This window comes from Diabrotica undecimpunctata, chromosome 1 (assembly GCF_040954645.1).
Source record: "Diabrotica undecimpunctata isolate CICGRU chromosome 1, icDiaUnde3, whole genome shotgun sequence".
Classification (NCBI taxonomy): Eukaryota; Metazoa; Arthropoda; class Insecta; order Coleoptera; family Chrysomelidae; genus Diabrotica; species Diabrotica undecimpunctata.
In genome coordinates, this window is record NC_092803.1 from 178,421,573 (window position 1) to 178,565,006 (window position 143,434).

Sequence of the window (143,434 nt, forward strand, 5' to 3'; positions counted from 1 at the left end):
TGCCTCCAGTAAGTTGTTGTTCCATCGTTTTCGTGGTCTTCCTACTGATCGTCTTCCTATTGGGGAACCGTCTCTTGCCGTCTTTACTACACTATTTGTTGTCATTCGGCTTATATGATCGTTCCATTCTACTCTTCTATTTCTTACCCAGTTCTTCATGTTCTCCACCTTGCATCTACGTCGTATATCGGTACTTCTAGCTCTGTCCCATAGTATCTTACCATCAACGTTTCTAAGTGTTTTCATCTCTGCTGTTTCTAACATTCTTTCTCCTTTTTTTCTCCGTTTTTGTCCTCTCTGTGTCATTTCTTGTTTCTGGCGCGTATTCATTATTGGTCTGGTGACTGTTTTGTAAATTCTGAATTTCGTTTCTTTCCCGATATTTTTATTGCTATATATTGTTTAATTTAGGCAGCCCGCGGCACTGTTTGCTCTATTCACTTGATCTTCGGTTTCGAGCTTTCCGTAGCTAGATAATGTGATGCCTAGAATTTAAACTCCATCACTTGTTCTATTATCTGACCTTCCAGCTCCAATTTACATTTTAGTAAATTTGCTGTTGTAACCATGCATTTTGTCTTTTTTGGTAATTACCATATTTACCATTAACATGGTATATTTTCTGGCGGTTATATTAAATTGGTGCAGCACGCATTGTAAATCATCTTCACTATGAGAGAGTAGTATTGCATTGTCTGCATAGCAGATTATTTTAAGTTGTTTTTCTCCCATTTGGTATCCTTTTTTAGTTCTTACTTGTTTATTATTTCGTCCATAATCTGGTTGAACAATAGAGGACTCAGGGAATCTCCCTGTCTTATCCCATTGCCAGCCTCAAAAGGGTCGGTTAGTTCTTCTTCTACTTTTACTTTTATTGTGTTGTTTTGGAAGATATTTTCGATCGTTTTATTGTTCCTAGAGATATCTCTCTTGCGTACAGTAAGTGGATAACGCCTTTTAATTTGACTCGATCAAGGGCCTTTGTAAGGTCTATGAAACATAGATATGCCGGTTTGTTGTATTCTAATGATTTCTCTTGCACTTGCCTCATTATAAATATAGCGACGGTGCATGATCTTTCCGACCTAAAACCTTGTTGTTCTTCTGCTAGTGTTATTATTTTATTCAATTTATTTGTTATCACTTTAGTTGTTAATTTTAGTGTTGTGTTTAATAAAATATTTCCTCTGTAATTTTCCATTGATAATGCTTGATCTTCATTCTTGAGGAATTCTGTTTTGTTCTATTATTTTTTGGATCTGTTTTAATAGTTGTTTGGTCAGATCTGGTCCTCCGTACTTTAGGAGTTCTTTCGGTATTTTGTCCTCTCCTGGTAATTTTGTATTTTTTAATTTCCTTAATGCTTCCTTTACCTCTTCCTCCTCAATATTTATTTCTTCGTTTGTCGTCACCTCTGGTTTTGATGGTTCATTATCATCACTTTTAGCAAATAGGGATCGAAAGTAGTCTACCCATATTTCCTTCTGAATGTGTTTCGTTTTTATTAGTTCGTTCATCTCTTTTCTTTGTCCTCTGATCATTCTTCATATTTCTTTTTGTGTTCCGTAGAAGTCGTGTTCCATCTGTTTTGAGAAACTCTGCCAGTATTCCTTTTTTGTTGTCTAACTAAATTATTTGTTTCATTTCTGATTCGTTTATAGTGGTTGTATGCCTGTTGTGTTTGTTGTGTTCCGTATTGTAAAAAGGCTTTCTTCTTTTCTTCACATTTTTTTGTCTTCACTTCCTCTCTAAACCATGGTGTTTTCTTTTTTGATATATTAGCTGCTGCGTTAATTATGTTATTTTTGAGTTTTTTCCAGCTTTCATCGATTTTATCGTTTTCTAATATTTCATTCCCAGCGATCCGTGGATTCCGTATTTAGTCCTTCGCCTTTGATTTTTGTTTGTGTTGGTGCCGCTCTCTTCGGTGGGAAGGGAAAGTATTTTAGGATGATTCTTATTTTACATAACACTAGGCTATGGTCGCTACCTACATCTGCTGAGTTGAGGCATCTTACGTCGATTATTTTCGATGGATGTATATCTCTGTTGGTTATAACATAATCTATCATAGATCTTTGTCCATGGGTGTTATTAAATGTATATTTTGTTGGTCTTTGTGGTCAAAAAATGTGTTGTTTATTCTTAGTTCGTTATTCGTGCAGAAGTTGATCATCAGTTCTCCATTTTCATTTTTAACATTCTCGTTATGTTTTTGTTTGTTTTGTTTGTAATGTGAAAGTTTAAATTCACCCTGTTTAAGCATATTTGAAATGCTTCACATTTTTTGCCAAAACTCAAAACTAAAATTTTATTTTATAAGTTTTGAAGACTAGGCTCTAGTAATTGAAACTCCATAGCAGCCGGTCAATGAAAGGGATAAATTGTATTGGTCTCACAGTCTCACGAGAATCATAAAAAATGGCAAACATCGCGCCACGTTTATATATTTAACACCTTTATAAAAACTAAGTTTATTTGCGGTAAAATAAAAAAATTGCATACGAAAGATGCACTCTTTACCTTTAAAATGCATCTTGATTTTGTCGATAGGACACTCTGATAAAAAGGTATCGAATTTTACCGTCGAGCTGGTACAAATTTTATAGAACAATAATTTCGCGCGCTGTTTGACATTCAAAATCGCCGATCGCTTTAAACGTCGTTTCTAAGAGAACGGGTGATTCTACACAAAAAATGCTAATAAACATTTTTGTTCAAAATTATCTCAGCTACATTTTTTATTTAAAATATTTTTTTCTGTGTCATACAGATTCTTTGTAAATCGATTTTTTTCCGTTTTCCACTCTCTACGAGTGGGTTTTTAGGAAAAAGCCAGGAGGTAAAAGTGATAAACTTTTTTGCATCTTTTTTGGCGTCCTAAAATTGACATTCTCTGCAAAATTTAGCTTGTTCGTATGATTGTTAGTGGTATTTTCGTCTTTGACGACTGGAGTATATTTTAACATTTGTTTTCAATACAGATTTCACTTCTCAAATAATAGTGTAATTACTGTATAGTACAATGACATTTATATAAAGTGTATATGCACTAAAGCACCGCTTTAATAAAATATTTTGTATTTTTGATTGTTTTCTATCAATTTCTTGAGTGCTACCATAAAATGATTCTTTTAATTGTATAAATCCATCAAGGAAATCATGCTAAAATTATTTAATGACCAATAAAACACAATTAATTTGAAGAATAATAAAAGTATAACGTAGATCGAATACAAAGAGTTATCGGTAGATACATCAGTGATAACTCTATATTGCGTTGTAAATATGGTCACTCAAATTAAAAAAATGATGTAATATTTTATGAAATAACGTCTTAGGCATTGAACAACCGTGACTGCATTATAAAAAATACATTTATAAACTTAGACGTAGTAGTTGAAACTAACTGTTTTCCTAAATCTAATAATTAGCGACAACCATTACTTTTTTTTCTTAATTTCCAACTTGTCTTATTGAACATGAACAGTTATATCGGAAATTTAAAAGGAAACTAAACATTTCAACATTAAAAAATACTTTAAATCCTTAGTACTAGTAATTAGCTAAAATACCAATAATCGTTGAAAAATGTTGAAAACGCTAATGGCACAAGAGATCCAATTATATATACATGGTATTAATAAGTTTTGATGAATAAAATAGCATAACACACTGACTAAATCTGTACAAAATAAAACAGTCGGATATTAGAGCACGCTCTAAAGGAAATTGAGTATGCGGAATATGAGGCTGGCAATATCCAAGACAACAAATTAGAAAGATCACAAATTCGGACGGCGATCTTACTACCATTTAGAGCGTACTAAGTAATGTAATTAATTCCAATTCGAAGGACCACCCACTAACGTTGGAAATAAGAACACCAGCATTAAACAATACGTAATTTAATGTAAAAGTTTTTATATCTAAACCGCCGATCACTGTTCAATTTACACGAGTACGCGAAACACCATACGAGAGCACTCTTACAGTTTAAATATGTTATTGATAAAATTGTCACATAAACAAAGAATGTTTTCTTCAGTATTAACATTCTTCTTCTTCTCATTGCGCCGTCTCTTTTCGAAGGTTGGCAATCCAAATGGCAATTGTAGTTTTGGAAACTGCTGCGCGAAAGATCTCTGCGGATGAGCGGTCGAACCATCTCCTCAGGTCTTTCAGCCACGAGTTCTGGCGTCTTCCTACTGATCTTTTGCCCTGTACTTTTCCTTCCAGTATAACTTAAAGTAATTCATATCTTTTGCCTCTCAGCACATGACCCAAGTATTGCATTTTCCTCTCTTTGATTATTCTTAGTAATTCTTTTTGTTTACACATGCGACGAAGTACCTCAACATTAGTAACTCTTTGTACCCATGGAATCCTCAACATTCGTCTGTATATATACATCTCAAAGGCATCTATTCTTTTTTCTATTTCAGAGTCCATTGTCCAACTTTCACAGCCATACAGTAAGACAGAAAAAACGTAACATCTGATCATTCGGATTCTAAGCTGTAGACTAACATACTTGATTAATAATGAGCGTTTGTGAAACATGTAGCCTTTAAACTATAAGCTATATAACAATATCTAGGTATACTCAATACGCGAGAGTCTAAAGCTCTTAAACCAGAAATGCGTCCACCCCTTTAATCGAATACTAAACTGAAACTGACTAATATGCGAGAGTTGAAAACTCTATTCAAGACGCGACCAGCTAAGCTGGGATACAATGTGACACTGACTACGTGACTACTTTCAAATTATCACTGCCTCGCCTATCAGGGGTCAGGGGGAAATTTCTATTAAGAAGCTAAAACCCCCTTTTGAATGAGTGCTACCGGGGATTTTTTAGGTACTAGTTTTCTTCTTCTTCTTCTTCTTCTTCCTACTTTATAAATAGGCTTAATACCTGTTTAACTTCGGTTTTTAGCCTCAATTGACGTTGTCTGACTATCTTTTCCTCGGTGGTCCCAATGATCTTCTTCCATTTGGCGATTTGTCTCTTGCTATTCGTACTATTCTATTTTCTGTCATTCTTTCTATGTGTTGATTCCATTCCACTTTTCTTCTTTTGGTCTACGCGTTTATTTCCTCTATACCACATCTCGCTCGTATTTCCTCACTTCTTACTCTGTCTCTTAGAGTTTGGTTTGTTATTTTTCGTAAGACTTTCATTTCTGTTGTTTCCAGTAGTCTTTGTGTTTTCTCCGTATCTGCTCTTGTTTCCGCTGTGTACGTCATTATCGGTCTTATTGTTGATTTATATATCCTGGTTTTCGTTTCCGTTGTGAGGTATTTGTTTCTCCAGATTGTGTTGTTGAGACATCCTGCTGCTCTGTTTGCCATGTTCACTTGTTTTTGTACTTCTTCTTCCACTTTTCCGTAGCTTGACAGTTTTATTTCCAAGTATTCAATTTCCATCACTTGTTCTATTATTTTGTTATTATTTTTTTTTAATAATAATAATAATAATAACAAAATAATAGGTACTAGTTTTCAATTGTTAAAAACAGCTTTTGAATGCTTTATACCAGCGATTTCTTTAGGATTTGCTCGAAGAAAGTTACCTCGGTAGATCTTATGAAATTAGAAATTGTATGCTACCAGTGGCGTAGCAACACTTGGATAAATTTCTTATAGAAATTTATCCAGTATATCATGTTTATGATAGTAAAGAGTTTTATGTATAATAAATAGAGAAAACACATTCTTTCTGGTTTAACCAATTAGTCTGATCAAATAAAATTAAAATACACGTAAATCAAAATGCAATTCGGTATAGATTGGAACAAATTTTATATCAAATTTTAAGTGAAAACGGAAGATGTTTTCAAGAAAGTATATAATTTACATAACGGGATCATTGTTGAAATTATGAAAAATAGGTCTCTTTTAAGATTTACTTAATTAAAACTAAATAAACCTCGAAAAACAAATTTGCACAAAAATATTATTTACATTATAAATAAGTACTGTAAATATTTTATTTTGCAGAAGAAGTTGCGTTATGTTATCAATATAAAACAAAAAAAATTTGGTTGAAAAATATTCAAGAGTTTATGAGATATTTAATTTTTTTTATTTAATGTTACTATTTTTTCAATTGCAAAGTATTGAAGTATTACAAGGCTATCTATGACAAGCCTTTGAAACATATGCGTGTCTTCTCCTCAATATAAAGTTAGAAAAGACTATAAGAGATTCGAGTTACACAATAGGGGAACAATATTTAATAAGTCAACACAGATCATGGCTTACGTTGACATTTTGGATTTAATCACACGCACCACACGAGGACCTTAAGAGATGGTTTCTACCTTCTTAACGGCCGCCCAAATATGGGCCTTAAAATAAATGAGAAAAAAACCGAAATCATAGCATCGATTCCAAATAACAGAGATAGAGCTAGAAATTCTGAACAAAACTTCAGCATACACCACTATAACTTTGAGGTAGTAAATAAGTTTACCTATCTGGCTCCTCCATAACAAGCGATAATGCCACATCTGACGAAGTAAAACGAACGATACTCAAGCAGACAAATGTTATTTTCGGCTAAACACGTACCCAAAAAAACCAAAATAACAATATATAGAACACTCATCCTACCAGTGGTGACATAAGGGTCAGAAAGATGGACCATCTCCAAAACAGACGCAAAGTTCGTCTTCGAAAGAAAGATACTAAGAATAATGGGCGCAATTTGTAAAAATGGTATTTGGAGAAGGTGATGTAATATCCTTCATACAAATAGATAGGCTTAGATGGACAGGACATGTGTCAAGAGCAAATGAAAATTACCAACCAGACCAGCCCTATTAGCAGTAACGCCACTGATGATGGTGATGATCAAAGAAACTTGTAGAGAAGAATACAAAATAATAAAGAAAGTAGGATCTAGAGGCCAACATAAAAAATCCAGTACCTATGTATAGGAAGATAAGAAGCTACGGAAAAACTGGATATGAATCGGGAAAAAATTAAAACTTACAAGGAATACATATACTCCGAAATTAAGCTAACTAGTACATAAAGTCTTAACATATGGGGCAGAAGTACGTCAATTAACCGAAAAATATGACTCCAAACTATCAAATCCTGAAATGGACTTTTGGAGGAGAGCCATAACATCTCGGTTAGACAACAAAAGAAATGACGATATTAGGAGAAAGATGAGGGTACAAAGAAATGTAATAAAAGACAGAAAACTAGCAACTTGTAATGTACGGATACGTCAGAAGAATGGAAAAAGACAGAGTTCCCAATAAAAATATTAGACTGGCTCTCCACAGAGAAAAGGAAATGAGGAAGACCGACAACAACACGGATGAAGGGTTTCCGATGTCTGGAGGAAAACTTAAGGAAAGAAGACTGCTAAAATAGAAACCGTATTATGTTCTGACTTATGACAACCATTTTAATATATAATAACTCAAATAAAATACAAAAACAGAAGAGATATCAGCAGTACAAACTTGAGGAAAATGTATATTAGTACGTAAGGTTTAATTGTCCAGCAGTAGTCTAATAGTCTGATGGCAATGATAAAGGAAAAATATATTAGAAATCTTGTTATGAAAGTACCATTAGTTAAAGATACTACTTATGTTTTAGACACTTTGTCTTATGTTAATCAGTCAGTCACAGTTCTGTCAATAAACAAGTTAGATACATCCACGTGTGTCTTATTTATTAGTATTATTAAGTATACATTTATACTATTAACATATAACATATTTGGCGACGAATATAGTCGGATCTACGTGCCGTGGAAATTATTGCTATAGTTGGTGATATTGAGCAGTTTAACAATAACATAAAAGTTTTAACATAACCTCGAATATGGCCAAAGAGAATAAAAAAAGTTTCAATGATCCTCACTTTCATGGGAGGGGAAGCGTATGAAGTATTAAAGGATTTGTTAACACCAGAGTTACCACGGATGAAAACGGCCTATACAATAAAAGTATACAAAGTATACAGTATAAAGTATAGTTACAGCCCTATAAAAGAGCCTCCACCTTCCCAAGTCTATTACGCCAGTCAGTTCTATCCATCGCTAACTGTTGCCAGTTTGCTGCGCCTATTTTTCTACCATCCTCATCTACACCATCCCTCCATCTGAGTTTTGGCCTACCCCTACTTCTACTTCCCACAGGTTGTGACTTAATGATTCTTCTAGGAGGGTTTTTCTGCTGTGATCTTGCCAGATGTCCTGTCCATCTTAGTCTTCCTATTTTTATAAGGGATACTACGTCTTTACCACCAAACACATGTTTATATCTGTGATATATCTCGTAGTTGTACCTCCTTCTCCAAACACCATTTTCACAGATGCCACCGAATATTCTTCTCAGGATCCTTCGTTCAAATATAAGCAGGTTTTCATCTGCCTTGGAAATGGTCCATGTCTCCTACCTATATGTCAACACTGGTTGTATAAGGGTTTTGTATATGGTTATTTTTGTTTTTTGGCTTAAATTTCTGCTTCTCATATGTCTACTCAGTCCAAAATAGCATTTGTTTGCTAGGATTATTCTTCGCTTGATTTCTTCCGTCATCACGTTCTCCTTGGTGATCAGGGATCAGGGATCGGAGATCACAAGGAAAACATATCACCAATTGAAAAAAGTTCTTGTTCTGCACTATAGTCCAAAGCGACTAGTTATTGCAGAGAGCTATAACTTTTATTTAAGCAAACAGGAGCCAAATGAATCATTAAGAGATTATGCTCAAAAGTTGAAAAACCTTTCCAAACACTGTCAATTTGGTAACTTCTTAAATGGAGTCATACGAGATAAGTTCATTTGTGGATTAAAATTAGATACAATAAGAAGAAAATTACTGACTGAAAGTAATTTAACATTCAAAAGAACTCTTCAAGAAGCCCAATTTATGACGGCGGTAGAAGGTCAATCCAGAGATTTGGAGTCAGATACAATATTATAAAAGATGGGTGCAACAAACAGCCAAAGTTTACTAAAACAATCGTCATCCGAGCAAGTGCCAGTGAAACCATGTTATCGGTGTAAAAGTAATTATAACCCAGAAAGTTGTCCTGCAAAGAACAGGGAGTGTTACCATCGCCACAAAAGAGGCAACACCAGTCGTACAAGCAGGAAAAGGAAAATAGTGAACACAGTGCAATATGATCATAACGAGTGTGAGCAAAATTTCTTTTATAAACGTTTCCATAAATATATATACGGTATATATAAACCTTTACAATTTATTTTCTGAAAGAATAAAAGTATTTCAGTGGCTGCAGCATCTAGAATCACTCGATGGGCTATTATCCTATCTGCATACGATTATGAAATACAGTACAAAAAGGGTAAGATGATTGTGAATGCCGATGGTCTATCTAGGCTTCCGATGACGTCAGAAACAGAAATCTCAAGTTCTCTTAATTCTTTCAGTTTAATTGATAGTATTCCGTTGAATTTTAAAGATATTATGAATGCCACCAAGAAAGATTTGCCAATACTGAAAATAATAGATTTTGCGTTATCTGAGTGGTCTGAGTCAGTATCAGATGTGTCATTAAAACATTTTTTTAAAAGGAAACATGAATTATCGGTTGAAAATCATTGCTTACTTGAAACAAAGTAGGGATTCCTAATTTTTTGCGTAATAATGTCTTATCCTCATTTCATGAACAACATTTAGGAGTAGTATGAACGAAAATTCTAGTAACATCTTACTGTTGGTGGCCTGAGTTGACAGATGATATTGAAAAGTTTGTTAGTTCTTACAGTATTTGTCAAGAAACGCAAAACTTTTCTAATTCTAGTAGATTTTAACCTTGGCCAAATGCTCCCAGTAATTTTATAGTCAGTATAGATATCTTTCATAAGCATAATCATACTTTTTAATAATAGTAATCAATAAATCTAAATGGATGGATGTTAAAGTGATGGACAGGGGTACAAATGTTTCTGAAACAGTTATTAAATTAAAAGAAGTATTTGCTGTGTTTGGGTTACTGTTTGAATTGGTTTCAGATAATGGAAGCACCCTTTAGTTGTAGTAAATTTGTGCAGTTTTGGCAATCCAATGGAATTATACCAATAAAGGCACCACCTGCAAAGCAATTGCATTGCGGAAAGGGTAGTGCAAACATTTAAGCAGGGATTTGATAAAACATTAAATTTTGGAAGAAGTGTTCCAATAACAAGATTGCAAGCCAGTTATTAAATTTTTTGTTTACTTATAGATATACACCATCAACGGTTACAGGCGAGTTATCAGAGAATTATTTTAAAATTAATTAAAGAAGTAGATAGTCCTATTAGTAATGATAAGAATGAATCCAATGATTTTAATGAAAACAATCAGTCAGTCATAGTTTTGTCAATAAACTAGTTAGTTGAATTCACGTGTGTTTTATTTACTAGTATTAATAAATATACATTTATATTATTAGAGAACAACTTAAACAAACCTTGAACCCTGAAAGAGAATACAATGATATAGAACAGCTATGGGAAACGACTGCCAAAATAATAACTAAGACAGCGGACAAGATCTTTGGAAGGAGTAGGCAGAAGACGGCAAAAACATGGTATGACGAGGAATGTAGGAAACAGCTGGAAAAAAGACAAACAGTAAGGAAGACTTGGATACAACTGCAAACAGACCCAAGTAAAAAGGAATATGACGACTGCCGAAAAGAAACAAGAAAAATAATAGGCACAAAGAAAAGAAAATATGAAGCTATGGAGAGAGACCGGTCCAAACCAGGCTCTAGAGAATTCTATAAAGCAATTTCCTCTGAAAAAAGAGGACAGGACCAATTCCATCCATACACTGAGAGACAATCAAGGCAGTATGATAATGGACGGTAAAGAAGTAACTGAAGAATGGAAAAAGTATTTTAGGGACCTTCTAAACATCATACAGGAAGAACAGCACAAAGAAGAGATCTATATCACAGCGGACATGCCCGTCAAAAATCCCTCCTTTGAAGAAACCCAAAAGGCCTTAAATAAGCTGAAAAATCACAAAGCGGCGGGTACGGACGAGATACCAGCAGAACTTCTGAAATATGGAGGAGACGCACTACATCGCCAAATCCACCAGCTAATAACGCACATAAGGTTAGAAGAAAGGATACTAGCACGATGGAAGAAAAATATAATAGTGCCCATCCACAAAAAGGGGACAAAACAAAATGCGCGAATTATAGAGGAATTTCACTCCTAAACACGGCATATAAAACCCTCTCAAACATCATTCTTAGTAGACTAATTCCTTATGCTGAAAATGTCCTAGGCAAATATCAAGCCGATTTTAGGGCAAACAGATCAACAATAGATCAACTATTCACGTTGAGACAACTTCTAGAAAAGGAATGGGAGTATAACAGACCCATATACAATCTTTTCATAGACTTTCGACAGGCATATGATAGCGTAGAAAGAAGCCAAGTATGGAATGCCATGGCGGAGTTCTCAATACCAAAGAAACTCATTTGGATGACCAAAGTCTGTATGGAGGCTGGAATATCTAAAGTACGTGTAAATAATAAACTGTCTGGCAGCTTTGAAATCAACAGTGGACTCGACCAGGGTGATGCTTACTTGCACTACTTTTTAACCTTGTATTAGAGAAAGCCATGAGGTCGGCCGAAATAAAAACAGAATTGCTATCGGTTCAAGGTCCCAAGTTATTACTCGCATATGCAGATGACATAGATCTCGTTGGAGACTCCATCGTATTCACGAAAGATATCTTCAACAAGGTGGAAGGAGTAACAAGTGAAGTAGGGCTGAAGATTAATGAAGAGAAGGCGAAATATATGTGTATAAATAGAACGACACGAAGAGACAGAATAGGACAAAATGTGACGGTCAACACCTTCAATCATATCCGTAATCACAGCTGACAACGATGTTACTGAAGAAATAAAAGGCAGAATCCAATCTGCAAACCGCTGTCTATTCGCACTGGATAAGCTCATAAAATCAAAAAATCTTACAAAAAGTTCAAAGATCAAAATCTATAAATCCATCGTCAGACCTGTAATAACATACGGATGCGAAACGTGGACCATGACCGAAGCAAACGAAGAAAAGCTCAGACGCTTTGAACGAAAAATACTTTCGGACCTCACCATGACATCACCACAAACCAATATAAGATCAGCACCAATATCGAATTAAAAGCACTCTACAATGACGCCGATATTGCCCAAGAAATTAAATCACAATGACTAAGATGGGCAGGCCACGTGCACAGACTGCATAACGAGAGCCTTGTAAAATTGGTAGGTATGGGAGGAGATTCCCACAGGCAAAAGACCACTTGGACGTCCCAGAATGCGATGGAGAGATAACATCCAAGCAGATCTCCGGAAAATGAACATTCCATTTGACCCTAGGTTGATGGAAGACCGAACAAATTGGAAAAAAGTTGTACAGTCAGCCAAGACCCGTCCAGGGTTGTAACGCTACGTGATGATGAAGAAACATTTATATTATTAATATATAACAACCCTTATATTAAGGTTTTATAATAAAGTTTTATATAAAAAAAAATTTTAATTGAAAATAGCTCCTAAAAAACTATTATTAATAGAAATATACTAGAACTGAATAAATAAAAAGAAATACGATATCTTCTAATTTGATATAAATGAAGTAACAAATCTCTCTATATGGTGGATGCACTTATATGGGGACACCCCGTATTCTAAATAAAAATTTTGCCCAATTATTAGCATAATACACACGTCTAACAAAATTCATTATAAGGTTATCGCTCAGTGAACTGAACTAAAATCTGTACGAAGGAGAGTTCATAAAAAGCAAGGATAATATAAGAAATTGAAAAGGGAGGAGTTTACCAATGCCGTGACGTCACAACGAACAAGTGATATAATAAACTGCACCGCTATGATCAATTCAGTAGGGGAGGCGATTTTTCGCTTTGTTTAAAAAATCGGCGGGAACGGTTGGTTTCTTTTCGTTGTGTTGTTCTAGTGATTTTTGTGGTCAACTTTTGACATTACAATGAAGGAAACTAATGCAGTATTATTTGAAGAAGAAAAGAAAGAGATTGCGAAAAAAGGTAAAACAGTTCAATATAAACACAACGAACAATAATCATTTATATTACATTTTTAAAATGTCACTTTTATATTTTACCTCTATTTATATGGTACTATATAGAATGTCACACAAGATATACAAAATGTTTTATTTAGGTTTTCTTTAATTTAAAATTTCTTTATTTTCTGCATCCGTTTTTTTGATTATCCAAACTTTTTAATTAGAAACTGTTTTATGTCATTCACTATTTTTCTATTCTTAGCTATTATTTAATCAAGTTAGAGACAACTTCACTTTTTGTGTTTGAATTATTGTCTTACGACTTGGATTCTTGTTTTTTTTATTCGTGTGTAACTATTTCGAATATCTTGACATTTAAAAATAAATATTAATAAAAAATTTAAATATTTTTGATAATAAGCATTTAAGTTGCACTTGTAATAGCGCAGCAACAATAATCGTTTCCTTTGGACACGTATTTTTCCCATTATTTTCATTTGCATTATAAACTTTAAAACATCTGCTATACTTACTACTAATTCCATTTTGGAAGAACACATCAGTCTAACCTCAAATAAGCTTAACATGCATACCTCATAGAGGTAAAAAGCCATGGTGGTTCCTTACCTCCATGGCATACCTTCATATCATAGGAAAAAAAGTTTATTACATCAGATCAGACCAGTAGTATTTCTGATGCTACTACCACATTTTCATTACAAAATATATATCTGTTGAAATTACTATGATGTTTTTGTATATCTTCTTATAGAGCCATCTTCTATAGAAGTTTCAGTTGGCCATCACTTTTTTAAACACTTCTCTATCTTTTGCAAAGTAAAATATCTATTTAACACTGAGGTTATTCCAATCTCTGATATTCTTCAGCCAAGATTTTTTCTTTTCTTCCCAAGCCTTTTCTTCCCTCTACTCCTCCTTGCATGATGATATTATGTAGCAGAGAGTATTTATCGTTTAGAAATATGTGACCCAGATACGGTGTTTTTCTTATTTGAATTGTGTTTATAAGTTTTCTGCCATGTCCTATTCGTCTTAACAATTCTTCATTTGAGATTTTTGCAGTCTCAAAGAATTTTAAGAAAACACCTATGTAGCCTCCAATTTTTTTACGGTTTGGGCTTTCAGAGTCCAAGGTTCTAGCCCATATAACAGTTGCGACTATACATAACATTCGACAAACATCAATCTGATAGCCATACTCTTCTTCTTATTATTCTTCTTCTTTTTCTTCCTTCTTGTATGTAGGCTTTAAAATCTGTTTCTTCTTTAATATTAGCCTCCAAAATTGTTTAAATTATCGCACCATGTTTTTCTTGGTCTGACAATACTTCCTCATCCATTTGGTGACATCTCGTGCTATTCGTACTATCCTATCCTCTGCCATTCTACTAATGTGTTCGTTCCACTCCTTGTTTCCGTTTTGTCATCTATCCATTTATGTCTTCTACATTGCATGCTCTTCTTATGTTTTTGCTTCTCTCCCTATCCAACACACCTTTACTGATATTCGTAGGAGTATTTTCATCTTTGTTAATATAGGTCTAATTGCTGCTTTATAGATTCTTGTTTTTGTGTTTTGTCTTAGGTTTTTGTTCTTCCAGATTGTGTTATTAAGAGATCCCGCCGCTCTACTTGCTTTTAAGCTTTGTTGTCGTACTTCTTCAACATCTTCGTAACTAGTCATATTTATTCCCAGATATCTAAACCTTGCTTCCTGCTTTATTATTTTCCAATCAATTTCGATTTTACATCGTAGTGGATATTTAGATGTCGTACATTTGGTTTTTTCTGCTGATATTATTATATTGTATTTCTTGGCTGTTATATTGAAGATGTGTGTTAATATTTGGAGCTCGTCTTCTGTCTCGGCTATTAATGCGGTGTCGTCTGCATAACATAATATTTGAATTTCTTTGTTCCCCATCCTGTAGCCATGACCTTTACATACTGCTTGTATTATTTCGTCCATTATTATATTAAAGAGAAGTGGGCTTAACGAGTCACCCTGTCTGACTCCGCTTTATACTGGTATATACTGTGTTAGTTTTCCATTTATCTTTGATTGTATTCGATTATGGAAGTAGATGTTTTCGATGGTTTGTATAATATTGATTGTTATGTTTCTTGGTGTAAGACGTCTTCGACTTGGACGCAATCGAAAGCCTATAAAACATAGATATGCTGGTTCATTGTACTCGATGGCCTTTTTTGTGATTTGTCTTGGTACAAATACATCGTCTACGCAGGATCTTCCGGATCTGAATCCTTGTTGTTCATCTGATAAAGTTGTTAGTTTATTGGTTTTTTTGGTTAGGACTTTTGTGGTAAACTGAAATGTGGTGTTCAGTAGATTTATACCTCTATAATTGTTGAGGTCTTCTTTATCTTCTTTCTTAAACATTGGTATCATTATGCTTTTTCTCCATGCGTCTGGTATCTTGCAGTGCAATATTAGTTTTTGTATAAGTTTTGTCATCTCTAGGGTTATACTTTCTTCTCCGTGTTTTAGAAGCTCGTTGGTTATTCCATCTGGTCCTGGTGACTTTCTATTTTTGAGTGAATTTATGGCAATTTCTACTTCCTGAGGTTCCGAGGCTTTATATCGGTTCTTTGAGCCTTGTTTTCTTTTACAATAGGTAGAACGCTAACCTGGCCCATCAACCCTCCTCTTTTATCCGAGCTCGGGACCGACTGTGGGCATGAACGCGGCTTCTGAGCTACTTAATCCACCCAGTAATCACGCTCATAACCTTCAGGTAGAGTTTAGCCATACTCAATTTCTTATTTGTAAACATTGATTTAAAAAATATATTACACCAAAAAAATGTAGGTAGAGATAAAAATGTAGATAGACAAAAAAACATTAAGAAGAAAAATAACCACCGAGATGTTGAATTGGGTTATGGTCTTATCGTAAAATATAATTTTAAGTAATATGTTATGTGTGATAATAATAATATTTATTGACTTGTTCAATTTGCGTTCCATTAGTTAAAATGTTCTTGGACAGTACAAGGTCGGTCATGTATTGTGTTTTGGAAAAGTTAATTTTAAGGCCAACTCATGTACAAGAGCATTTCATCATCAATCAGCCAATCGCGTCCACTGCTGGACATAGGCCTCCCTCAGTTCTTTCCAGTGTTCTCTACACTGGGCTGCCTGTAGCCAGTTTCCCGCTACGCGTTTTATATCATCGGTCCATCTAGGCGGTGGTCGTCCTCGGCTTCTTTTATAGTTTCTGGGCCTCCATTCCATAATACGTCTTGTCCACTGTCCATCTTGTGTTCTGGCTAAGTGCCCTGCCCAGTTTCACTTAAGCGTCGTGGTTCTTTCGATGACGTCTTGAACTCCTGATCTTTGCCTGATTTGTTGGTTTGTTCTGTGGTCTTGAAGGCGCACGTTTAGCATTGCACGTTCCATGGCTCGTTGTGTAACTCGTGAGTTTATTCGCAGATTTTTGCGTGAGTGTTAAAGTCTCTGCTTCATAAGTTTGTACAGGCAAAACACATTGGTTATAAACCTTTCGCTTGAGATACATAGGAATTGAATTTTTTAGAATATGGCTTAATTTGCCAAATGCTGTCCATGTCAGGCCTATTCGCCTCTGTATTTCGTGTGTTTGATTGTCTCTGCTTATTTTGATCTCGTGTCCTAGATATTTGTAAGTGTCTGTTTGTTGTATGGTATTATTGTCTATAGTTATATTTCCACTCATTACGAGATTTGTCATAAGTTTAGTTTTCTTAAAGTTTATCTTTAATCCTGCTCTTTCAGACAGACTTTTAAGCGAATGTATCATAGAAACCGTATCCTGTAAATTATCTGCGATTAATACAACGTCATCTGCAAACCTTGGATGATTTAATATTTCTCCATCTATATTGATGCCCGTATCTTGCCATTGAGTGTTCTTAAATATTGACTCTAGAGCTGCCGTGACCAATTTTGGTGAAATATTGTCTCCTTGTCTAACTCCTCGACCTAAGCTGAATTTTTCTATGTCTTCGTGTAGTCGTATACTTGATGTAGCGTTCTCGTAGATGTTTTTGATTAGTGTCGTGTACCTGTAATCTATTCGGCTTTGATTTAGGGCTTCCAGTACTGTTTCAAACTCTACAGAATCAAAATCCTTCTCGTAATCGACAAATGCAAGAACCAGTGGTATGTTGTACTCAATGCACTTTTCTATTAAGATCTTTATGGTATGCAAATGGTCATTTGTGCCATATCCTGCCCCGAAGCCTGCCTGCTCCTTGGGCTGATAGAAATCAATTTTAGGTGTTAGACTCTTTGTTAAGATTTTCATAAAGAGTTTGTACCTATGTGTCAAGAGGCTGATGGGTCTATAATTTTCTAATTTAGTAATATCGCCTTTTTTGTGTAACAAGACTATCACTGCATTGTTCCAGTCTTTTGGAATCGTACCCGCATGTAAGCATTTATTAAACAGTTCGCTTACTGATTTTAATAGAATTTTTAGTCTATAGAGAAATTCTATTAAAAATAAGAACATATACGTTAAACAAAATAGATTACAGCACATATCTGTCATTCACCTTTGCTCTGCTCCTTTTCATGTCAAAAAATCATACATACAGATCACATTGGATCTCCAAATATTTCTCTGTTAGATATCAGTACAACCCCGCTGCATAACATAGTCTTTTCACGTTGGAATTATCCATTTTATATATTTTTTCTGTCTATTTCGGTCATTACCTCGTGCATAATGATATTAAATGGTAATCGGCTTAGTAATTTTCATTTTCAAATATTTCTGTTTTTTTTTGTAAAAAGTGTGATATCGGATACTATCCATTTGCTTTTGTTAACATAGAAGGAGACGTAGAAGAAAAGAATTAAGAGATAAATTTTATTATCCTTTAGGAAACTAAAAGGATAACTATAATAGATAACTACTTATACCAAAGGATATTAACTATACCATTAACTCGTATTAACCTTTTTCTTCTTTTTTTAATCGTTCTAAATGTTTGGCATTCCTTTCCTCAGGTAGCTTAGCTTCCTTCGTGGATGTTTTAGTTGTTGCTCTGGAAACCTCAGAGTCTTAGAACATTATTGCCACAAATTGGTCGCATTGCTTCTGTAGTGATCCTTTCCGAAGTTAATATGCTCCTTTTCTAACTTGGCTGCACCGTACTGAAGACGACCAATAGTCAGAAATACGTATATACGGTTGCCTTTCATCTTATACACATATTTTATTATATTTTTTTCCTTTGTTGCGAGCTAGGCCGATACCTTTTACCTTTATTATATATATATATATATATATATATATATATATATATATATATATATATATATATATATATTGTCATACTTTTTCTTTCCCAACAAAAGAAAAAAATAAATAAAAAGATCCATCGGAATAAAATTTTAAGATATCATTATAAACAAAATGTATATAGTAATTTAAGATAAGATTTAGTGTAGATAAGAATAGAAATTTGTTTGGCAAACGACCTTTTTCCGTTTCAAACAAAATTATCAAAAAACCTTTGTTTAGAATTAAAAGACATTTGACCTGTAAGTTAATCTTTTCATTGTTTGTTTAGTCGAGTATTAAATGACCATATTCTAATCTTTTGAAATATGTATAAATTGTGTATTGACAAAACCAATTTTAAAGTAAGCTATTTAGTTTTTCTCTGAAACCGAAATTAGGCTTTTCCAAAATCATGGTAAACACAATTTGAGCTTTTGATTGGACGGTCGTTTTTAAATGGGAATTTGTGAGCCGATCAGGAGACCGGAGGAGTTAGTTATATTTTGGTCATCGAAAGGAAACAGTCGTTTGTCTCAAGATAGGGTGTGGTTCGTGAGTTTGGATACCGGCGTAACGAAAAGAAGTTAATAGTTTGCAGAAGGAGATAACAAGTAGATTAAAAGAGGTCCTTGTATCTACCGTGGGCATTTTATAAAGTATATGTGAAAGTATTCTTACGGCATCAAGTTGACCAAAGGAGGTCCTGGTGTCATAAATAAGTAGCTGAGTTTGGAGAAGTGAATCAGGTGTTTTTTGTGTAGTCTGCAGGAGGTTTGCAGAGACGTTAAGAAGGAGCCGAGGTGCCAAAGAGGAGAGATCACATCGTTGAGGAGACTGGACTTTTCTGGGTATGTTCCAACATACAACTTAAGAAGAAAATAAGCTTGAATCAATGTGAAGGACCGCTATTTTATGACGCTAGTTCCGTTATGCACGCCTCATTATTTAATTATAGGGAACTTCCCAAACTTATTCGTACTGTGACGGCCTTGGGACTTTGCTATTTTTTTTTGCGACGCCCCCTCAACTTAACCTTCAATAATACTTACCAATTTTAGTACTATCCTAGTAACAGAGAGACTCTGAATGTAGACGTATATCCTGGCTGGTCAATCTTAGGAAGTTGACTGGTCTAACTCCAACTGATCTACTTCGAGCTGCGAATAAAGGAATAAGATGGGGCAATGTGGTCGTCAACATCTCTAGAACATAGGCACATTTAGAAGAAGTAACAGGTTATAGTTATAATAAAAACACGATTTAAACATTTATATTTTTTATTAGAAATTAAGAACGAAATCAAAACATAGGCACAAAAATAAAAATGGATATTTATTAATATCCATAACTGTTTTAAAGTGAGCTCCAAAATTCAAACAGTTTGTCCTTGTCGTATTGAAGCTTTAGGCTGGAATCACAGGACAATTCTGTCAGTTGTTCTTTTTCCTCTGTTAAAAGTGTCGATGGCGTGGATGACAGGAAAGGGTTTCTGACCCAGTCATATTGCTCCATATCTTCGGGAAAATATTTCTCAAAGTGTTCGCTCAATTATAACATGTGTTGTGTAAACATATTTTTTAAAGGGGGGTCAAGGATTTCTATTGATTTTTCTTGTAGAATACCTTGTAAAGCAGGGAAACAGTCAATTTCTTGATCTTCTAATTTTTTCTTCCATAAGAGCAGCTTCTTCTGAAACCCAGTAATTTTATCTGCCAATTGCAGGATGTGAGTATTGTTTCCCTTCAAAGACCATTAAGATCATTTAATTTGTTAAATATATCACAGAGGTATGCTAATTTTATTATAAACTCTGAATTAACAAAGTTGTATGTAGATAGTGTAAAATTTATACACGTGCGAGTACGTTGCCTTTGGACAGCCAACGAGAGTTGGAATAATAAATTAAAGAGGTGTGCTCGGCCCCTATTTCTTCACAAAGTTTATGGAAAAGTCCTGATTTCACGGGTCGTGTTTTAATGTAGTTCGCCACTTTAATAATGCTATCGCTATCCATCACAACACTTAATTCAGGTCTAACGTTCTTTGCTGCTAAAGCCTCTCTATGTATGACACAATGTGTCCATTTTACACTTGGAGTCTTGGTTTTGATGAGAGCTTGTAGTCCTCCATACTGTCCAAACATTGCTCGGGCACCATCGTACACACGCCTACACAATTATCCCAGTTAATATTATTTTCAGTCATATATGAGTTTAAAATCTCGAATAACTCAGTAGCTCTACAACTTTCACATATTTTTTTACAAAATAACAAATCCTCGCATATATTTGTTTCTTGTATGTACCGTGCATAACATATCAATTGAGCATCATCATTACTATCAGTAGCCTCTTTCAGCTGAATGGCAAATAAACCTGAAAGTTTCCCCACAATTTGCTCATTACTATCTTCTGCCATCTCGTGAATATGGCGACTAACCGTATTGTTTAAAAGAGGTACATTGTTTATTTCTTTAGCTGCCGATTTTCCAATCATCGCTGTTACCATATCAACCGCTGCAGGTAAGATCAGTTCCTTAGCGATCGTATATGGTTTTTTACATTTGGCAACACGGTAAGCACCATATAAGAAGCGAGCAATGCTTTGGTAGGAATTGATGCTCTTGAAACCAAAGCCGTGGTCTGATGTTTTAACTCTCGCAATTTTCTTACAAAAAAGGCTCTCGGCTTATATTGTAAATAACTGTGAGTTGATTCCAAATGCCGTTTTAGTTTAATATGAAGCATACTTTCAGCCGCCAACACTTTGTGACAAACAACAAGTTTTCTTTGTGGAAGTTCTACATTCCCTTTAGTAACGTAGGTAAATCCAAAATCCAAATATTGGTCGTCATATTTCGTATATTTATTCTTTTTACTTAAATTAACATTACTGCTCTCGTCTGATTCTTCAGGCGTAAGTATCCATTGTTGATAGCAAAAAACTCCGCGTGACTAAAACCTTGACTAAATGACAAATGACATAACACGCGCGACAGTAGGGAATACGGGGGAGAGGGGAGCCGACCGGCTAAACAGAATGCGCCCGGCGCTCACTCTACTCCAGTGTTGCCAATGTCCAGATAATTTCGTAGACCATCGGATAATTTTCGGATTGAACAATTTTTTGAATAATTTCGGATAATTCAAGGGTCTATCGACTTGATGTTATATTTTTTATTTGATTTATTTATTAATACATATATTTTAGAGTATTTTAGACTTTATTAAAAGTCCGCGCTGACGCCCCAGGGCGTCGCGACGCACAGTTTGGGAAGCTTTGGCCTAAAGCGTGCAGTTGCTATGCTAGTTAAGTTAATTGGCATAATGTCTTATTCAGTAAATTCAGCTAGATGTTAAAAAATAAAAAATATACACACTACCAGAAAAAAACTGTTTAACCAGTTTATTTTTCTCATCCTCACATACGAATATACGAATAGACCTCCTAGATCCTTATTTCGTTTGAGTTTTCTTTATCACTAGATTACACAATTCCATATTATGCAGTTTCATTATTATTTTGTTTAAAATGCAATAGTCTTTCTTTTTGGCACCTAATTTTTTTCAAACATGCAACAATACAATTTGTGAAACTTATTTGTCCAAATTTAACATAGTAAAAGAATTCTTTATACTCCAAATTAGTCGCCTTCAAACTACTAGGTATATAATATATTGAATATAAACATCGTAATGTTTGGCGTAATTTCATCATTGTTTGCAAATTAAGTCGTTCAAGTTTGCACGCATTGTGGTAATTATGTTCGGAAATATACCTATATCTTAATTAACGGTATGTATTCTAATAATTGACCAACCTTTTTACATTATCGTTAAATAGCTAATGCTCTAGAGATGACACAATTCATTGGTACTCGAATATTACACCAAAGAAAGCTATTTGAATCTTTAGTCTACAGTATCCAGAAATTAGTAAAACGATATGGCATGGGACAGAAAGAATTCAATGAATGGTTCAATTTAAATGATCACACCAAATTCTTTTCAATCCAAATCCAACCAATAATTTTAGTAAAATAATACCACAATTAAATAGTAACAGATAGTTAAATAGTAAGAAAATGCAAGCAGCCCTAAATATAGTTGACGACTTTATAAACAAGAGAGACTGATAGTCAATGCTCAGAAAACACAAATCGTCAACTTCACAAAAAAAACAGCATTACAAGGCCTAAAACCACCGGTGCTGGGAAGAACAGAGATTTCATTTGCCAAAAAAAAACAAAATTCCTTGGGGTATATTTTGATCATAGGCTTACATGGAATACTCACATTTTGAAAACAACACAGAAAGCTACTATGTCCCTGGCCAGATTTAGAAGAATGTGCGGTAAGAATTGGGGACTTAACTCCAAAATGACTCTGTGATTATTAGACCCATGATAACCTATGGCTCGGTGACGTGGTGGACAAAGACGCAGCAAGTGGGAGCAATAAGGCTGCAATAAGGTAATACACAAAGGCTAGCATGCTTGTGTATTACAAGGGCCATAAAAACAACTCCTACTGCATCGTTGGAAGTCTTGCTGAATTTACCACCACTTCATATCTTTATTCCATAGTCAGCGACATATAAGCCAGATGCATGGTACTGACAACAGGAAGCTAATCGAGGAGCTAAAAGCCGATATTGTGATGTGGAAACCTATCGATGCAACAGCTACGAGATATAGCTTTAACAATAAGTTCACAATTAAGATACCAGGCAGGGAAGACTGGAATAAAGGTGTACCCATACAAGCTGCTGCTACCTGGTACACGGATGGCTCAAAAACATCGGAGGGTGTGGGAGCCTGCATAGTAGGGACAAATCAAGGGATACATTTCCCGGTAAGTCTATCTAAGGATGTGACAGTTTTCCAGGCGGAAATAACGGCAATCCATCACTGCGTGGAAGAAATAGAAAGGCAGGAAAGAACGTTCTGCTCAGTTGCTATCTTCACAGATAGTCAAGCAGCGCTTAAGGCACTCCATTCTGTAGAGGTCAATTCTAAGCTAGTATGGGATTGCGTGTGTTCTCTAAATAAACTGGAAGACCGGAGCAAGGTTACGGTAGCCTGGGGTATGAGGGTCATAAGGGCAATGAAAAAGCAGATGAAATGGCCAAACAAGGTTCATAAATGCCACTTATTGGACCGGAACCCTTCTGCGGCGTTGCAAAGTCAGTAACAAGAACGGCTACAAGGAAGTGGATAGCTCACAAATCTCTGGAATTGTGGAGGAATTCACCAAGACAAAGACAGGCGAAACAGTTTATTACAGAACATTTGCCAAAATTTACGGCAGACCTAATAAGCAAAGACAGGAAAACAGTCAAAGCCATAGTAGTAGACCTACTAGGGCTTTGTACAGGGCACTGTAAGCTGAATAGGCACTTGAAGCTGATGGGATTATCAGATGATGACCTGTGCAGATTCTGTCACCTCGAAGAAGAAACAGCAGAGCACATTTTATGTCAGTGTGACAGTCTGGCAAATGTGCGGTTCTTTGCACTAGGAGAAGAAAATCCACTGGCAAATAGCTACATGGAAGGTACAGTCTCGAAGCTACTAGACTTTATAAAAAGGGTCAGGCTAGAGAATGTTATCTAGTACTAGAGGACCACAATAGATCTGAAAAGGTCGCAGTGGAATAGGCCAAAAGGCCACCTCTCTAAATCTAATCTAATCTAGTTAAATAGTAACAAAATTTACACACAACCCGAGAAACGATTCAACATCTTATGGTTTTTTGAAGACAGAATAATAAGCAGGAACACTAACACTATCTAGTTGAAGAAGAAGTCCCATCTTCAACTAGATAGTTAAATTTAAGCGTATGCAATATTTTTCTAAGCTTATACCGGCTAGAAGTCATAATGATAAATTGATCCAAATAACATTTAAGGCTGTTTATTATAGCCAATGTGTCTCTTATAGTTGTTGTTAAAAATTAGGGAATTTGGTTACCTGACAACGACGTATTCTAAAGAGTAAATATTCTGCAGCTAAAATTTAACATTTTAATAAGCCTATGGGTACAAAGTACAATAATAATTACTATGATAATGAAAAAACTTTAAAGATAACAAATTCTGGGATAAAATAAAATAAAGAGAGCTAGTCAAGAGCATAATCCAAGACATTATTTATTCTGCGGAGGAGTATCTGACATATCAGTATCACATAAATTGATTGTAATTATACTGAGAGAGTATCGAATACTCCAAGAGTAGCGACATGAAGATAAAGACTAAAGTTACGTATATGTTACTAAAGATTCTTTTTAAGTCGTAGACACGAGATGTCAAAATTGGTCGAAAAATGCAACAAAACATTTTAAAGATTTGATTCTGTGGATTGCATCAGTGACCTGGGTTTTCTGTCTAATGCATTCTATTCTTTTTCCATTTTTCTTTGTTATACATAACATGCATCGCTCCATTGACCCTTGGCGTGACTGTGAGTTTTGTTATTATCTCTTTCTTTAATGTCCAAGTTTTGCAGCCGTATGTCATGATTGGTAGTATACATTGATCGAATGCTCTTTTCTTTAGGTGGCCTGGCATTCTGGATTTGAATATTACACTTTTACTAAAATATGCCCAAGCCAATTTCATTCTTCTGTTGATTTCTGGGAGTAAGGAACCAGATTTATGTATTAATTGCCTGAAGTATACAAACTTGTCTACTGTCTCAAGTGCAGTGCTCTTTATCATTAAATCTTGGTCATCCGCCAGCTCATTGTACATGGTTTTTTCGTTTTCGAGTCAACTTCATTGCTAACTGCATTGTATGTCGCTTATAAGTTCTTGTAGTCTTGTAGAATTATTATCTGTAAATCTTAGATACCTGAGGTATTCTCCATCAACGGATAGGCCTTTGTTCTGCCAATTCATTTTGCTGAATATATTTTCTAGGGTTGCTAGGGAAGAGCTGGGGATACTTTGTCCTCTTCTTGGACACCTATGGTAGTGAGAAATTCCTTGGTTGTTCAAAGCTTCTATTACTCATCTTCTATTACTCGCTTCTATTGCGTCTTGGGATATGTAGAATCGAAAGCCTTCTTGAAGCCCATGAAGGTTAAGGCTAGAGGTATTTCGTAAATGAATTAATACTATTAGAAAAATTAATATTAAACCGCGTCAATTATCATTACGACGAGCTTTCGACATCCTCTCTGATGTCTTCTTCAGGGCTTCCGAGGCCTCAGTCTCCCGAGCCCCTAGACACTACTACACTGGTCACTAATCAATACATTACTGCTACTGGAAACAGCGGACGGTTCATTTACACCGTCGATTATGACGTGGTTTGGATGGAGGTTTGCGTAGGTATTGGTATGGGGATTGGCGCAGGGATTGGCGCAGGCATTGTCGCGGGAGTTGATGCGAACATTTCTGACGGCAGTTGGCAACAATGGTATGCGACATGAAAAACTGGAATTATATTAAAAAAATGTTTTTTATGATAATTTTTTATTTAATATTTTTTTGCATTATAAATATGTTTGCTCTATTTCTGTTTTATTTTTTACAAAAATTAGACAGCCAATGATTTTATAGGGAAATAACGTGATAAGTCCTACCCGTGACACGGACACTACCCGTGACGACACCACCTTGTGGCACTAGTTCTGTGATGCTAGCCTCAGCATTTTACTATAGAGAAAAAAATAATACAACGCCTGTGTAGAAGCTTCGCTTCAAATACAACCAACTTTTAATTTGCAATTTGATAAAGTGTTGGTTTGTCAATAATATTTCTTGAAAAGACATGGATATTCTGCCGAAACGTTGGGAAAAAAGTGAATAAAAAATAAACAACAAAGTGGTATATATCATAAAAAACCTTTTTTATGAATCTAAGCCCAAGGAATTCCACTAAATATGTCCGAATTATTCTTTCTTTTTTTCGTGCCATCTCTGCGATGGAGGTTGGCATTCATCATGGCTATTCTGATCTTAGCAAGGTTTAGGAACACGAGAAGCAATAGTAGCAACACATGTGCTGGTCCAAAATTGTTACGATCAGAAGAAGGATGTGTTCCTATGCTTTTTAGATTACCAAAAAGCGTTTGATCGTGTCCAACACCACAAGTTAATGCAGATCCTCAAGAAAGTTGATATAGACCAAAAAGACATAAGATGCATTGAAAACTTGTACTGGCATCAAACGGCACAGTTAAAAATAGACAATTCTATATCCAAACCCATACATATAAGAAGGGGCGTTCGACAGGGATGTGTGCTTTCCCCTCTTTTATTTAACATTTATTCGGAAGCCATATTTCAAGAGTCTTTGGAGGATGCAAAGATGGGAATCAAAGTGAATGGAGTATTGATCAACAACATACGATATGCTGATGATGGTGTCTTAATTTGTGATAACATAGTCGATCTTCAACAACTTGTCACTATAATCGGAGAATACAGTAAGCGAATGGGATTAGAGATTAATACCAAAAAAACCAAATTTATGATCATCTCCAGAAACTTGGATGCACTTGAAAACTCCACCATAACACTGAATACTAAGTCCATTGAAAGAGTGAGTAAATTTAAATACCTGGGATCGTGGCTTTTTGAAGACTGGGCATCGGACAGGGAAGTAAAATGGTGCATTGAGCAAGCTCGACAAGCTTTCGTAAAATTCAAGAAAGTACTGATTTGTTCAGAGTTAGATCTTCAACTTAGACTAAGGTTTACTAAGTGCTACGTGTGGTCAGTGCTGCTATATGGCGTAGAGGGCTGGACACTCAAAACGAGGGATATAAATAGATTAGAAGCTTTCGAAATGGCTCTATCGCCGTATCCTAAAAATACCATGGACAGCGAAAATCACAAATATAGATGTCCTTAAAAGAATAAACCAAGAACGCCAACTTTTCGAAACCATCAAGAAAAGGAAAACGGCGTATCTAGGTCACATCATGCGAAATTAAAAATACTAGTTCCTCCAACTAATAATCGAGGGTAAAATTGAAGGCAAGAGAGGAATGGGACGCAAGAAAATGTCCTGGCTCCGAAACATAAGGCAATGGACATAAGGATGTATTAACGACATACAATCTCTGATACATATTGCAAGAAATAGAGAATTAATGGAAAATGTGATCGCTAACATCCATTAATGGATTTGCATCTGAAGAGGAAGAAGAAGAAGATTCTGATCTTATATGCCACCGCTCTGAATAGTTTGATTGATGTGCATTCGTACCATTCCCTCAAGTTACGCAACCATGAGATTCTTCTCCTTCTTACACTTCTCTTGCCCTGGATTTTTCCTTGTATAATTAATTGAAGTATGTTGTATTGCTTGTCAAATTTAACGTGATACTTGGCCGATTTGAAATTAGGCTCCACCCACGATGTGCATTCGACCACAACAGAATTCGTCCTTATTATTTCTTGGCACTTCGAAGTGCAAGGTACTTGTATAGTCTGCGACAAAGTTTTTTTTATTTTACTTATGTTTAAAGTTACTGTGTGTTGAAGAAATATCGTATTACAATAGATTTGACTTTTTAAATAATTATTGTTAAGTACTTTAAATTATAAACATGGATTTTCATTCATAATTTGAAGGCAAAGTCTTGGACAAACGAGGGAGGTAATAGCAAATGTAATTATTTTTATGCAGAGAGAAGCGATGCAAAATTTGCATGTTAAAGATTTTAAAAAAGTTCAAGAGCGTGATTCCTTAGCAACGGGAGTAAGTATAGTCACTATAAAACGGATCTCTCGTGAAATGAAAAATATAGAAGAAGGTGCTTCTACATCATTTTCGACGCCAAACAAAAGAATGAGATCTGCCCCAAAATCCAACTTGGACGATTTTGACAAAGGTTTACTTCGGCGTATAATAATAAATTATTATGTTACGGAAAAACGAGTTCCTACATTGCGACATATAACAAAAAAAAATTAATGAAGACAATATTTATACAGGGTATTATTCTATTTTAAAGAAATAAACAACAGATTAAAATATTTATAACTTACTAAAATGCTAAAATGCCAAAGATCCGAAGAATAAAATTATACGACTATAATATAAAATATTACGACAATTCTAGTATAAAAATTGAGTAATAAATGTTTCGTCGGTATGTTCCAGGTATAAGATTAACTACTCTTCTTTTATTCTTATACAGTTTACTGTAATGCAAATGTAAAGCTTTCATCTCTGCCAATATTCCTCTCATAAAATTACAGAACGAGACATTTATAGTGTTCGAAAAAACTGCCGCTTCAACATGACTGAATGGTCAATATTAATGAGTCAAATAAAATATAATTATTAGAAGAATTTTTTTAACAAGTAACAAAAACAAAATATTTTGTATTTTGAGAAAAATTTCCGAAGGAAAAATTTTAACGTCAAAATAACATACAATATAGACATATCATAGAAGTTCCATTAATAAATAAGGTCACTCTCTGTAAACTTGTAGTATGGAGTGTACCAAGGAGACGAAGATACCGAGCGCATTATGTATCTCTTTTCCTCCGAATGCGTTCTCACTTAATTTTCTACGCAGGTGGACAAATTTGTCAAGTATCACCTTAGATTTGACAAGCAATATCTTTCATTACGCATAACATGCCCCAGGTATTGCAACTTTCGTGTCTTGGTGGTTCCCAATTATTAAGAACGCTTTATAGAAGAGTGCCACATGTAGACATATTTGCAACTTTACTCATCCATCTAAGCGAGCCCATATCTGCAACATGAATTCGTTGATATACTTTTCTTTTAATTGCCAACATTAAGTACCGTACATTATTACTTTTGCTGGAGACATTTAAATAAGAGGCAAAATAATATTAAGCGAATAGCATAATATTTTTTAAGTTTGAAAATTCAAGGAGACGCAAGTGTTCAATTGTTCACCTCAGAGAGACGCCACTGCCAATTCGATGAAAATGACTTAAAGTAATGCTCTTCCTTTTCCGTTTCCGTACATCGTATATCGCAAAACATCTGTAAGTTGTCCTTTACAGCACATATTAGCGGATGTATTCTTTGTATAGACATATTTCCATAAAATGTTTATTGGTTTGTAATTGCTTTCTAGTTGTTTAGATACACATTCGTTAATTATTGTAAATGCAATATACATTCCTATTAAATTATTGAAACAAACTTATAAAAACCGGCATTTAATTATCAAGGTCGACTAATTTGTAGATAAGTCATTTAATACTAACAAATTGATTTCTGCAAATTATAATGAAAGAGATAAAGAATGCCAATAATTCCTGAAATAATTACAGAAATCTTGTATTTTATTGTATAGTATTCAGCGTGCAATAATAAAAAACTAATGTTAGTAATGAATTAAGTCTGAATGAATTAAAACTAGTAATATATTTTCTAATTTCAATCACATGTACCGGCATATGATTATCTGCTAAGTTGTTACAGGTATGGTGTTATCATGAGTTACCCCATTTTTCTCAATCTTCTGTCAAGCTTGGATATTCTGATAGGTCTATTCGTTGAAACGATGTGGTCAGTGTACCTTGTAGGAAATGTGCCTCTACACTTCATTTCAGCATCGTCATTTCAGCATCTCTGCTTTATGACGTCATAACACGCTATTGACATCTATTGATAGCTATTTAAACACAGATTTGACGAATATGTGCTCCTACGCCATATATTTGGGTTTTTAGTCAATCACGGCGATTGCAAGCTTTTGCTGACAAATGTAAACTTTTGCATACATACAGGATGATTGATTAGTGTGATGAAGCTCAGTAGATCTGCTATAACAATAGATAGCAATAAAAGTTGTTTATTTGTTTTAAAATACAATCTGTTCCATACAAACAGTAACCCTAAGCATTTTTGCTAACAATAAAACACTGAAAACTTTTGTTTTCAACACTTTCACAAAATTTATTTTTGTGTATTTTAAATTATTATCACTACAGCTGTTTCGGCCATAGTGCCTTTCTCGAGGCACTTTTCCTTTCAGTTGTGGTCTACATGGACAGACAATGGCCCTGAAAACTCTCGTTAAATTTGGAGTAAATCGGAATGGTTTCTTCTAAATTTATTCGAAGACTGGTTGAAATTTATCGTGCTCCCTTATTTTAAAAAACTTGAAGGATAAAAAGTGTTAATAGGTGACAATTTAGCCAGCCATATTTCCATCGCTGTCATAAAAACAGTGCCAAAACAATAATATTAGCTTTGTTCTTTTACCGCCCCATAGCACGCATTGCTATTTTAGACCACTGAAGGGTAAATGGAGATCTGTTTTGACTAAATGGAAGCAAACACAACTTGATCCTAGAATGGTTCAAAGCGACAGGACTTATTCTTCTCGACCGAGAAGCTGTTTTAAAACGAATCCCTTTTTAAGAAAGGCCTGTTGGGGAAATTGCCAACGTTTTGAAGGATATGTTTGAAACAACAAGATATGTAAAACCAACTATGTCCAGCAGACGAAAGACACTAAATGTTGCTCCAGGTGAGAGCATCAGAAGATTTAAAAGCACAAAAACCAGACGAGACGACGGTGGAAGTACGACTACCTAATCAAAAGAGAAGTGAATAATCCTAAGTCACGCAAGTCTAATAAATACGAACTTTCTTCTGAAAGTGAAATAGATGATATAGAACTTGAAGACGAGACCGACGAACAAGAGTTCGGCGATACTGAGCCCGAGAATGTTGAGAGTTTATTCTCGTGAACTTTAATACAGAGAAACGGCTTGTAAAATATGTTATAGAAATCTGTCAAGTCATAAATGAAGAGCACCTTCAAGTCAAATTCTTACGAAAAAATGTGGGTAAAAAAGAAACATTTTTTTCATATCCTGACGTAATAGACGAATCGATGGTGAACAGGAATGAAGCCGTTCGTCTTCCAGCTCCACACCTTCGCCGAGAACGTTTCAATTTTTTGACAGATTTGGTTGAAGCTGATAATGTTTTATAAACAAATAGGTTAGGTAACTACTTAATAAAAATATTCTTAACTAAGTACAATACAGTGTAAACTTTTTGAGAATATTTTAATTTGTTGTTTTTATATTTTGTCAGAATAAACGTTCTCAAAAATTTATTTCACGCTGTACAATAGTAACAGATTTTTTTAAAAGTTAAATTTGATGTCAGGTCACCTATAGAACAGCTTTACTTGCCATTTACAGTGATTTTTTGCTTACATTTTCAAGTCACCCAACAGACTTGAGAAACACGGTTTTAACTTTTTTTTTGTACTTTTTTTTTTGTTTTTTCAAAAAAATTTTATATAGGTTCTATTCTTTGCCCAAAGTGGCATAACTCCATATTTTTTGTTTTATGATAGATTTATCAGTATAACAGGTATTACTGAATTAATTGTCCAAATTGTAGTCAAGTCATTTAACCCTACGGTAATTACTTTTTGACGTAGTAAAATTTTATTTAGCTGATACAAATAAATTGTTATATTTTCTTTCATAGCACATTCTCCTTAATTACTAAAAAACATTTAACGATCAAGTAAAAAAGATATTATTAACTTAAATAATATTTACCAATGTATTTCACGACTGAAATGGTAATTACACAATATAAAGAATCGCTGAATGCCAAGTTTCAAGAAAGGTGTAGGAGAGGAACACAGTTATATGAATATAACATAGGAACATAGAAAGCAATTAAAAAAGAGATGTAAAGGAAATTAATATTAACATGACTCGATATAGACAAATATTAATATAGCTGCTAATAATAATTAATATAGCTGCTAGTTTGTTGGCTACAGTACGTACCATTCTGCCTTTGTAAAAAGTTAAACCACTCGTTAAACAATAATTAAACTAAATATTAACTAAGAACAACTAACTAAAAACAACTTGACTAAACTTGAATTGACTAAACTAAGCAGAAACAGAAACTACTAAATATTCAGGTATAAACGCGTTTGCAAACTAAAAATACCTAGAGAATTGACTAAACTAAGCAGAAACATGAACTAAATATTGAGCTATAAACCCTTTTGCAAACTAAAAACAACTAGAGAATTGACAAACGTCAAATTATTTGACAAATAAGACAAATAAGCAAAGGGGGACGTTAGAATTTTTATTAATTAAATGCAAAACTAGAATTTTAGTATTTATTTAATTTATTCGTCAAAATCATCTTAAAACCAAACAATATTAGTATGATTGAATAGGTACATTAAAATAATTGTAGTTTCGCATTTAATTATTAAATATTCTAACGTTTGCCTCCGGTTAATTGTCAAAAAAGTTGACGTTGACGTAAAAACAATTAGATATCAACTTTTTGACCAGAAGTAACCAGAGGCGGAGGTTTTTAAATTTATTAATTAAATGCTAAACTACCATTTTAGTATTTATTTAATTTATTCATCAAAATGAGCTTAAATTCAAATAAAAATAGTATGGTTGAATAGGTATTTTCAATACTTTTCAAACGAAGTATCACTTGCCATAAGGTCCTATTTAAAATTATTTGTCACAGTGGCACTGTAACGTTATCTGTCACCATTACGTCACTTTTTATGACTAATTAAGAAGCCTACGTCTGTTTATAACGTCCCTCCAAATTTCACTATTATAAGTATAACCGTTCAAAACATACGAGGGAGGAAACAGACTTTTAACTAGCACTGTATAAGAATACTGCCATATTCAAGATTGGAGCGAATCAGAGCTCGATATATTTTAAGAAGTGATTATTTGTCGGCCCCCAGAGTAACGGGCGAGATATTTAGACAGGTTGATTTTTTGGAAGCAGTTTCCTTTAGTTTCCTGGATATGACGTGTTCTCCAAGTAAGCTTTTTGTCAAATATGACACTCAGAAGTTTCAACTGGTCAACTATTTGCAAGTGAGGTCCATTTAGGGTTATAGAGGGCGAATTAGATCTATGTTTGTTGTGTAAAGTGGACTCCTTAAGATTTTGAGGCTGACAAAGAAATAATTTAAATGATTCAATAATTTAAAATCATACATATAAGAAAAAATTAACATCAAAATACGGTTTATATTTCTCGTACTTTTGTACTTGTCCTCTATAAATAACCGCAATCAACAGAGGAAAAGTTGCAGTTATGCAAATGATATTAAAATCATAAAAAAAACTTGGACAAATGACCGAAGAACATGGCGTATATAGGTATGCAAGAAATCCCCATCGCAGTCACGCGTTTTCTTTACGTCATTTATGATTCCACGAATTAAATTGTGGTTAGTACGACCTGCAGTCCGGTAGTTAACAAAGGAGGTTAAAAAATTATGTATTTGTGGAATAACCCAGCTATACCGACTAAATGATTCGATTAAAAAGAAAAACAAAAATACTTAAAATTGCTATATCTTCTTAGTAATTTAGTTGTAATTACTGATAACGATGATTTTATGTTTTAAATAGTATTTTATATTTATATAATCAAACAAATAAGAATTTTTAATATTCTTAAATACTGGTTTGAAATTTAAACGAGTTGTTAATTTGATTTGTAGGCGAGGCAACCAAGCACACTAAGCCTACCAATTTTCCGTAGCAAGATAAATCGCAATACAACTTTTTGCATTATATTAGGAAGAGTGTCAGGAAAATGGATTTCCAAATATGAGCAGGAATGAGTTCAATTTTATTACTCTTGGGTATTCGAGGTGGCTGAACACGAATATGATAACGGCGATGGTAATCGAACTACCTAGTGCCCAGGGTGGACTTCGTCTGCTGGAGTTTCACGTAAATTTTATTCTAAATCAACCGACAGCCATTCTCATATTGTTGCACAATCTGCAAGGTGCGTTAGAATCTCTATAAATTAAAATTAAAAAAACCCTACTCAGGCAGAAACGGTTTTTGTCTCGGAGTTTTCAGCCTCAGTTCTTCAACTACTCGTAAGGATCAAGTGCGTAGTTAAGACTTATTAGCCAGTCATATTAAAATGTCCTGTTAATTGACGTCAACTGAAATATTTTTTAAACGCTCTACATCAGTCATGGACTTAAATTATTTAAATACATTTCTGATAGATAGCATCTCTGAGTATTCTTTATGCATAAATCATATTTCGCCTTTCCGAAAATGTACAATAATTATGACGGGTCACTTTTACTGGATGAAGCTTTTTAATTTTGATAACAAGCAAATAAATGATTATCATCAACACGCTTCAGTTTAATACATTAAAAGGATGGTTTTTAATCGCTATGATATAAAAGTAAATCAGTTTAGTAAAAATAAACTTTTGTTTTTAGAATGTAATTTGTACAATTATATGTCTTGTTTGTCTTAATAAATTATTTATTCATTTAAGCAACCCAGCTTTTTTCTTCGACCAGATGCGAACTATTCATTTTTACACTGTTATTTTACCACTCTTCTCGTAGCTGTATAAAATTTTTATATAAAGAAGCTACAAGATAATTCGTAGTTGGCGTCCTGAGTAAGTAAACAACATACGAAGGATCTCGCAGTTGGCAGTCAACGTGTTAATACAAGTTCGTTACAAAAATTTAAATACGAATTCAATTCAATATAATAAATCAAATACAAAAATTCTTTTGGTATCAAGTATCAGAAATACTTTTATCTAAATATAAAAATTTTTCAAATTACAAATTAAATAACCAGATAGATATGAATAATTAAATGGGGAAAGTCTTCTTCTTCTTCAAGTTCCGCTCCCATTAGAGGTTGGAAATTATTCTGGCAATTATAATTTTGTTGGTTACGCGCCTGAATAGTTCAATTGAACTACATCCAAACCATTCACGAAAATTGTATAGCCACGAGATTTTACGTCTTCCTGCGCTTCTTCTGCCTTTGTTTTTGCCCTTAATTATATTCCTTATTAGGTAGTTCATATTTTTCACCTATCGTGATGTGCCTTAAGTATTGCAACTTTCTGATTTTTATGGAATTTAAAGCTTCACATTGTTTTCCCAGTTGTTCGAGAATTCGTACATTTGTTTTGCGATCCATCCATGATATTTTCAGACTAAGCCGGACTACAGACTACACTACATTTCGAATGCTTCCAGTTTTCTCATTCTGTTAAAAGTTGACCGTGAAATTTCAATGCAACATCTTATTTCTTTTGTTTACTCAGTAATTACTTCTGTAATCCATGCTCAAAGGCATTTGTACGAAGATATTTGTTCAATTTCTGTATTATCTAGTATTAGCTTAACTTTGATATTTTGTGCTTTTGTAAATATCATGAACTTGGTTTTCTTCAAATTTATTGATAGTATATAATCTTTGCAATCTATATTTAGTTGTTGAGCAAGTGGTTCTTGGAAATTGTCGAACTAATTGGAATTATTTAGTTTGTTTTTTCATCATTGGCTCAATTTTCTGAAGCAAAAATGCAAAATCTATGCGTGACATTCTGCAAAAGTTAAAAAATTTCAAATTAGGAAAGTTAGTGAACGACTCGTTTTCAATCCTTGCCGCCCACAGCTGGCACTTTTTTACCATAGCACTGATCTTATCTTCAACTTTGAACATGTCTACATTTTTCCCTTGCAAACATAAATCGCAATATCTGGTCCTCCCACAAAAATCGAACAAAACACAACATTATTGCTTTTTTTTGATGCGTCGGTGCTTTCGTCCTCATCTAAAATCCGTCTTTGGACAGTGTTGTTAAAGAGCGGAACAGTACTTATTATCTTAACAGCCGCATCATTCTCTTGCATAGAATTATTGCTGATGGTAATATAAGTTCTTCAGCAATTGCATGGTTTTTTCCACATTTAGCGACAAGCTGAGGTACCTCATAAGATATAAGGGTTGAATTTTCATTTACATTTGCACTATAGTGTTCAGTAATGTTTTTACAAGATCTTTTAAGTTCTCCTAGTTTGTTTTTAAAAAAATCGAATGACTTACTCTTGTACTCTGGATGCTTTGTCTCAAGATGCCGACGGAGTTTTGCTGGCTTTATACACTCACTCGAAAGGCTTTCGTAGCAAATTACATATTGAGGTTTAGGCTGCTGCTCAGGGCCAGTGAACGTGAAACCCATTTCCAAGTAATCAGAGTTGTATTTTCTAATTTTTGCAGCACTGATCTTGGTCGAATTAGGCGAATTGGCTGTGTAACTGTAATGCAGACAGCAGCAACGGTATATTTATTTAGGTATATAAACAAAATTATAGTTAACAATCTAAAATTTGATATAACTTTTAGTTTGCGCGATATATGTTATTAATTTTAAAGATTTAGAGAGAAAAACTTTGTTTTCGCTCTCCTAAAAAAATTTGCAAAATGGACCTACATCGTTTTCCTCCCTGGCCCTTCATATATTTATTTTTATATCTTGCGGACCCCTCAGCCATACCTCGGACTGAACCACCAGTTGGGAACCATTGCTCTATAGTTTTTCGGTTCTTTTTTGTCACCTTTTTTAAACCTCAGGATTAGTACGTTTATTTTCTATTCTTTGGGTACTTTGTTGTATTGTAATATTTTGTTGATATGCTGTGCTAATTAATCTGTCATCGTTGTACCGCAAATATGACGACAGAACGTTTTTTTTTTCTATAATTTTCTTTGCCTTCATCCACTTCCACCGTGCTTATTCTGGTTTGTTCATTAGTTGTAATTTCCGGTGTTTCTGGTTCTGCGCGTGTCGGTTGGTCTTCTGATTACAGTCTTTTCAGTAATATACCCAACTGTTTGTCTCTTTGCCTTTAACTTTCTATCATTTATTGTCTCTGTCCCCCTACAAATCTCCACTTTCCCTTTTGTAATCCGAAGAAGTCTTGTTCCAGATCTTTGAGAAGCGTTCCCAATGGTTGTTTTCCCAATGTATTCCAGATATGTTTTTTCTTTTCTTTGCATTATTCTTTTACTTCCTTACAGAGCTATGACACTTTGTTTTTACTGATTTCACAATGCTTGACAATTTTTTCTAAAAGTAGGCAATTGCGGATCATTTGATAACAATAATTTTTGTATAAATATGCATTCAAATCTGTCACCTTTTTCGAGTTTATAATTTAATATAGACAGAAAGTAGATTAAAATTTAATATTCAATATCGCAGAAGTAATTACTTTATTTAAATACCGTGAAATTTAAAATGCACATTTAAATCGTATTATCTAAGGTCATATTTACCAACACATAAATGAATAACTATGCTACAACCAATTAAAAATTATTTTGCGTAACAATTTATTATTGCCAAGCCGCAAAGAGGATATGTCTAAAAGAAGGTTATCTTTTAGCAAATTTTCAGATGATCACGGTCAAGGAGATACTCGCATTTTACTTTTACCTGCGCGGCGCAAATAGATCAGGATATGAGATAATTCTTTTGTGTAATATACAGTACGTCCCAATTAATAAGTTTATTAGCAAAATTTTAGTGTTTTATTGATTTTCCTTTTTTACTCGTATCTATTGTCATTTTATTATATATTATACTGGCAGGCAGTCAGACTTTTTGTAGAATAATATTTTTTCTAATAATTCTTTTTGTCTTGCTATTATTGATCAACATTTTCAAAGTTGTACTCCTTTTCTCGGTAATATATCTTAAAAGTCCGACCAATCTGTTGTTTATTGTCTCCCATTTCTATCTATTTTTTCTTTGCTTCTTTATCTTTGGACAATATTCGTTGTGTCTTTTATATTGTTTTAAAGATATTTCGTATGACAGACGGTCTTCGTAAGCACATTTGTATAAACGTTATTTGACCTAATAACCAATATCGTATATAATCGTAAACAGACCAGCAATGAAGGCAGTCGGTCATTCATTCATTACTCGTATTTTAGTCTAGTTTGTATTTGTAATATGAAAACGAACTAATATAAATAAGTAATGTCATCGATATGCTATTCCGTTGTAATTAAATAAACAATAAACGAGATACATTAACTAATACGCGAATTTTACCTTACATTCTTCTTCCAGCTTATTTCCACTGTGTCGAAATTACTTCTGTATCCATATTTCCTTCTGTGTTTATAATAGTAATTTTGCCGGCTCCTTCTTATACCTTAAGTTTTTTATATCAAATATTTCTTTATGTATTGGTATTTGCACCTCTTTGTTCTCATTGTTTGTGTTTCCTTCCTTTTGTTGGTCGTATTAATAGAATGGACACAAAACCAAAAGGGATTGATCCAAAGAGGACTTATAAATGAGTGGCTTTTCTTCTCTTTTCTCGTTCCAAAATGAGGCGACCTAACTCAACAATGGAACCAATACCACAGCAAAGGAACTTCGAAGAACTTGCTGTTGCTTCGTCTGACTAATGTCTAGAGCCTGACCCACTACTCTGAGCCGCGTAATGTGGGTTGCCTATTATGAATTTGAATCGGGGAAATTATTGACAGACTTGCGCATGACGTCCGACATCGGATAATCATAATCATGTTTTACTAAAATAGATGTATTTGGTACATTGATTTGTATATGTAATATTTTATATAAATAAATAGTCTATATATAAATGTACCATTAGATAAAACTTTGAAAACAATTAGGACCAAATTACAAAATGATAGGTTAACAACTAGAACCAAATTAAATGTATAAGCTATAACTGTTGACATTATCTACTGACAACACTTATTTTCATCTAAACAATGATTTCTATAAACAAAATTTTTGGGCTGTGCTTTAAATCCATTATTAGCTAATATATTGATGGAAGACTTCAAAACAAATATTCCTAATCAAAATTTAAAGCGCACAATACGTTGGAAATATGTACAATATTTTGTAGATGATCTGTTGGACACACTTCTGATTAATATAAATAAAAGGTAAAAAGGAGGAGTCAATAAAACTTACAATGGAAAAGAAATAAAATAAATCGTTGCCTTTTCTGGATGTCTCAAAGGAAAATAGTGGATGTGGGACTATGTATACAAAAAAACCAACACATTATATGAACATAATATATCCAAATTTAATGAGTCATTAAATCATTATATGATAGAACTAAAATTGCCTGTTCTAATGACAATTCGTTTTAGAAGAAAAATAATTATCATTATCACATCTATTTTAGTCAAAAATGATTATCCGATGTCGGACGTCAAAGTCTGTCAGTAATTTCTCCGACTCAAATTCATAGTAGGCAACCTACATTACGTGGCTCAGAGTAGTGGGTCAGGCTCTAGACATTAGTCTTCGTCTGGGTAGTCTCTGTAATTTTTGATTGGTTTGCATTGATTTCTCACGCGTAACTGACATTCAAAATCGCCGATGCTTTAATCGTTTTATTTCTGAGAGAACGGTTCATTATATACAAAAAATGCTAAACGTTTTTGTTCAAAATTATATTCACTACATTTTGTATTTAAAACATTTTTTTAAGCGTCCTAAAATTGATATTTTGTACAAAATTTAATTTGTGTGTATGACTTTTAGAGGTTCAGTGGCATTTTCGTCTTTGACGACTGTTACTTATGAATGTGCAGTTTGTAACTATCATACTCCAGAGTTTATATTTTATAATAGCAATACCACCACCATCGGAATCAATCGTAAAAATATTTCAATATTTAAAAAATATAAACAAATTTAAAATGACAACAGAAAATATAGTCCAACATCGACAGCAGAGATAGTGTTATGTATTTATGAATTATAATATAAAATTCAACTCGTTTTGAAATCGGCAAGGTTTCAGACAACATGAATTATGGCGGCACATGTTCTCTGTGCAAGAATATAACGGGTGACAAATTTAAAGTTCCATATTTACATATTTATTGCTAAATAGAAAATAGAAATTAAATTATTGATAAAAGAAATAATCGACGAATAACTTTGAATTTATATTGAATAGAGAAAATAATCTGATGGAAATCTATTTATGGGTGATTATAATGACTTTAGATTTTTGTAGAAATATCTCATCACTCACCATTCTCTTTCATCATTCTCATTGTCTCTATCCCTATACCAATATCAATCTCCTTTACCGACATGTTCTCCCTACAGGTCTTCTTTGGAGCTACAACGCTTTGTGTGTCTTGGCCTGCTTAACAACGTTCTTCCATCGTCTATCCAACTTTTACGTGGCCTTCCTCTTGTCCTATTAGCTTGGGATTTTTTTGACCTCATTTTTATATATTCGAATGTTTTATTTTACCATCTTCCGTATAGAAATGCCCAAATTTTCAAGTGAGAAGAAAATATTCCAAATGTAATTTATTTATTACGATTATTGTAAATTTTATTCTCGAAAATAACTTCAAGTACTTGCCTAATTAATGTAAGCTACATAAAAACTAGTCATAAATAGTGCAGGGCAAAAAAAAGCCTCACGATAACACCCAAAATGGTTAGAAAAGGAGGTATAGATATTTTACTATCAATAAGCGATTTGTTTGAGAATAAAATTGGGCGGGTTTAAAACATATAGTACATTAATTGGATAGTGGTAAGAGGATGATACATTCAACCCAATGTTTCAACACTCCTACGTCTTAGGTGATTTATATTTAGTCCAGTTTTTGGATATTGGCAATTTTAATTTATATTATGCAGTAAGTTTTAGTGTTAATTAAATATTGCACAACAATCAATATTTATTGTGTCCCTCGAAGATATATTTCACTGATATTTTTTACTTTATGTAAAAAACATTAACACTTAGATATTGAATACTCCTTCGACATGAACATAGCGAGCTATGCCGATACCTTCTACCTTTATTATATATTATCCAGATTTAGCCATACGGCTCACACTCACTCTAAGGGGAAAATTCACTCATTCCTGATAAAGGATTAAGCTCTGGTGGAACACTTTCCGTTTTATCGAGCCCTAGGTGACTTGGTATGCTGGAGTATCTCCCAAAAATTTTCGTACACATCTGGACGTCGAGATGAATACGATTTCTGCATGGCATTATAGAGATGTTCATTTAGACCCAGCTGTTTTATGTTCTCTAGGAGGATTTTGGGAATAACACCAGTAGTACATAGAATAATAGACACTGTCTGGGTACTTTCCATTCTCCATTGTCTCCTGATTTTTATTTCTACATCTCTGTACTTGGCGATCTTTTTGTTGTATTTAACACGTAAATTATTGGTGTTGGGTATCGCCACATTAATAAGTGTTACTTGCCTAGTAAGTTTATTAACTAGTATGAGATCTGGTTTATTATGTGCGACTGGTTGGTCTGTGAGCACAGTGCGGCCCCAGTATAGCTTGTAGTTGTCATTTTAAACGTTCTGTCAGGGACATATTGATAATAAGGAAGATGGTCGGTTTGGAGAAGTCCCAGTTTGTCAGCTAGTTCTTGGTGGATAATCTTTCCTACTAAGTCATGGCGTACTTTATAATCAGTACACAAAAATGTCATTTTTCTCAAGTCCATATCAGCATTTGTCATTTTGGACTTGGGATCTTTAACAATATATTTCAGGTAATTTTTAGATTCTGATCACTGATACACTGAAGAAGGACTATAAAAAAAATATAAACATCAAACTAAAAAACAGACAAAAACATGAAAACAAATCAGGAGTGGAAAGATTGCAAAAACTTTATAAAAGAAGCAGCTGAGGAAGTACGAAGTAGGAAGTACGAAGTACGAAGTAGGCACAAAAGATAAACAAAGAAGAACAAGAACATGACTGGTTTGACGAGAAATGTCAGATTAGAAAAAAAAGAAAAACATTGCATATTTAATGACGTAACAGGGACACAGAACCCGATGAGAGAGGAAGAATATAAACAACTACGTAAAGAAGAAAAGACAATCCACCAAAGAAAGAAGAGGGAAAACATGAACAAAGAACTTCAAGAACTATGCAAGCCAATAGAGACAAGAAAGTTTTACCAGAAACTGAAGAAAAGCAGAAAAGAATTCAAATAACGAGGATAACAATTTGTACCATTAGACCAAGCAGACAACAGAGAAAAACGTCCACCAACTATAGCCGAGATTAGAAAAGCAGTACTCAAAATAAAGAATGATAAATCACCGAGATCGTATTAAATAGCATCGGAGCTACTGAAGAAAGGAGGAGGCGCATTTCTGAATACAATACATAAGCTATTAACAAAGATTTTGGTTTATAGAGGGCGCCCAGCTGAACGTCCTTCAGCCAAGACTCTCAGATTTTCCACGAGCGAAAATGCATGTCCTGTCTGGGGTAGATGGGCACACGTTAATAAAGTGGACGTGATCTAAATGAAGCATGCTGAATAGCAACAGAGTTTTTAAAAGCAACGCCACTAGAGAAACTATGTATATCAGTGTGCGGGAATCGACCAACCGAACCTGCGAAGACGAATCACGGAGTACATCGAGAGCTTCAGGCAGTCATTTCACGACAGACATGTGATGTTCGGTGAGCAATAGCTCTCACGACGACCTGCGGATGAGATCCAGGAATGGTTTTCTTAGTGGTTTGAACTGCGTCTGGAAGATAGGGCAATACTGAACCAAATGAGATTGTGCGTGGCGGCTGTGAAAACCAACAGAGCAAGATGGGGCCAGGTTGATGAAAATGACACCTTATGGACTTGTGGCCAACGGCAGGATATGGACTACCTAATCTAGTGCAACCAATACCCGTTTCCATGCATGGTGGACGACCTGTGAAAGGCCAACACCAGGGCAATAAACTGCATGATTCAGGGCCTTACACTTGAAATGATCACGCTTGGACACGAAAAAGTAGAAGTAAATTAAGTGGCCTTAAAATCAATCAGGCTAAAACAAAATATATAAAAAAAATTAAAAATATAGAGAAAAAATTTGCTAGACATATACAAAGGCACAAAAGAAAATGGACTGGAATTTGAAAATGAAATAGAATTTCATTAAAATACGGCTGTGTGAGATGGGACATGTGGAAAGAATGGAAGAAGGCGACATACCAAATAAAATGAACAAACAAGTGACAGTAGGACTATGAACAAGAGGAAGACCGGAGCTGAGATACATAGAACAATTCATAGAAAATGATATAACAATAACGAGTAGTGTTATGACATAAAAAAGTTTATTCCTTAGACCACCATTATCAAATATTATTACACAGAGTGTACATTGGCGTTTATTTAAATTTTTATGGTTAAACGAAAATTGTATAAGTAAACGAAACGAATTAATTGTTGTAATATTATAATTTAAGTAATAAAAGTATTTACAGAAAAATTATAAATATGCTTTTTTCGGGTACACGTAAACGCATCACCAATTACTATTTTAATGGAAATAAGCCACAATTGAAGGTTAAAATAAGTATATTGACGTTTCAATTTGCAGTTCGGAAATCATTCTCAAAATACAAAGAATAATAAATATTAAACAAAATTTGTTTAATTAATTAACGTGTAAAGTGTAACAAACAACAGGTAATCTTTCGCATTAGAAACCAGCGCATTGAGACAAAAATGCTGGTGATAAGTTTACCTTTTTGCGGTGATGAGTTAACCTATCTCCAAAGGATGCTGGTGATCAGTTTGTTATATTTTGGAGAGTCTAATAATTTTATGCACGTACACGTCAATTTTTTCCGGATACTTTCTAGTTGGACTGTAGCTCTTTTACTTTTAATAAAAACCTTAATTTTCCTTTTCCAAAATTTTCTTCTTTCGTCGGAATTATTCTGCAAACAAGTTTTAATAATTAATTTCAGTTTCAGTAAACAAATTAAAGATTTTATAATTAACTCATACATAAACAATGTAGGAACTTCTTATAAATATGTAAATACGAAAAAATACTATCAAAGATGACATGACGGTATCATATTTGATGTTTGTGATTTGTCATCATGATAAAGTTACTATTTGATTATTGTGATGATTGAAATTAATCTGATATGAATAAAAAATCATAAGATAGCTTTCATTCAGACTTCGGACATTACGATCAATTTAGATCAGCATTGATAAATCATAAATAAGTGAAATGAAAAAGAGTCATCTTAAATACTTAATATTTAACATAAAAAAACTTAAAATGTTTCACTGATAATGGTCCGACTGAACCGAAAACGTTTTGAACAATTGTAATCCTTTTAAATAAATTTATATATTTAAATTTATATACTTATAATATATTTTTAATATAGTATACCATTATACACTACAGTCCTATTGTATAGTCCATCATATTGATAGCACATTATGTATGCAAATCCTCAACAGGTCAAAAAACCATAGGCGTCACCCTATACTTGTTTTGAAATAAATAAAAAAAATTAATATTTTAAGATGCCGTCAACAATTCATTATCTTTTAAAAAATCTTCTGTAAAATAAGTGTCCACTAATCTCACTATACCTTTTTTGTGCGTAAAAAACGTCGGTATATATGCCACACGATTATTGTTAATTATACACGGGTGATTAACGAGAGAATTCAATGTTTCACGAAATTAATTAATGTAAACAGTAATTTAAAGGTGATTATTGTTTTCTATACAAGTTATCGCCTGACACAAAAAGAATACCTTCTTTGAACGATTACCTGGAATTACTGATAAGGCTTCACTAATGATAGTTTAAGTAGTTTTTATGCCACATTACAGCTTATGCCAATAATATAAATTAGAAATTGTTTGCATCTTCCATTTAGTTTGTAGATATACATTGTTCATGTCTTACCTACCTACGTTTTTGGTGTCGATATTTTGTTATTTGCATTTAAAAATGACGTCGACAACAGGTTTTATCCCGGTTAAGTGTAGTTATAAAGGTGCCTTCAGTCTAAGAGAGAAAAATATAATATTAAATGTACACGATGCACTTGTACATCAACGCCCTTTAAGTAATGTTCGTGAAATCGTTAAATGTGTTCAAATATGACAGGGGTTGGAGAAGCAACAATTTATAGATTCCTAAAAGAAAGAAAAGGAGGAACTGTTTCATCTCCCAAGAAGAGTGGGGGGAGTAAACCCTTGGAAATTGAAGAAATACATAAAAACATGATAAGACGCAGCGTCCACTCATTTGTTTTTTAACAAAGAATTTCCAACATTGGACAAAATCCAAAATTAATTAGAGAAAACGAAGAGTTACCAATCATAAGCAACAAGAAATTATGGGGACTATTGAGAGAGATGGGATTTCGTTGGCAGAAGAATAGAAGAAAATCTGTTTTAATTGAAAAAGATTACATTGTATGTTGGAGACGAGATTATCTAAGAACTATTAAAAAGTACCGAGAAAAAGGGAAAACAATTTTTTATTTGGACGAGACTTGGCTAAATGAAGGTCATACTGTACCATATCTATGGGTTGATACAAATGTGAAAAGTTCCCGTCAGGCATTCATCGAAGGTGTATCTACTGGAATAAACAATATTCCCGTTGGAAAAGGACGCAGACTCATAATAACCCATATTGGAAACGAATACGGTTTTGTCAATGGTGGGTTATTAAGTTTTGCCTCAAAATCAACCAAAGATTAATACGAGGAAATGACTGCTGACGTTTTTGAAGAATATTTTGAGCAAACGTTGGATTTAATTCCAAAAAATTCTGTCATAGTCATGGATAATGCTAGTTACCATTCAAGACTAGCAGAAAAATTGCCAACAACGGCATGGAAAAAAGGAGAGATAATCGAATGGTTGGATAAACACGCAATTGAGTACAAGGAGAATTCGACAAAAAAGGAATTATTACCTATTGTAAGGCAACATAAAGCAGCTTATAAAAAATATATAATTGATGAAATGGCATTAAACCGTGATGTAATTATTTTACGTTTACCCCCATACCACTGTGATCTGAATCCGATAAAAAATATATGGTCTCAAGTAAAGGGTGAAGTCGGACGCAACAACAAAACTTTTAAATTAGAAGACTTACAACAATTATTAGAACATTCCTTATCAAAAGTTACTCCAGAAAATTGGAAAAATGCTGTTAGTCATGCTCACAAGAAAGAAAATAAAATGTGGAATTTGGATAATATGACTGATGGAATGCTGGAACCGGTAATAATTAACATTGGAGTTGAAGATTCCTTAGATTCTGAAGAAAACAGTGAATCTGAAATGGAATTTGATTAAAATAATATTCATTTTTTTACAAATCGGCCCCTGTTACGGCCACAAATTATTTTATATATAACCAATAAAATAAACATCTTACATTTCTTGCAAATTCATTAGTACCTGTTAATCTCCATCACTCCTACACTTGCAACTTTATTTATGATTAGTAACCCTCAAAACTATTGTATTCTATTCTTCTTCAACCTTTATACCTGGTGGTCATACTCAATTTAAAATTGTTTTCCTATATACTTCTGTAAACTTGTTGACAAATATCTATTTGTCATTTATTCACCCGTATCAACAGTTTAGGGATTTGCATACATAGTGTGCTATCAATATGATGGAAATGGACTATAGAAGTTTTTAAATCTCTGTAAGTTTTTTAAAACTATGGTATACAGTCAACCACTGAGATTTTCCCCTTTTACTTTATATTTAACATAAACTTCAGGAGTTACATTACAACAAACACATTAAAACCTGCTCAGTAATTAACATTTTATAATCTCGCGGACGATCAGAAATATATTGCAATTACGAGTATATTTGAAATGAACATGAAATTTGAAAATAACGTGTCTGAAATCTCATAGAATCGTCAAAATTTGATAGGTAAGAAATTTAACTATTTGTATGGTTAAGATTTTTACATCTCAAATTTTTGTTTTCAAAATGGCCTAATATAAAATAGTCTGAAATTTTAACACTATAAATGTTTTTTATTAATATATTTTTTTGTTGACCGTTCACGAGTGAATTGAAAGAAAAAATAATTTTTCAGTATCGTCAGAAAATATTAATTGTTTGATGAGTGCTGAGAAAAAGAAGCAAATGAAAGTATTAGGTAGGTACTTGTAGATAATTATCGCTGTTAACTGCTGTTGAATACAAAAGGGGATTTATTTATTTTAATTCACAGAATGGGCGAAATATGGCAAACCCGCTTGCAATTTAAAACCACACTGAATCTAACGTTTGAAACGCAAACTTTCGTTTCTTCTCCTATTACGTGTTTTATATAATTTTTTCCATTTTTCTTGGGTACCTTGTGAGTACGCTTCCGTAATTAAATTCCTAACTTCTTCTTCTTTAAGTTTCGTTATCCAACTCTATTGGATTGAGGTCTTAGTGATAGAGCGAAATTTGGATAATTTTCAAATGGTGTTGTGAAATATCTTTAATTACATATAGATCGTAATTTGCCCTATAACTGTTGACAACTTTCAACAGTTCTGTTTTAAAATAATTTTTTTCAAAAAATATATCCTTTGATAAAAGCCGTTGTTTTTATTTCTTCTTTATTGGAAGTAGTGTTAGGAACTTTCTCCAATTTCCTGCTATTATATATTCTGTATTTGTTATATCTATTTTAAAATTAAATGGGATGTTTAATAAAAAATATTGTATCCATCTCAATGTTTCTGTATCTAAGAAAGCGATACTTTTGACCACCGTATTCTAGATATTCATTTTCCTTCTTTTGTTGATATCCTTGTGCCACTATACATTATTCAATCTGCTTTGGGTTTTCTGTTATTAATTTCCTGCTTATTGGTTTCTTCTTTACTAATTTTCGCTGCAAGATAACTATAGGTATCATATCCTCTTAGTGTCGTTTTAATTTTCACATAAAGATGGGTCTATCTCTTCATCTATACTGACGTATTTTATTTAATTCAAATTTATTATCTTGCCTTTTAGTATATCTCTTGTAATTTTCTTGCTATGTATTTCAAGCCATCTTTTTACTGTGCCAGGATTATATAATAATAATAATAATGTTGTTCATGTGATAAGTCGTACATTGGTCAAACTTCTCAACTACTTAAATTTAGAATCACTCTCCGTAAAAGAGTTATGCACGTCTTCATCCAGACTGTTGTGCGTTACGTTCTTTCCACAGGTCATTCCATGGACTTTGATAATATCACCGTTCTTCGCCATGAGAATAACAAATTAAAAATGGAATAACTTGTAATATCCTACATTTTGCCTTATGATTTTTCTATAAATGTTAAATGTGATATCAAAAATCTTAGTGATATATACCAACTTTTACTTATATAAGATACTAGCCATATATTGAGTTCACATAACTTCAACTTGACTGAGAACACATACCTAATTAGAATCAACAATAATAGTTACCAACAAGATCCAATATTCATCATTATAATTAAATAACTGTTGTTTGCCAATTCAGTTAAGAATTTCAATAATTTTAAAATAAAAAAAAGAAATGTAATTATGATACATGACACTAATTGTAGTATAATCATACTTCGTACACATGTGTGTGCATAGATGTGTATATTATGTGTATTATGTTTGTTTATATAAAAATTAAACTTTAAAAATACTCGTGACGATACCTTTCTCCCACATTAAACCGAGTACTGGTACGTCTATGTATAGGACAGAATTAGTTTTCGATTTTCATTCTTTGAGCATGCGTTCAGTGGAACTCCGAACTTTTAAAAACAACGACATATTTAAACTATTCATTAGTTGTGAAAATAAATTAAAAGTGAAGATCAAAAAATACAAAACTGTAGTCGTATGCATTAAGAAATTTGTTACTTGAGATATACCTACTTCATAAGATCGTTAACAAGACGTATATTCCTGGGTAAAGGGTCTTATTCTTTGGTTTGAGATTAGATGGGAGAAAATACCATTAAGAGGAGTATCCACAGACACCAATCTTCCACTCAATCTCAACCCAAAGACTCAGACCCTCATCATACGAAAGCTTTTCTTCATTACGTCAAAGGAGTCACTGACAAGATCGACAAAATTCTTTAATCAAGAGGACTAGAGACAGTATTTACCTCCCAACAAAAACTTTCATCTCTTGTTCGTTCAATTAAAGACAACATTCCAAATGAACAATACGTAGTTTATGAAATTCCTTGTGTAGACTACCTACGATCCTATATAGGCCAAACAAATCGTAGAATTCAAAATAGGATTTATGAACATTCCATTTCCGTTCGCAATTCAGATTCAATATCAGCTCTAGGTCAACACCATCTTTATACCGGTCACAAAATTGATTTTGAAAAGTCCAGAACCATAGCCCCCATTTGCTTCTATAAACCAAAAATTATCCGAGAAGCCATAGAAATTGAAAAAAAGGTCAAATTGTCCCAATAAAAGAGATGACGGCATACGGTTATCTTCGACATGGAAAAAAAATCCTACTGTCAGAAATGTTCACGCCAACCCCCGCGGGAATTCCCACGCTAACCCCCACGCCAAACTTCACCCAAATCACGTCACCATCGACGGTATAAATGAACCGTATTATGCCCAGTAGCAGTAATGCATTGGTTAGTGATCAGTGTAGTAGTGTCTGGGGGCTCAGGAGGCTGAGGCCTCCGAAGCTCTGAAGAAGACATCAAAGAGGGTGTTGAAAGCTCGGCGTAATTATAATCGTCTTGGTTTAAGCAGAAAGACTGTTATTTTATAGTATCAGCAATCGGTCTCTAGGAAATAAAACTCTTTTTGTTTTATGTCTCAATATTTCATCACGATTTTGTGACTTCTTCAGGAGAAAACTGTAAATGTATTACAATAATTATTGGATGAAAATAAAGTGAATATTTTAATACTTACAACTAAAGGAGAAAAAAATTAAATTTTGCTAACATATCTAAATGAGATTTGTTTGATTTTAATTTATTTAGGAGTTATACAGTTAAAACTGTATAAGTATAACCTCAATACAGTTAAAGTAAACAATTATTATGAGAGTATTATCGATGTTGTAAGGTGGAAAGATGTAATTAATATTAGAGGAATGAGAAGGAATCAGGAACATGTTAAATTGATAACAAAACCGGTATATATTAGGCGTCATGCCCTTCCGGTAGCGATCTATGAGGTAGTATCACCGAGCCGCAAGCCGTTATCCCTTTCCGTGCTCCTCCACCATAGGCCTATCAGACACCAGCATATTCCAGTCTAAGCAGAAGATTCATTTTAAAATTTGAAACCACTGCATTAGCCCTTATCTGACCCAATTTATCAATCTAATAAATATTCAATATATATTTGAAACAAAGTAGATGAGATAGAACATCCCTGTTTGAGACCCATAGTTGTGCGGAATCCTGCTGTTGTCTTGTTCTGTTTTTATTTTTATTGTTGTATTTGTATATATCTCCTTGATAACTGTAATTAATCGATTGCTTATATGTGTCTTCTCCATTGCTTCCCACGGCTTGGTTCACAGTAGGTACACTATCATAGGATTTCGAATCGTATGAAAATTAAATAGAGGTTTCTTCCTGTATTTACTTTCTTTTTTATTATTTGCTCTAACGTTAATAAATGATCCACACATGAACGTTGTGCTTTAAACCTACATTGTTCTTCTGGTTCTCTATACGTCCATTCATGTTCAGTTATTTTTTTATTACTTTTTCTTACATCTTGCTGAACGTTGGTTGGTGTTGCTGTAATGCTTCTATAAATTTATAAACACTTGTATAAAAAAATCTTTTATATGGAAGTATGTTTAGTATTCATAATAATCTTAAGTAGTGAAAAATTCATAACTTGAGCCCTTTTAAAATTGGAAACCAAATTCTTTAGACTTGTTCTTCTATTTTTTTTAATTTTGCCCACTCCACATTCATAATACTCATCAATTTGCTATAGCCGCGGCTGTAGATGCTACAGGAAAAGTTAACCATAGCACCGCTTCAAAAATAAAATAAATATTTTTGGTAATCTACTCATGATTATTCTAAATTTTATTTTTAATAATATTGGATCCTACGTAGTTTAATTTAAAAATTGATGACGTCTTACAATCATTCAATTTAAAAAGAACTAAAAATAGTCTCATTATCGCTAATGTAGATTAACGTAGATTATTATATCCATCATATATCTTAAATAATTTTCAAGGAAATTCCTAGTGCTACCGGATTGACGAAAATCCCCAAAGAGAACCGAATAACCTGCAGTATATAGTCAACGAATTCTCCATTTATCGGTTAGTCAGATTCTTGCTCGCGGAGGAGAGGTTCGCAACAGTCAACGTGCCGAATAACTAAACACGTGAACAAGTGAAAGTCTTATTTCGAATCATAGATACCATGGCTACTGTGAATGGTGATCATACTAATAATATCAAGGCGAAGAAACCGAGACCCTTGTTAGCAAGAACTTGGTCGGAAAATTATGAGATTAAAGATGTTGAGATCCCTGGCTCGCCACAAACACCTCGGACATCTACAACTCCAGGTATTTTGACCATTTATTACTATTAATGCTTTTTAAAGTATTTTCCATAATATTAAATAAATTACTATTATTTAAAGAGAATGATTATGTAATTTTCAAATGTTATAAATATATCAGAAAATCTTGTGTAACTTTGAGAATTACACAAAAAAAATTATAAATTATTTCACATTTTATTAAATGGTGGTAATTCGTTTGTGTCGCGTAATAAAAATTTTAATAATAAAAATAACAATTACCAAAATGCAAGAGTATTTTAGGGAGTAGAGCATATCGTGTCCACTCCTTCTAGAATAAATTGCGATTACTATGTTTATTATGTGTATTATTTTTATTATTTGATCTATATCAAATTTTACTTATTTTCTAATTTTGATTGAATGCGTTTCTTCTTTATAATCTCTCTCTCTTTTATTTTGATTGAATTAATCGTTTTTACATTTTAGTAAAGATGCGTCCTGATAACACACATTTTAGAAATTTTAAAAATTTGTAGCTGTCATCACCGGTTTGCTTTATATTCTTCAATATGACTATCTGAATAATTCCTTTAACTTACTCCAAATTTCATCTAAATTATTCGAAGAAAACGAAGTACATTTACAGTTTTTCTGAATATAAACTATATATATATATATATATATATATATATATATATATATATATATATATATATATATATATTACTTACACAATCACTGCTTATCCTTAAATACACCACTAACGCCCAAGTATATTCTAAAGTAGATCACATTATAATTTTCAAGAATAATGGTTCAGGATTATATAACTAATCGAATCAAATATACTTTATGTCTTGGCGCTACTCGTACTACTTCTCTTTTCAATGGGACTAAGATCTGGTGAATGTAATGGCCTTGGAATTGTTGTAAATTTTGTTGTTGCATCCAGGTATGCGTATAGGTATCTTGCATTATCTCGCTGAAAACGCTTCCTCTCTGGATACAAATCGTTTCTCTGGAGTCGTTTTAAGGTAAAAAGCAGGAATAACATATCATCAACTACCTATACAAAGCAGTGTAACAACGGGCTAAGATACTGCTCTCCAAACAATAGACAGAACAAATGTAGATCAAGAAAAAGTTATGGGGATACATCACATAATAGCCTATATCTTTAGAAGACATGACAGGGTGCTGTGGAAGGTAAAAGAACCAGAAGCAGCTTCCCTACAAAGTACATCGTCTCAATCATTAGCATTCCACTATCAGGATATGGAAGATCGAGAAAATTGGAGGAACATTGGCAATATAAACTTACGATATTCATGTAAACACGATACCTGTATCAAAAATAATTTCCGACTACGAAACATCGTTTATTTTGCAATATTTTGGAATTTGTTCCTCAAAAAGTCATAAATATTCGAATTATTGGTTCAATTTAATCTGTGTCATTGTAGTAGATTTTAAAAACAATGTCAAGATAATATATAGTTTTATTAGAAGTCAGTTATGTTATGACCATATAGCGTAAAAGATAAAAACTTTCAACACACTCGCATTGGTGTAATCGAGTATAGAGGTCATCAAAACAGCATTCCCTGATTATTGATTTACTACTACCTAATAAGTACTAGAAATTTGTGATGGAATTAAACAATTACTTTCATAATTGTTCAGTATAATGACATGACTATTACTTTTCACTTGCCCTTTAATACGAATAAAATATTAAATCAAATGAAAATCTAATATAGTTTTTGAATATTATATTGATTGGGTATAAATAATAATATCAATATTAAATTGTTAATAGTTTCAAAATATTACCAAACTAAAACTACTAAATACATATATAGGTGCACAGGTATTAGGTCTTTGATAATTTATTTTATTTGAAAGGTGTTAAGAGGTCTAGGGGTAATCTTTTATCTAAACTTTAGCCATATTTAAATTTCTTCCGATCATTTCCATTATATTTGTGCCATTGTTTTTGCCTCATTCCATGTTACTCCCCTATTATTAAATATTTTGCATATTTCATTATTCCAAGTTGCCCTTCGCCTTCCTAGTTTTCTTTTGTTTGCTGATTTTGCTTCCCATACTTTTTTAGCTTGTCTTTTTGTCCATCCACTCCAAGTGTCCCACAAGCTAAATTGCCTCTTCTTAATAAGCTCTAGAATAGATTCAACTTTAAGCTCTTCTCTAATTTAGGAACTACGTAATCTAGTAGTGGAGAATGAATAAAACAAAATAAAATACCGGAAGAATGGAGAATGAGCGAACTAATTCTGCTATTCAAAAAAGGAGATAAAAAACAGCCAGAAAACTACAGAGGTATAAACTTGTTAAATACTACGCTAAAACTTACAACTAAAATTTTACAAGTGCTAATAAATCAGAGAATAGTTTAGCAGATGAACAACAGGGTTTTCGTAGTGCAAGCTCGTGTATAATATAATATACATATAATATTCGTTATAAAGCAAATTACTGAGAAATCACTAGAGTATAATAGACCAGCATTTCTGGGTCTGATTAACCTAAAGAAAGCGTTTGATAGAGTAAGACTCAAAGATGTAATCCATCTTCGGTATAATAGAGAAGTTCCCCTAAATATTATAAAAACGATCAAAAAGATCTACCAAAACAAGAAAATGGAAGTCAGAATAGATGGACAACTTACAGAACTTATAGAAATAGGCAGCGGAATAAGACAAGGAAATTTATTGAGCCCCATGCTCTTCAATTGGATCATGGATAAAATCATCAAAAGCGTTGATGATACAGAATTGATAACAAAGAAACAAAAATACTCTGTTACGCAGACGAGGCAATATTGATATCCCAAGATGAAGATGGTGAAGAGGATGAAGAATGGGGAACCAAGTAGTAAAAATATAAAATGAAGATAGTCTGCAAAGACTGGTTCACAGATTTAACATAAGAGCAAAAGAATTTAATATGACAATCTCATTTCAGAAAACTAAAACAATACTAGTCAGCAAAGAACCAACCAGATGTAAAATAGAAATTAATGGCACAAGTATTGAACAAGTAAATACTGGAAATAAAATACCTGGAAATTACACTGTCTAGCTATGGAGACAGTGACAAAGGACAAAGAAGTGAGAGATCAAGTACAAAAAGCAAACAGACTGGCAGGATGCCTTAATAACACTATAATATGGCAAAACAGACACATTAACACTAAGATGAAGTCAAAAATTTATAAAGCCAGTATAAGACCAATAATGATATATGCCTTAGAAACAAGACCCGACACAGCCACAACGCAAAGGCTACTGGAATCCGCAGAGATGTAAGTCCTCAGAAGAATTACAGGAAATACGCTAGGAGATTGAAGAGATTGGAAGAAAATGTAACGTACAGTGTATAAATAAATGGACACAAAATAGAAAAAAAAAAAAAGAATAGCAAGAGATAAGTCACAAATTGGCAGAAGAAGTATCGGACGAACGCGCAAAAGATGTAGTGACAACCTTCCATAGAGGTATTAATCCGCCAATGAACGAGCAGAATTGCTTATAAAGAGGAAAAAGAAGAAGAAGTAATCTAGTACTCTTTGTCACACCTCGAACTCTTCTCAGTTCCTTCATTTCTACGGCCTGAATATTTCTTTTCTTTGGATATATAAAATTGCCAAAACATTGAGGTCATGGGTTAAAATTATACTAGCGGATCAACTCGACAAAGAGTTTTGATCTAAGTTTTGCTGATATTTTTTATTTATTTATTTAAAATAAACCTAATTTAAAGTAAAATTGTGGCTTATTCCCAACAAAATTAATAATATATTTCTAACTAATAAATTAAAAACAAAGTAATGCTTGCCTCATTATTTAATTCTTCAAGTATTAAACTCAAAACGTAGTCTAAATCTCTAAATATCAATCAAAACACCTCACACACGCTGCACTTTTTGGAAATAGAATACTTTCTAACTAAACATAAAAATAAAAAAATACCAACTCCTGAATTCAATCAGTAAGTATAAGAAAAAAGTAGAGGCGGGCATATTTTAAAAATACATTGAAAATTAGGACTTTAAATTTTGAATAATGAAACCTGTAAAATTCCTATACTTTACTATAGGAAAAATTCATTTTATGGCCGCCATTTTTAAACCGGTTCGAATTTTTTTAATTTTAAACCTTAGGGGGATCTACTCAACAATCTGTTTAATTATTCGAAAAAATTATTCTCCTCTCTATCACCGTTTAGGAGGAGTATTGCGCACAAGAAAAGGGCTTAGCCTTTTAGTATATAAGATGACAAATATCTCGAAGAAAAAATAATGGGAAAAATTTACCATAACAAATAAAACCGATTTAATTTCCGTGTTTAAATGAAGGGTAAGATGATATATCAGTCAAATCTTAGCAATTGTTTTAAGGCATTTAAGATATATACGATCATCTGCACTTAACTATTCAAGACAAAGACATATATCAACCTTGAGTTGTAATAAAAAGAACAAAATTACTTCGATACTTAGAAGGCAGGATACTTATGTCTATATCAGATTAGATAGACAATTACAAAAACTTATTGCCAATTTAACAACTTATTTTTAGGAGCATGCTAAAGCATCTACTTTACAATGCACGATTGGCGCAGTTGATAACACATCATCATAACACATCATCATAACACATCACCGCTTAAACTAAAGGAACAAGAAATACGAATGTCATATATTAAAGAAAGAAAAATGCGTTTATCTCCCTTATTATAAATAGATCCTGATACTGTGCTTGAAAATAGCAAGTACAAGTTATATTAGGACCATATTATGCTCCGAGACCAACCAGTGACATGTAATAGTAGGGATCTCATAATAATTAATAAACTAACGATACTTCATCTAATTAAATACAACTAGAAAATCACAAACATAAATATCTTAAAGTACTTGGAGACAACGGATAGAGGAAAGACCTAACGATATCTATAAACTTCTATTAAACTATCTATTAAATTTTGGTGCAGTTTCAAATAATCTCTTTAAGAACACATAACTATAACATATTCATAGTTAAATACGAAACTATAACATAAAGGTACTAAAATATTAACTATACTTGAAGTATACTCATGAAATTCTAAAATACTTAATATTAAGATTACTGAGTTTAATTTACAAGCTATAATAACTGCAAAAGCTCTATAAAGTTCTTATAGTATAAATAATTTTAGCAGTAACAAGAGTAATTAAAAGAGCTATTCTACATTAGTTATCAATGCAAGCTTGTGGTAAGAGAAAGGGTCCCTGTAGGGTGAAATGTAAATAAAAAATGGTTAAGATTAATTTTAACACATACGATATGTCCTGCTTTATCGTGATATACCTAAGTAAAAAATAAATATTTTTAATTACATATTTAATTACCAGAATAACCAGCCGCCGGACTATATCTTAAAGCAGAACTATCAAAACTTATTTGTAAATTTGAACAATAGTGTAACGTATATAAATATTCTATATTTGTAAAAGGCAGTATGAAATTTTTTTTATTGTTTATCTAAAAAACTAGAGAAATTTCATAGGTAATACAATCCGATATTTAATCAGATAAGCAATTATTGCTGTTATTGACCTATAAAAAAAAAATGGAAGTAGATCTCGAGTTTATCAAAGGTCTATTTTAATCAAAAGATAGTGCTTGGAAGTTACGATATTTGTTTTAGTGAACAACTAAACTATAAGCATTTCTTGTTACTAAAAACTTCTTTTTAACAACCGTGTAACATTGATTTAGTATTGTTTAATTAAAAACGTTAAGGGTCTCTGTTTCACTCAATATTGCCTTGTAGTATCGATACTTATCACTACTAGTAATGTGTCCAAACAACTTAGCTTCATGTTCATTACGGTAGTAATAATTCTTAAAAAAAAATTGAAATGTACCCAGAAATACCTTATTGCAGAATCTATTGGCAACAGTCCTTTGCTCGAATTGAAATCATTGGCGAACTTTACGATATGCTCAGAAATGACCCATCTATGACGCCCATCTTGAGTTTTGTAGACGATAAAACATTGGTAGCCCAGAATACACACCGAATATATCAAATGTGCTGTAGAAGTAAGTTTAATAATGATAATATACAAGTGAAATAGTGAAATGAATGAGAATGGGAATGAACTCCGACATAATAGACTACATCGAACAGAAGAGATTAACATGGTACGGACATGTCAGAAGAGCAGACCAAAATCGGTGGATAAATAGAATAACAGAGTGGAGCCCGATAGGAAGAAGAAAGAGAGGCAGACCCCGAAGATCTTTCAGAGATGAGGTGGACGAAGCAATGAGTAGAAGAAACCTACAGGAAGGGGACTGGCTAAACAGGAAAAATTGGAGAAAACGGTTGAGTGAAGGAATACAGTGAAAACTGTGGAAATCCTTGTATATATACAAGTGAAATAGATGAAACAGTTTTGAGTGCCTTAGGGTGGTAGTAAATTTTGGTCATCAGCAATAACAAAATTGAAGACGCCTAACTACTTATCAAGAGTACACCAATGGACCGAGTAAGACAGTTTACCATTCCTCTGACCAAATTTAGAATACGGAGCTTCTCTAGTACAAAGTGCATACTGCATACTAATATTATTCGATAATAAAGTTGATATTTTCTTCAGCATCTGATTTAAATGGTCTCGGAAAGAAGTCACTAATTTCAAATCATCTGTATACAGGACATGATTAAGATTCGCTAATTCAGATTGTTATTTTTGATACTAAAATCAGAGTCAGTGAGTCAGAATAAAGGAGTAAAGGATTTATGGCTCAAAAAGGGGATTCATGTCGTGAACCATATTGGTTCAGTTTTCTTGAAATAGGTCACGGTTGAAGAAGAATTTAAATCTTCCAATTTGTCATTATAATTGTGCTTTAAAAAGATTCTCACATCAGAAAGGATTGTAACAGGAAAGATAAGAATGAAGAAGGAAGACCTGAAAATCATCGTACTATACGGTCCAGAAAATAATAAGCCTCAAACAACAAGGGAAACGTTTTATGACCAATTACAAGTAGTAGATCAAGTCAGAGGGAAGATGATAATATTCTGGAATTTTAACACTGGAATAGGCAATCAAGTAATACATGGAATTAAGCGAAAATATAATGAGAATGTTAAAAACGTAAATGGAGAACTGATAAAGTGCGCCAATAACGAATTTAGAATAAAGAACACATTTTTTTGCCACAAATATCAACACAAATATACATTTAATATCACTGCTGGATAAAGATCTATGATAGATTATGTTATAACCAACAGAGATATACATCCATCGAAAATAATCGACGTAAGATGTCTCAACTGAGCAGATGTAGGTAGCGACCATAGCATGGTATTATGTAAAATAAGACTCATCCTGAAATACTTGACACCCAAGAAAGCGGCGCCAACATAAACAAAATTCAAAGTCGAAGGACCAAATACAGAATCCACGGAACACTTATACAGAAAAAGAATATCAGACAAGATCGCTGCGAATAAAATATTAGAAAACGATAACATCGAGGAAAGCTGGGAAATATTAAAAAATAACATAATTAACGCAGCAATAGAATCACTTGGAGAGAGAAAAGTAACGAACACTAAAATATCAAAAAAGAAAACACCATGGTTTAGAGAGGACGTGAAGACAAAATGTGAAAAAAAGAAGAAAGCCTTTTTACTATTCAGAACACAACAAACACAACAGGCCTATAACCACTATAAACGAATCAGAAATGAAACGAATTCTTTAGTTAGACAAATAAAAAGGGAACACTGGCAGAGCGTCTCAAAACAGATGGAACACGACTTCTACGGAACACAAAAAGAAATATGAAGAAAGATCAGAGGACAAAGAGAAGAGATAAACGAACAAATAAAAACAAAATACATTCAGAAGGAAACATGGGTAGAATTCTTTCGATCCCTATTTGCGAATGGTGAAGATAATGAACCACCAACACCAGGGGTGACGTCAAACGAAGAAATAAATAAAACAAAACAGAATTCCTCAAGAATGGAGATCAAGCATCCTAATACCCCTCTTCAAAAAGGGAGATAAATCGGACCCCGAAAATTACAGAGGAATTAATTTATTAAACACAACACTAAAAGTAACAACCAAAGTCATAGCAAATAAACTGACTGAAATTATTACACTAGCGGAAGAACAACAAGGTTTTAGGTCGGGAAGATCATGCACTGATGGTATATTTATAATGAGAGTGCAAGTGTAAGAGAAATCATTAGAATACAATAAACCGACATATGTTTCGTAGACCTTAAAAAGGCATTTGACTGAGTCAACTTAAAGGATGTTATCCACTTACTGTACGCAAGAGAGATACCTCTAGGAATAATCAAAACCATCGAAAATATATCTACCAAAACAACACAATAGAAGTAAAAGTAAAAGAAGAAATAACCGAGCTTATTGAAGCTGGCTATGGGATAAGACAGGGAGATTCTCTGAGTTCTCTATTGTTCAACCTGGTTATTGATGAAATAATAAAAAAAGTAAGAACTAAAAAAGGATACCAAATAGGAGAAAAATATCTTAAAATAATCTGCTACGCAGACCACGCAATACTACTCTCTCAAAGTGAAGATGATTTACAACGTATGCTGCACTAATTTAATATAACCGCCAGAAAATTTAACATGTTAATTTCCCTAAAAAAGACAAAATGCATGGTTATAACAGCAAATTCACTAAGATGCAAATTGTAGCTGGAAGTTCAGATAACAGAGCGAGTGATGGAGTTTAAATAGCTAGACATCATATTATCTAGCTACGGAAAGCTCGAAACTAAAGTGGAAGATTAAGTGAATAGAGCAAACATAGCCGCAGTTTGCCTGAATGAAACAATATGGAAAAATAAAAATATCAGGAAAAAAATGCAGAATTTACAAAACACTGATCAGACTAAGATGAAGAAAAAAAAATGTGTATATTGTTAAAATATCTGTAATTCATTGATGTGGCACCTCATTGAAGTCAGAGGCTTTTTGTAATCAATCAAGGCAGTAACAACAATCTTTTTTTGTATGCCTGGTTAGAGATAACTAATCCTATCATAAGTTATTCTTTGCATTCCATGGAACCTTTAGCGCATCATTTTTGTTGAGGCTCTATGATATTGTTTATAGTAGAGTGTTAACAGACACAGAAAATGCTTTGACCCTAGAGAGGTATTACTTACTGTACAAAGACTCATAGAACGATATCCAGACGTCAACTGTAACTTATTCGTATGTCTAGTTGACTTTGAAAAAGCCCTCGACAAAATACAACAGAGCAGGCTCGCAAACATATTATATATTAGGATGTGTACTATCTCTTTTACTTTTTAATACGTTCTCAGAAGAGATATTTTAAGAGGCACTAAAAGATGTCAATGAAGGCATATCAATTAACGGAACACTAGTGAACAATCAGATATGCAGAGATTGTAGTGCTTCTGAACACAAAAAAAAACAAAAATCAAGATTGTAAGTAAGAATAAGAATAAAGACGAAAGAAACTACGTTAAAGGAAAATTCTTATAAAGAGTACCCAGATACAACTTTCTGGGATGTTAGTAGAAATGCGACCGTGACGTGAAATAAAACGATTCATTGAGATGGCCAGAAGCGCCAGTATTATGGAATGGAAAACTGGGAATAGAAATTAGAACTAGAGTATTGAGATAATACATATTCTCTGTCCTATTGTATGGAGATGAAGCCTGGACAGTTAAGATGCAACCGAAAAGATACTTGCTAGCTTTAAGATGTGGTGTTATCGAAGAATGTGGAAATTATTATGGACACAACACGTAAGAAACACGGAAAACCTTAAGAAAGAGGGGCCGTGATGATCACCAATGTTCTTAAAGTATAAGGCACAGTAAGAGAAAGAAGTTGACAGACATTATGTTATCGTACATTTCATGTTATCTTCATAATTTTTTAATTTTGTCTCGCATATCAAATCAAATACGATTCTGACATAATATTTTAGTCCTATCAACAGAATCATATATAAAAATACAGAATACTCTGAAATCGCGAGTCAAGATATTTTTAGTTTATTACTACTAAAAAGAAATAAAGTTTTTTTTAATAATTGAAGCTACCAAGTTGAAGCTCATTTAAAATTGCCCAAAACTTGATCATTTCCCCATAGTAGAATTAATTATTAAAAAGACTGGTCTAATATAGAATACATAAAAACTGTAATCTTCTAAAAAGCAAGGTTAAACTATTTCAAATCAAGAAATTGGTTAAACTTTGGCCAAGGTTGTTCTCGTATTCCCTCTGCATTTTTAACATGTTTATTACATGATATTATATCGTTGATGTTAATCCATACTACACAAAATTCGTATGTTCTTAAAAATTGTGGTACTAAAAAAGAGTGCCACTTTATACACTTTTCTCAGTTTTATTACTTTTCTATTATTACGCTATGAGATTTGTCAAGATCTAACAATAAAACACTGAAAACTTTCTCTAGTCTTTAACTGAATAAGTTAAGGAGGGGAGAACTGTTTGTCTCAAATTGGTTATTCAGAATTATGTCTGTATTTTTTAATTTGTTGATTTCCATAGATCCTAGTAAAGATAGCTTATGGTCTTTATTTTGAATGTAAAGAATTTGAAATTCGTCATTAAAAGAATGATTATGGTCTAGAAGGTGAAGTGCGTACGTAGAGTCTGTTTTTCTATTGTTAAAAGCCCTTTTATGTTCTGCTATACGTTTGATAAAAGTTCTGCCAGTTTGACCGATGTAAGTTTTTGGACAGTCGCCACATTTATTCAGTGTTATATTGTTAGATAAAATGATTTTCCATCAAGTAACGATCGAATCCATCACTTATTTGTCAAGATGTTAAGTGTTCATGATTGTCTCACTAAATTCTGAACAGCCAATTTTTATCAGTCCTTAGATTTCCCTAATAAATGTAATTTAATAACAGAGTTTTCATTCCGTTCTGTTTGCATATTTTTCTGTTTTTTATTTATCACAGGGTGCCGTAAAAAATATGACTTGTAGATTGTAAATTTTAAAGAAATCCTTTTGACCTGTAGATCTTTCCACGTTGTTGAGATATGTTTTTTAGGAGATAAACATCTGTCCTGTAGACAGAAAAAAAACCTTAAACCAAAGTTGTAGACCTTAAAATTCTCTACAAAAATGATTTTCATCATTTTTTTCGTAAGAGTTACCATTCCTGAGATATCGCGATGATTTTAAGAGTCACATTATACATTATAAGTAAACATTTCCACGCTACCTGTGAGGTAGTGTACTCGGCGCGTTTTTTTTTACCGTGGTTTCCTCTGTAGGCCTACTCCACTAACTGTCATGACAATTTTAGGATAATTTAAGGGGACAATATCCGTCAAGTTCTTATTATTAATACTGATTTTGATTAGTGAGTTAACTATTGTTTTGATTTCTTTAGATATTTTAATCAGATTCACACTCTTGAAAGTCTACTCCAACAGTCAAGTCTTCTTCGATTTCTTCTTCTTCCTCTTGCTGGATGTTTATAAATTGTTCAAATGTGGCTGAGTCATTGGCCTCTTAATTAAAATCACAGGAATCTTACTCTTTCTACTCAAGTGGACATTTGAGCAAGGCTAACCTTGGCAATTGGTAAGCGCTGGAGAACACAGCAACCCGACTTTTTTACAGCCACATTTGGAGCAGGTGGGAGTAAAGTTTTAATCGGTTTCAGAGTATTATCTATCAATTTCCAACCCCAGTCTTCTGGATTTAGTTGATTGTCTAGCCATGTTTGAACTTGATAGTATACTCGATACAAGTGTTGAATAGCAGATGCTGATATTGAGGAAAGACATGATAGTTGTACTACTTGTTTCTTGTTTCATATTTTTTACAAAAGTTAAGTATCGGTATTTATCAATGCCAGTCATTTTTTTTTGGAGCTCCGTAAACCGCAAGAAGAAATCGAATTCCTTTCTTTTTTGCCGACGTTTCCTGACGTTTTGCCACTTCTGTACATTGTTAACGAAGTGTCGCAGCTGGTTATCGCATGTAAAAATTAAATATAGTTTTGGCACTTAGGATAAGCAGATAAACTTTTAAAAAAATATATTTCTGTTCGCTGTTGAGCCCTTCCAGGTTTCAGAAAATAAATAATTTTATCCATTGGAGGCCTTGCACTTAGTAGTACTAACAAATCAACATCTTCACACACTACAATTGTTGTTTGTTGCATTAAATTTTTCAATTACTGTTTCAATTATGAAGACATCTGCGTCATTTTTAGCTTGTTTCACTGCAGTTTTCGTAGCTGTTAATTTTTCACTTAAAATGGAAATGAAACGAGGTTTATTATTAATATTAGCGAAAAATTGTAGTTGATTCGCTGGAACTGTCATAAATGCATCAAAGATAATCGCGAAACCCGATGATGTTTTTGTAGTTCGACGACGTTGTACGCAGCTTTAATATTCTTTGTCGAGTCACTGTAGCCGTCAAATATTACCATCACTGTAAGCCCATAATGTCTGCGTAGATACTGAACATATTTATCAAAAATAAATATGTTCAGTATCTTCTTCATGTTAAGTAAACTTGTGTAGCACACATACGATCGATGGGGATTTTTAAAACGTTATTTGTAATGGTAAACCCCAGCTCTCCACCAATATTTGACTTTCCGGAAATTTTTGTTATTTGACACTATTTTTATGTCTAAATTGACCGGATTATTTATTTTGCCCACAGTTACTGGTTTGAATAACTCATCTGTCTGGAAGGATCGTAGTAGAATGTATGAGAAAAACTAATTTATTTAGAATATTTATAATTTTAAGATAACTTTATTCTACAATTTTACCTTGTAGTATGTAGTAAGTTAATAAAAATATGATAAACCTAACCTATCCCTCTTTTAAACAAGTTCCGCGTACAATTTCTATTATATTCAAGGTAACAACCTAACGGAAACGATCGACTAACTTTCCTTGAAATCTTATTCGTTATAATTTAGTTCTGCTTAATGACAGTGAACATAAATTTATTCTAAGAAATATCTAAAGTATCTAAATTGCGACGTTTTAATGGGTATGATCCCCAAATTATCTTTAGAATAGAGAGATTCCTTTCGACATCCCTAGTTGTAAAATACTGATGTTCTTGAAGGTGTAATTGTATTCAATCAACATTGAAAAACGCTTTTATAGTTTTTTAATTTGTCTGTGAATTCTTGTTTTCAATTGCTTCGGTATTTGCAAACGAAATAATCGAGCAGAATAATAAATGGAATTAAGTAATAACTTAATTGTTTATTTTTTTAGTATGTGTATTATAGTATAACAAAATATGTATTTAAGTTTAAATGACCTGATTAAAAATCAAGAAGAAACCAAGTATATGAAAATGCGAGGGGAAAATGCAGAAGAAAGTGCAGAAGAAAATAAGTGGACTACTCTAGTGATCTCATCTGTTTTCATCTCTGGTGTTTCTAACATCATTTTTGTCCTTTCTATTCTCTGACCTTCCAGCTCCAATTTACATCTTAGTGAATTTGCTGTTATAACCATGCATTTTGTCTTTTTTGGGGAAATTAACATGTTAAATTTTCTGCCGGATATATTAAATTGGTGCAGTATACGTTGTAAATCGTCTTCACTTTGACAGAGTATTATTGCGTCGTCTGCATAGCAGATTATTTTAAGCTGTTTTTCTCCCATTTGGTATCCTTTTTTAGTTCTTACTTTCTTTATTATTTTATCCATAATCAGGTTGAACAATAGAGGACTCAGGAAATCTCCCTGTCTTATACCATTGCCAGCTTCAAAAGGGTCAGTTAGTTTTCTTTTCTACTTTTCTAATGTGACCCGGTCAAATGCCTTCTTAAGGTCCACGAAACATAGGAAATATATACCGGTTTGTGATATTCTAATGATTTCTCTTGTACTTGCCTCATTATAAATATAGCGCGGGTGCGTGATCTTCCCGACCTAAAACCTTGTTGTTCTTCTGCTAGTGTTATAATTTTATTCTGAAGCTGTTTTCTTGTGGCATTTTAAAGTAATTAAAATTTAAATGGGAATAAGCCACAATTAAAGGTTAAAGGACGTTTATTGACTTTTCAATTTCCACTTCGGAAATTGATTGAACGATTTCCAATCGTTCTCAAAATACAAACATTAGTTTTTGTATTTTGAGAACGATTTCTGAAGTGGAAATTGAAACGTCAATAAACGTACTTTAACCTTTAATTGTGGATTATTCCCATTTAAATATTAATTAGTGTTATATGAAGTTCAGTTTGTTTTTTATCACTTTAATTGTTAATTTTAGGGTTGTGTTTAAATAAATTCATTCATCTGTAATTTTTCAAGGCTGATTTGTCTTCCTTTTTGAAGTTGGGTATTAGGATGTTTAATCTCCATTCTTGAGGAATTCTGTTTTGTTCTATTATTTTTTGGATTAGTTTTAGTAGTTGTTTGGTCCTCCGTACTTTAGGAGTTCGTTCTAAAAGTTCTAAAAGAAACGTTCTAAAAGTTCAGGAGAACAAGGAAAGAAAGAAGAGGGAAACCACGAAGGAACTGCTTTGATGCCGTCCGGACTGATATAAAAGAAATGGTAATAAGGGACTATAAAAAATCGTAAAAAGTGGAAAAAAAGTAGTCGACTATCAAAGCCAAGGACCTATAGGGCCTGTAGTACTGTTGGCTGCACTGTACTGATAACGATCAAATAGTCAGAAATATGTATTTACGGTTGCCTTCCATCGACATACCTATTTTTTGTTTGTTTTCCTATTTGCGAATTTGCGAGACATGTCATTACATTATATATATACCTATATATATATATATATATATATATATATATATATATATATATATATATATATATATATATATATATATATATATATATATATACATGAATCCCCTTTTAAAATTAATAATATTCAAAGTCGATATCTGAGTCAATACTGTCTGAATAGCTGCCAAAATTCCAAGATATAGTAATTACCGGACAAATGGCAAGCACTATACCAGTTTTTCCGCAGTGACTGCGGTGACTTTTGCAAATGAACACCTGTTCCAATTTGCCACCAGTAACAGTCCCTCTACCTTCCTACTTTAGACCTTTCTTTGTATGGTAAGCTTCTAGAAACCATTTCTTGTGAAGAATGTATACCAAATAGCCTAAATATATTATTGTTACATGAAAAAAACTTCACAAAGATTATTACCAATCGATTAAACTTTAAGGTAGATCGATATCATCCAAGCGAGCAGGTAAGATTCAGGTCAGAATATGGTACAAATGATCACCTACCAGTCCCAAAGAGCCTTATTGATTAAAAGTATGAAATACAATAAACCACTTGACCTAATAATTTTAGACTATGAGAAAGCTCTTGATACAGTCTACCAAAACGACTTGAAGCTCTTGCAAACTCTAGAATAGTCCAACGACCTACTGCAAAAATCACGCATATCCATGAAAACATCACAGAATGTGTTCACGAAGATATTGAGAAATTCGAATTAAACGAGGAGTACTTTAAAGGGACACTAGATCTTCTAAATTATTTACCACCGTTTTTAAGACTGTCATATATCGACCAAAAAAAGAATGAGCAATTCCATTAGTAACAACATATGGTACTGAAATATTGTGCTTGACACAGAATTACAAGAAAACACTTACCACTCAAGAGAGAAAAATATTAGAATAATTGCAGGCCCATTAAACCTAGGTGATGGTAAATTTAGAAAATTGATGAACCACGAAGTATGAAACTTTTAAAGAAGAGATTCTCAGATTTATCAAGATCCAAGGACTCAGATACATGAAGCATCTAAAAAGGAAGGACCCAGAAACATTTATCGAGAAAATCACCAAGTGTAGACCAGTGACAGGTAGACCAAGACCCAAAATGAGACGGAAGGTCCAGATAATTAAGGACATTGGGAAGCCTGAACTGCATGTGGAGGACACGGGAAGTGGGGATATAACTCCGTTATTTCTGAAAAGGCCATGCTCTTGATATAAAATTTACAACAACTATTACCTTGCCTATCCAAGTGGAAACTGCACAACTACTGAAAAGAAACATCAGAACTTCAAAATAACGCTATTGGGATAGAATAAGCGGGAAGCTACTACAGATATAAATTTATTGCCGAAATTAATCAAACGAAACATAAACGCAACCGTCTGATTGACATAAAGAAAGCATTTGACAGAGTAAGACTCAAATATGTAATCCATCTTTGGAGTTTAGAGAAGTCTCCCAAAAGATTGAGTGGCAGACAACCTTCCATAGAGATATTAATTCGCCAATGAACAAGCAGCATTGCTTATAAAGAGGAAGAATAAGAAGAAAATATAAAAGCAAGAAAAGTGCGGACAAAAGATAGAATGCTGGAGATATAAATGATTGAAAAGAAGTGTAAAAAACAATGATTTAATTCATTTTAAAACTAGCATTCCAACAATTCATATTTATTAATATTAGTATACTTACCTACTTTTATAATTAAAGTTTTAGTTCACATAAAGATTTCCACGTTTTCTGCATTAACAACAAAGTAATAATTATATAACGTAATGCATTATTAAATAACAATTATTTAAACTTTGATTTATTCGATATACATTTATAATTATGTAATTTCCGCCTCTTACGTTTTTGTGGAAAATCCAATTATTAAAAATATATTAACAATAATTCATAAAAGCTATAAAGAAATGACAAAGACATTTAAAAATATATTTTTACATTAGTTAATATTATTATATTATGATTTTTACATTTACTAGGAAAAATTTCCTAATAAACAAAAAATCTTATTTAACAAATGAAAAAGTTAGTAATAATATGAAATAAATAATATTTACTTTTGTATAACACCTGTACCGTATCTGTATACTGCTATCTGGTCACAAATGACCAACTATCAGTTTTTTTCTGACCTAACTTAATAAACAGCAAATACTTATATCGAAGATCTTGCCCTATGGCTTACTCTTATTTTATCTATCAACTAATGCACTACAACTAACATGCATTAACATTACAGCACTATACTCTGCTTTTTACACTAAACTGTTAGACATCTACACTGACTCAAATGGTTTTGTACTTATGAGTCTTCTCTTTAGTTCAATATTGTCAAGAACCTGGATTGCCTCGACATTCACATCACTATGCAGCTCTGCTCGTGACTTGCTGCTGTTCTATTGATTACTTCGGTCACAGTTTCTATACCCAGGTCCTGGTGGAGGTTTCTGTTACGAATATATCAAGGAGCATCAACAATGTTTCTCAGTACTTAGTTTTGCAATCTCTGGATAATATGTAGATTACTAGCTTTGGTACAGCCCCAAAGGTGGCACCCCTACACTCATACTGGCCTCAGTACTTGCTTGTAAATGGATAATTTATTATGACTGGATAATGTTGAATTTTTTGCAATCAGCCAATACAATTTTTTATGTCTTATACCAAGCTCGCCTCTGTTCTTTTTGACATGGACTTTCCAACGTAGCCTCGCGTCTAGGGTGATGCCCAAGGATTTTGCTGATATTGCATAAGGAACTTGGGTATCATTTATTCTAACTGGGAAATTTTCTACTTTTTTATTTGTAAAGTTGATATGTGCAGATTTAGTCTCATTTAATTTTATTCGCCATTTTCTGGTCCAGGTATGTATTTTATTTACTGATAGTTGCAACTTATCAGTCGCTTCTTCAATAGTTTCTCCTATCGCTAGCATGGCTGTATCAGCCGCGAAGGTGGCAATAGTGTTCTGTTTTAGTTCTGGAATGTTACACGTATACAATAGGTACAGGATCGGACCTAATACATCTTTTCGGTGTACTAAATCGGTGTACACTTCTTGTTTTACTCTGAAATACATAATCGCAATGTATAAGATTTCTGAATACTATTTAGGCATGAACGTTCGTAGTTTATAGTTGAAACCCTCATGCCAGACTTTATCAAACGCCTGTGCTACGTCCAAGATTGTAGAGCAGACTTTCTTTTCTTCTAATGTTTTTCTATTATACTTATTCGTTATTCTCTGAACTTGATCTATAGTGAAATGTTTATTTCTGAAACCAAATTGATGATTTAATATAATATCTTTTCTTTCTATTATTGGTTTTAATATTTTCAAATTGTTTTGACATCACCGAAGGAGTAATATTAGTTGATAGGTCGATTGGTCGAGTGATAAATGTTGTCAGCGTTATTCTTTCTTCGGTTTGGAATGGTTCTCAAATCCATCTCAGTTCCTCACTATCATTGTCGTTGGGTTTGAACGTGCTTTCTAAATGATCTGCAAATCGTTCTGCTTTCTGTTCGTTACTTCTAGCCCAGTTGCCGTTTTTCCAACTTAATAGGAGGAGAATGAATTGGTCTCTGAAGTAAAGATTGAGATTAATATTGCCAATGATGTCTATTTCTGATAAAAACCAAAGCACTTCTTCAAATATCAAAAGCCACTAATAAAAAAACAATTATTTAAAATGCATCAGTATCAAAGTATCTTAATTAAAGACCCTATAACCCTTACATGGGCAGGGGATGATTGCACCGATGGTACCTGCTATAATCCGGCCTCTATAAAGGGACCTTTAAGCAATGGACGATTGCGCCGGCAGCAGATTTAATACTTACAGCATGATAGTTATTAGGTACTTACATACTTACAGCTTTAATCTAATTAATTAAGTGTGCATATCAGAAACAACAGTATAAAATGTTTTAAAGTCCGTAAGTGTAGTTCTTGGAATAAATTCTTATATTTTATTTCCATTTTTAAGTATATTATAACCTAGCCTATTTGGTCCATTAATTCCTTACGGTGCTGCGGTACAGTCGCACAAGGGAGACATTAAGATATTATATCACCACGGGAGGTGGTGGTTACAATTGTGCACTCAGCTGAATATAAAATTTTACCTCAGGTAAAATCGGCGCAATCGTCCCATATCCTATTACATTGCAAAATGATTTCACTGTTCAAAACTATAATTTTTTTTTGTCGTAATAACTCCATCTTTAAATGAAGATTGTAAATATCCCTTTTTGTCCTAGTAAGCTTTAAACCTATTTCATCAGAAGCTGTTCTACACTGCCAAGCTTTCTTGTCTAAGTATGTATATGCCTCAATTATCATTACGAAAGCTACCATATAAAAAGCCATGGAAAGCCTTTAAGAATGAGTATTTATAAAACATTAAAAAATATGTCTAAGATCAACAGTAAGGTATGGTATATATACAATGCTGGGTGTATTCTACTATATACCAAACATAAAAATTGGGCGAAGATCACGACGCGAAATGGCTAATGGTGATTATAAATAAGGTTCTTATTTATTAGTTTGCCCATTTTTTTCTTTAACAGCTGAGTGTTTGAGTGTTTGTCGTTATTATCTTGTCAGATCATTCATAACTTAATATTTTGTTTCAGGTCACGAGAACTGCACATTTCACCACGATTTAGAATTAGACCACCGTCCTCCCACCAGAGAAGACATGTTACCGGAAATGTCGAGATCGTACAAATTACTATTGGCATCACTAGGGGAAAATCCAGAACGACAGGGACTATTGAAAACTCCGGAAAGAGCTGCAAAGGCTATGTTGTTCTTTACCAAAGGTTATGATCAAAGCCTTGAAGGTAAGTTGATGTTTTAGCTGGATAATTGTAATAAAATATAAATTGAATAGACAAAAATCTATATTTTTATATATTGAATGTTTTCTGAAGTGTACTAAGGTACCCTGGTTTATGTTTCTGTACGTTTTACTGAACTTGACAGATTTTCTTTATATCTTTAAATATATCTAAATGTCATAGTTTTGTAAAGCATATGGAGCGTAAAAACTAAAATATAAATTTGCATAAACAGTTACTAAGATAAAACAAAAAAACATTTTCATGTTTCCTTATAAAAAATAATAGATTTAAACATGGAAAAAAAATTTTAATTTTATAATTGGCTGTTAAAGATATAGAAAATCATTATAACTGATAAATATTGGTACCTACTTGCTTAAAAAAATCATCTACTATGTCATAAAATATGTCAAAAATCGCCACACTAACTCTGTTTTAAATATGAATTTATAAAGATTTTCTTTATTCCGTTCCATTTGGCGTGTAAAATACTTCAAATCTGTTCTACAAAATGTGATTTTACAGCAAATTGGAGCAATTTGACCTTTTTCAATTGACATGAGCGGCACATAAAATTTTAGAATTCCAGAACCGAATTATGAATACATTTTGTAAAAATCCCATAGTCAAAAGATATATGCAGATAAATTTATGATTCAAATATAACTAAACTAAATATAATTAACAGTAGACATGCTAACATCATACCATGTGATTTCTGCATCTTTCTACTCTAATACAGATATAGCATCTGTAAATATTTCTATTCCACCAAGAGAATTGTTGTGGAAAACAACAATTTTCCCCTACTCTGTAAGCAAATACTGTAACTTCTATCAAATTAAAAACAACTACGTAGTCAACTCATAATACAAACTACAACTCTTAAAAGGATTGTTAACGCTATCATCCGCCAGATGGCACCAGTTTTGCTGTCATTATTATCAAAAAATAATTATTCACGGTTTTTTCGGTTACAAAACTCACTTTCTCACTTCTTTGTTATCTGTGAACGAGTAGTCATCTGCGTGAAACATTCACAATCAATCCGGTGTAATTATCGTAAAATCTGTATTTGATTAGCAGTGGTTATTTAAATTCAATTTTTCTAAGTTTTATTCATCCTTGTAACTTGTAACTTATGTGTGATCGCCAATATCCTGGAAATAGTGTAGTTTCGAGTCAAATCGAAATCGAGTGCGGTGTGATCACAGAGTTAGATCATTAATAATCTACGTTAATCTTCATCATCGGAAGGATAACGCATTATCCACTAAGAGCGCAGAGTTTATTTCTGCATCCAAATCTGACAGAATCAACCAGTGATTTTCATCAATAAAAATATTTCGCGAATAAACATCTTCCATGTATGGCATCTATTAGCATCTGGACGTATGCTAATAGAGCTGAAGTATTGTGGAAAATAAGCAGAAATTAGCTCAGAGTCATAATAGGCTTCCTTACTAGACATGTGCCAATCAAAGGATATTTGAAAACAATGGGACTGTTTAATGGAAACTTAAGCTGCAGACTCTGTAGCAGAGGAGCATAATTACGTATAATAATCATTAGATCTCAGGCGGCATACACATTTCGAATATCATCGAGTAAATTCAAACATATATGGTACCCATCTTCTAGACCTGTACAAGCTGGTACTGAGTTCCAGGATCCTGGAATGACTATCATGAGGCGCAAGAAAAGATGTATAATTAACCAACTGGTTGAAGTCAGACCGGTTTACAACAGAAGGCGCCCATGAAAAGCAAAATGATAAATCCAATGCTATGTAGTCAAGATGCTAACGATATCAACCACTTTTTACAAATAAAGACACTAAAACGCGCGACGTGGTGGAATGTCAACTCTTCAACATAGCTCTTCAACTTCAAAAAAGGCCGTTAATTTAGCTATATATTTAATAGATTACTACAGACCATGGTATATACGAGTACCGACTTCAATATATACCATGTAAAGATTATAAAATGAACCAGGATAAGAACTACACATATCATAACAGACCTTAGCGACAGCAGAGATTTTGAAACTACACTCAAACTAAAGTAAAACCAAATTTAAGCCACATGCACATAAGATAAGTCTATGTTGATACATATCTCACCAGTTATGACCAAAACTTTAAAGTGGTCAGAGAATTGATTTATCTGGAAACATAGATTAATTCGCTGCCTTAAGCTAAGGATCATCCTATTTCAGCGTATCCCACCAGGTTTTCTTCTCCTACTCCTTTCAGAAATTTTCAACTGAGCAATTCTTTGTATTAAGTGATTAGCTTCACGACGTTAAACATGTGCTAACTATCTTATCCCATACTCTTTAATGTATGTATCAATTGTTGCCACCCTTAGAATTTCCCTTAATATATGTATTCTTCTTTTTATTCATCTAAGTATTCGCAGTTATGCCTTATGCATTCGTTATTCTCCTTTCATTTTAACCTCCCAACATTCAGTTTCATTTATCCTAGATGGTCATATGACAATTTTATAAAATTTTCATCCATCCCGTTCATTTCATTATTATTCACAAGCACCGAGCTTTGATCACAACACCAACATGTCAGAAAAATTAAAGAACGCATCATATTTATAAATATTCTCAGATATGGACCAGCCACATTCACCTTAATTAAACGAAATAAACCTTATTTACCTATATGTTAAATAAAGATACTGTTACGCCAGCTTTGCTACGCCCCTGATTGAAACTTCGTGGCACCTGGAAAAGCGCTACGAGTGTCTGACGTCGAGAGAATTCTACTGGTTTCTAGGAGAGTTTCGAAGAATGTGGCGACTATGTATAAATTTAAATTAGATGTTAGGACTCAGTCTAAAATATAAATTTATTCTGCTAAAAAATGAATGTTATAAATTAAGTGTGTTTTAGTGTTAATATTAGAAGACTTTAGATATAATAAAAGAAACATTACACTCATTTCAGAAGGATATTTAAATAATTTCTGTGAAAAATTGCTACGAGAGTTAGTGATTTAAAAGTGACCGATTTACGACTTACGACGTGAATTGGAACACACAGTTAAATTATGTCGGGAAAAAGGCTGAATTTGTACAATGGCTGAAGAACGCCCTGGTTGGTTCTGAGAAATAAGAGCAGCCATAGTATCAGTAAAAGAAGGGAGAGCTCCAGGACCAGACGGAGTACAGTCTGAATTTCTTAAATTTCTTGATGATGTGAATACTATGTAAAATCTTCAATAATATCTATGACACAGGCAATATTCCAAAAGATTGGCTAGCTTCAGAATTTATTACGTTACCAAAGAAACAAGGAGCGAAAAAGTGCGGAGAATATAGACTAATAAGTCTAATGAGCCATACACTAAAACTTTTTCTTAAAATTTTATATAGCAGAATATACAAGCTATGCGAAGAAGGAATACAAGACACACAGTTTGGATTCATGAAAGGCGTAGGTACGAGAGATGCACTGTAGTCTACAGATATTATTCCAAAGATGCAGAGATATGACTTGCGATATCTACACCTGCTTTGTGGACTACCAAAAAACATTTGACACAGTTCACCACCGAAAAATGATGGATGTTCGAACAAAAGCTCAAATAGATGATAAAGACCGGCGTATAATACAAAATTTATACTGGAACCAATCAGCCACAATAAGAACAAATGTTGGAGATAAACCGACGGAAGCCATCCAGATTCTGCGAGGGGTTAGACAAGGATGTACACTTTCACCTATACTATTCAATCTATATTCAGAAGAAATATTTAGTGAAGCCTTGGAAAATTGCGAACATGGAATCCTTTTAAATGGAGAACGCCTAAACAATATCCGATATGCAGATGACACAGTTATTTTTGCAGACAGTTTAAACAGTTTACAGCAACTAATAAACAAAGTAAATGAAGTAAGTGAAAGATTTGAACAACAAGTAAACATATCAAAAACTAAATTTATGTTCATCAGCAAAATTAAAATTAGAGATGTCCAACTGCTTATGAAAAATATACCAGTGGACCGAGTAAAACAGTTTACCTATCTTGGAATAATAGTAAACGAACAATGGGGTCACTCACAAGAAGTAAAATGTAGAATAGAGAAGGCTAGGAGGTTATTCAACAACATGACCAAACTCTTTAAAAGCCCCAACCTTAATCTGGAGATAAAAGTAAGACTCCTACGATGTTATATCTTCTCGATATTATACTACGGAGTTAAATCCTGGACACTCACTGAAGCGATGGAGAAAAAACTTGAAGCCTTCGAGATGTGGCTCTACAGAAGAATCCTAAGGATATCATGGACGGACAAGATAACCAACGAGGCTGTACTACGAAGAATGGGGAAAGATAGAGAAGTGATGTATACGATTAAAAGGAGAAAGTTAGAATATCTAGGACACATATTGAGAAACGGCACTAAATATAGATAAATAATTATAGCCAGAATGATCGCCAATATTCCAAACGAATAGGCACCAGAAGAAAAAAAGGTTCTGATGTTTCGAAAGTTAATAAATTTAAATATTTTAATTTAAATATTTAAATAAATAAATTAAAATAAACATTACAATACTACGATGATTCGTGAAACAAAACATGCAGGTGCAGGATACTACTTTGAATTTGAGGTGAACATAGTTTTAGTAGAAAGGATATTAAGATCATAATCAAAAAATGCCTGGTTAATGGGCAGTTCATATATGAAGCACGATAAAAAGTATTATAAACGTACAACCATTCGTTTTTTTTTCCCATTTTTCCTATAGTAAAATTACTTTTTCACATTAAGTATTAATATTAATATGCATAATCTATAACTTATTAAAATAATGATAATATTAATAATATTGTCCACATTTGAATAAAATATTAAACTAATGCAACTGCAAGGCTCCCATTATTCAATGACTACAAACTGCCATCGCCGCCTCTTTAAAATCAAAACGTTGACGCACGTGTCACGTCGACCGTGTCATAACCATAGCAACAACTTGACAACTAAATCGGCGCTATCATTATCAGACAATCATCTCGATATTATCTTTTATTTCTATCGGCCCAAAGCGTACGGTTCGAGAGTTCCAAGGGTATTACGGCTGTTTTCAAAATTTTCTTTGGGGGATAGAGATTCCGAATTTTAATTATATTATATTTCTGCTGCAATAAATAATAAATATATTGCAGTGGTATATTTTACAAAAAACTATCAGTGAATAAATATAAGAACAGTGAATATCAGTGAATAAATACAAAACATAATCAAAAGATGATGCAAAATTTGATGTTAAAACATTAACAAATTCCTAATCTCTGGAATGAAGAAAAGACGGTATATTGTTTTCCGGGTTTATAGGCGGTAGTCTGGAAATATTTCTACCTGACGTTCTGTCTTCAACTGCTGTAGACATTATCACAAGCGATCCGGCAACAATCGTAACATTCTTTCGCTCGCTGATGTATGTTTCTCGAATATCTTCGCCATTTTTAGGCTTTGAGTGTTCCTGGGCTATGTCGGTTGGTCCAAATCGGTAGGTATTGGAATTTTCAGTCAAAGTATTATTTTCACCATATTTTGTTGTTTCAATGGATACAAACTCCTGGAGAGAATAAAGGTTATCTTGGATTTTTGGCCAATTTATTCTTGTTGGCTTGAAGATTTACTTGATGCCACGCTTTACTAAGTACTAAATTTCTTCGTATACTTTTAATAATAATAATAATAAAATAAAAATAATGACGTAAGAATCAGAAACAAGATCCGACACTGCCAAACACAGAGAATGCTGGGAACAGCAGAAATGAGAACAGTCAAAAATTACAGGAAACACAGTGTTATCGAAAGGGACTAAGCTTGGAAAACTGATCATTTTTGAAGTGGTACTGCCATACACTTTATTATATAGGAATTTAAACTACTACAAAAACTCCAATAAAAGAGTTTTAGGTTATCCCAACGACCTTTTTCCCAATCTGGATATTCTTCTTAATAACTTATTAGTATTTGTATCCCTTGCTTAGGTCGGGTGATTAAACAATGCCATTGTTTATCGATTTCTTTTTCTTTAAGTCGTATATTCTTTTGTCAAATTATCTCTTGTATCAACCGCACCTTTAGTTTTATTATAATTTAATACAATATCTGGTTCATAATTTTCATCTTTCCCTGGAGTTTTATGGCCATTATGCTCAGTGGAAATTATGTAACCATGTTCTAAAACTGCTTTCTTGTGGCATGTCCAAGTTAATATTATGTTTACATGGGATTAAGCCACAATTAAACGAGGATGCTGTGTAGTGCCCTTTTGGTAGTCGCCTTGTTTGTTTTTTCTATCTTAATATATTCGTTATATTCTCCCCTTTCATTTGTTATGTCACATGTTAGGATTCGACCAGTGCTCAGCCAGAGGCCTTCTTTAAGTCGATAAATCAAAATGTGTCTTATAGTAAATCTATTTTTATCCATAGTGCTCTATGATACCTAGTATGTCGCTATACGTTCATTACTAATGAAGATATTGTGTACCGCCCTTTTGTTAGTCGCCTTGTTTGTTTTTCTATTTTTATCTTTCATTTGTTATGTCGCATGTTAGGATTCGATCAGTTGTTTATTATGTTCATAGCCAGAGTTCTTCTTTAAGTCAACAAATAAAAACTTGTCTTTTAGTTAATCTATTTTTATTCACAGTACCCTATGATATATCGTTTGTAACTATACGTTCATAAATAATGAATATACTGTGAAGTGCTCTTTTGGTTGTAATTTTGTTTGTTTTTTCTTCCTTAACGTATTTGTTATATTTTCACCTTTCATTTAATGCATCACACGTTCTAATCATACCAATAACAACGAAGATATGATGTAGTGCCCTTTTGGCAATGATATAATGTGTGTTTTTCTGTCCTAGCATATTCGCTACTGTCTCTAAATATTTCGCCTAATTATTTCGCCTAATAAATCTTATTTTACAATTACAGTAACCTATATTTTCAGCAACTTTGCGAAATAATTAATTACTGGTTTAGTAGTAAAATATCCCAGTAAAGATATTTGAATCATCAATTTATAGAATAAATTAGCAATAAATCTACCGTATCGTTTCAACAAGAAAATATGATTGAAATGTCAGATGTTGGTAGTTCAGATTTCTTTCTTAGATGGCGATAGGAGTTATCGTCCCAGACAAACTGCGTGACGTGTCATTCTAACCTTTTACATAGATAGATCAGAATATTATTTAACACAAATTAAAGCCAAATTCATCTATGTATATTTTTTGAGAACAATTTTAATAGTGTTTGTTTTGGAAAACATTTTCTATCAAATTATTAACAAATGATTTTTCTACGTATGAATAGTAATTGCAACAAAAAATACTCTTGTTGCATTTAAAGAAAATTCTTGGTTAATAATCCGATCAGCAAAGATTAAATTTAGGTCATTCCCTTATTCTCCCAGTGATTAATTACGGTGAGTTGAAAGATTTTCGATATTATTTCTGCCGTTCAAGATTTCCCAAGAGATTTGCTTCATAGCGATTTTACAATGGTTCTACAGAACGATTATTTAGACCGTAAGCATTGAAAGTAGAACAATGTAACTTCACTGAAAGATTTATTTTATTTAAATGTGTGTATACGATATCATGTATTGCAGCATCTATGAAATATATTAATAAAAAATGTTGGTTTTCGTAGAGATTAGTAGGATTATTACTTATGTTGACGTTATCCTTCTCTTTTAGTTCTAAATTGTCATCTCGTAGGGGCCCATTACAAAAATCGGAAATCTTCGCTCTTATGAGATTTGCGGAGGCTGTGTTTCCATCTTTGCTAGTCCAGTCTTTCGAGCCAGAATCTTGTCTCATAATACATCACTCTTGGTTTGTTGTTGTGGTGATATACCTAATTGTCATGTGTCATATGTGTGTATCATACTTTGAACTTTTAGATTAGTGTAATTCTCAGTGAACCGAAGGCACTGTTGTTTGGTTGTTGTAGATAATAGCCGGGATCGTTTTAGAAGGTATTAGTTATAGTCTAGAGTATAGGTATAGTCTGTAAACGAAAAACATAAAATCGAAAAGGAAAAGAACAATTATTTACACGGTTTAATCATCATTAAACTAAAGATTACAAAGAAAATGTCAAGTATCAAATAACATACATATTGCCTAAATTGAGTCCAGTTTTGAATTTAAACAGATTAGTTAATCGGATAGTAGTTGTGTCTGCGGTTGACCAAAGAATATTGTAGACCGCAAAGATTTGCAGATAATCAGTCAACATTAGTCATCAATCAGTCAAATGGTAAGAGAGGACCGGGTAGAAGACGCATTTCCTGGCTTCAAAATTTACGAAAGTGGTATAACACGACTACCACTGAACTGTTCCGCGCTGCAATAAAAAAAGTAAAGATAGCCGTGATGATCGCCAACATCCGGAACGGATAGGCACTTTAAGAAGAAGAAGTCAACATTAAATCACTGTAAGTAGTAACAGTAAGATACCTGATTGATTGGTTATCGTAAAAATTAGAGATAGCTATACCGACTAAATCTCCCGAAATAAGTTAGACAAGGTTGCATTTGATCCTAAACATTGTTCACAGATTCAACTAAATGATGTGCAAGATGAAAAAGTTCACACAAATACGTATTTAGGAACCATCATAACGGACCAGTAGTTTACAACTAAGACTAAGAATGATTAAGTGCTATGTTTGGTGTGTACTCATGTATGGAGTAGAAGTTTGGACCCTAAAAGTATCAAGCATGAACCGAATTAAATTATAAGAAATGTGGATTCATAGACGGATATTGAAGATATCTTGCGCGAAAAGAAATACTAACGAGGAAGTTTTATGAACGACTAACAGAGATGGGTCAGAAACATGGACCATCTCCAAAACAGACGCAAATCGCCTACTCGCCTTCGAAAGGAAAGTACTTCGCCTTCGAAAGGAAAGTACTACGCAGAATAATGGGCGCAAGTTCTAATTGTACGAGAATTATAAAGAAATAGTTAATGGTAAATATGTAATACCTTTCATAAAAATAGGAAGTCTTAGATGGGCTGGACATGTGTCAAGAGAAAATGAAAATTATCTACCCAGACGAACCCTATTAGCGGCATCAGTAGGAAATAGGGAAGAGGTAGACCAAGACTGAGATATAGGGATGGTGCGGAAGAAGACACGAGGAAGATCGGCGCAGAAAACTGGCAACAGTTGGCGATGAAGAGAAACGACTAGCGAAATAGACTGGCGAAGGTCGTGGCCCAACTAGGGATGTAGCACAAATGTTGATAACAAAGACAGAACATTACTAAAGACTGTTAAACACCAAAAAATTCTTATGTGGGACATATATTAAGGAGAAGTCGGTACAATATACTACAACCGCGTCTTAAAGGCAAAATAGAAGGTGGAAGAGGTGTGGGATTAAAGAAGAAGATAACATACCTTACCCAATTTAAAAAGTAGTCTTTCAACAAACAGGGGTGGTTAATCCTTATCACTGGTAGTTGGAAAAATGGTTAGATTCGAAAATTTCGGTATATTTATATTGGCGAAAAAAGTAGGTACCTAGCTTGAATCGACGGTTTTCGGGATAATATTCAACAAACGTTAAATTTAGACCAAGGTGGTCGAAAGATAGAGGTACTATTCGCAACATCTTTAAAGGGGATCATAATTTAGAATATTTTAAAGTAAATATCTAGAACTAACGGAACTTTTTGTTACTGTAAAAATTTGTTAAACCACCATAAAGATATATTGTTCATTTCTCCTTTTTTATTGATCGTTATAATTGGTCGTTTGCTCAATTCCTCCGGCATTTTTATGTTTTTAAGTAACAGTAGATATGGCTCTACTGTTACGACTTTTGTATATAATTTACTTGACCTTCTTTCTCGTTAGTTTTTCTAGCCAATTTCCTATCATCATATCTTCTCATTTTATATTTTATTTGATTCTTGGTACTCTTACTCTCTTAATAGTTCTTTAAAAACAAGTCTTTATTGTCTTGTGATATTTTTCCACGTCTATTCTTTATAATTAAGATTAAAGATAGAAGTGGTCATCTTACCCTCAACAGAAAGGAAACCCTTAAAATAGTTGAAGACTTCTACAAATTGCTGTACACAAGCCAACACAAAGCAAATAGCAGAGATCAAGCACCGGAAACATTAACACGGAAAAAGGGCATTATCAACCAAGGATCAGAACTACTACCGAAAATCACAATAGACGAAATAAAACTAGCCCTAAGAAAAGCTAAGAATAACAAATCTCCAGGCGAAGATTGTGTAGTTACTGATGCAATCAAAATCGGAGGAACTTAAGCCTACTTAAGAAAATAAAAACCTTTTTAACATGTGCCTTTTGGACAATAATATACCCGACAAATGGCACAGTGCTGAGGTAATTCTATTGTACAAAAAAGGAGATCCCCATGAATTAGAAAACTACAGACCTATAAGTCTTCTTAGTCACCTATACAAACTCCTTACAAGAATAGTAACGAATCGTCTTGAGAAAAAACTTGATTTCTACCAGCCAATAGAGCAAGCGGGATTTCGTACCGGTTTTGGAACAAATGATCCCCTACAGAGCATTAAAACGATAATAGAAAAGACTATCGAATACAATCCACCACTCTGTTTGGCTTTTATAGATTTCCATAATGCCTTTGACACGGTAGAAATTGACAAAATCCTAGAAGCACTACAAGCATGCCGCATTTACTACCGATATACAAGGTTAATTTACAATACATACAAGAACGCTACCGAGTTAGAAATGAAGACTTAAGACGAAGAACAGGAGTTACCTATGTAACTTCCCGAATTGCTACACTGAAATGGAACTAGGCCAGACACGTCGCCCGAATCAGTGATAAAAGGTGGACGAAGAGATTGCTGGAGTGGAGGCCGAGGTTAGACAAAAGAAGTAGAGGAAGACCCCCTACTCGTTGGACTGACTTATCAACCGACTGGGTCTCAAGAAAATGTCAAGAAATTGGATGAAAAGTGCTTAAGATAGAGCACAATGGACAAAAATGAGGGAGACCTATGTCCAGCAGTGGACGCAAAGGTCTGGTTGATGATTATTCTTTATCTGAAATTTTCTTGCACTTAAAGGTTTTGTTGTGCTAACTAATTGTATTTCTTTTCTTACTTTCTTCTTCGATTTCTTTTATATAATTTGTCCCTCATTTTTATTGATCGTAATAATTTGTGCTTTGCTCCAATCCTCTTATATTCTTTCTTCATACTATATACACAGCTTTTATTAGATTACATGGTAGTTCTCTTATCCATCGTATTTTAAGTTCCATATTTAATACATAAGTTTACCGAAAAATTGTTACTCGTATTAATAAGTCATTAACTACCAAATCTATTTCGACAAATATTTCTATTATATCATCGCTGAAAATACTTTTAAATGTTAAATGTATTGTTAGTGAATGAAAAGTAAAAATATCTTTTATTTTATTACCTAAAATGATCATTCGTTCACAATTATTTCAACTGTCATTGTCTAAAAGCTCCTAATTGGCCTTATCCGTTCAGATTTCCAACGAAGTGTTAAAAGCCGCCCAAAAGCATCTTGCTCAAAGTTGCAAGACTAATTGGACCTTGGTAATTGACTCTAAAACAAAATTACCGCCTCTCGAATGAACTCGTTGAGTGGGTATAAAGCAAGCTGCTCCTCCAGAACTTCCGATTCGATATTCATTCAACAGGTCTAACTTAGTTAACTCCAGGCAAGGTTGGAAAGTCTATTTGCCTCTGGCGCAATTTAAGGAAGTGTTAAAAAGAACTTTGTAGGTTATTTACGGTAAATAAATGAGTCTATATTATAACTAGGTTATTCAATAAATAATACGAACTTAAATATAAAAGTGTATAAAGGGAGTTACATTCAATATATAAATAAATGCGTAAATAAATGAATAAAACACATATATCCAGTCTTTGATATATATATATATATATATATATATATATATATATATATATATATATATATATATATATATATATATACGGAAAAGGATAATGCGAGTGAATAATAAAAGTAAAAAGTAATGAATGGCATGTCTCGCAAATCAGAAAACCAAAAATGGTACTCTAATGCCACAAATTGGTTGCATTGCTCCTCTAGTGATCCTTCCCAAGTTAATATGCTCCTTTTCTAACTTGTCTGCACCGTACTGAAGACGACCAATAGTCAGAAATACGTATATGCTGTTGCCTTCCATCGATATACCATTTTTGGTTTTCTGATTTGCGAGACATGCCATTACTTTTTATTTTTACTTATATATATATATATATATATATATATATATATATATATATATATATCTATATATTTATATATATATATAAATATATTATATATATATATATATATATAAATATATAAATATATAAATATATTTATATATAAATATATTATTTATATATAAATATATGAAATCACTAAGTTATGAGGAAGAACCGCGTTGAGAATTTAATGCTCGACGTTTTGGCAATCATTTTGGAGCCATTTTCAAGATGGATACGGTTCCGTTCGAGTTCGGGGTCGCAATCTCCCTACTCGCCTCACTCGTAACGTACTAGTATCGTGTTCTGTATAAATACAAGAACCGTCAAACGGCACTGAGATCTCAATCTGCCTACTCCTCAGTATCGAGGGACTCTCGAAAAGAACGCTTGAAGCGACCAGCGATTTTGAATGTCAGTTCCGCGCGCGAAATCAATGTTAAATAAAATTTGTATCAACTCTACGGTAAAAAAATCGATATCTTTTGATCAGAGTGTCGTATCGACAAAAATCAAAATGCATTTTAAATGTGAATAGCGCAGCTTTCGTGTGAAATTTTTGTGTGTTTGCCTCAAATGAAGTCAATTTTTATAAAGGCATGTTCACCATAAATGTTGAATAAGTCAGGTGACAACACGCATCCTTGTCTAACACCTCTCTCGGTCTTGAATTGATTTGAGAACTTCTCATCTAGTCATACTGTTGCTATGTTGCACTGGTACAGATTGTCACCAGGTGCATTAGTGTGTCCATTTCTATTATAATGGATCACAGATTTATCCAGCTTACACAATCAAATGCCTTTTGGTAGTCAACGAAGCCTTTACTCTTTACAAACCCCGCTTGTTTCTGAGGTATTTGGTAATGTAGATAGATTTTTAATCTGTTTTTGATGATATGTAACAAGATTTTACTAGCATGTGTTATTAGTGATAGCGTGCTGTAGTTTTCACATCTGGACCCTGATTCTAATTGAGATTTCGACTCAAAACATGTCGAAATTAATATGGCGACGTCGAAATGCGACTTTGCGAACCTTGTGGATTTCAGCTGAACTAACCAAACGACGTCACTAATTTTCGATTTATCGAAATTAATTTCAACTTCAAGAAAGTGGTTGAAATTTCATTTCGAGTCGAAATTAATCTGACATGACTGACTGGACTGGGAGAAGTGAACTTAGGTTCAGTTTAGGTAGGCGGTGTTTTGATCCTTGCAAGGAAAACTGAGGCAAAAAGTATTAATATGGCTGTGTTTTACGGACATTTGCTAGTTTTGGAGGAATTAGAGAGGATAGATATCCGACGCTCACAACGGAGGATAAGAAGAATGTTACGGGATACTCAAAATCCTTTTTCACTAAGTGATGCTCAATTTAGGCAGCAATTCCGGCTTAATAAACAAGCTGCAAATTATTTAATAAGAGTATTAGAACCATATTTGGAAGAAGGTGTTTATGCCTCTAGGATACCCAAAATGTTTAGGGTTAGTATTACTAAGCTGCAGTAAATTTAAAAATATATTAGAATATAACCACTAAGTCAAATCTTAGTGGTTATAACTTAAGGATCTCCCACATCGCCTTTTTTTTCTTGCCATCTTTTCTTTCAATTCAAAATATAATTGAGAATGGCCACTATTTATGATTTAACAACTCAAACAAGAAAAAAAAGACGTTCACGTAACGTAAACAAAACAAACATTCAACAAGCGTAGTGCAGCCAATAAACAATAGGGCCAACCCAAATTTTCAGCAGTGTCAAAATGATAAAGTAAATATCCCCAGTTTTAACTACAATCGAAATGAATGAGAATCGCTAGCGATTGCGACTGTCATGGCGTAGTCGCTTTTAAATTTCGACATCGAAATGAAATAGAATCAGGGCCCTGGTAGCAGTTTCGTTTTTATGTAGCGGGATATAAATTGAGGTACACTAATCAGATGGCCATTTTCCTGAATTCCAAACATCGACACATTTCACCTGGTATTGAATCAATGCCTGGGGATTTATTTCTCTTTAGCGATTTAATTGCATCTTTGACTGTAGGTTCTCTAGGGTAGTCAGAGGGCCATTGATTTTCAGCTGGTACCTCGTTATATTTATATAGCTCGCCACAGTAGTTTCACCATGTTTCCAATATTTCGTCAGTATCAGTCTTTAGATTACCTTCCTTATCTATTACAGACCACGTTTGAAATTTAAATTCTCTGGTAAGGAGTTTGATGTTCTGAAATAAATAAATCCCTCGGTTCATTTCGACAGTCATGTTCCTCTATCTCTCTGCATATTTGAGATATGTATTATATATATATATATATATATATATATCGTCATGAATTTAAGCTTATAGAAAAAAATAAAAATATAAAAGCTGCAAAACTTTAACACTATACTAACTATACTTTTATACGTTTATACTAAATTATAACATTTCTTCTCTCTTACCACATATTATTTTAAAATAAAATATAATCAAACGGATACTATATCTTAAGAACAACTACTATAGAATTATATTTAGGTACCTTATCTCGATATCAATGTTTTGAAGCAAGGTTACGTGATTCATACTTGGCACTATTCGATCAAACTATCAATCATTTTTAAGGATATACCATCAAGTTCAAAACTAGGAAATAAGAGGAAGGTGCTTATCTAAAAATGACGGTATTGAAATTTAATAATATAAACGGTGACTTCCGGAAATCATTTTTATTACTAACAGAATGAACTTAATTCTCACAAAGAATGGGCAGCCAATCACACTTTTTGTAAGAACTTTTATAATTTTACAAATGTGATCACGAATAGTGTTAATTTCAGTATGTTCCAGACATAATTCATGTATAATATCTTATAAAGGCTATCTCAATCTTCTTCTTCTTTTTTAAAAACAATTCAGCTTGTTCATTTATGGATTGATACTTCCATGGAAGATTGTCACTTTATCTTTTGCGCGGTCCTCCGATATTTATTAATTATATATCTTGCTATTTTGACCACACTGGTCTCCCCCATTCTGCTTATGTGGTTATTCCATTTTTTTTTTGTTTAGCGTTCATTCGTTTATTTATCACTGTACGTTATATTTTCTTCTTATATCTTCACTGCTCTTTCGATCTCTCAGTGTACTTTCTGTAATTCTTCTCAGTACTCTGATCTTCGCCGTTTCCAGTAGCCGTTGTATTGTGGCTATGTCGGGTCTTGTTTTTGATGCACACGCCAATATCAGCCTTACACTGGCTTTTTAAGTTCTTAACTTAATCTCAGTGTTAATATATCGGTTTCGTCATATAGTATTATTAAGGCATAAGTATTCTTTGAGAAAAGGATAGCTGAATTTGTTTTAGAAGGACATCCTCTCTCCGTCACCCCCCCCCTCTCTCTCTCTCTCTCTTCATTCCTAACCCCCCGAAGATTGCCCGTCTTCAAAGATCTCTGTCTCTGGTTATTTCTGTTAACTCATACATAGGCCTTTTACATATTCCTGTAATTTGGTCGATTTCTCTTGTCGGGAATCTTCCTCCTGATCTTTGGCATTCTACCTTTCCATGTTTTTTGTGTCTACTTTCATAACATGTCTAAAAAGTATTTTAATTGTTGAAGAAGGACTTTGCTAGAAAGCCGTTTGATCACCTTTAGCTCATTTAAAATTGGATTTTTGTCCTAGAGAACAAGAACGAGACAGAACTTTTCGGTGTTGTCTATCTTTCTTCTTTTCGCTTACCTTAGGGTCTTGACATACGTATGTCAGTATTGGGAATATTAAGCAGTTGATCAACCTCATTTTTAGAGTTCGTGAAATTTAAGAGTCCTTTCATTTTTTGGAAACCCCTTTCCTTTCTTACAACGACTTTTGCTAGATCACATCTACGTTTTATTTATTCCTGCTGTGATTCTGTTGGTAGAAATAAATGAAAGATTTGTTCCACAAATTAGGATGGCGATCTTACTAGCATTTAGAGTGTACTAAATAATATAATTAATTCCAATTCGACGTACCACACGCTAACGTGGAAAATAAGAACACAAGCATTAAACAATACGTAATTTAATGATTAACTTTGTTACTACAACTAAGTTAAGATCTAGCCAAAGTTTTAGCGCAAAGTTTTTATATCTAAACCGCCGATTATAGTCTAGTCCGCGAAACACCACACGAGAGAACTTTGACAGTTTAAATAGGTTACTAATAAAATTGTAACATGAACCAAGGATGTTTTCTTCAGTATTAATATACTTGATTAATAATGAGCGTTTGCGAAACATGTAGCCTTTAAACTATAAGCTATATAACAATAACTAGGTATATTCAATACGCGAGAGTCTAAAACTCTTAAACCGGAAATACGTCGACCCCTTTGATCGAATACTAAACTGACACTGACTAATATTCGAGAGTTGAAAACTCTAACCAAGACGCGACCAGCTAAGCTGGGATACAATGTGACACTAAATACGTGACTACTTTCAAATTATCACTGCCTCACCTATCAGGGGCCAGTGGAAATTTTTTCGAAATTTCTATTAGGTAGCTAATAAAACCCCCTTTTGAATGATCGCTAACCGGGAATTTTCTAGGTAACAGTTTTCAAATGTTAAAAACAGCTTTTGAATGCTTTATACCAGTGATTTCTTTGGAATTTGCTCGGAGAAAGTTACCTCGGTAGATCTTATGAAATTATAAATTGTCGTATCCACCCCGTGTTTGTGATCGGTGATCACAGATATAAGAATGCGCTCAAACCGGTAAATTTTGTTTATGTGGTGATGATTGTTATGTAGTCCATCCACTTTTATAATCTTTGTCTTTGATATGTTTAACTGCAGATTAAATGTTTGGCTTTTGCTTTCAACCAGTCATTTGAGATCAATTGACTCTTCTCGATTACTTGTAAGCAGGACTCTGTCATCTGCAAAACGTAGTTTGTTTATTGAGATACCCTTTTGTCTGACAGCTTGTTTTGGATGGAGTTGGTTTGACGGTGTGTCCAACACCCTGTTCCAGTAATGTGTTCGTATAGTTTAGTTATAAGCGAAATAAGGTATGTTGTGGTACGCCTGTGTTAGTACATGCCATAAGTGTTACCATTCGATCTGTCTAACGATTTGCGATAATGTATAAAATAATTGTATAGTGGGATATTGTATAGTGGGATATTGGATTATGATCTGATCCGCATATCGGATCAGATCATACTAGAGACCTATTTATAAGAATGGCTAATACAAAAAATAAAATAGTTAAGCTACATGTTGCGGAGGTCAAAGAAAAATAAGGCTCTAAAAATATCATAAGCGGGAAAAAGGGAGAATAAAAGAAGGGCAAGTCAAAAAAGAGACGAATCGACACAGGTTTTGTATACTCGTGTTTATCAGTCATCATGAAAATTCGGTCTTAAGGTCAGATTAAATATTGCTTAAATTTAGAATGATTTTAAATACTAAAAACACACTAAAAATATCTTTAAACTCTAATGGTTCTCAATAGTTTGAGAACCATTTATATTGATTTAAAATAAAAATTATTGTACCGGATTTCTGGTTTTGTTTAATCATGACTTTTAAATTTATCCTTGAATGTTAAGTGTCTAATTGATAACTTCTCCATTGACTATTATCCCTTCGTTTGCATGTGAGTGAGCTTCTTGGCACATTTGTTCGCTATAGATATTAAACAAGAGCGGTGACAATATACAACCCTGTCGTACTCCTCTACGTATTTCTATTTCGTCCGATGTTTGGTCTTCTATTTTTATATTAGCTCGATGATTCCAGTACAGATTTAATATTATTTGTATGTCTCTGGTGTCCATCTTCTTACCCTCCAGGATTTCTTTGAGTTTATTGTGGCGTACTTTGCCAAAGACCTTTTCAAAGTCTATAAAGCAGGCGTGTACCTCTTGGTTAACATCTAGACATCTCTCTGTTAGAACGTTCAAGGCAAAGAGAGCTTCTCTTGCTGGAATGACTTGCTAGTCGTCAAAAAGTATTGACCGCATATTTTTTTTGTAATACGTTGTTTATTTGTTTGAAGTTTAAAATTTTTAAGTTATATATTTTCCTTTCTATGTTTTAGGTTGAGTTCTTTTTTTTTGTTTATAATATACCTGATCGAACAGACTCGATATATTACATCTTATTCCAGTTGTTAGAGACCAAAATGACACTCTATAGATCATAGGAACAAGCTTGATTTTGCTAAGAATGTTAATTTTGAGACCCCAAAAGATGCAAAAAATGTTTGTCACTCCTACCCCGACCTTTCCCATAAAATCCCCGTCGTAGGGGGGCGGAAAACATTCGTTATCCATTATTTTTAAGTACTCAAGCAAACGTTTGGCAATTTGTATAGATATCGTCGCCGTGGATGTGAGGAGAGCTAACCAACAAAAGTCAGTTTCGAGATAATGAGCATTTTAGATTACCATGTCGAGGAAAAAATACATTTTAGCTTATAACTTTGCTGCTCATTGAAGTATTCCTAAAATTTTTTTAGGATTTATCAAACAAATTGTTACCTACTTTGTACTGAACCAAACACTAATAAAACATTGATTTATATGAGGGTAGTAGGGTTTCGTTTACTTAGCTCCATTCACCACTAGATAACTTTTCACGAGTCATACTGTTTTTTTGTTGTGTGAAAAGATCTAAGTCTACGAAATTAAATAATACAAGGTGATAGTATGCTTAAAGTGTTTAATTTTGGATACAAAAATAACACAAAAGTATAATAAATTTAATTTAGTTTTTAGTCTTTAACATTGAATATTATTTAACACTGAATATACAGAAATCTTATTATTTTATCGCTACTCGGATTCCGAATCGTCTGCAGTGATTCTCTCTATTGGTTTTAAAAGTCGGAGGTAGTAATCATGGTAGGTGGCTGGTATAGTACCTGACCTACAAAGATCTTGTAGATCTTTTAGTTTCTTAGGCTCTATTCCTAAAGCAGAATGATACAGTTTCGGAACCTCACTGAAAACAGTGTTGTCAACTCGAGTGTTTCTACGAATGAACAATTGTTTGAAGTCTACCTGACTAAGTTGTGTTTTATAGAAGATTATATCAAGGTGTTCTTTTCTATATTGCAGCCATTTGATATTTAGCCACTTCATAACATCGCCATCGACTGTCTTTGTTTTGTTAATAATTAATTTTTCGCTGTAAGTTTTAAAATCTATTTAATGGCAGTAATTTAATTCCTTAACGACGTGTACAGGGTGATTTACTTTGGCTGTTCTTGCCACTGTGTACCACCCGTCAGGCACATATATATTTATTTTTCGTCCCCTACTTTCAATCGCAGAATGAACGCTGTCGCATTCCATTTCGGAATGTCCGAATTCCATGAATTTTTGATTAATAGTTTGTAAATTATCAAAAGAAGACAAAGCTTTTATAAACATTGCAGATAAAATGGAATTTCTATTTTGACCTACTGCAGTATCAGAATAAAATGTTACTTCACTCACTTCAGATCGTAGCTCAGAAAGCATGTTCCATAAGCATGTAGATACTTCTGATGATCCTTTTGTACCATTCAATTCATGCCACATGTAGTTAATAGCAACAGTAGTTTTGAAATTATACACCGTAAAATTATAGGTATTTAGTTTCCGTTTATAATATAATTGCCCCACTTCTAAATGGGGGAGTCAGTAAAAGCTTTTTCATATTCATAGTGAAGGTGCTGAAAATATTATCAATTTTAGCACGATCTTTGTCAATTTTCTTATGCTCTCTAGCCTCCTTCTTTCGAAGTTGATGTAAATTGTATTCATCTTGATGTTTTTCTTTTTCGTCTTCGGTTTTATTTGTGAATTGCGTGCAAAAGCTACATTGGTCTTTTTTTGGTTTATGGAAACCATAGTTAAATTCGGTGCTGAATATATGTTTATAATAATAAAACGACACTGAATCTTCCTGATACTCTTCGCAGTATTTTAAATAATCCTGGTGAAGTCGTTTTTCAGATAAACCAGAAGGTAAGTATTTCCTTTTAGTTGAACTTCGACAATAGTGAGAATCAATCACCGGTAGTGATTTAATGTGATTACATACTACCTCCTTTTGATTATCTGGAATTTTATTATTACTATTTATGATGAATACGACATTGTACGTTTTTAATTTGATTAAACTTTTCTTTGCAACAAGATTTTACACTCAAATCAATGTACCCAATCAGAAATATTATTATCATCTGCAGATCGTACACGTACACCTACTTGTCTTAAACCTAAGCTCAATTCCATAAAAATTGTATATCAATATAAATGAACAGCAATAAAATTATCTTACGATTATAACTACTCGCAGACAAAGAAGCTTTCAAATAAAATAAATTTAATAATTGTTACAATCGAGTACCATGAGATTTTGCTTTAACAGCAAACCCCAGTCTGTCTGTTGTTATTTGCACACTAAGCTTAAGCGTCTGATAGCTCTGTTCACCACTGACAATATTTTCAGAACCCGGTGGTGGTAAGTGGCATAGATCACTTCACTCCAAAAAATAAGGATTGTGAATTCACTTAGCGTCCCTTCACACTTTAGAATATAAACCATTTGAAACAACATATTCACTTAGATCTCTTCACTACATTATAAAAATTTTTTTTCTGATTGCGATGCTGCAGTTAGCTCATTTTTAAGAAAATGTGGGTTAGCTCTCTTCACATCCACGACGACGATATATAAACTAATTTTATTAGATTTGATAAATTGTGTGTCGATTTAACCCCTTTCTGTAGATTTTATTCCCTCATATAATTTAATTGCGTGACACCAATTCGTATCGGTAAATAACAACAGAAATACGGCCTTATGGCTAATACCAAGAAAAATGTGTCGAGTGGCTAAAACACATTTCATGTAACACTTCTTTTTAATGAAATCCCATTCTCTCAGTATTTTCACGATGGACCATTAATCTAAAGGGCAACAGGTTCTACGTTTTACTGCCGAGAGTAGCGGAATAAATGCATGAGAGCTCACAAAGGCGTAACAGACGTAATAGATTGTATAAAAAAAGAACGTAAAATATTACTTTCATAACTAGAAAAAAGTATGAATAATTGCAATAAAAAAATTATAAATTGCTCGTAGATTAGATTCTTAATATTCATTTTTTGCAGTAAAACCTATATAATAACACAATTAGCACAATAATATTAAGAAAGCATGTCAGAAGGTTGGTAAAAAAAGCCATATAACGATAAAATTTTATAAAAAAATAATTAGACAAACTAGCAATGAAGTTATTAACATGCATTTATTATAATAAAGTATAATAAAAAAAAAAGAACTTTAGAGGTGGAATTTCAACACAAGAGCCACACTTTTCTTAGCCTCAAATATATACCGTAAAATAGGTTACTTTGCACTGAGCAGCGTAACTTTGCACCGAGCGTGTAAAAGAATATTTCTGTAAACCTACGCCCAATTTTGTTTAGATATTTTTGTACTACCTCTAGGACTCATAGGAAACATTGCAATATATCAGTAAAATGCTCGCGAATGTCCCTCCGGTCGCCAGTTATTTATCAGCAACGGCTCAAATAGTAACCTCTAAATTCTATTATTTTCTGGCTTTTCAAAATCATACGTGCACATTGTTTACATGAGCACTTAACACGTGGAATTGGGTATACTTTGGGTATATAATAGGCAATTAAAAAAATATCTTTATTCAGTCTCTCGTATTTTGTGTAATTTTAACTTGAAAGTGCCACTACATGAATTGGCTGAAATACAAATAAGGAAAAAGTACTCACAATATCTGAGCTGGAAAGTAGATTAACTGAACTTACTCATCCTTTGTAGTCAACTCCTGAATACACGGGTAAATACACGGGGGCTCCATACTCAGCTGGGGAGAAACTTTGGATTGACTCGGAACTACCAAACGGGACCACTGGAGATATACTTGGTACTAACTTTGGGATTAATTGGGACTGACTTAGGAATAACGTTTGGATTAACCATGGACCAACACTGTATTTACTTAGAAGTATACTTGGACACCCCAACATTGGACTGATATTGGACCCTAGAAGATAAAAATTACGAGAGGTATCAAAAAAATATCTTATCCTCTGACATGGATCTCCCAAGACACAATATCGAACTTTACTATATACTAGCTCAGCAAAAAATGAATTTGGATCAAACAAACATTTCTTTTTGTAGAGAGAATATTCAAAACGGAATACCATTATTTTGGTGTGTGGTCCAAAATAGACGGAAACGTTAGGGTAGTCCATAACGGGATATTTTTGTTCAGACCTTTTAAAGGACAATAAAAGATTCAAACCGACTGACGGCACTATATTTACAAACAAAAAATAGTGACAATCTTTGTCAAAACACCGATGGTTGTTTTAACGGGGAATTATATTATTGCCGCCCTACGGTAACATTTAAAAATGTTTATTACGGTATTACAGTAACATGACCCAATTGCTAAAAAACTAAAAGATACTGCCAAATACCGCGAAACCCATAGACGAATTAGAGCTGAGATAAGAAAAACTAAAGAGAAATGGTTTTCGGACAGATGCGAAGAAATCGAACAGTGCGAAAAGGTATACGACTATCACAATATGCATAAGAAGATAAAGGAACTCACAACAAAGAAAAGCTACAATATTTTATCGAAAGGGCTATGCGATGATAATGGAAATCTACAACTAGACCCCGACAAAATAGTTAGAATCTGGGAAACTTATGTGGAACAACTGTTTAATGATGACCGTCCTAGTGGGTATACACTGAGCAATGATGATACTGGCCCTTCTATTCTAAAATCAGAAGTGGAGAATGCTATAAAGGGTCTTAAAAATAACAAAAGACCAGGCAACGATAACGTATACGGGGAAGTATTGAAAATGTTGTGCGAAACAAACAGTCAATTTCTAGACTCACTCGTCAGACTCTTTAACAATATTTATAACAGCGGGGAGTTTCCTGAAGACTGGCTAGAGTCAACTTTTGTTGCCATACCGAAAAAACCAAAAGCAAAGTCTTGTGATCAACATCGGATGATAAGTCTAATTAACCACATTTCGAAGGCATACACCAAGGTTATTTACAACAGAATAAGCAAAAAATGCGAGGATAACATTGGAGATTCGCAGTTTGGGTTTCGGAATTCTCTTGGGACAAGAGAAGCACTTTTTAGTCTACAGGTACTCATCCAGCGCTGCAGAGATATGAACAAAGACGTGTACATATGCTTTATAGACTACGCAAAAGCATTCGATAACGTAAAGCACGAAAAGATAATTGAAGTTCTCCATAAGATCGGAGTCGACTACAGAGACATTCGAACAATAGCGAGTCTCTATTGGGGCCAAACAGCTAAAGTAAAAGTAGGATCTACATTGACCAATAAAATTGAGATCAAGAAAGGTGTACGACAGGGCTGTATCTTGTCTCCCATTATCTTTAATATATACTCAGAAGAAGTATTTAAGACAGCGCTGGAGGAAAGCACAGAAGGCATAAAGATAAATGGAGAAATAATTAATAACATAAGGTATGCTGATGACACTGTGATTCTAGCAAGTAGCATGGAGGAACTGAGTTGCCTAATGAGTAAGATACAAAAAACAAGTGCACAATACGGACTCAGACTAAATATCACAAAAACCAAATGGATGTTAGTAAGCAAAACCCAACAACCACCACAGCAACTGATATTAGACAATGAAAGAATTGAACACGTGGATTCGTACATCTACTTGGGAACAACAGTTAACTCAAATTGGGATCAAGCAAAGGAAATACGTATAAGAGTAGAAAAGGCAAGAGCATCGTTCACTAGCATGAAGCAAATTTTCACCTCTAAAAGCCTCACCCTACCTCTCAAAATTCGACTTCTGAAATGTTATGTATTCCCGGTTTTGTTATATGGAATGGAGGCGTGGACAATGACCGCAACAATGATGAAAAAAGTAGAGGCCTTCGAAATGTGGGCTTACCGACGTATATTACGTATATCCTGGACTTAGCACGTGACCAACGAAGAGGTACTACGCCGGATAGGTAAAGAGAGAGAGGTAGGAATAAGTATAAAGAAAAGAAAGTTGGAATACTTGGGTCACGTTATAAGACATAATAAATATAGAGTACTACAACTGATCATTCAAGGGACAATAGACAGCAGAAGGGGTCCAGGGAGGAGAAGACACTCGTGGCTCCAAAACTTGCGGCAATGGTTCGGATTGTCATCTGCTGAACTATTCAGATCTGCCGTAAACAAAGTCAGAATAGCCATGTTGATTGCCAACGTTCGGAACGGACAAGGCACATGAAGAAGAAGAAGACCTAATTGCATGTCACAATAGATAATTGGGTGGTCTTACGAAATGATCTCATTGGAAAATCTTACAGGAAGTAAACTTGATGTCCAGCGTGAAATAAAATTTAATAAAATAAAAAAAAATTAAATAGCGAAAATTTTGATAACATGTAACATATTGAAATTTGACAAGTTACACATCTATGCTCATTTTCCAAGCACTTATTTTCGACTTTGATACATTGTTCTGACTTTTTTCCAGTTATCTGCAGTTATTTTGGCAAATTTCTGCTCTACCAACACTTTTACAGTTCCTAACTAAAATTAACATACTAACAATACTAACTAACGTTTAAGTCCGGATCTGATGAAAGTTTTGAGGAAATATGTCCACATTCTTGCAGTAACTTGTTAATTTTATATTGAATATGATCTTGTTTGTATCGTTTGACAATTTCATACAGTTACGGTTTTAGCATTGATGTTACAAGTGGTATGTTTTTTCTGTCAACCAAGTTAACATACCTTCTTTATTGGAATTACTGGTAGGTACTATATTATGGTATGGAGCATTATCAGTGACAACAAGAGATGCTACAGGCAGATTGGGGATTAACTTTTCTTTCAACCATTTTTAGTAATTTTCTCCATTGTTATCATGATAATCTCCCGACATGGCAAATAATGTAAAAATCAATAGGGCATTCGGTATGAAACCCTTTGCCGACAATCGGATATGGTAACCAACCTACTTCCTTTTGAAATGTTTTTGAATAATATTTTACCAATATCAGATGACCAGTTGTTTGGCGTAGTGTGTCCTGCACTGCTTAATATTGTCTGAACACCTAAAACGTGGAGCACTAATGGCATTCCATTCAATTAATAATCGCCGATTATTTTATATATACCAAATCTTTTACAATCCTGTGGAGGGAACTCACACTTCCAGTTCACTCGTACGCCTCTTCAAGCCTTTTTTGAAAAAGTTTTAATTATAAACGACAATCTTCGCCTCATGAAAATGGTAAATTGTATTTTTAATTAACTATTTGTCGTAGTCACAGTTGATTTTCGTTTAGCAAGTTTGTAGCTGGAAATTCTATTTGAATCTGCGTTTTTGTACCGAGGGGACATAATAGTGCATACTAAACACTCCGGTGGCTCCTAGAGTAAAAGCCAAGTGCTAAAATCGCTCAATAGAACATCAGAATAAGAAGTAAAGCAAGAACCTAACAATGAGAAGGAAAATAAGTGTATAAAGATAAAACATGAATTAGGCTATTTCACAAAAACATACTATAAGAAAAGATCGATATATGGCATAATAAATTTTAGCCGTTTTCGTTCAAGAACATAATATGTTGATGTATCAATATTTTTCCACCAATTCTATTTTAGTGCTTTTACTTAAACGTCATTAACTTTAACTTGATTCCAGATTTTGGATCCTGTTCCGTATATATGGTTCCGTATATAGTTTTCGGTATATATGGATAGTCTGCTTAATTCTTAGATTACTACTACTACTACTAAGGATTTCCACAGTTTTCACTGTCTTCCTTCACTCAACCGTTTTCTCCAATTTTCCCTGTCATTCCAGTCTCCATCTCGCAGGGTTCTTTTCTCCATAGCCTCGTCGATTTCATCTCTGAATGACCTTCGGGGTCTTCCTCTCTTTCTTCTTCCAATCGGGCTCCATTCTGTGATTTTGTTTATCCAGCGTCCTCTGTCCGCTCTTCTGACGTGGCCGTACCAGGATAGTCTCTTCTCCTCTATATAGTCGATTCTGTCTGATTGCACTCCCATTCTCCGCTTAATCTCTGCGTTTTCAATTCTGTCTCTTTTTGTAAGTCTACAGCTTCTCCTCAGAAACTCCAGTTCTACTGCTCTTATTCTACCTCTATTTCTCTTGTTTATTGTCCAGTTTTCGGACCCATATGTCAGGATACTTCTTGTCAGGGTGTTATATATTCTCTTTTTTGTCTTTATCGTAATGTTCTTATCCCACAACACTGAGTTTAGTTGTCTTATACAGTTTCTTGTTTGTCTCAGTCTGTTGTCTATATCTTCTTCTGTTGTTCCCTGGTTCGATATTATGGTTCCTAAATACTTGAATTTATCTGTTCCATTTATTTGTCTTCCCTCGTCTATCTCTAGGTTTCTCATATCCTTGTTTTCTGTTGTTAGGTATTCGGTTTTCTCTAAGTTTATTTCCATTCCGTTGTTTTTATATTCTTCTTCTAGTTTTCTGAGCATAAAGCTGAGATATTCTTCATCTTGTGCGATGACTACTTGATCGTCGGCAAAACTTAAGGTGTATAGGTATTCGTCTCTTACTGGTATGCCCATTCCTTCGCACTTTCTCCTCCATGGTTTGAGTGTCTTTTCCAAGAATATTTTAAACAGAGTAGGGGACGTAGCACAGCCTTGTAGAAGTCCTTTTGTCGTCTTAAATGGATTGTAGGCTTTATTTCCACATTTAATAGCTACTTTGTTTTCTTTGTATAGTGCTTTAACTGCTTTTATTAGTGTTTGTCGGATTCCGAGATCATTCATTGCTTCCCATAATTTGACTCTAGGTATTGAGTCATATGCTTTCTTTAAATCAACAAAGGCCAGATGGACCGGTCTACCTTTTGCCATTTTCTTCTCTATCAGTTGTTCTAATGTGTACGTATGATCTAGGCATGATTTTCCTACTGTGAACCCTGTTTGGTCTTCTCCAATTTTTCCTATTATTTCAGTTTCTAGTTTTTCTTTAATAATTTTCCCGTAAAGTCTACCTACCGACGATATTATACTAATTCCTCTATAGTTTTCACACTTTTTCCTGTTTCCTTTCTTATGTATGGATGTGATGTATGCTTGTGTCCATTCCGCAGGTATTTCTTCTCCATTTAGATTCATCTCTTCTCCATTCTTAGATTAACTATTCTAAAATTAGATTTCTTTTATCAAAAGAATGTAATATTCTACGATTTGTTACGACTATGTGTAAGAGTGCTAGAATAATGCATGAATGTGCAGATACTCTTTCGAAAGAGTATGTGCAGAGAAGATACAATAAAGAGGATTGCAAATATAATTTACAAATGGTTTCTATTCGTCTTGAGTAAATTTCCTGGCTCGAAACACAAAGGATTTTTTAGAGGTGGTTACAGTGTGACAAAGATAATTGCATTTGTATTTAATAGATTAATGGGACCACTAGTATCATTACCTAATAGAAAAAATCAAAATAATAAACGCTACAATATATTGCTATCTGTGAATATTTATATAAAGCAAATCTACTTCTTTTGCCTCTTTAATTCTTTAACTTGTATTCACTTATTTATTTTAATACATATTTTTTATGAATAGATTATAATTTTTTCTTGATTACTTTTAGTTAGTTCTCACTTTTCTAATAACTCCATAGTAATTCTTTATTTTTTGTTTATATATTTGTATGTTTATATTTTTCAAGTTACGCAACATTAGACAATCCATGTAACCAAAGCCATCTAACAGTATCTGTACAAAAGCAAAACATAATATAATTATATAATAAAATAAATATATAAAATAAAGTAGAAAATCCGCTTTGACTGGAGAGAAGATTGTGGAAATTTAATCATGAAGGAAAATGTGGACCCACTATCTAAACAAGGATATACATCTTTTGGAAAAGACATTGAGGTCTGAGTGCTGAAGAGAACTGAACTGAACAGAATTACTATATGTTTCTATTTAGAAAAAATCCCAAAAAACATACTAAATCAATATTTATTAAATGATCCATCAGACATCTCGTTCTTTATTAAAAAGTTCCTTTTATTCCTCAATTTTCTGTGTTTTCTATATTTTATGAACCCATACATACATTAATAATTAACCCTCCAGTCTTCAATAATTAGGACATTAACATGTTACACACATCAAAGGCCTTAGGAACCAAATGTTGATTTTAACATGGAGGCCCTTATATCTCAACAGTGTTGTGAATACATTCGTACTTCAATTGGATTCATATTTAGAAAACTAAATGAATTTTTGGAGTCTACCTTTTTTAATATTAACCAATCTATACAATCTGATTGCCTATCATTATCATGACATCTATCTTTGACTCTTACTAATCAAACCTTTTCAAATACCCTCTGATCTGAAATTAACTCTTAGACATACTCAATGAGTCATCCGACAGGGCAGAATGGAAGAACATTGTTAAGCAGGCCAAGACTCACAAAGGGTTGTAGCGCCATTAGAAGAAGAAGAAGACATACTCAATGATCAAGTCTTCCACACATCTTGATGACACAGTTCTAAGATACTTAATTTTCTTGATTTTTATTTAATTTTAATCTTTTATATCAAAGTTTAGACTCCATGAATAGAAATTATACATGACATCTGGTCCGCATACTACTGAATACTCATACTTTAATCTCAAGTTCTCAATATTCTTACTTATTTCCATGAACTTTGACGTCACCATTATCATTCATTTCAAATTCATTTATTTCTAATGTTAACTTACAGGGTAGAATAGATTTTACCCAACCTATTGCGGTTTGTTACTGTTACATATATTTTTAACATATTTAATTATGAATATTGGTTGCAGTCACATTAAGATACACACTTTACGTTACAGTGACGTTTTTGTCTAGACATCCATTCTAAAATATCATTTTGATTAGTTCCTACCCGAGGTCTGGTTGGAGAACACGTCTCCGGAACAGTAACTTACGTGGGAATTTACGTTGCTATGAAGTGGGCAGAGAACGATATTGAAACTGTAGGAAGTTTCAAATATCTGGATGTTGTATTAAACTCGGATGGATTGAAAGAACTAGAAATTCTAAGAAGAATAGTAAAGGGAAACAAAGCTTACTTTTCACTCGACCATGTGTTTCTCTCCAAAAACACACACTGTAGATCGAAAATCGGGGTCTACAAAACTATTATCAGACCAATAGTATGTTGTGGATGCGAGACATGGGTGATGACAGAAGACACAAAACGAAAGCTGGAAGTCTTCGAACGAAAAGTCCTAAGGAAGATATTTGGACCTATTAACGAAAACGGAGTATGGAGATCTATGTACAACCATGAACTCTACCAACTGTTTAAAGAGGCACCGATCTCAGAATTCGTTAAACTTCAGAGACTTCGATGGGCTGGTCATGTAGTGAAAATGGAGAAGATCGGCGCGGGACCAGAAAGTTTAGAGGCATAGTTTGGAGGAGGCCAAGGCTCGGTTTGGGCTGTAGCGCCATTGGAAAGAGAAATTGGCAGCAATCATGTCATTTAATAACATTTGAAGGTTTTTTGAAGGTATTCAGTGGTTTTAAACATATATACCTTTGTAAGTATTAAACCACATTTGCTTTTTACCTTCGTCAAAATTCAACTCACGTTTTTTTTTTTTTTATTAAAGTCGTTATACCTACTTATTTTAGGTAGCAGCACTGAAGATGGAATATGAATATTTATTCCGAAAACTTTCTGTGATTTAGGCCGAAAGGGTTTTTTTTTAAATAAATATCCCTTTATATAAATATACCTTTTATAAAAAATTTTTACTACTATCCATCCATCCAATGGCACTACAGTCCAAATCGGGTCTTGGCCTCCTTCAACAGGCTTCTTCAATTATTTCGATTTACCGCTGTTCTTTTCCATTAACGCGTTCCCAGGCAGTTCCTGGCATCCTCATCGACTTCGTCTTCCCATCTCTTGTTAGGTCTTCCAACAGGTCTTTTTACCTACATTCTTGCATTTAGTAATTTTCTGGGGATTCTATTCTCATGCATGCGGGCCACGTGCCCTGCCCACCGTAATCTCTGCAGTTTAGTGTATTGTGCTAGAGTTGGTTCGCTATATTGCACGTATACTTCTCTATTATACCTAATTCGCCAGTTGTTGTTTTCACTTATTTGTCCCAGTATCCTACGTAATATTTTTCTTTCAAACACATCTAATGCATTGGCAGATTTCTGTGTCACCACCCATGTTTCACAACCATAACTTACTATGGGCCTGATTATTGTTTTATAGACCAGGAGTTTTGTTTTCCGGTGTACATCTCGCGATTTTAATATATGGCCCATCGCGAAATAGGCTTTATTTGCCAGCATAAGCTTTCTATTTATTTCCGTTTCTTCTTCATTGCTTGCGACCAGATCCATTCCTAGGTATATGAATCTATTCACATGTTCTATATCGTCAATAAAGTGTTGTTGCGCCGGTCTATTTGATCTGGTTTGTATGAGGAGTTTTGTTTTATTTGTATTTATTGCTAGCCCTACTACTTCTGCACTCTGTTTCAACTCAACGTAGGTTTCTTCCGCTGCATTCACTGTTCTGCTCATTATGTTTATATCATCTGCGTATGCTGCTAATTGGGTAGATTTGTTTGTAAGTATGTTATTTCCGCTCACCGTCAACCGATAATTACATATTCAAGAACAAGATTAAAGAGCGTTGGGGCCAGTCCGTCGCCTTGTTTCAGTCCTTGCGTTATCGTAAACGCATCAGTGATCTGTCCCTGAATACATACCTGTGCTTCTGTTTCTGTCATTGTCATTTGCACTAATCGTGTTTCTTCTGTTTCTGTTATTGTCATTTATTTACTACATTCTTATCATATTATAACCGCATTCACGTGAAAATAAAAGATCTTAAATCAAATTTAAATAAAAAACACCCTGTATGTTAACAATCTTAATGGTACAGAGAGAATAATATAAACCATTTATCCTGAATGTCTGAGAGCTTTCGACCTTATTTCTGGGCCCTGCAGACTTTTAGCGCTTTATCCTTTTAAGTTGCGGAAACCGAACATTTGCAGAGCAGAGAAGGTGTCTTTAGCTTTCAGTCTGCGTGGGTTTTATTCAGTTGAGTACTTGACAAGGATTTTAAATCTCATTTTAAGACAAAGTCAGCAAAACACAAAATTGTAGGAAATTAAAATGAACTTTCATTTTACTTGGATTATAGATCGGTCAGATTTTAAAACAAATAAAAGGCAAATCCAATAGATAGGTGAAAAACCATTTTATGCATTATTTAAACTTCTTTCATTAAATTAGATTTAATATATCTATTATTATAATTCTTATAATTATTGTTTCATTCAATTTCGTCTGTTCGGGTTTTCAACCTTTCAGTGTTGTTCACATTTTCTGTGAGTAGATTTTGTATTATTGCATATTATATTTTAATTGTTGCAGACATAATATGCCGGTGTTTCTGTAGTTGGTGAGAAATAGTCTCAGATATATGCGTTGTTCTTGAGTTTTTGGGTACCATAGAATGCTTGTTGTAATTTTAATTACTCGTATTTCAAGAAAAAACCGACGGTACATTAGCCTTAAGGTTGTTTTGTTTTTTTTTTGTGAATGAATGCCGAGACGAAGAGAAACGACAAGGCGGAAGCAAAAGAAAACGGAACAATGGCTTGTTAACGTGTTAGCATCCATGGCATAAGCGAAAAAGGAGTTCGCGTTGTTTTAGACAAGCAGACCACCACAGGAACTGTGCTGGGTGATAACAGAGGAAGTCCAGGAAATAAAATGGTTGGATATAGAAAGCAGTTGATCAGAGATCACAGTGATTCACTTAATCCATTTCTATATTCTATATGTTAAAGTTTAACATCTTAACATTAAAGATCGAATATTGTAATCTAAATTTAAACTATGTAATAACATTTAACGGGTTTTTACCCAAATATTTAGTGGCTCAAAACATGTACACCTAGAAACACTGATGATGGAATGCAGATTCCAAAAACGTTTTGTGATATAGCCCGATTGGGTATTTTAATTATATACCTTTTATAAACGATTTTAAATAAAAAAAATTTAATTCTTATTAGTATTAGTCAACTGTAAAATAAGATTCTTCTATCTGATGTCATTTAATAATAAAATATTTTGTCTACGTATTTGTAATATATTTCTCACAAATATGTGTATATTGATATAATATTCTTCGCTGTCATATTGTTAAATTGTATCAAGAGATAATAAATAACTTTTCTGTAGGTATGTCTTTCTGTTTTTCTCAACGATCATCATTTAACCCGGATCTATCCACTGCTGGATATAGGTCTCCCTTAGTCTTTTCCATGTATTTCTGTTTTGTGCTGTTTGCATCCAATTTTTGTCGATCCGTTTTATGTCATCAGACCATCTTGTTGGTGGACGACCTCTACTTCGATGTGCTTCTTGTCTCGGTCTCCACTGTATTATTCGCTGTGTCCATCTGTTATCCGACATTCTAGCTATGTGCCCCCCCCCCAGTTCCACTTAAGGGTCATAATTCTTTCTATGGCATCTGTCACTCCTGTTCTCCGTCTTATTTCCTTGTTCGTGATCCGATCCCTACGAAAAATGCCTAACATCGATCGTTCCATGGCTCTATGGGTAACACAAATTTTATTTCTTACTTTTTTGGTCAGTGTTAATGTCTCTGCACCATATGTAAGTACTGGCAACACGCACTGATTAAAGACTTTTCTTTTAAGACACATAGGCAGTTCTGATTTAAGAACATAGCTTAGCTTGCCGAATGCCACCCAAGTGAGTCCTATGCGGTGGCTTAGTTCGCACGTTTGATTATCTCTTCCTATGCGTATCTCATGTCCTAAGTACTTATATGAGGTGGTTTCTTCAATATGCATGCCATTTACTGAAATCTTTTCGCTTAACACAAGATTTGTCATGATTTGTGTTTTTGTGTGGTTGATTTTTAATCCTACTTGTAGGGAGGCTAGGTATAGTTTCTCCAGTTGCGATACTACATCATTGATTCTGTCAGCAAAAAGGACAATATCGTCAGCAAACCTCAAATGACTAAGCATTTCTCCATTGACATTAATTCCTTTTTCACTCAGATTTGCGTTCTTAAACATATGCTCTAATAATGTTGTAAACAATTTTGGCGAAATTGTGTCTCCCTGTCGCACTCCCCGTTTTATTTTAAATACGTTGGTCTTTTTATCTGCCAGTTTCACACTTGCTGTCCCATTTTGATAGATGTATTTTATCATGTTTATATAGCAATGATCTATACGGCACTCTGTTAAGGCTTTTAACATCTTTTGATGACTTATTGTGTCGAAAGCTTTTTCGTAGTCAACAAATATCATGACTAATGGCTTGTTATATTCAACACTCTTTTCTATTAAGTTCTTAATTACTTGTAAATGATCATTCGTGCCATATCCTGCTCTAAAACCTGCTTGCTCTCTTGGCTGATAGGAATCCAACTTACTTCCTAGCCTGTTGGTAATAACTCTTGTAAATAACTTATATACTTGTGACAACAAGCTAATGGGGCGGTAGTTTCTAAGGTCGCTGATATCTCCCTTCTTATGAAGTAAGATGATTTCCGCGTTGTTCCACTGCGTCGGTGTTATCGCTTCGCACAGACATTTATTGAACAGTTTAGCAAGTGTCAGTAAGAGCTTATTTCCTCCTAGTTTTAGGCTTACGGTCATTACCCTTTCTTTACCTGGGGATTTATTGTTCTTCATCACCCGAAGTGCATTTTTAATTTCGTTAACAGTTATGTTCGGCATTAATTCTGAGACTCGATTCTCTATCTTTGGTAAGGGGCGTCTTTCATCGGATTCACTTGTTTCATAGAGTTGTCTGTAGAAGTCTTCCACTGTTTTCACTATTTCTTCCTTATCAGTCACAATGTCGTCTTGTTTATTTCTTAACTTACGTATGTTCTTTTTTCCTGTGGACATGTTGTGTCTTAGAACGTTCAGACTTCTATTTTTCTCTATCACCCTTGTCACCTCTCTCATGTTATGTTGCCGTATGTCTTTTCGGATTTCTTTGTTTATTGTTTTACTGAGTTGACTAAATTCTGCGTAGTTTGTGTTATACCTGTCCTTTAGCCCCCTTCTTTCTTCGATCAGATTTTTAGTGTGGAGACTTATTTTCTCATGTTTTTTCTTCATTTTAGGACAGCACAACTTCTCCGCTTCTTTAAGGGCTTTTACGATACTTTCGTTTAAAACTTCGACCTGTGTTTCGTCGTTGATTTGTTGAAGGTTATGGTCAATGATGTCACGAAAGTGGTCTATATTTTCGAGCGGGGTCCATTTACGATTGTCTGATTTTATCATTTTTGTTCGTTCATTCTTTAAATTGAACAGAATTTTTGCTCGAATCAATCTGTGATCGCTTCCAATTGTAAATCTGTTTAAAACAGATATATCTTGTACAATTTCTTTTTTATTAGCAATGATAAAATCTATTTCGTTCTTTGTGAAACCGTCTGGACTTTTCCACGTCCACTTTCGTTGGGGCTTTTTTTGAAAGAATGAGTTCATAGAAAAAAGATTTTCTTGGTGTAAAAAATCTACAAGCATGATCCCTCTTTCATTTCTTTCTCCATAGCCGTAGTTTCCTAGTGCGGTTTCACTTTGGTCTTCTTTATTTCCCAGCTTAGCATTAAAATCTCCTGTTATCAGAGTATAAAACGTCTTAGTACTTTTCAGGGCTGTTCTAATATCTTCAAAGAACATTTCAATCTCTTCATCTGTGTGGCTTGTCGTTGGTGAATACACTTGTATCAATTTTAATTTATATCTCGAATTCAACTTTAAGATTAGAGTGATAACTCTCGAGCTTACACTTTCTATTTTTAATATGTTTGGTACATGTCGTTTGTGTACGATAAATCCAACCCCACCATTTGATGAATTGTCTTCTCCCTTGAAATGGAATAAGTGGCCAGATTTAAGAGTATATTGTTCTTCTCCTCTTCTTCTGACTTCGCTGAGACCCATTACGTCCCACTTTATTGATTTTAGCTCTTCCTCCATTTCTAACAATTTAGACTCTGATGACATTGTTCCCACATTATATGAAGCAATATGCATAGGTTGTCGTCTATGGTAGCCTAGTTTAACCCGGGGATTCTTAGCACCCTCTACTCCGTCTTTCTTCCGACCGCTACCTTGGTCGGAGGTAGTGGAGTCGCCGGGCACTGAGGGCCGTTCGTTTCCTGAATTTTGCATACATGAATAGAGGAGGGGGGTTTAGCCGTTTCATTACCGCGCGAGCCAGTGCGTATTGGTAGTGGGTTAGGATGTGTAATGGATATGTACGAATTTGATGGAAATTTTTGGTTAGGACATGACTTCTCCTTGGTAGGGGACTGTGGAGAAAGTCAAGGCTTGCTTAAGGCAGGGTTGCGTCCCTTTAGCAGATCTGTCTTCTACCGGGGTCGTAGAAGAGTATCTACTTGCTACCTTAGGCTGACTGCAAAGGTTAAAACACCTTTGGGCGGTGGGGTCGCCACATCCCTACGCCAGCTCTATTCTCAACGATAGTTAATATAATAATGTTTATTATGTTTATTTAAATAAAATAATTTTTTATTGCAGAGGTGCTGAATGATGCCATATTTGACGAAGACCACGACGAGATGGTAGTTGTAAAAGATATCGAAATGTTTTCCATGTGCGAACACCATTTAGTCCCTTTCTACGGAAAGGTTTCCATCGGATATTTACCATGTGGAAAAATTTTGGGACTTAGCAAGTTAGCTAGGATCGTTGAAATTTACTCTAGGCGGCTACAAGTACAGGAACGACTTACCAAGCAAATCGCAGTTGCCGTTACCAAGGCAGTGCAACCTGCTGGAGTTGCCGTAATCGTAGAGGGAACGTAAGTTTTTAAATCCAGTTTTATTTAAACTATTTATCGAATAAACTAAACTCTTACTTATTTTAACAATAATGCAGTGTATGAGAAATTCTATGGATATGGTTGATGTAGAATCGGATAATGACACTGATCCTTTTGAATATGGTCACGCAGGGAACGAATGCTCCCCTAGACACACCATAATGAGAATTATTATGTTGAAATTATGAGTAATAATCCAAGTCTATATATTGAAGCAGCAGATGACGACGAAAATGGTGAGCATAGTGGTATTTCTGGATCAGCTGAATTAAAAGCACGACAAAATATTAGTGCATTAATAGTAGTAGCCACATGTCCAATATATTCACTGCAGTTTCCATGATACCGCACCTAGTCTGTCCTGTTTGGGGTACTGAGCAACTCCTACTTAGTTTAGAGCTAACCCCTGCACAGTCTCAGACCGATACAGAAGACATAGTTCTACAAGAAAATGATCGTGAAAAAAGTCGCTTTGCTGTAGTATCCAACCATGTGTATTTGCACTCTACCCACTTACCCTATCTCTCTCTCCAATGGCGCTACAGCCCAAATCGAGCCTTGGCCTCTTCCAAACGATTCCTTCAACCTTGCCGGCCACGTGCCAATCTTCTCCAGGTTCTCACGTCTAGCAAATTTTGCGCGGTGGTGCCACTTCATCCTCACACCTTTTCCGTGGCCTATCTTTTGGTCTTGGGCCCTGCATTTTACTATCTAGGACTTGTTTTGGCAATCTTTCAGTACCCTACCTACCCCCGGGAAAAAGGAAAACATCGATTTACTTGGAATCTGTAGACCGTAAAAAAATATTTCCAATAAAAAATGTAGCCGAGGTAATTTTGAAAAAAAATGTCTATTATCACTTTGTGTGTAAAATAAACTGTTCTCTCAGAAACAACGCTTAAAGCGACCGGCTATTTTAAATGTCAGTTACGCGCGAAATCATTTTTTTAAATAACATTTTGTATTAACCCGACGGCAAAACATTCGATATATTATCACGAAAGTATCCTATCGAGAAAAATCAAAATGAGTTTTTAACTAAAAGACTGCAGCTTTTGTATGCAATTTTTTCATTATGCCGCAAATGAAGTCAGTTGCTATAAAGCTGTTAAATGAATATTTTTTACAATTCTCATGAAATCAATAACATTTATTAGCTTCAGTAACCGATCGCTGTGGAATTTTCATTGTTAGAGTCTAATCTTCAAAACCTATAACATGAAATTTTGAGTTTTGGCAACAAATATGAGACATTTGATAAAATATGCATAACTAAATACGCTAAATTTAAACTTTCACATTACAAACGATCTAACGTAAAAGAATCCGTTTTAAACGTTTTATATTGTTTGTAATGTGAAAGTTTAAATTCAGCGTTCAGCGTTTAAACTCCCCATATCTGTTTCCAAAACCCCAAATCGAAATTTTATGCCATCGGTTTTGAAGATTGAACTGTAACAATGAAAATTCCATGGTAACTGCTCATTGAAAGTGATATATTTAATTGATCTCGCGAATCGATTATTTGTTTAACAGCTTTATAGAAATCGACTTTATTTGCTGACAACGAGAGCTGCATTCTTCACCTTTAAGACACATTTAGATTTTTGTCGATGAGACGAATCAAAAATATCGAATTTTTACAGTCGAGTTGATAAAAATTTTATTTAAAAAATTGTTTCGCGCGCGTAGCAGGCATTCAAAATCGCTGGTCGCTTCAAGCGTTGTTTTTGAGAGAACGGTTCATTCTATACAAAAAGTGCTAATAAACATTTTTGTTTAAAATTACCTCAGCTACATTTCTTGTTTAAAACTTTTTTTCTACAGCGTACAGATTCTGGGTAAATCGATATTTTCCGTTTTCCCTCTTTTCCTCCTTTACGAGGGGGGGGGATGTTTAAGAGGAAGTATCTTTTTGGTGGTCCTAAATTGATATTCTAGCAAAATTCTTTTGTTGGTATGATTTTAGAGGTTGTTCAGTTTACATTCTACGATTATTTTGACGTTTGGATTTCTAATTAATTGTGATTTAATCCCATTTAAAATAATATTTAAATATATTTTGTCCTAATAACACACAAGAACATTTTAAAACTCTTTTTAATTTAAGTTTTAGCTAGCCGATATAATTTAATTTGTTTATTGTTTTAAGATCTTTTTTATTTTCAAGTAATGTTTCTTCAGTTCTAAACAACAGTTTTAGGAAAATTACGCCATTAGTTTTTGTTGAATCTTTCATACTGTAACCTAAGCTAGATGTTTTCATCAATCGGCACAAAAGTATATAACATATGGTACATCACAAAACATTTTCACACTTGGCAATATAAAAGCTAAACGATTGTCAGTTTCTATTTTCGAACCTATTGTGACTGATTTCTACTCCTTTTGTTGCTTTTATTGTTGTAATGACAGTAATAAAAAAAAATCTAAGCAATTGATATACCAATCCATGTCTGCGTTATTTCTTAAATATTAAATACATATCGATGTATGTATTGTATAATAGAAATAATATGGTTTAGAAATAATAAAACAAGGAGAATCAATACATTGCTTAATGGAGTATTCTGAAGTACCTACACAAGATAGGCAAAAAACAAGGAAAAATAAGAATATATTATATCTAGATTAGACAAAATTACGAATGACACAATTAAGTATTATCAGATATGTATCCAGAATTCAATGGAATACATTGCTTTCTGGATACCCAACTATCTGGATTATTATCAACGGAAAAATGACATAAAAAGGTGAAAAATCAAGAAGATTGCAGCAACCGAAGTATGTAACTAGCGTTTAGGCATTAGACAACGTCGTAAGACGTTTTGAAACCGATTATGTAAACTATCTTTAATCGAATAAAAGGCAGATATCGAGCACAGTTTTTTATTAAATCTGGGCCAAGTACTTTTGCTCTCAGAGCATCTTTATTTTGACGAAATGCCCCTTGTGCTCGATATCTGCCTTTTATTTGTTTAACGTACATTTATTCGAGCATTTAACCATATATCACTATATAAATTATGTCTCAGAAAGTTGAAACCATCCGGCAAGATTTATTATGATCAATTTTAGAAAAAAAATTTTGTTTTTAACAAGTTCTGCAAAAGCCAATTACCTAAAATTTAACCATGAAATATAAATTCTTTTTAAATCCTTGTATACAAGGTGCGTCTAAAATTATGAATTTTGTTCAAGAGTAAAAAATAGTTGTAATGATGAAAATTGTTATTAAAAATAAATTTATAAATATTTACATTGGAAAATATAGGTATTTCTTTCTTTAGCCTTTTTGGCTTCAGATACTATGTTTATTCACCATCTTACTACTTAATAATTAAATTAAGGATCAGGAGATTATTAATCAGGAGAGAAATGCTATTCTCTTTCCTGATGACAGCCAATATTTAGCTTCGTCGATTTTTAATCATTTTTAAACTGTTTGTTCTTATGTCGTGTTGTGTTAATGTATCATTTAATGTTCATGACATTCTCCATATATTGTTGGATAGCCCAATTTTGACGAAATGCCCCTGAAGATACTCAAGGAGCGAAAGTACTTGGGCAAGATTTAATAAAAAAAATGTGTTCGATATCTGCCTTTTATTTGATTAAAGATATTTTTTTGTTGTTGTAATGTTAAAATTGGCTTTTCCTTAGCCTAAAATAAAATGAAATTTATTAAAAACAATCCGTACTAATTTTTTTAACTATGAAACTTACTTTGTAAGTACCAAATCCTAATTTGTGGTCCTCTCGGTGACATGTTGATCTAGAAACGTGTCTTCCAATAACGTCACTCCATAAAGCGCTCAACTTCATATAATTTGCTTCTTGCGTCTAATGCGTCTTAATGCCCCTCGATCTGCTTCGGTTATTTAACTTTTTCGTACACTTCTAGGTTTTGTGATGACTGAACCTGTAGTTTTGTATCTTCTGATTATATTTATTACACTATAGCGTGACAATTGCAACATATTCGCGATTTCCGAATTGGATTTTTCAGAATTAAAAAATCTAATAATGATTGAACAAATTTTCTCATCGATAACTTTACCTCGACCCATTGTACAATCCACAAACGGCAAAAAGCCGTTACAATATCTACCATGATACTATGATTAAGAAGATAAGATATTGCGCATAAGTCAGATATCCTTTTGTGTACGATTATTGTAATTATTAAACCTTTATTTAATATTATTATTTTGCTAATTGAATAATTTCATCACAGAATGCATAAAAATCCCATTTAACTTTAACAAGAATTCAAATTCTACTCTCCAATGACGGCATGCGCGAACACGACCGATTTTGTGCTACGAGAAGATCCTATCTTGTTAGTCATAATATCATGATATCTACTACAAAATAGATTTGACATTAACTGATAATATTATTGTTTTGATGTCATTTTTCCATAGATACCTCTGGATTTAACTTAATTATGAAAAAATCAACGTATGTTAATATATATGAATACATAGCCACTTTTTTATTGTTTAAAATAAATAAAAAACCATGAGGGTAATGTTTTTAATATATATATATATATATATATATATATATATATATATTTATTAAAAACATTACCCTCATGGTTTTTTATTTATTTTCAACAATAAAAAAGTGGCTATGCATTCATATATATATATATATATATATATATATATATATATATATATATATATATATATATATATATATATATATATATATATATATATATATTAATATATATTAATAAAAATGTCATATTAATTAATATGGGAACTTATAAAAACGAATACGGCCGGTTTGCGCTCGACCGTTTTGCGCCCTTACCTGAAATCGACCGGTTTGCTCTTTTTTCATAATAGAAATTTTCATAATAGAAATATCTAACTACTATAGTTTCCTTAATCGGCCGATTTGCGCTCTCTTGCAATATAATTTTAATTTCATTCTACAATAATAGTCTGGTGAACCTGCAATGAACAAACTAACATGTCAAATAAACCATGTGTTTGCCAGCAAATAAGCTAGGGAGATTTTGGTTAGCAGTAAGGACACTGTATTTATGGATGGAACATTCAAAAGCTGCAGTAAGCAATTTAGTCAAATATATACCGTTCATATCGATATTGGTAGTACGTAAGAGGAGACAAATACAATTCCATTGATATTTACTTGACTTCCTAACAAAACCAAAGAGACATACGATATGTTATTTTCATCAATGAAAGAGAAACTACCAAATTGGAAACCATCTCTTATAAAACTGGATTTTGAACAGGCAGTGATGGGTGCCTTAGAAAATTATTTTCCCGAAGGTAAAATTTCTGGTTGTAATTTTCATTTCAATCAATGTATATGGAAAAATGTTCAAAATATTGGACTTGTTTCTGAATACACTGACAACGAAGAGATACGTTTACATATAAGAATGTGTGCTGCGTTAGCGTATCTACCCATAGAAGATATAGATGGTGGCTGGTTATGCATTCAAGAAACCTCTCCTATTTCTGAAAAAATGGAACAGTTTTATAACTACTTTGTCAAACAATGGTTAGAAAATACTCACATTACCAAGGAAATGTGGAATTGTCATGATCAAAGACATCGCAGTAATAACGTTTTAGAAGGTTGGAATCATCGTCTGAATACATTAATAAGACCACATCTCAATGTATTCCAATTAGTGAAGTGCCTGGTTAAAGAAGCAGAATATTGTGATCACGTTTATGATCGATTTACTTTCAATCTAGAAGGAAAGCGGCTCAAGAAAACATATATTAATCTTGATAAAAGAATATCCAAAGCTTTACAGAAATATAAAGATACAAGGTACTTAAGGTTGTGTTTAAGGACATTGGCATATATCCAGAAGCTGCAATAAATAGACAATTTTTTATTACCAAGAATTTTTTGTATTTTACTGTATAAAAATTTTGAAAAAAAACGAAAAAAAAACAAAAAAAATTAAAAAAAAAACAAAAAAAAAAGTTAAATCTCTTATGTTAAATCTGTGGATCAGTCATTGCAGATTATGTTCATCTTGGGCTATCAATATTGCGTCGTCTGCGTAACAGAGTATTTTGATTTCTTTGTTTTCCATTCTGTATTCTCTTCCTTTGTTAACGCTTTTGATGATTTCATCCATGATCAAATTGAAGAGCATGGGGCTCAATGAATTTCCTTTCTTATTTCGCTGCCTATTTCTATAGGTTCTGTAAGCTGTCCATCTATTCTGACTTCCATTTTGTTGTTTTGGTAGATGTTTTCGACAGTTTTTATAATATATAGGGGAGCTTCTCTATTATACAGAAGATGGATTACATCTTTAAGTCTTACTCTGCCAAACGCTTTCTTTAGGTCAATCAGACACAGAAATGCTGGTCTACTATTCTCAGTAATTTGCTTTATAACGAATATTGCATCTGTACATGATCTTCCACTACGAAAACCCTATTATTTATCTGCTAAACTTATCCTCTGATTTATTAGCACTTGTAAAATGTTATTTGTAAGTTTTAGCGTAGAATTTAACAAGTTTATACCTCTGTAGTTTTTTGGCCATTTTTTATCTCATTTTTTGAATAGTCGAATTAGTAACACCTCTTATTGCTTTTTATAGTTTAACATTAAGGATTACTATGTCCTATTCCACTCTGATATTATGAATTCTTTCGGTATATTCTTCTATTTCTATTTATATTTCTTCTATGTTTACGATTATCTGTTAAATTTGTATGTCTGAGATGCCAAAGTAAAATGTTTCAGGACAAGTTTCTTATAGTTCAGTTTTTATTTGTATTCCACTGAAAATCGTGTTTATCAACATATAAAATATATTATTATCAAAACTTTGCTAAATTACTTCTACCAGCTGATAAACAGTTTAGTTAAACAAACAGGAAACAAATGTAAAATATATTGCAATACATTAGAAACAACTCCTGTGTTTCTTAATTGCGGAATATGTTCGTTGAATGGACATAAATTTAATTACATAGATCAATCGTTACGATATCAGAACAATGCAGAAACTTGTAATTGAGAGAAATAATTTTTGCTGCATTGCTTAAATTTTACAACACTAGAGCATAAATCTCAGTGACGTAATATATAATTAAATAGAAATAGACAATTATTGTTTTTTATGTTTTTAAAAATATCTATTTATTTATCTTATGATGTACACTTTTTACTTATCTTCTCAACATTATTAGTATATTGAGTCACCTAAAAATAATTAGTTCCCTCGATATGAGCATTTCTTGGTTATACAACAAATGTATATAATGTGATAAAACTATAAATAAAAATCATTTGTTTAATTTAACATCATTTGTAGCTAAAAAGTGGATAATATTATTACTTTTACATGTAAAAACTACTAATTTTAAATATTTTTTATCAGTGTTTTGTCAAAACTAATCTTTTTAAACATGTTTACATGTGTAATAATATTTTGCAATAAAGGTCAAACGTTTTAAAAATACAAATTTTCTTCCTAATAATGTATAAGCTATTTTCTTTAAAGTGCTAAATAAATAAATCATACCAAAATAAACCAAAAAATGATAGTTTATATTTTTTTGTCTAATGTAGATTTCCATAATTCCATACTAGATCAGTTACTGAGGGTTTTTACCTCCGAATTTTTTATAACTGAATCGATTCATTTGAAATTTTGTGTGTTGGTAAATAATTACTCAAGGAACAAAAGTTATATAGTGCCGATGTGCGCTTCCACCCTGGGGGTGTCTACGCTATTCGATAGAAGGACAAATTTCAAACAAAAAATGTAGTAAACATTTTTTTCGCTAGATCAATACTTTTTGAGTTATTCGCTGTTGAAAAGTGTCATTTTTCGTTAAAAAAAACATGTTTTTCAAAGGTTTTTTAAGAATAGTTCTGAAACTAAGAGTTTTATCAAAAAAAGTGTAACGACTAAAATTAAAGCTCATAAAAAAACAGAAAGATTGGCTTTTTAATGAATATTTTCGTTAAATAACGGAAAACCTGTACATTTTTCGACAAAAACTCATATGATATTTTTAAAAGAGCTTGAAAAGTCCTTTAAAATGAGTGGTGGTAAAAGTCCTTTGCACCAACTGTACGTGAGATACGATCAAAAAAACGATGGGTTTCTCAAATTTTTGTAAAAAAAACGCAATAAAACTAACGTCATGTTCACTAGGATTGAAATAAATTGTTTTCCTTATAGAATTCAGTTTATTTCAGTATTTTTTGTATGATCCAAAAGCTTAGCCACTTTAGAATACCCAGTTTTTGAAAAAAGTATGATTACATTTTTTTTAAAGACATGTAAGTACATAATATATACTACTTACTATATAAGTTAATTGTATGATTAGTTATAAGTTGTAATTCTTAAAATTATCATTGTGTTGGAAACATCTTTATTATATATAAAAATAATTAAAATAATATTGATAAGATTAAATTACATTTTATTACATACTAATAAATACTACAAAAACTAAAAAAGTTTTGTTTAATAAAATGCACTCAAGAAATGTTTAAAACTGATAAAAATATTTTTAAATTAATGTTTTAAAAAAGGGGTTGGTTGTGAGGGTTGAAATGTTGAAATTATAATAAAAAGTTATTTTATATGCAAAAAATTAATTTTCGTTAAATAAAATGCACTCAAGAAATGTTTAAAACTGATAAAAATATTTTTAAATTGATTTTTAATTCATTTTTATCATAAGGGTGGTTGTAAGGGTTGAAAATTTCCAATAAATAAAATATTATTGTATAGCTAGGGTATTAATTTTTATTTGTATTTAAATACATAATTGAAATGTCTCAAGCTGCCACGACTTTTTTTCATATTATTTTTATAAAAAGTATTAGCTTTTAAGGGTTTTTAAAGGGTTTTAAGGGTTGAAAATTGTGAATAATTAATTTTCATATTAGAGAACATATTACAATATTTACCTTATGCGAATAAACAAGATTTAAGTGCATAAAATAATTAAATCCGTGTTTTTCCCCCTTAATAAGGGGTAGTTTTCACCCCTTAAAAGCAAAAAGCGCACCTAGAGCGTATATAACTTTTGAAGTGGAGGGTAAGATAAGCTTAATTTGAAATTTTCAAAGAAATCGATGCAGTTATAAAAAATTCGGAGGTATTACCATATTTTAAGCCTCAGTAACTGGACTATACCTGCTCCCCATACTTTTAAAGGTGTCGGAGTGTGATTCCGGTTTATCATTTCTACATTTTTTCCATTTTGTTTTATTCTTTGCTCATGTTTCATCTCATCTGCGGTTTTTCCTCTTTCACTTCTATATTTTTCCGTTTGATCCAGCCACTTCCTTCTTGGTCTGCCTCCTCTACTTTTTGTTGACGTTCCATTTCCATTATTTTCTTTGCCAGTCGCGTTTGGCCCATTATTACCACGTGACCCAAATCAACGTTTTAAGGAATATTGATAGAGAACATTAGACAGAGAATTTCATTCATATAAGTGTTATTTTTGTACAGTATGATGCAAAATTATGGAATAAATTAATTATTTCAGAAACAGACGATGATTTTTTTAAATACAAACCGAGGTCACGGGGCGCCTTGTTTGAAAGGTATTCTAGTCGCCTTTAAAATGATGAATTATTCGAATATTTATTTCTATGGGGTTAACCAAAATTATGTACTTAGTTAAGTATGATTCAAAAGTATGGAATAAATTCATTATTTCAGAAACAGATAAATTAAAAAAAAATCTTAAATCACGTCAATTTTAATTTTTGAATGGCTATCAACTGCTACATATTTGTTGGACTATTGGACTAGTCTATGCTCTGAGTGCTGGAGTAATGACGTAATCGACGATTTTTTTAAATACAAAACGAGATCACGAGACACTTTATTTGAAAGATCTCCTTGTAATGTCCAACATATATAGCAATTGATGGCCATTCAAAAATTAAAATTGACCTAAGATTTTTTTAAGATCCATTCGCTCAGCTCGGGCATATTTGGACAGATTCATAGCTGGAAACCTACAACACAAAAGTTCCTATCTCACATTATTAACAGCTTAAAATAAACTTTTATTACAGACTTCTTTTATTGAAAAAAGAAGAATTATTTTAAATACCGGAACTGTATACTAAACCCATAAAATTTTGGGTAGTATATATTTCAAAAATATATTTCAGTTGTTATAATTTAACATATTCCAGTAAATATTTGTATTAATTACACTTATAATTTTATTATTTCTTATTATACATTATATGGTATAACGAAATAAATATTTATTGTCGATAAGTCGTAAAGTTCTCTTTTATTTACGTTTGTTTACATTAATATTAGACAAGAGCACGTGTGCTTGGTTGTATAGTAATTTCCAGCCACTTCTAGTCTGTCAAAAAGTAACAAACTTCGCAAAAAAATAATTACTAAATTCACTAGACAGTTCGGACTGGGAATAGTGAACCGATTATAAAAGTTCGCTTATTTATTTCATATCCGTCGTTCTGGAATACCATCAAAGCCGGTACTGGATCCCTGTAGAAGTTTCGATTCATTCCTTGGCCTCTAAAAATCGGATTACGCGGCGTTTCTCGATCATTCGAAGGAGGACACCTTAGACAAGGAAAGAGAAGGGACGCGTAATCGTATGGAATTAACTGAAGCCTAAACCGGCACCAGAAAGGTTGCAATCTCATTTTTTATTTCTTAAGTAGATTGAGAATAATGGACATATAAATAGTTTTTTTTTCAAAATTTGATACAAATTTGAACACTGATATAATGATCACGGTATACCGGGTAGTGAATCGTGAGACGGACCATAGAAAAACTCACGGGTAAGTTCTGAATTGTTGAATTCCTGCTTTCCGAATTATTTTACATCAAAAGTCATAGGTAACTATTTGTAGAGGACTGAAATCTGTATTAAAAACAAATGTTAAAATTGTTCTACGAATTAAACGTACTCCAAAATTTTGCAAAAATATACATTTTTCAGGCCACCCCTAAAAGTCAGGTCACGCATAGTGCAAGAATGTGTATGATGTGCTGCGTTTGATTAAATTGATGTAAGAAGTTTGACAATTTTTGAATTGTCAATATTTTTATTTTATGTTTAAATTATAAACGATACATTTTACTAAATACTACTATTGCTACTAAACAACAAATATTACTTTTTAAAATTATTATTAGTATATTTTTTAATCAACTTTATTGTTTTTTAAACAATAAATCACAAAATAAAAATTTTGGCAATTTAAATATTGTCAAATATCAGAAACATCAAATGACACAACGCAACACGTTATACACATTCTTACACTGCGTGTGGCCTGACTTTTAGGGGTGGCCGAAAAATATGTTATATTTTTGCAAAATTTTGTAATACTTTAATTCGTAGAAAAATTTTAAGATTTGTTTTCGATACATTATTCAGTCCTCTACAAATAGTTTCGTATGACTTCTAGTGTAAAATAATTAGGGCAGCAGGAATTCAACAATTTAGAATTTAAGACTGAGTTTCCTATGGCCCGTTTGACGATTCGCCACCCTGTAGTGTTTCAGTAAATCAGTAAAAGTTAAAATCAGTAGATCTACTGAAAAATCAGTAAAACTAGTAACCCTGCGAGAGGTAGTAATGGGCAACGTACAGGCACCAAAACATGGCGGTCACATCGAAACTGGCCTCACTTTGCGAAGGTTTATTAAATGAACGTTACCTGTCATATCTCTTTCCTTGTCTTAGGGGGACACGCTTCGAGAAATGATTTACCTCGTCAAGACCGGCTTAGTAGGAAATCGTGCAATTGGCTATCATAATATAACAGTTTTATTTCCAAATTTATGCAGCAATAATATTACTGGCAGAGCTTTCCATAGCATTCATGGTGTGATGTTGTCGAATTATTTTCTAAATTAGGTAAAGAATAGGTCGAATTATTGACTAAATACTATATACTTAATTCTAATCCGCTACAAAAATATATTATTGAGTATTCATGTTTAATTTATTTTTTCAGACACATGTGTATGGTTATGAGAGGAGTACAGAAGATCAACAGCAAAACCGTAACCTCAACTATGCTGGGAGTTTTCAGAGACGATCCTAAAACCAGAGAAGAGTTTTTAAACTTAGTCCAGACAAAATAATTACACGATTATCTAGAAAATAAACTTACAATGTATTATTCCAGTATACAAGAGTAACTATAAAATACTTAAGATGTTATCATATTTATTATTACAAATTTATAAAGATTTACATATTTATATATTTATTTTTACAACGTGTTTTCACATAATAAATATACAATAGAATCCCAAAAACTTTATTTATTCTCCATATTATGGGAGAAAACATGTCTAGTTTAAATTATGTTTTACATTTGTGTAAGTACATTCAACGAATTCGATTAGTGGCCAAAAGTTTTGTCTACTAGTCCAGGTTGTTGTTGAAAAAATACGTATTAATTAGTGGATTTTTGAAACCTACTCTGTGTTATGAAGGACGAGGTCAGAAGCAACTCCCAGTCTGTGCAACACATTTTTATATTCGTTGTGTTCAAGTACTTTGAGGGGATACGAGAAAAGATCATGCGCGTGCAGCGGTGAAATCTTGCAACTTTTTTAGCATATTTCATAAGTAGTTATTGAAGAAAATTGGATTTCGCAAATTCTGTGTTATTAATTGTAAAAATACAACAAAAAATAGTAAATTCGAGTTCTATCGGTCTTCAATTTCTAAGCACAGAGAAAAGTGGATTTATATCATAATAAAACAGAAGTAAGTAACATAACCCAAATTCTGCATTCTTATGCCCGATTTCGTAATAAGTTTGACGTAAACATTAAATTAAAGTTCACTTTAGTGTAAATTACAATAATGTAAAATTCACTATACTGTAAATTTCAATAATAATCATGTTGGTTCAAGTTTGTTTAATTTAGTCTAAAATGAACATAGTTAAAGTGTGCTTTAAGTTGTCATTATGAAATCGGGCGTTGATGTCGCTCCAAAATATTGATATGATATGCAATTAATAATTGTATTCTACAGTGGATATGATAGTTGATTGAAAAGGTATTTTATGATTTATTTTCTGGAATCCAGTTTTGGTGACATCCATTTTGGATGTCACAAAGGGCATTCATTGAGTCAGTCATGATTGTGTAATTTCTCTGGTCCGTTTTTTTAATGAATTTTAGAGCTTCAAGGATTGCGTATAGTTCTGCATTGGAGATAGTCCAGTTGTTATGCAACTTAAATTTAGCATTATGAGTATCAGAGAAAATGGATGCACCCACTCCGTCCATTATTTTTGATGCATCTTTGTAGATCTATCCGTAAATCTATCCATAATATCTTTGAAGCGGTTTATTAATATGGCTTCATTCATGTTTATTAAATTTTGATAGATCAGTGATCACTGGTGGTTTATTTACAGTCCACGGAGAAGGAGGGTTTTCGGAAGGGTGGTATATTGTCGGGAATATTATGCTATATTTACGAAATAATCGGTTATTTCGTTCATAGAAAGGCGGATTGCATTGAGAATGAGATGAGAAGTAGTGGCTAAAACGATTGTTATGAACGTTATAGTAGACTAAAACAAAACTTTTTTTAATTGAATTCTAAACTTCCAACTGGCGGAACTTTAAAAAATTTGTAATACCTTAGTGTAAAGATAACCGATTTCGATATTTGATTTTGATTCAAGGCTCTAGAAGTTTATTCTAGAGCAAAATGTTATTTAAAGAACTTTATAAAATCTTTATAAAAGATATAATAATATAAAAGAACCCTTTCGTGCTATATCACAGAACGTTTTCGGAACTACTTTTCCATTATCAGGGCTTTTACTAGGTATACATGAGAGAAGCCTCTAAATATACAGCCCCAGTACGCAGCACTGGAAATTTTAATAATTGATGTTTATTTTCAGGACAACCTTAAAAAAAAAATAATAATCAAAAAAATCCTTTAAATCCCGTAATCCTTTGGCCACCAAAAAAATAAAAAAAATATTAACAAAAAGGCGACAGCCATCCAAAAAAATTAACAAAACCCCAAAACCTGCGCAGGGTCCACATCCTCGGATACCGAGTCGCCGAATTGGGCGAAGCCCGGAGCGGAGACTCGAGGGCCGAGCAAGCAATTTCAGTTCAATGATACGTCAGTAGAAAAAGTACGAAAAGAGCGCGTCACGTTTGCCTGCATTGATCAGGTCAGTATCGTGTTGGAGTTTTTGTACCCAGGACTGCCACACGAAAAACATTTGACTGATAGTTGTGCCCCTATCGCGCATCAGAGTACTATAGGGGGGAAAGGGATGGCCTGGAGCATTGGAGCGCGGTGGAGTGGTTCCTGATAAGACAAATCAATACACCTCGCTCCAATGAATTGTAACACCCGAATGTCATCAAATTGCTTACCTACAAGTCCTCATAGACACTTCGTACTAGGGTCAGCAACCCCAATGTAGGAGTCTTACGTTGCCATGAAGTAGATTTCATCTAAAACTTAAACATCCTAATATTTTATCATCAAAAATGTAACTTAAAATTAATTTAATTATAATTAAAGGGTTTTTACTCATATATTTAGGATCTTCACTCATGTATACCTAGTAAAAGCACTGCTGATGGAATAGTCATTCCGAAAACGATCTGTGATGTAAACCGAATGAGTTCTTTTATATTATTATACCTTTTTTAGGTCCTTAATTATCATGCAGGGATGAATAATTTGAGCATCTTATTTAAACTGTTTTTCATTTAAATAATCAATACTTTTGTTTCTGCTGTTAAAAATTAAACATAGTTTCTTGAAACTCAGGTCTCAGCGATTTTAGATATAGTCTTTTACTTTTTTCGTCTTGGGATAAACAAACTATTAATCTTAGCAACAATTGGATTGATTTGGTTTTATAAAATTTAATTTTGTTGGCGATTAAAAATGCTTCATTATGCATTCACAATGCATAAAAAATTGTTATATAAGAATTTTTACAAAAATATGACGCTTTTGATAAAGTACTGATTTTTACCTTTGAGCGCTAATTAATCAATACCAATTGATCGAAATTAAACTTATAAAAGCCTAAATTAAAGCTTATCTGTAATTAAAAAATTAACTGCAAGTTTATGATTTTATGGCTATATTTTATAAAGTAAAGTAGGTACATTACAAAAGTACAACAAAATTTGCTGTTACACGGACTGTGGATTTCTCACATCGGCCTTTATAACACCGAGTAGGGTTCAAGAATTTACTAATTATTGCATGAAATCGGCGTTTTTTTGCTCACAGCTTGGGCTATACATCTGGATATAGGTATTAACCTACAAGCCACGATGTCTATGTACGATAGACACTGTTTATGGTCTTAAAATGCTTTGTAAATAAATGTATTTCTCCTAATTTTATTTTTATGTCTGGTAAGCAATTAGCCTAAATCATTTTTGCTTATGTTCTTAATTGTTTATGTTAACCATTGAAGAGAAGGTTATTTCACAAATGTAGGAACTAATAATTTTAGTGCTTCCCTTGTCAGCTTACGATTTTATATTTTTCTCTTCATCCAGAAAACGTAAATCGTTTAAGAGTTAAGTTCAATTTAAATATTTAAGTTATAAAATACTTAGTCGCTGTTTTTAGCTTAAGGGTTAGTTCTAGAAAGTAATTTAATACTTTTTCTTTCAAATTTTGCAAGCTTTCTATCACGTAAGAAATGAGATAAACTACTAACAACAATTGGTAAATTGCAAATTATTCCAAAACCTTTTAAAAGGGAAAGACTAGTACATTATTTTTTTGTTGTAAAGATGTTGACCACAAACAAAGTTTTACGAGGACTCCCTTGATTTTATCCTATGTCGTTGGAATGTTTTCTTCGTTTCTTACAAAGATTTTATTAAAAATATTTAAATGGTTGATAAGATCAGCAATAAATTTCATTTTTAATTTAAATTTTTATGGCTAAAAGGGTCCAAAAACGTGTTAGGATTTGGTAAACAAAAAATAAAAACATTTACTGCCCTAATAATAGGTGAATGGCAAACAGTATAGACAATATAATACAGTCTTCTTTCTTCTTCTTCCAATGTTCCGCTTCTGCACTGCTTACTTTGTAGACCGCATCCTCTATGCTGCTGGGCTCCTGGACGTCTGTTTCTGTAAGTGCTATTTTTGACAACGTACCTACTTGGCTGTCTTCAACAATCACCTGGCTACACGCTGATTAGATGGTTAATCAGTTTGTGTTTCTCGATATATCCTCTGAAGCATGTTTTTAGTGGGTTGGTGAAGATATTCCTAGTCTTAAGGAGCCTCATGGCCTGGTGGAAGAATTTTCTGGTCCTATTCATGGCCACTTTCCTCAGTGGTCTGTACTGAAGCCTTTTTTGGATAGTTGCATTACATACTCTGTTTTGTCATAATGATCCATATACTAATCTGTAGCATGCCGTTTCTATTCTTACGAGTTTCTTTAAGTTGGTCTCCTCTATTGAGCACCATACTGGACTGTGGTTGGGTTGGATTTGGTTAATATATTAAATACAGGCTTGTACTGGGGAATTTTCTTGAGTAGCTCTTTCATCAAAAATTAACAATTTTTTACTCAGTTTTTCAAATACATAAAATATGTACTTAAATCTTCAGATATAATACTAAGAAACCTCTTTGGATCCAAATAACAAAGATCAGCATATATTGCAAGTTTACTGGTCAAAACGTGGCCATATAGTACGTGGATTTAATTTCCAAATTAGTGCTTTTGTATTTTTTATTTCGTAGCCATAGGATACCTACGTGAGTTCAACTTACTAATCACTGTTTTTGAAGCACCAATTTTTTTATTAATTTTTTAATACAACTTTGGGAATCCTAGTGAACTTTAGACATTTGTGACGGCCTGAGCTGTAGTACTATACGCTCCGTTGTAAATCCGGCCCTGATGTAAATGGAAGGAAATTCTCCACTTTCAATGTGACCAGGCGCCATTCATATCTGGATTCCGATTTTTAGCAAATGCGCCCTTCACCACGTGCTTGCTATAATATATATAAAGAACAATTTGTAAGTATGTAGTATAAAAAAAAACGGCGGTATCAAGCGTTTGAGCAAAAAACGTGAACTCAAAACGCACTCTATCTTTTTAAATGAAATTAACTTTTACATAGTAAGTCAAGTTTCCACCGGCGGGGCGCTCATTCTCAAAATACTGAGACGGTGCTTCGGGAATGTTTCCGATCTCCCATATGACCAGTCCAAGGCTGAATAATATTATAAACTTCGCGTGTATGTGGAGGTTGAAAAAAAATGTTTATATTTTTACATTATAGCGATAGAACGTTTCATCGTTGAGATGGTTAGGAAGACAATATTATAGACAATATTATAGGAATAGATTCCACACCTAAGAAGAATAATGTAGATAAAATTAGTACGTATCTACACAATATAATAAACATGAAAAATGTCCTAAAAAGCTAGTGTAGCTTCAGTTTTTGGATACAAATATCAGAACTCTTACCGGTACCAAAAAAACAAATAAATTTATTACATGAGAGAGAAGTACAATAAAAATAAACAAAATCCTAGAACTACAATACTACTTATAAAATTTTTGGAATGTTTTGGCGAATTATGGTCCAAAACACAATGATGCAGAACCTGATGGTGAAGGTGTGTCAAAGCGGACATGTGGCAACACTGGGAGTTTTAATGGTTCCAAGCCACTACAGAAGAACTGCTTACACACACTTGCTGATTTACATCAAAAGAATGTCTTAGGGCACTATTACTGTTTGTACAGTAAGAATAGATGAGCTAAATGTTGTAAATAAATTTCGAAAAGCCTCATTTATTTAAGATAAAAACTTTCCAAAGTTTTATTTTTTTTTAATAAGTTCTTTCTTACAAAACGAAAACAGAAATGGGCCATTCTCTTTTTTACACTTGCAAGTATTTAGCTATGAAATTATAAAACTATCAATTACATATCTCGTTTAAGTTACTTGAAAAGATTCAACTCTATGCTTTTTTCTTTTTTTATGGTTGTGTCTCATGACTGTTTATCTTACTTTTATAGTAAATCGCTGTCATATCATATCGGCTCTTGAGATACCGATATATGTATGTTGCATATTATATTGTAATCTTTTAAATCCTATAGCACAAACCAGAGCTAAGTATTATCATTTTAATTTAAACAACATTCCTGACCTTGTCCTTTACAACATTGTGTCAAATAAACAGATCAAACATAAATGAGGTTTTCTCATTTTCCTGTCAACTCAATATAATCTCACTGCGGTTTCCCATAATAAGTTGTCAGTCCTACACACATTATTTTCGCACGAGCCTTTCAACGACTTTCAATCAATTTAGTTCGCTTGTGTACTTGTGGATTTCAGCTCTGGTGTCTGACATATTTATAAGTACATGCACAAATACAAATACATAGAGACACACCATATATATATATATATATATATATATATATATATATATATATATATAATTTATTTATTAATATATATTTACTAGCAGGCCCGGTGAACTTCGTGACGCCTTAGAATTAAATAAATAATGTGTTTAAAAAATTTAAAAAAAAATTACTCAAACAAAAAAAGTTGAATATATTAATGCTTTCTGAAAAACAATTTTTTTTCGTTACATAAATATAAAATACTGGCGGTTTTCCGACGCGCGAATAATTGCTCATACGCGAAACTTGGAAACTCGTAAGTTTTTTCCTCAAACTTCTAACGATTGGCTTTGTGATTTGTTTATTGTGATTACAAAAGCCAAAGGCACGGGAAATGGAAATGGTTGACATTATTCATTAGCCCCTTCATAGCCAGTCTTGTTCCATTGCACAGTCAACGATGATTAATGTTAAGCAGCATAATGAAAATTGATCCAACCTTTAATTGTAAATTGTTAGTTGGGTCTCCAGACAATTACAATTCAAATATTCTGTTGGCTAGTTGACATCATTCTGATTTATAACTGTTTCAACGAAAACAACTTTCCTGGAAGAAAATTCAGAATGGTCGCATTGAGATCATCGACGTCTGTATTTTTTGCAGCCAATATTGCTTGTACAATTATGGCTTTTGTACTGGTGAGCTATTGTACTACTCTCGATGCAGAACACTGTGACGTGAGAATTTTATATATTTCGAAATATAGAAAATATGTTTTATATATATATATATATATATATATATATATATATATACATATGTTAGTTTTGATATTTCCGCGGGAGCTGTATGTTATATCAATGGTATTCCGGGTTTGACTCCGCGTTAAATGTTGTTGGTTTTGATAAAAACCATTTTGACGACGTTTCGGCAAGATCTCACTTGCCATTTTCAAGTCTCTCTGGATGGTCTGCTTCTTGTCGATGTTCGAGTGGAAGTGACGACATATATATATATATATATATATATATATATATATATATATATATATATATATATATATATATATATATATATATATATATATATATAATTACCGCGAGCCGAGATTAATAAAACATTTTAATAATCTTAAAACATTTGGGCCAATTGTCATTATTAATACCAAAAAAAATGTTTCACTATCGATATTTAAAACAAATATATAGAAACAAAGATATAGAAAGCAGAGATGATTCCGTAAAATAAAAATACATAAGGTTTCTGTGCATTTCAAGATGTTCAGTGTGTCAGCGTCGTGCAAATGTATATATAACTAATTTAGATATCGGATGTAAGTTTTATTACTAACAAAAGTTGGTTTACAGATAATTAATTCCAAGTATATACATTATATATGTATATATGGGAATACCTTACCACCTTATTAACCTAATAAGAAAGCTGTATGATAAAAACTCCAAAAGTAAAAAAAATACTAAATATAATTCAGATGTGTTTAAAACAAAGAAAGGAAACCATTAATAACATTCATGGGATTGTAGGTTTTCATGTAGGATTCATTCAAAATTCTCGAAATTTGAAATATTGTAACAGTTCTTCCTGGGTGATTAGTCAGCCATTTTTTTAGTGCTTGATCATGGTAGTGATTAAGGAGATACATAAAGCTAAGATCTAATAGCTGTAGCCTGTGTGTAGTATGCGGAGGTAAGCATAACATGGTAACCAAATTACTCCTGGCTTTTTCGATGACATCTAAATTCTTAGTGTGAGAAAGGTGACCGTCAAGAATTAGGAGCGCTGGGTCTTCTGCTGATGCAAAAATATCGAGATTCATCCACCCAGAATCATTGCACCTGAATGTTGCTCCTGGTGGTGCCCCATCTTTTAACTCCTCTTTTATCCTCTTTCGGGAAAAAACTAACAGAACTCCCGCAGAAATACAAATGACTGCGGTAGTAGATACACCTTGTTTGGCAGAGACTACTCTACCAACTAGTTTCCGACAAGAATCTTACAGTTTTTTCCTTTTACTGTACTCACAGACGCCTCATCTACATTCAATATTATGAGTGAAAGAATGGCGTTTTATCCAATATAGCAATTTGAAAAATTTCGTTACAACAGTTTTGTTAAAAGCACGACTGCGGGCGATCGATGTTGCTTGTATGCGATGTATCTCGTACGAAAACCCTTTAACCAGTCTTTACCAGCAAGTTTTGTTTGGTCTTAAAATCCATGCACAATGGCATTCCTAACTGCGAGTTCTGACGCCATAGACCTTACGAAATTGGTGATAAGGTAATCAATTCGGCTTTTCATGTCGAGAATATAGGTTACAAGCTGTTGTTCTTGTTCCTAGGTGAATATGCTAGTATTGCTTCCAAGTCTCTTTAACTGGTCCGTGTCTAGCTTGTTTTTCCCTTATAACGTCGCTTCAAACTCATCAACGGCACCTCAAAATTTCTTGCTGCTGTTGTTTTCTGCAAGGCCAATATGCACATTTTCTATAGCTTGCCTAATTTTATCTTCGTCCCGTTTTTGCTTGTCAGTTTTCCGTTTATATTTTTGAAACATTTGTCGTCCTGAAAAAAAAAATCAAGTGGCCTATATTTTTTATAATAAACTTTTTACTAAAGAGAGCAAAATGATCTCGGGATCATTTAACCAGACACCAACGGGGATCATTTTGTCCGAAAGAGCACTTTTCTGGCAGTCATGTTTATTACGTAGCGACCAAGCTTTGGTATTTCGTTAAAATTTCAAATTATCAACAAAATGTTGGACTTACAGCAACTATATTATAATTGAAAATTCCTACTTGTTTAAAAGTAAAATTACAATCGTTTCAAGGGACTCGCCTTATATCAAACTTACATAAAATCACTGTTTAGGCGAAATTCGGTAATATGATGCTTCTACGCTAGAGGCTTATATTCAACTGACTGTAAAAGAAGAGCGTTGGGTGATGGGTACACCCCTACAAATATGGATGGCATTACCAGTCCTAAAAATAATGTGAAGGATCGAAGGATCATTTTGGGCCACTCTCCCCTATATAGTATGCTTTAACTGTCAATTTATAGCCTTTTCAAAGTGTATTTAAAAATGAAAACAAAACAAAACTATCAGTTTTTACGACAATAACAAATATATCTAAGATAATTTTTTCAAAAAGTTTTTATTTTATTTTTAAAATTTTATTTGAACTAATTTTACATAGATATACATAATATAAATGTTCCTTTTGAAACATATTTTCACGTGCTACAATAATGCTATTTTGGGATTCTGTACACCACAATCTTAGTTTACTAGTTACTCTTGTTTTATACCTACTTATATTTAATTTATGTTACCGTTTAACTGAGTTATCCTCATCAGAGATTGTAATTTTATGGAATATTTTAGAAATGAGATATGGATTCTATAAATATACCTTTTACTGAAATTATTTTTTTTTTTTAACAATTTTTCTAGTGAGTACTTAATTTTTTTTGAATTCCTTGTTATATCTTATTATCGAGGACAAAAATTGTTTTTATGTATTTACAACAGATTAGAGAACAACTTTAGTTGTTGGTCTTTTTAAATAGGTTAAAGAAGTTTGATGACAACTTGTTTTTTATTTATATACTATTTTAGTTTGGAGTTTTGTACGAATAAGCTTATCTGATGTAAATAAATAATAATGATTAATGATGTTTAGATATTTTGCGATCAGTTATCAACATTTTTAGGTTATACCGACAGATGAATGTATCCCATATTATGATTTATTTCATAGACACAGATACATCATGGTACAATGAACACATGTATAATACCATGCAGATACATAATACAAGATAGACTTATGTGACACGTGACATGTGACATGTGACACGTGACTTAAACAACCAATGATAATGTCACATGTCGATAAACCCGGCCCATTAGACCAAGATGTAGGTACTGCTTTGCTTCAGTGTTCTCTGTCGCACTGGGGGAAAGCAACTGTATTGCAGCAGTCAGTCTACGGATTTATTCATTAATAAAATATGAAAATTCTATAATGATTTAAAAACCAGAAAAACTGGTATTAATTGGCCAATGAATAATTCGTTCTAGTTTGTGAAATTATATAAAACAGTTGTCAAAAAAAGACCAATATATTCTAGAATCCTAATTTCGCATTTCTATTATAATTTCCTTGTTAATATTTTAGTGATTATTTGTATACATAGGTATATAGAGTATAAATTATAAAGAATTTATTTTGATAAAAAATTATATAAAGTATCTATAAGTTACAAATTCTGTTCATAAGGGGACAAAACGTATTTCAAATATTGATATTCAAAAAAAAAAATAAAACGCTTACCAATTTTTTTAAACTTTTGTAAATATTGTAGAAAAATATTATTTTATTACAGTTTTGATATTTTATTGTAAAAAGCATACTTTTTTAATTTGTATAGGTTGTTCAATAAATTTTTACTACAGCCATGAAGAATAAAGTCAACTTTTCAGCCCTTTCTTCGCCACTCAGTTTTATCACTTGAATCTAATACCAATTTGACACACTGATTTTCGTAGAATATGGTGCTAATGTCCTTTTTAAGCGTCCATGTATCTATTTCATAAAATAACCTATATTGATAAATGTTGATTGAGTTATTCCTATTCTTGATTTGATTTCTGGAGTATAATCTTTTATTTGGTTACGACTGTTTCCAAATATGTATATCTGCCTTGTCTACCTTTTAAACGAGTTCGTCCATAACCTCCCTTGCTGTTGTGTCTTTGCAATGGTGAGGAATTTCATCTTTTTAATATTTAAAATTAGTCATTACATTACCCATTGTATCTTTATTTCATTTGACAATTCGTTACCAACTCTTTCAGAAATAACTTGATTAAAGACAGATATCTTGCCCATCCCAATTTAGCTAATTTTATTAGAGATAGAACTTCTTTTCTAAATATCCCTCTCAGGATCCACAGATTTTCGTGTTGTTTGTTGATGGTCGATATGTTTTAAATCCGTATGTCAGGACTACTAAAATAAGGGTTTTGTATATTGTTATTTTTGTTTTCTGGTTTAAATTCCCACATTTTAGTTGTCTAATCCATCCAAAGTGGACCTTCCAGCTCCAATTTTCATCTTAGTAAATTTGCTGTTGTAACCATGCATTTTGTCTTTTTTGGGGAAATTAACATGTTAAATTTTTTGGTGGTTATACTAAATTGGTGCAGCATACGTTGTAAATCATCTTTACTTTGAGAGAGTAGTATTGCGTCGTCTGCATAGCAGATTATTTTAAGTTGTTTTTCTCCCATTTGGTATCCTTTTTTAGTTCTTACTTTTTTTATGATTTCGTCTATAATCGGGTTGAACAATAGAGGACTCAAGGAATCTCCCTGTCTTATCCCATTGCCAGCTTCAATAGGGTCGGTTGGTTGTTCTTCTACTTTTACTTTTATTGTGTTGTTTTGGTAGATATTTTCGATCGTTTTGATTATTCCTAGAGGTATCTCTCTTGCATACAGTAAGTGGATAACATCTTTTAATTTGACCCGATCAAATGCCTTTGTAAAGTCCACGAAACATAGATATGCCGGTTTGTTGTATTCTAATGATTTCTCTTGCACATGCCTCATTATAAATATAGCGTCGGTGCATGATCTTCCCGATATAAATATAAATATAAATATACGAATGCGTTAACAGTTAATATTAAATATTAAGTGTTCATCAAGCAGTTTGATTATCTGTATAAAATAAAGGGGACAAACCTAATAGCGCCATCTTTTATCAAACGAAAAAACTTATTGAACAACTATTGTCAGTACAACTTTGCTATAAATAAAAAATAAATGCATTTACAGTACATTTATTGACAATCCTCTTTATTTATCTATTTTATAGTAGAAATTTTTTATGCTAAACATTATTGTAGCCTTATATATTTTTAATATAAATGTCTTCATAGCGACGCATGCGTTGTTTAAAGAGATAACGTTAAAAAGTCCAATTTATTCGTAGTATTAGGTACCTATAAAGAATATAACTTATTTATTTATTAATGTACTTAAACATAAACTAGAGGACCACGAAAAATATATTTGTAATCAACTGTTGTAACATGTTAATATAACATTCAAATTTTATAAATACAGAATGTTTCTGTAATACTGTTATACAATATATTGATTATATTTTACCTAGATATGTTATTATTGTCTTAAATATAAATCTAAAGCTTTGGTTACTGAATTAGTTTTTTTAATTATAAAAGTCTTCCTTTACTTACTGAATCTACGTGATACAACAAACACGGATACAGGAAAAAAGAGGAGATAATTCAAAAGTTATCTGATTAAATTAGGTAAGTACCTATAATACATTCAATAATATTATGCATTCGTGGTGGTATTATGCCGTCATTTTTGTTTTGTTCTTTTTAATATTTACTCGAGTGCAGAACTATTTTTGAATTGAAAATAATTTTTTTAACCGACGTTAGAAAGGAAAACAACTAAAAGTCTGAAAAAATATTTTAAAAATCCTTTAATTAATTTTTAGGCATAGAAGGATAATAAAATGGCGGTAAACACATTTAAAAAGATAAAAAAATGTTTCATGAAAATACATAGGTAGGTACCTAATGTGGTTTATAAAACTTAAAAACAATTATATCAAAATATATCTTACACTTACAAAAAGTACTCTGGCAAATTTCACATATGATGTTAGTGGATATTTTTTTGAAAACTGCAAAGAATACATTGACGATAAGTCCTCTTGAAATTGATAGCCGGTTGTCACAATTGCTGGCTTTTGTGATACTCGTCCAGGTTGCATGAATGGAGTGATCGACTTGGCATTAACATTCGCTATTTTTAGGGTTCCTTTATAAACAATTAACGACATGGGCGCCGGAAGCGGGGTGCAAGTGGGTACAATATTTTTTTACCCGACTGAACCAGCGGGAGGGGTAATGCTTTTCGAGTGTATCTACGTATTGCATATGTTGATATGTATGTATGACACTGTTTCGGCAGTACGCACTATGGCCCAAACCGCTTGACTAATTTTAGCAATCGACATGTTGTTAGATTCGTAAAGACCGTGCTAGTAAATAGTCTATATCAGCGGTTCTCAACCTGTGGTACATGTACCAGTGGTGGTATATATATCATTATTTGCACTGGTAAGCAAAACATAAAAAAACAGCCAAAATCATCACCGCATAAAATAATACAACAAAAATTTAAATAGTATTTTACGCTACAAGTTCATTAGGTGACTATAAAACTAAAATACGAGAGCATTGCCCAAATTACGGTCATACCAGCAACACTGATTGTGAAATCATGGAGTAGTCGCCCATCGCCTTTAGTAAGTTTAATAATCATTTGACTTGATAAGTGAGTAGTAGTACACACAAGTGAGTTTAGGTTAGCCCCGTATTTTATTATTTGAATTATAAAGTAATGGATAAATGGTTAAAGAGGCCCGTAGAATTTGTAGAAGAATATTACTTTTAAGGAACAAGTGAGTCACAATGTACTTCAAGAAAGATAACAAACGTTGATTTAAACTTAAATCGTAAAAAACAAAAAACAGTAACCAGACGATATGATTCAAATTATTTAAAAATGGGATTTTCTTTTGTTGGTATTAACGAAGAGCCACGCCCTCAATCCTCCTACTACTTCTTGTAGATCTTTCGATCTGTTTAATTCTGAAGCTGCCTCTGGTTAGTTTCCTGGGAAGTAGATTGCCAACCATCCCTCCATCTTTTAGGTGGTCTTCCGGGAGGTCTTGAGACGGGCGGGTTGTTTTCTAGGGCAATGTTTGGGAGTCTATTCTCATCCATTCGTCTTACATAATTGTACCACATCCCCCCATCTTACAATATCTTGAATTTTCCATTGCTCTCTGACGTTTGTATTTCTCACCCTGTCTCTTCTTGTTTTGCCCACTATTGTTCTTAGGGTTTTTATTTCAGCACCTCTTAGCATCTGTTTCGTTTTGTTGGTATCTTCGCACACTTCTCAATTAGCCAAACAACGATCCAACTAAGCAAAGACCTTAGAGCTAAAGTTTAAAAAGTCAATCCTATAATCTTGGCAAACTCGTTGGAATAACTGTGATACAGCCCTACACAGAATTCAACCTAAAATTAGCCGGTCAAGTCTTACTAACTAGACTTGATGAACTTCCAACATGTCAACAGTGCAATTGTGTCCTTACCGTAAACAATATATTAACGGCATATTAACGGACTGCCAACAGTACACCAGCTATGCCCGGAAAAATAACTCGAAGCCATCGCTTGCAGATATTTTAAACTATACAAGTGAATACAACAAAGTGCTACAGTTCCTCAAAGACACTAATCTTTTTAATAAAATTTAATACTTATTGGCCTTAGTTGTCGAAGCACTTAAGCTAAATAAAAAAAACATTATTGTTTTTAAAGTATGCAGACCAATTTTTACAGAATTAAAAGAAGATTGTATTAGGGTAATTAAAATTGTGTTGAAATATTATGTTCAAATAATAATAATATTAATAATAAAGGCCTTTATTCATCATATAATATTATTTACATAAATTAATATATAAAAAAACTCTAGACGAATTTCAGTCCATGAAATATACAGTGCGGTTCCCATGCCCAATCTGCTCAGCTAACCTGGGCAAAACAAATAATAAAAAAATATACGATACTACCATTTATATAAAAATGAAATCAAAATGTATCATTAAATAAACTTAGTTCAAATAAACGTAGGAAATATATAAAATAATTTAATCTATAATACAAACAATATGCGCTCTGAATATGTCAAACCCTACCTATGCAATATTCCGTAATTTTTCAAGAACGAACTTTTTAAGTATGTTTTGGATGAAATTGATAACAGTAGTAGGTATATTATTTATAACATGAGCTATATTATGATATGAGTATACAAATAATGGCATACGCTGATGATATCGTCATAATTGGAAGAACCCAAAATGAAGCAGTGGAGGCTTTCACACGTATCAAAAATGCCGTAGAAAACATCGGACTTCTGATTAACATCCAGAAAACTAAATATATGCCGGCCATATCAAGAATTCAACAAAATAACTTAGAGGTGCAACACGAAACGATAGAAATGGTAGAAGAATTCTGCTATTTAGGATCACTGGTAGACTACAAAAATAACACATCCAACGAGATAAAAAAAAAGAATATGCGTGGCTAACCGCTGTTATTTTGGCCTGGGCCCTCAACTAAGAGCGAGAAGTATGTCAATAGCAACAAAGTGCAAACTTTATAAAACAATAATACGCCCAGTGCTCACATACGGATCGGAAACATGGGCAATGACGACCCGAGATGAAGAGTTACTGCGAGTCTTTGAAAGGAAAGTATTAAGGACCATATATGGCGGAGTAAACGAACAGGGTCTGTGGAGAAGGGGTTATAACTTTGAACTCTATAGACTTTTTGGTGATGCAGATATTGTGAAGACCATCAAAATAAACCTAAGGTGGGTGGGCCACGTTATGCGGATGGATGAGAGTGATCCCACTAAAATAACTATGCTAAACAGGCCGGTCGGAAGAAGAAGAAGGGGGTGACCTAAACTCAGATATCTGGACGATGTACGGGAAGATCTGAGGTAGATTGGAGTGAGGGGCTGGAGAAGACAGACACTCGATAGGGAAGGATGGAAGAATGTTTTGAAGCAGGCCAAGGCTCACGAAGGCTGTAGCGCCAACTGATGATGATGATATTATGATATATCAGTGATGGCGAACCTGAAACGGGTGTTGGTGCTGACTATAGCCATAACGGGATTACCTGACACTTAACTAGAAAGACTTAGTTATGGTTTTGGTAACAGTTTTTTCATCCACATATTTTTGTGAAACATATTTCTCAATATTCAGACAATTAAACGAAATCAGATAACAGAAGAAGTCAGTGGCGCTTGCTTGTCTTTGAAATGTACCAAGTGTACAGGGCCGTTCCTGGCAGGTATGCAATGAATGCCCCGCACGCAGGCGCTAAATTTTAGGGGCGCCAAATATTTGGTTACCATTACAAAAATATTCTCACTTCTAAAACAAAAAAAGTCAGTGTTCAGTATTTCCCCGGTAAGCGCTAAAGCAATCACTTCAACCGATTGCTATTCCCTATTATAATACCAAAATTATTAATTAAATTACCACCCTACAATTTTATTAGTGTCAGCACAGGACGCGCCGTCTAATGCCGCTCGCCGCGTTTGAGTAAAGAATGTACTATTGATAAAGAGCAACAAAAATATTATGAAATTGAAAAACAGCGATGGCGTGAAATCATTAAAAGAATGATTTGTATTGTGCAGTATTTACCTGGTCAAAATTTAGCTTTTAGGGGTGACAGTACGAATCTTTATGAGAATAATAATGTCAATTTTTTGAAATTAAGTTGAAGAGATTGCTAAATTCGATCCAATTATGATGGAACACCTGAGCAATATTCGAAGGTCTAAAGGGTTGTGCCGAAATATGCCTCATTACCTGAGCAATCACTTCCAAAATGAATTAATTCATTTATTGTCAAGACATATTCAGAAAGAAATTCTGAGTTGCCTCAGAACAGCAAAATACTCAATTATTTTGAATGAATCTCCAGATGCTAGCCATGTTGAGCAGCTGACGGTCATAATTCGCTTCGTTTATTGTTCTCCATATGAAGTCGAAATTAGAGAACACTTTCTGGGGTTTTCCAAGTTTTAAATACTACAGGAGAACGGCTCTTCAATTTTTTAAAAGAAGAAATATTATCAAAATTTGAAATAAACCTTGATGACATGAGGCAAATGGAGCAAATATGACAATAGGGCAAATATGTCTGGCAAGCATGTGGGCCTTCAAGCTCAAATTCTAAAAATTAATCCCAGAGCAATGTTTTTGCCTTGTTAAAAAATTTCGTATGAGACTGTAGGTTTTTTTTTTCAATTATTCAGGAGTTGTTCAATTTTTTTTCTGCTTCACCCTACAGATGGGACATTTTAAAAAGGAATGTACCAAACTTAACTTTAAAATCAGTAAGTGAAACACGATGGGAAAGCAGAGTCAAAGCCATTCGCCCTCTTAGGTTTCAATTCCTCGAAATTTGTAAAAGTTTACATGATTTGGTGAAAGATAATTCAAGAGATATGAACACGAAACATTCAGCAAGGTCACTATTAGACAAAATAAAAATGTTCAAATTCATTTTTTCTATTATAATTTGGCATGATGTATTAACAAAAGTTAATATAGTAAGTAAAATGGTCCAGAATCCAAATAGAACTTTAAATGAATGCCATACAGAAATAAAAAATCTTATTATTTATTTCACTGAAAAAAGGTCAGACAAACATTTCGAGATTTTCATGAATGAGGCTGTAGCAGAAGCAGAAAAAAGTTATGTAAAGCAAACATTTCCATTATTAAGACAAAGAAAGACGAAGCTTCAATTTTCGTATGAAGGTACAGGTGAAACAGTATTCGATCCAAAACAAAAATTTAAGATCAGTTTTTATTTTCAAATTTTGGACATAACAATTCAATCCCTACAAAGACGCTTTGGGGGAATAGATAAGTGCCACGATTTATTTGGATTTTTGGGTAATTTTCAAAATCTAGATTCTGATGTGATTAAAAGATCATGTATGGATTTGTATTTAGCTTTACAAATTCAACATGAAGGAAACGTATGCAAAGATATTGATGGTCTTGATTTGCATAATGAAATTCTGTCATACAAAGTTCTTAACCCACTCACAGACTCTAGCAAAATTTCGGATTCGATAGATATTTTAAATTAAATAACAAAGAAAAATTTACAATCCTTGTTTCCAAATCTATTTATAGCCTTGAGAATATTCCTGACCCTTCCAATTTCGGTGTCATCTGGCGGAAGGAGTTTTTCAAAGCTAAAGCTCATAAAAAATTATTTCAATTGAAAATAAAATTTGTGAAGCCATTGATCACAATGAAATGATTAATGAGCTTGCATATGTGAAAGCACGACGTGTCATGTTGTAATTCCAATATTTGTTATTTAATTATTTTTCACTTAGTATCTCCTTTCCGTTATTGTTTCATGTTATATTGCAGAATGCCTTATTAATTTGCGAATTGAGTGTTTTCTTTCTTACTGTTAACTTACATAATAATATTGTTTTAAAATGACCTTTTTTCTTCATTTAATTTTGAAAATAAAACCTTTTTTCAAACATGGTTCGTTTAATTTTTCTTTTTACATTCATATCATATTTTCAATCATAACACAAGATAACTATAATGATATAAGTATCTTAAAAACATAATATGGGGGTGCACAAAAAATCCTGCACGCAGGCGCTCACTACCCTAGGAACGGAACTGCAAGTGTAAACCCGAAATAGAAACTTCAGCACCAAAAAAGTCACCAATTTTATACATAAACTTTACTTACTTTTTTTCTTTGTATATATATATATATATATATATATATATATATATATATGTAATGTTTAGTTGGCAATATGTGTAAAAAAGTAAATAGCTGTGCTGACGTAACCACCATCTGAACCCCGCTCCGCTACATGTCATCAAAAATAAGCAAAGCCAAAAAGCAAAGACAAATAAATTAATGTAAATCATTGGTTTCTAAATTTTGCTTTTTGTATTTTAAATGTCAGTAAACAAATAATTCACTTTAACAATTTTTTTTTAGATCTTACTTTTGTGATGTCTCACACGCCACTTAAATTATGTTTCGATTTTCCAAATTTTGACATACGAGCTCAAAAGGTTCGCCATAACTGTGATACATAAAGTATCGCTTGTATTGCTGTGTATGATGATAAGGTATAGAAATGTGAGGTGTTTTTATGTCTAATATTAATATTATTTACATCAGTACGAAACTTTATTTTATTATACAGATATGGTGGGGTTTTAAAAATAATAATTTTTTGGAATTGTAAATGAATCTTCAGTTTATGTCTGTCTGTAAGATGTTAAGTTTGTGGTGATTGTTTGACATCTTGTCCAGAATTACTTGTCGATTCAAAATATCCTCCATCCGAAACAACTAAATGCGGACTGTGGTTGGAACGTGGATTTGACAATAGCTCATCCTCTTCATTGATCTCCAGTATAACCTGCTGAAATTTTCTTTTCATCTTCTTACGTAAATATTCGGAAGAGAGACACCTCATTTCGGATGCAACGTATTTTCCGAAAATATCATACTGATCCTCCTCTTCATTCAATGTGCGTATAGCCTTTTGTATAAGTAAATCGTCATTTAAAATTTCAATTCGTCTCTTCTGCTTGAGTTTAATTTCATTTTTTTGCGATACAGATGTAACGTAGGAACGATTTTCTTCCTCAGGCTGTGATGTACCTTCGATGTCAGATGAAGTGTTCACATCATTTGTTGACTCCTCCACTTCAGCATTCTGTTGAAAAATATAATGTTGTTAATTAACATAGTTGGGTGTAACTTGTTACAAATATAGGACATTTTTCAATTTTGTTACAGTCTCCATCTACATCATAAGACTGGCAACGTATTGTCAACGAATTTGAGTTGGGTGGAACTTTCCTAAATGTTTGGGTGCAACGGACGGAAAACATACGAGGTGATTCAATGAAACGGTACGATTTCAAAACAAACAAAAAAAACTGAAAAAATATATTTTTATTAAATTTAATAAAAAACGTATACTACAAAGATAGAAATTATTATGTAAGTGAAAAAATATTTAGTTTTTGAAGATGATATTTCAAAGGTGGTCTCCATTTTGTCGGATACTGTTATGTTGTGTTAAGTTGTAAATTTACCTTAATATTTGTAAACCTACCTTAACATTAGTGACATTTCAAATAGAAGAAAAAGCCCGGGAGTAAAAGAGGACAGACATTGACAGTCGACAGACTGGTCTTATGGCTCTTTAGAGATAATTATGTATTAGTATTAGTTTGTCTTGTAATAAATAAAATATACAGAAATGAGTCGTCTATTATAACAAAAAGCCCACAGAGTAGAACAAACAGATACATTCTTGCAGCCGTGGTACAAAGCTGTCTACGACATTTAGTAACATTTCTTTACGTATTGTTCCCACTTCTTGGCGTATTCGTTCTTTCAAAGTTTGATAGTTTTTGGGGGTTACTTTAACACACTTTCGACTTTAGATACTCCCAAAGCATAGGGAGAGGTCTATATTACGAGGTAGTATATTACAGGGAATATCGCCGTTTTTACTCATAAGAAGACCGAAGAACGATCTTCTTAGTAAATCTATTGATATTCGCGATGTGTGACATATAGCACCATCCTGTTGAAAGGTCGTGTGATCATTTCTGTAATTATTGATTGCCGGAAGAAAAAAATATTTAACATGTGCACGTAGCGATCAGAGTTTGTTTGTATACTCACTTAGATGGAAATGGGCTTCATTACTCATCCAAAGATTATGCAGCAAGTTGTTTTCATTAAAAGCTCCAACATTTGTTCACAAAATTTTAGTCGGGTGAAATAATCTCGAACGTTAAGGACTTGCACAATCTGGATTTTGTATGGATGATACTGGAAATCTTTATGCAAAATTCTGCTCGTAGTGGTATAGCGTAATCCCAGATTTAAGCTTCGTCGTCGCAGGTATCTTCGTGGATTAGCGTGTGCTGAGTTTCACACCGCTTCAATATTCTCTGGTGTGAGAGCAGTTCTGACAATGCCACCTCTTTTCTGTGATGTTGAACCACTACTTTTAAAGTTCCTAACCCAGGTCTGAATAGCCTTGTTAGATGGAACTGGAGCCCGAGCGGTTAATGGTAGTGTAACGAAACGCTCGTTGTACACGCACAAAATTTCCATCATTTTTGTAATAAGCTTTCTTTTTAAATAATCTAATGCGCGTTGTTCACCCGACCACTTCTTCATAAAAACTAAACTTCTCACTTTCTAGATTCAAAAAGTTTACGTCGCGGCTCGTCTATTTTTTCGCCAGCAGCGATTCCAAATCGTGCCGTTGCACTGAACCACCTGTTATAATAATCTTAGCTCCAAAAATATGGACACTTATTATTTTAAAAAGGGCAACATAGTATTGTTTTAATTGCAATTGTTGACGCCAACTACAAAATTCATAATCGTCACTGTTGGCAACAATGGAAGAGTATCCAATGGGGAGTTTTCAGAGCAAGTGGAGTTGCAGATTTCATTGAATCTGCAACAACAGGTCTGGAAATCACCGCGCTTCAAGGAAGAAGATTATATGTGTCACATGTTTTTGTAGCGGACTTAAACGTATCCATTTCATAGTCAAGGTTCCATGAGAATTTAGAATTACAGACTCTCAGGAGCAAGGAGAATCGTGGAAAACGCATTTGGTATCATATCCAATGTATTTAGGGTATCAAGTAAATCTATTATTCTTGCTGCAGAACGTGCGGAGTCTGTGGTTTCGGTCGCATGCAGACTGCATAATTGGTTAATGCACGAAAATTTTTTTAGATGTTAGTATACGCTCCAATATTGGCAACATTATACTAGACGGAGCGGTTATTAGCATGATACATAAAAGCGATTAAGTAATTGTATCATGGGTTATTAGGAGACTACGATCGGAAACACGATTTAGTTCGAATCCGAGTACTAAGCAGTAAACTTGTGTTTTTGCTATTTACGATATAAGGTAAGGTATTTGTTTTTTAGCCTAGTATTTTCAAAGGCTGTAAATAACCGGTTATTTTCTTAACGTGTTTTGTTGAGGAAGAGTTGCTGAATTGATTTGTGGTATCCATTTTTACTTAATATATGCAAGTAAACTTATAATTAACAACATTTAATGCATGTGACTTTGAGGTAAAACGATCCCCTAGTAAGGGGGCAAAATGATCCCGGGATCATTTACCCCTTAGTTTCTGTAAAACCATTTTATATAATAATTTTGATTTTTAAATTCGTTGTACAGGTCTCTCTTGCAGAATGCCACGAACATATAAGCGAATAACCAACAGACAAATCTGGGATGCTGAGCATATGAAAAATGCCATACAAGAAGTTAAGCGAGGAATGTTTGTCAAAACCGCTTCGCGAATCTTTAAAGTGCCAAGAACGTCCCTAAAGAGGCGTGTAATAGACAAAAATAAGGTATCAAAGCTAGAGAAAAAGTCACTTGTAAGCTGCCACCCTGTATTTTCGTCTAGCTTGCTAAAAAAAACCAACTGCCCCACAAATTTTGCTACGTCGAAAAAGCTTCTGGTAAAGATTGGTTGAATTTTTTTAGAAGAAGACACTCAGAAATTTCCTTGAGATGTCCTGAAGCGACCTCAGCTGCTAGATAAAAAGCCTTCAACAAACCGGTTTTGATAAAGTTCTTTAATCTGTTAAGAGAGATTTATGCAAAAAATAATTATGCTCTTCACCAAGTTTACAACGTAGACGAGACTTCGATTTCTACTGTTCCCGGGCGAAATTCAAGAATATTGCTGCAGGAAGTTTTGTACCCCCAATGTTCATTTTCAGCAGGAAGCGAATGAAAGCTGAACTGACAGACGAAGTTCCTCCGGGTACCATATTTGCTTGTAATGAAATTGGTTGGATGCGTACAGAAGTTTTTAAGCAGTTGTTGGCTCATTTCGTATCTTTTGTGAAGCCAAGTATCCATTAGCCCGTCTTACTTATATTAGATGGACATTTATCTCACACCAGAAATCTCGATGTTATTGTTTGTGCCAGAGAAAACTTTGTAACCATCTTGTGTTTACCTCCCCACTGCACGCACAAACTGCAGCCGCTGTACATGTTATGGGTCGACTTAGCGTTTATTTAGGCCAAACATTAGAAAAACGGTTGAAACATCAACCTGGTAGCACTGTGTCAGTATTTCAAATTAGCTAAATATTTTGTGAAGGCTACTTAAAGGCTTGTATATCAACAAACGGGATAAACGGGTTCTGCAAAACTAGCATATTTCCATTTAACCCAGAGGTTTTTTCTGATGTCGACTTCTTAGCAGCTGAAGTAACTGACCCTGATAATAGTGGGGATATGGCTTAAGGATCTAGTTTAAGTAAAGTAGCTGATTTATCGACAGGCACAACTAACAAAGCAGATAATGGTTCTAGTGAATTAAACGATCTGTACAATAATCCTGAGCTGGGCTCAGCTCAAAACGAGATGAATCGTTTACTGTTACACCACAAGAATGCCAACCTTTTCCTAAAATTAAGGCAAAACAAACACACAAAAAAGAAAATCTTGTGGAAGTACAGTGTTAACTAGCACGCCACACAAAACTGCTCTTG

General features: G+C 33.2%; 1 protein-coding gene across 2 annotated transcripts; it reads left to right on the top strand.

Moving 5' to 3' along the window:
* Positions 1-12,921: 12,921 nt before the first annotated feature.
* Positions 12,922-119,997, top strand: Pu (GTP cyclohydrolase punch). Of its 2 annotated transcripts, none has more exons than XM_072520646.1 (4): positions 12,922-13,080; positions 71,095-71,304; positions 107,366-107,648; positions 119,691-119,997. In XM_072520646.1, the coding sequence occupies exons 1-4, from the start codon at positions 13,023-13,025 to the stop codon at positions 119,818-119,820; spliced, it is 681 nt and encodes a 226-aa protein (XP_072376747.1). In that variant the 5' UTR covers positions 12,922-13,022; the 3' UTR covers positions 119,821-119,997. The 2 variants fall into 2 exon arrangements, with proteins under 2 accessions (XP_072376747.1, XP_072376746.1); XM_072520645.1 differs by lacking the exon at positions 12,922-13,080 and adding an exon at positions 51,371-51,626.
* Positions 119,998-143,434: the final 23,437 nt, after the last annotated feature.

What these genes read in the sequence shown, in the direction of transcription:
- Pu (XM_072520645.1), top strand. Translation starts at nt 51,479, where the DNA reads ATGGCTACTGTGAATGGTGATCATACTAATAATATCAAGGCGAAGAAA. An exon ending in TCGGACATCTACAACTCCAG is followed by an intron (nt 51,627 to 71,094) that starts GTATTTTGACCA and finishes ATTTTGTTTCAG; the next exon opens with GTCACGAGAACTGCACATTT. An exon ending in GCCGTAATCGTAGAGGGAAC is followed by an intron (nt 107,649 to 119,690) that starts GTAAGTTTTTAA and finishes TTATTTTTTCAG; the next exon opens with ACACATGTGTATGGTTATGA.